The following is a 144,179-nucleotide window of genomic DNA, read 5'->3' as shown; positions in this document are numbered from 1 at the left end:
TTTCATTTACATATAAAGTTCTACATAAAATCAATTTCAATTATAATAACTAATGTTATATGGACTCTATTTGAAAAATATTTATTTTTCATATATACAATTATAATTTAATTATTTTGATATTTGAAAAAGCATTATCTTAATATACAAATTAACAAATAAGTCAGAATGTGTTTAATTATGTGTATCTCACGGATCAAATTAATTTTCTTTTATATTTTTTATTTTTTGTCTATCTTATTGATATCTTAATATTAATTTATATTTAATTTTTTTATTTAACATGAAATTATTTATTACAAAATATTTATATTTAATTTAAATTTTATATACTTATTATACAATATGTATGAATAATTCAAAAAAAATATTAAAGAAAAAATCAATTCTCTACATAATTAATTTATGTATTTTCTTCTTAATCCAATAACAACTTATTTATATTTAATCTTTTAAATAAATTTTACGTAGTTCTATTTCTATATATTTTTATTTTTATAAAATAAATATAAAAATAAAATTAACATTAAATAATTAGAATCACTTTTAGTTTTATATTACTAATTCTCTTTCTAATTTAACTATTATTTTTTATATCAAAACGAGTGTTTATTTTACTATCATATAATTTAATATGTATCACATGAAATCATCATATATATATATATATATATTATTAAAAGTAATTTTTTTTCTAATGCTTAGGTGGCACATTACAAGAGCCCACTTTTTCTAAGAAAGTCACGCATATAATTTTTTAATAAACAAACCTAAACTTAATTCTAATTATACTAATTTACCTATTTTATATAGACTCTATTTGATAAATATTCTTTTTCATATATTTTTCATAGTAAATGAGATAATTCACAACCTCAATACTAAGCATAATCAAATTGATTATTGAAATTAAAATTTGTTCTTTGTACTAGTATTCTTTGATTTGAATTTTTTCTCCACGCTCCGCATGGCGGGTCAAATTTGGTTACACATGTTTTTGATGGGTCGGGTGAGTAGATCCGGGCTGGACTTGGCTGGTTCAATTTTTACTGTACTTAGATCTTTAGCTTTTTGGGTAAATTATACTTCACTTTATTTATGTTTGGCTATTTTTTTAATTGTGGCCTTTAAAATATTTTTTCTCCCTTTTGACCCTTTATATTTTAAAATTTTCCAATTTACTCCAAAAACTTGTTTATGTCCAAAATTAAATAGAAAATGACACATTGATAGTCACGTGACATAAAAATATTTTAGAAAAAATTACAAAATATATATATATATAGAGAGAGAGAGCGAGAGAGAGAGAGAGAGTTTGAGCCCTATAATAAAATAAACCATGAGTTTTTTATTTATCAATTTAATTCTGATAATTTGATTTGTTTTCATTCTAAATTATTTACCTATTTTTGTTGAGTAAAATTGATGAAAAAAATATTTTAGTCATTAAACTCAATAAAAAATGATATTTTAAACATTTTTCGTTTGCTTACATTTACTATAATGACTAAAATATCATTTTCCTTTCAGTGGTTTATATTAAAAATAAATCAAATATTAGGGTTTAAATTGATCAAATTAAAAATTCAGCATTTATTTTGTTATAGAGCTCAAATCCTATGAGCTTTTTTTTATTATAATTTTTTTAATATTTTATTATACATAACTCACACTTCTGATATAAATCCAAGTCTCAATTTAATAATATATTTTTTATGTAATGTTACAAGTAACCTAACATTTTCTTCTATTTTTTAATAATTTAAAATTTATTTAAATAATTTTTAATTCATTTTCAATATCATTTTACTGTATTAATTCAATCAAGTGGACTAGCCATCAAATTTCACATTCAAATCCACTACTAGCAAGATGGTATTAATATTGAATGGCTATGTTTGTGTTACGAAAGATTGTATTTGAAATATAGTCAAAATATATGGTCATTGTAAAATCACTAGTCTTTGTATTTAGCTTATGACTATCTATGTCATTGGCTTTTAAATTTATAAAAATTACCAGTGGTAATTTTATAAACTTATTATAAATTCATGAAAAAAAATATTATTTTAATTATTAATATCTATAAATTTTATCACTTATTTATAATTAATTTTTAAAATCTTAACTGAACTGTAATTTTCTTTAAATTTATTTATAATATTTTATTTTATAATTCATACTTTACGTTTGTAATGCACGATAACAATTATTATCTAAGATTCAACCATTTTCAAAATTTGTTTGGATTAAAAAATATAATAAATTATAACTGTTATATTAAACCCAAAAAAAGAAAAACGAAAAGAGCCCGATCACAGGCTGAAACAAGAGTTGAGTAAGCGACTAAAATTAATTTTAGTCATCAACTTTGAAGGTTGAAGCAATAGTTAATCTTCAAACATGAGACTTTCAAATTACAGTAACAGTATTTCATTAAATTAATGTTTATCCTTGATTAAAAGTTTTTGTGGTTTCAGGTATATATACTATGTATGATCTTAGTTTAAAAGCCTTATAATGACGTTAACTAACATTGTTTCTCCACATTTAACGGCATTTTTTTAAGATCTTGATCGCACGAAGTATTAGAACAAATTTAAAGGTTTCTAATTCTAGAATTGTCTAAATATTCCGGCTCCTAGTTTCCATTAAGATCATGATCACCTATTTTTTGTCACAATTTTTTTTTTTTAAATTGCCCTTTTAATTGTCAAATTTAAACTCATTTAAGAATCTCGTAACTACTAATTTGTAATTACAAAATCATATAGATTTGCACACCTTCTTATATATATATACCCTAGTGGTTAAGCATACGCGATGTGTGTGTAATTAAGTAACTGAATCAATTTTGTGTGTGTTTGAACGTAGGGCCTTTTGTGAAGATAAAATTTATTGAAACCATTTAAATTGTAAAAAAAGAAAAAAACTTGTTATATGAAAAAGAAGATATCAGCATAAGCCTTTGCATTTTTGCCCCCAATCTAATAATTTTTGATCGAGGAACTAGTTACGGGTGTTGTATACTTGTACTAGGTCTATCTCAATGATATAAATCATTCATATTATTGTACCCATCAAATAAGTCATTCATACAAAATATAATATATTAATCGAATATCAATAGTCATATGTTTATACCACATTTGTCAAATAAAAAGTAAACGATAAAATATGATTTTGAAAACAAAACCATTCATTTTAAGAATTTAGGAAAAAATATTTTTATTTTTTTATTAAAAAAATATTTTCTCCCAAAATAAAGGCAAGATATATGGATCGACCAATACTCCATACTATGTGATTGGCTGGAATTGAATTGATCGCCTAATAGGTTCAATTGCTTTGGTGATTCAACACTGGACAACTTAATAAACAAATGAAAATTCTTTATTTTTTACTACTTTTATATAGCTTGCTTATTTGTAAATAAATTTGTATTTGTGGAATAGCAATCTGTAGGTCCGGATGTTATGATACGTTTTTTATTTTAATTTTTTATCAATCAATATAAGATAGTCTTTTAAATATTATAAAAACAACATCAAATTAAAAATATATCTACACCCCAACTTTTCTTGGAATATACCTTGGTCGGATTGCGGTGAGTTGTTAAATATTTTGAAGTTCAAGTACAGGCATTTGCCACCTAAACATAATTTCATATTGCAGGTGGTCGGGGTGGTCGTCGATCGGATGTGAGGCAAAATTCAAGGCTGGTCTATGCTAGAAAAGATTTAAAATAAAAAAAAAAAAAAATGAAATGAAATTACATGTTCCAGTTTTTTGTTAATATTTTATGTTAGTGTATATTAATGTATGCTTACTTTATGCTTACTTTAGTGCTAGTGCTGTTAGCCTTTCGGCTGTATGTAATAATAGTACTTCGGCCACTCTCAGTCCCTCTCCTATATAAGGAGTCCCTCACCATTTGTAACATATAATATTCAATACAACATATATAACATCAATAGATACATTATTCTCTCTGTATTTCTCTCTTTTTACATTGAATTTAACATGGTATCAGAGCAAAGTTAAGAACTTAGTATTTTTCGCTTCACCGGCGGGCAGCAACCTCGCCTTGGCCGCCCGCCGGACCTCAACCTAGTCCGCTAGAATTTTCTACACATACCTTTACTCTTCTTCACCACCTCGCCGAAGCAAACCCAAAATTCCTCTGGGACATTTCGTCGAACACCATGTCTGCAACAATGATGGGCATGACACACACACAGAGATGAGGCTGCTAACCCACAACATGCTATCATCCAACATCAAGGGGGTCACCAATGGCTTCCCTCTTCCGAATCGACGTCCAGAAAGTGATCGAAAAGCCTGTGGATTTCAACCCTGACTTTCTTCGACACATGTTCCTTCAACACTTTCTTCAATGAAACCGGCGCCGGAAAGCACGTCCCTCGTGCTGTGTTCGTAGATCTGGAACCCACTGTCATCGACGAGGTCAGAACCGGAACCTACCGCTAATTGTTCCACCTTGAGCAACTCATCAGCGGCAAGGAAGACGCCGCCAACAACTTTGCCAGAGGCCATTATACCATTGGGAAAGAGATTATGGATCTGGCCTTGGATCTCTGCTTCTTGAAAGGCTTTCTGTTGATTACGGAAAGAAATTGAAGCTTGGATTCACTGTTTACCCATCTCCCCAGATCTCCACCTCTGTTGTTGAACTGTACTCCTCGACCATGAGGCCATCTATGACATTTGCTGCAGATCTCTCGATATTGAGCGACCCACCTACACCACTCACCCATGTGACCCACTCTACAAAAATATATCTTTTGCAGGGGCATTACCCCCAACCTGCACTCTTTTTCCCTGAAATCCCATCATCATTTTATTTTATTTTATTTTCACTCCATCATCATATTTTATCATCATCATTATGTCTCCACTACCTGCATCAATTTCTATCCACCACCATTCTTTTCTTTATCACACCTATCTTTATATCTTTTATATGCAACTCTCACCAGCGCATATGCTTTCTACCTTAATATATTATTATTATTATTAAAAAAAAAAAAAAAAAAAAACTTTTCCACACACCATTGCTGTTTTTTCACAAATCCGTGTGATAAAGATTTACACACCAAACCTTACCTTATTTTATTCATCTCAGGGATCAACCCCGATCACAATTACACAAAAGAAAAAAAAAAAAAAAAAAAAACACAACCCACAGCCACCACAAAAAAACCGGCCTTACTTTTTCGCCTCTTCCGTTGTTCTCTTATTCTTACTTTTATCTTGGGTGTCCCGTGACCGCCCGGTCTCAGTACTTCCTAATCCACCGAGCACGTTCACTTCCCCCTGCTCCTCCACTGCAGCATATGGCGGACCTCCGAATCGGAATATAACGGTGGCCTTCCGCTTCAGTTCCTTGTTTTCCGCCTTTAGCACACATATCTCTGCTCGTGCATCCTTATACATGCGCTGGAGCAGAGCCAGTTGGGCGTTTAACTGCTGCACCTCATTTGTCCTACTCTGAAGCCGGTGCGACAAGTTTGTGACTGCCGTCATGGTCTCCACACATGACTTCAATGTATACTGATTGGCCTCAATATTTGATTGCGCTGCCATTATTTGCTCCACAGACCGCATAGAAAAGGTCAACGGAGCAAACCCAGGGGCGCTTGGTTGAGGTTCCGGGGCAACCGCACCAGTTATCTCTCTTGTGGACTCGTTGAGGTCTGGAAAGAGAGTGAGCAGACCACGGAAAGAAGAGGCCATGTTCTGGGTAGCTGAACGGGAAGAAGAGGCCATGTTATGGGTTGCTGAGTGTTTCAAATGTTACAGAGTGTTTCAGGGTTTGCAGCTCTTAGAGAAAAGCTCTCAGAGAACGAAGAGGTTTCAACTAGTTTGTTCTGCTTCCAAGCCTCAGACTTCGCTTTGGTTTATATAGACAATGCCGAAGAGGACGACACGATACTCTGTCGGTCACGTGCCTCGCCGCGTGTCCGGCTCCCCTTTTGATGGCTCGCCGCTCGACAATTTCTGTTGGGCACGCCTTTTGAGGGCACAACTTTTGAGGGCTCGATATATATATCTATATATATCTTTTGGGTAGCCTATATACACCATCATATAGTGTATTTTTTTTACATCGGTTCGACATGACCCCATAAACTGTCCCGACATTGATTCCGGTTAGCTTCTATATCGGTCCGACATGACCCCATAAACTGTCCCGACATTGATTCCAGTCAGCTTCTACAACGGTCCGGCATGACCCCATAAACTGTCCCGACATTGATTCCGGTTAGCTTCTACATCGGTCCGGCATGACCCCGTAAACTGTCCCGACATTGATTCCGGTTAGCCTCTACATCGGTCTGGCATGACCCCGTAAACTGTCCCGACCTTGATTTCGGTTAGCTTCTACATCGGTCCGGCATGATCTCGTAAACTGTCCAAACCTTATCTGCTACAACGGTCCGACACGACCATACAATGTCTTCTCCAACGGTGTGACACGACCATACCGTGTCTTCAACAACGATTTGACACAACCATACAGTGTCTCCTATCCTATTTTATTTTATTTATCCGTTTACTTTCCTGTTTTGTTACTCTCTCCAAACTCAAGTTGGTTAGTACCTATCCTCCTTAAGTTTGAGGGGGGCTGTTAATATTTTATGTTAGTGTATATTAATGTATGCTTACTTTATTCTTACTTTAGTGCTAGTGCTGTTAGCCTTTCGGCTGTATGTAATAATAGTGCTTCGGCCACTCTCAGTCCCTCTTCTATATAAGGAGTCCCTCACCATTTGTAACATACAATATTCAATACAACATATATAACATCAATAGATACATTATTCTCTCTGTATTTCTCTCTTTTTACATTGAATTTAACAAGCACCCAACATTAAGCTTAAAAATCTACTCCAATTCTAAACTAACTTCCATTCCAATTTCAAACATGCCCAATAAACTTATATTAAATAAAAATTAATCTTAAAAACTAAAAAATTAACAATGTTGTAATTATTGTCATAAGTTCAAAACTTAGTAAGTTTATTTTCAAATAGAATGTAACAATTTGTATATAAATTTATTATATATAATCAATAATAAGACTAGAACGGGCTCAATAATTATTCCAAAGCTCAACTTATTTAATCAACATATTTAAAAGGTCAATTTAGCTTGATTCTATGAATTTAGTTATCAATTCAAAGTCGTTAAAAATGAGAGCCAGACTCCTAAGCCTCCGTTTGAGAAGTGGGTTGGCTTTTTGGTTTTTTTGATTTTTTGGCTATTTGAGCCTGGGCTCAAAAGCTTGGTTTGGGAAGGCCTTTTTGGCTTTTTGACTTTTTTTGTGAGAGAAGAGTGTAATGATTATGAGTTAGATGTGATGTTTTGTCTGTTGTGGCTCAAATAGCCTATTCTGTCTTTTGTGGCTCAAAAAGCCCAAATGAGCTCTTCCCATCAAGCGAGTACCCACCCTAGGTTCGTCTTTCGATTATTAATCAATGTCTTCCTTCTACGTGTACAGAATTTGATTATAAAACTTAATACAATACATTTGGTAGGGTTCACCTCATGTAAAAGAATTATGTTCGATTCCATGATTGAATTTTGTGTACTTAAATTGTATTGTAATTGTGAATTTAGAAAAAGAAATAGATAAAGTAATGTGACTGAAATATGTGTTTGGTTTAGTTTTTGAAATGAGTTATGAGTTTTGAGTTTTGAATTGTATTTTGAAATATAAGTTCTTGAAAAGAGTTTTAAAAGTTAAAAATTTATTTAGTTTATGAGTTTTGAAAATAATTTTGAGATAATTTGTAATTTTTTAGATTTATTTTTAGTTGAATAGATGTGTGTAAGAGAAAATTTAATTGATTGATGTGTAAAATGTAAGAGAATCACCTGAGATACATGTCCCATTTGGATTCAAAAGCAGATCTAGCTGAGAGAAGAGAGAAAAAAAGTGATTGATTGATTTATTAATTAAAAAAAGAGAAAAGAGAGAGAAAATTGAGTTTTGAGTTGTATTTTGAAAATTTGTTAACTAAAATTGAGTTTTGAGTTATATTTTAATTTTTTTGATTCAAATCATGTTTTAAAAACTAAATCAAACGTTCACTTTTATTTTTCAAATTCATGATCATATACAATATTATAATTTTTTTAATCAATGGCATGATAAAAAGTCAATGGAATAAAATAAGTTCCTAAATCTTGATTTCAGTCATTCGGAAAGTTTGTTTGGTTGACAAGTGTGTTTGGTTTCAAATTTTTAAATTGAATTTTTTAAAAATTGAATTTTTTATTTTTATGTGTTTTTTATTTTTAGTGAATATTTTTTAAATTTTAAGTAATTTTTTTATTTTTTTAGTTACACTTTACTTAGATGTATCTAAATAGTAAAATATTTGTGAAAAAATATTTTAAAAAATTAATAAATACACAAAAATATGAAAATGTACTAAATATTCATATATTTTTTTTTTATTTTTTGGTATTTAGTGTATTTTTTAAGGATTTCTTTCATAAATATTATATTTTTTAAGTGTGTTTATGTTAAGTGTGTCTAAAATTTTTTAAAAAATGTTTAAAATATTAAAAAAATTCATTGAAAATATTAAAATACGAAAAATAAAAAAGTAGAATTTGTTGAAAACGGGAATCAAACAAACTAAATTTTAAAAATAGTCAAAATACTTGTAAACCTATCTGAATGTTATTATTTAAAAGAAATTATTATACAAGTTTAAAAATTAAACTCAATTTTCAAGTTTAAGATGTAGCAATTAATTAGGATATTTAAGGTAACACTCTCTCTCATATATTTTCAATCATCAATTAATCATATTATTTATACATTATTGAATTTAGGAAAATAAATTCAAAAAGTAAATTTATATATTATTTTTTAAAAAAATATTATATAAAAAGATTATATCAAATTTTCTAATGGAGCTCTGTCCCAAACAATATGATCCCAAACAATCCGCATAGTTAGCGTGTTGAGTTCGTGACGCCGACTCTAGACCACCGAAGAGAGGAGCAGAGCGGAGCGGGGTGGGGGTCGACTCCGAAATTAACGGTCCGAAATTGCGTGACATGCCCATGCAGTGGCCCGTATCTGATCTTATCTATCTAATCAATCCAGTTGGCATTTGTCACGGCCCCACGTAATTCTCAGGTGTCTCATTTCATAACTCAAGATTTATTTTTTTTAGAATTAAATTTTTTTATTTCTCATATTTTTTATTTTTAAGATAAACTGAAATTTGATTAAAATACAAATCGCTCTTTGTAGTTTTAGAAATTACATTATACATGTGAGGTTTCTAATTTCATAACAAATCGTTTATTTTATTAATAAATCATCAAATCAATTAACAGTTTTTAATGATGTTAGAAATATATTTCAATTAATAATTTATATAATTTTCTTATTGTAGAGGAGACCGATTATGAATTTCATTTTTTTAGTTAATTTTGTTAAATAAAAAATACTAACAATGGGGTATTTGTAATTTTTCAAACCACAGAGACAATCTGTACTTTAAGCAAATCTTAGGGGGTATATTTGTAATTTAATATTTTTTTAATTTTTAGATATACCTAAAATAAATACACTTAAAAAGTATAATATTTATGAAAATAATCTTTAAAAAATTCACTAAATACCAAAAATATAAAAACATACTTAAATTCAATACATTTTTTTGTATTCTTATGTATTTATTGATTTTTTAAAATATTTTTTTATAAATATTTTATTTTTTAGATACATCTAACCATGATACATCTAAAAAAAATAAAAATAAAAAATTGTTTAAACTTTTAAAAATATGCACTAAAAAAAATCCGAAAGACAAAAAATTAAATTTTAACAAACTTAAATTTAGAAAATTGAAACCAAACACAGTGAGTTTGATTATAAAAAAAAATTACTTTTTTTTTATAATTTTAATTATTAATATTTATTAGCACTGATTTGATTTTTTTTTTAGCACTTGTTATTTTTATATTATAAATAAAAAATACTTTCTGAATTTTTTAAATTTTTATATGAGCTTTGAATAGAATTTGGGATTATGTGTTTGGTTATGAGTTGTAAGTTTTTAAATCAAAAAACTTTTTTAATTTCAAAAACTCAAAACTTCCTTCAAAACTCAATTCAGAACTATTTTCAAAATTCATAGCCAAACAAAATTTTCACACTCAAATTATAATTCCAAAACTCATAAACTCAAAACACAATTCTATTATCAAATCATATTTAGAAAACTCTACCATACGCTACCTTAAAATATAAAGGGTCTAAGTGAGAAAATAAATAAATTTTAAGAGTCAAAGTAAGAAAATGACAAAACATAGAGGGAGCAAACTGTAATTTACCCAATAATACCAAAATATTTTACAAATAGATGAAACATTTTTGGGTAAATTAGAAATACACCCCCTGAGGTTCGTTTAAAGTGCAGATTGTCCTCTGTGATTTGAAAAATTACAAATATCCCATTGTCAGAATTTTTTATTTAACAGAATTAACTAAAAAAATGAAATTCATAATTATTCTCCTAAACAATAATAAACTTACCTAAATTATTAATTGAAACATATTTCTAACATAATTAAAAACTGTTAATTGATTTCAAAATTTATTAATAAAATTGGCGATTTGTTATGAAATTAGAAGCCTAGGGGGTAGAACGTAATTTTTAAAATCACAAGGAGTGATTTGTATTTTAATCAAACCTCAGGAGGTGTATTTGTAATTTACCCAATATTTTTAGATCTAAGGCCTCTTTTGAGAATATGTTATTTTAATAATTTTTTGACTTTTTATGAAAAAATGTGTAAAAAAATAAAAGAATAATATAACAACTTAAAATAATTTTTTGAGTCTCCAAACGAGACCTTGGAGTGTGTAGGGCACAACATATTCAAAGATTATTATGGGTTGTTATGGAAAGCAAGTTAAAAGTTGATTTTTAATTTTTTTTTAAACTTTTTTTTGAAAAAATATATAAAAAAAATAAAAAAATAATATATTCCAAAAGAGATTAAGGCTACGTTTGGTAGAGTTTTGTAAATATGATTTGAGAGTATGAGTTGTATTTTGAGTTTATGAGTTGTAGAATTATGATTTGAGTGTAGAAAATTTGTTTGGTTATGATTTTTGAATAGAGTGTTGAATTGAGTTTTGAATTGAGTGTGGAATTAAGTTTCAAAAGTTTGATTTGACATGTAAAGTAAGAAAATTTGCTTGGTTATGAGTTTTGGAAATAGTTTTCAAAACTTAATTCAAAATGTTATAACTCATAACAAAACACACTACTTTTACAATATTGAAAATTTTGATCAACACTCAGAACCAAACTTTTTTTAAAATTCAATTAAAAAAATTTATTATTAACAAAAAATAACATTAATCAATTTTTTAATTGAAAATACTACAAAGGAAATAATTTTTTTTCAAAATAAATATTCAAAAAATTTAAATCATAAATATTTAAATAATTTAAATAATCTAAAAAATGTAATAAGTAAAAAATTAAAATAAATATTCAAAAAATTTAAATCGTAAAAATTTAAATAATTGAAATATTCAAAAAATTTAAATAATCTAAAATGTTAATATTTTAAATTTAAAACAACTCTACACTCAAATTGTAACTAAACACATAAAACAAAACTCAATTAAAAAATTATTTTAAAACTCATAACCAAACACATAACTCGAAACTCCATACTACTTTCACAACTCTACACTCAAATCGTAACCAAATACATAACAAAAAAATTAAAATATTTAAAAATATTTTTATAAAATAGAGTTTGAATTTATTTTTATAAAATATTTTAAAATTTAAAAAATTAAAATCGTAATATTTTGAAATTAAAATATTTAAAAATATTCAAAAAATTAAAAAATTAAAAAAATCGTAACATGTTTAAATATTAAAATATTTAAAATCTTAACAAAATTAAAATATTTTTAAAATATTTAAATATTGATTTGAATTGAGTTTTGAAAAGAGTTTTGAATTATGTGTTTGGTTATGAGTTTTGAAAAACAATGATTATGTTTTGAATTGAGTTTTAAGAAATGGATGTAAAATTATAATTTGAAAGTTCAAAATAAATAAAATATTTAAATCAATAGGTAAAACTATAATTTGAGAGGTTTATCAAACGGAGGCTAAAAGTCAGAAAACAACATTTTGCCTATTTGTCAAAACATGTCTATATATAAAAACCTCTTGCTGATATGTACTGCCACTTTCTTTTGATAAGTTATCCTCCAATATGATGCATACAAATTATTGAATTATAAAATAAAAAATATTTATATATGTGACATTTATCATTCATTGAAGTGATCGTTTTTAAAGTTCTACTGTTGCATGTCATCCATAAGGAAGATAAATTTATAAAATTAATTAGTTTGTATGAAACAAGCCCAAACAACGGCACATTTTGTGGTTGAGAAAGTGATAAATAATAGGAAACATATGCTTAAAGGCATCTTTAATGGTGTATTAATTTTTTTATTAAATTTAAGTAAAAATTTGAGTAAAAATTCTTTTTGATATGAAGTATTCTAATGGAGGGTTTTGTGGCTTTGTCAAACCACCGGTCGACCGGGTAGACAACTAGGCAGATGTTTGGCTGGTCGATCGACTAGTGCAAATTTTTTTCAATTTTTCTTTTTGAGATGGTCATTTGGGGGGTCGACCGGCCAGTGTAATTATTTCACAAATTTTTGCCTTGAGGTGGTCATTCGAGACGATATCTGGTGGTGAAAATCCAACGGCAATGAATAATAATTTGATAAAAGGTATATTGGTCCTCAATTGGATGATAAAAATGTAAAATTCTCGATATGATACCAATTTAATAGAACCGTTAGAGCTGAAAAATGAATAATTTTTCATTAAATTCAAATTTAATGATAAATTTGATACATGCCTGGAGATAGTCTAAGTAAGAATAAAATAATCATATAATATCATTATATGCTATTGAATGAGAATAAAGATAGTAACATATTCAATTTTACATCCAAACACACGCATGTAGAGAGATTAACTGTATGGGTCTTATATACATGTATGTGGATTCACATACTCATCTTCTCTATAAATGTATTTGGATGTAGAAATAGATGGAATCATAGTGGTAAGGGTGACAAACGAGAAAAATAAGTCAAACAATTAAATATTCATATTTAGTTTGAAAACTTTATAACTAGTTTCAAAATTTAATCAAGTTCGATTAATTAAATTTTCAAACCGATCTCAAATAAGTTTTTGTCCAGTCAAGTTCAAGTAATTTGGTATTTTTATATAATTTTAGGCTTATCAAATCGAGCCAAACAAGTAATTAGCAATTCAAGTTTAAATAATGTTATAAGTATTTATTTTTATTATTTTATTTTATTATCTGATTTGACAATTTAATTGTCAATATTACATTGGAGATACACATTAATAGTATAACTCATTGATAACTAAAATGATAAATGATAATTGTGATATTATTACATTTAATATATACAATATATAGAACAATAATCATGTGTTCAAGGCCATTCCCATACAAAAAGGCTATGGAGAAGAAATTACCAAACATCAATAAGGAAGCTTGCAAGGATAGATACAACTTTAAATTTTTTTATTTTTTCATTTTTTACACAAGTTAAAAAAAAAATTATGGAGTTTAAGAACTAGAGTAATGATTATTCTTCAATTACCACAACGATTATGTCTGGATATATTTATTTTTTTGTTCCAATCTCTTTTTGCATCACATGATTAGAGTAGAGAAGTTAATTGTGTAATATAAAGATGTCTTGAAATAGAATAAATATTGAATAAAAGATCTTGCTTCTATTATAAACAAGGTTTATTTTTTATTTTTTATTTTTATTTTTTGGGTTATTAGGGATTTTTGTTTTTAAAAATAGCTAAACTCATATATTGTAAAAGTAGGATATATCCTTACAAATTAAATGATATTAAACTAAGAGAAATTATTAAGGATGGGGCATGCTAAGTTAAGGTTTATGTTGTATGGGTTAGAGGGGTGATTCTATTTACATTCAAATAGTAACTTAGTATGCCTAATTAAAATTTTAAAATTTTAGTTCTTATTATATTCTAATGTAAATTTACTAACAAGGACAATATACATTAAATCCTTTTTTTTCCCCCCTCATGTATACCCTAATCACTTATACATATTTTTCATGTTCAAATTTTTTCATCTTCTTCCCAAGTTTGAATCTTCTTTCATTTTGAGATGCATGAATGATCGCTTGTAGCAAAAGTTTCCTTTCCTTGATTTGTTTGTTTATATTGCTTGCTCGTTCAATAAAAGAACAAGGATGGATTAAATTGTGTATCTCCCTCTAATTGCGCAATAAAACATCTGGGTTTGTAGATTTTTTTTATTAAGTTCTTCCAAGCCAACCACATCAAAACTAGAGAACCTAATTGTTGCAGAGGAGAGAAAATCCTCTTCCATTATCAATCCAATCAAACATGAACCCTAGGCCGAGAAGCATGAACCCTAGGTTTCATTTGTTGCTTATAACTCAACTTCTTGAATCAGGATGCTAAGTCAGGTAAGTTGAACGAAAAGAAGAATATGAGGATGAACATGAAGAAAGATTTTATCTTGAAGGATAATTTGAGTTAATTTGTTTATTATTTGGGTGTATTACAAATTATGATTTTATTTTGAAGGATAATTTGTGAAAAAAACATGGAGTATATTAAGAGTAAATTATAATCTTAAATAATTTGATAGAGAGTACTGAAAAATTGGGTCTATTGAATAATTTTTTAAGTACAAATAGAATCACCCGAATTAGAGTTGGCAAAATGGCTCATGGCCTAGCCCATAAGTGTAGCTCAATTGGCCCCATTTGTTTTCAGAGGTAAAATGGAGGGGATTCATAGTGAGGGGATTAAGTAAAATTGTGTTTGTTTTGATAATAGTTGTTAGTGTAGGAATTGTTAAATTATTTTTATATAAAATAATAAAACAAATAAAAAAAATAAAAAATTAAACATTGATATTTTAAAAAAAAATCCCAATATATAAAAAATAAATAAATAAATAAATAAAATTTCTAATCCCCTTACTATTTTTCTAATACCATTTCCACCTCTTCCATCTCAATCCCCCTTCCAACCTCCATTTATATCACCTCCTTCATCTTAATCCTCTTCTCAACTCTGCAAACAAACATAACACTAAATAACCCTACCTCCATCCTAATCCCCTCCTATCTATTTAACCCCAAAACAAACGGGGCCAATGGGCTATCTAAAGCTTGGCTCATAAGCCAACCCCCAATGCCTATATTAGAAGAACTTTAAAGAAAAATTAGATAATTGTTACCAATCAAACAACTTGTTATTAGAGTAATCAGATTTGGAAAAGATTCAAACAACTCAATATTAAATAATCGAAATTGCTTTCTATTTAGTTTTTGCATAAGTGTGTATTTTTGGTAAGACAATTTTGAAACTAATAACTATATTTTTAATTGTTATGATACACTTTAAAATTTTATATTATGATTTCGTATTCTTTTCTAAATAAATTTTGAATTTAATAAAAATCAAAATAAAAGCCCAAAATTATAACCAAATTAAGTTCATATGGGCCAATTCTGGCTTGAAACCAGAAGTTCATATTTTTAAGTTTATAAACAGGACCTGGTTTTTAGAAATCTAAAATGGGCCACAGAAGATAGACCCATGGACCAATTGAAGCACATGGGCTTAAACCTTAAATTTTAGGGTTGGGCCCAACCAGTCTCTACAAACTACGAGCACAACCTTTGTTTCGGACCAATGTAAGCAAAATATATATATATATATATTATATCAATAAATATATCAACATATAATGTAAACTTCTAGTCATACATATTAAATAGGGGAATCATTATAAAAGAAAATGTTTCACTCAAATTACTCAATTTATATTTTATATAATTGATTATATAGTTGAATTTGTGTTCGTAAATTATTATTATTAGACACTTGTAGAGTATGTAATGTATATAATACTCTTGACGATTGGGAAATTTTAAAACACACACTAAGTGAGTCATCATTTGTATTTAAATTATTTTACAATGATGAGTTAACATGTTTCACTTGTAAAATATTGGGAAAACTACTTCCCAATGATTTTTTTAAAAAAAAATTAATTACTAATTAATGAAAAAATTTAATACTTCACACTTTAATAGTTGTAAAGTTTATCATTAATTTGTAAATATTTTTTTAAAATACACACTGACCTAGAATTTTTCTACGTGATTAATTTGGAATACCAACTAGCGAATTATGCACCCGTCTCATCTCCATGATATTTGGGTAGAAAAAGGAAATAACATGAGAAATAAAGATAATATTTAATTTATATTCTTTTTCAAACTTCTATTTAAATTTATAATCCAAACACAATTTAACTGAATGTAAAAACCTAATTGTGATCAATAACCTAGTTGCTCTTTGTAAGTATAAATCATGTCATATACATATATATATATATATATATATATATTATTAAAAGTAGTGTTCTCAAATTTTCCTTCTCATATGTGGCACATCTCTCCTTTTTTCTTTTTATATTAAAATGTCACATCAATATATCATTTTACGAAAATTCTTTCAAAAATTTAATATTTAAAAGACTTCTACTTAACCTAAATTAACCAAAAACAAAACCTAATAGAATTATACACACTAAAAGGACTTTACTAATTAATTTTATTATACTTTTTCACTTTTTTTAAAATAAAATATTAAAATTATTTCTTATTTTTATGCCTATCTTATTTATAATATTAATTATATTAAATTTCTTAAATAATTAGAATCACTTTTAATTTTATAACAATTATTTCTAATATCAAGTTATAATTTAATATCATATAAATTTATTATATATAATTATTTAAGTTACATTTTTGTCTCACGAAAGATTAAAATTATCAAATGAATGATTTTTTTTTTTGGTGTTATAATTTAAAATTATATATATTTATTTAATTTATATTTTTGTAATATGATAGAGCTAAAATTATTAAAATATATACAAATAATTTATTTAAAATTATTATAAGTGTTGATTTAAATAAGACTTTTATAAAACGATAGAATTAAGATTATCAAAATAAATAAATAAAATACTGTTTACCTTTAACCATTTTTCTTTCTCATATGTAACACATCTCTCTTTTTTCTTTTTCTTTTTCTTTTATTAAAATTCCAGATCAATACCCTTACCAAAATTCTTCTAGAATTTAACATTTCTACTTAATCTAATTACCAATAAACAAAACTTTTAATATAATTATGCATACTAAAAATATTTTACCAATCAATTTTATTCTACATTTTTCACTTTTTAAAAAAAAAAATAAATATAAAAAATATTTATTTTTATGTAAGTTATTATATATATATATATTTATGTAAGTTACATTTTTATAACATGATAGAGCTAAAATTATTAAAATACACATAAATAATTTATTTAAAATTAGTATATGTGTTGATTTAAGTAATGTTTTTTTAGAATGATACAACTAAAATAATTAAAATAAATAATTAGAATCATTATTATTTAAATTATTGCTTTTTTCTCCCCTCCAATTTAACAATTATATTAAATATTTTATATATTCAAAAATATAAATAATTTAACTAAATTTTATAAAAAAAATATTTTAAAACAAATATGTTTAGCATATGTATCGCATAGGTTAACTACTAGTATATATATATATATATATATAACAGTAGTGTTTTTTTCCTTTCTTAAGTAACACATTATAAGGCCTTACTTTAAAAAAAAAAAAAATCATATTAGCATGCATTTTTCATTTATATATAAAGTTCTACACACACTCAATTTAAATTATAATAACTAATTTTATATAGACTCTATTTGAAAAATATATATTTTTCATATACATAATTATAATTTAATTATTATGATATTTGAAAAAAAAATTATCTTAATATACAAATAAATAAATAAGGCAGAATGTGTTTAATTATGTATATCTTACGGATTAAATTAATTTTCTTTTATATTTTTTTACTTTTGTCTATCTTATTGATGTCTTAATATTAATTTATATTTAATTTTTTAATTAACATGAAATTATTTATTAAAAAATATTTATATTTAATTCAAACTTTATATACCTATTATACAATATGTATGAATAATTCAAAAAAAAAATCAATATTCTACATAATGAATTTATGTATTTTCTTCTTAATTCAATAATAACATATTTATATTTATATCTTTTAAAAAAAATTTATGTAGTTCTATTTCTATATATTTTTATTTTTCAAATAAATATAAAATTAAATAATTAGAATCACTTTTAGTTTTATATTACTAATTCTCTTTCTAATTAAACTATTATTTTTTATATCAAAATAAGTGTTTATTTTACTATCATATAATTTAATACATATCATATAAAATCATCATATATATATATTATTAAAAGTAGTTTTTTCTAATGCTTAGGTGACATATTATAAGAGCCTACTTTTTGCTAAGAGAGTTACGTCAGCATGTATTTTTTTAATTACATATAGAGTTTTACATAAACTTAAACTTAATTAAAATTATACTAACTTTACCTATTTTATATAAACTCTATTTGATAAATATTTATTTTTTTATATATTTTTCATAGTAAATGAGATAATCTACAAACTTAATACTACTAATTTTGCGTTTCACGTTTTTCTTCTTAATTCTTTCAAAGATATTAGAATTTCTTTTAATGCTAAATTGCCTTCTTTTTTCTTTTTTTCCCATGCATTATTCTATACCCAATATCTATTCTATATTATGGATTTGTCATTTAAATTTTATAGCGATTCTATATATGAAATTATATACTTCTTTTTTTACATTATTTTATATAATCACAGCTCACATGATGAAAAACATGTACAATAATGATATTCTCAAAGAAACTCTAAAATTTGAATTTATTGCTTGAGTTAATTTTTCAATTAATGAACAGTAAGTTCTTTTATACTTTGACACCATATATAGATGATTAATCACTTCATACACTGAGATGTATCTATCATTTGGATGTTTTCATTATTTTTTCCTTTTGAGTTTAGATGTTGTTATGTGATTATTTCTTGATTAGTCGTTATTGAATTTCTTTTATATAATTGATATTTTAATTTAATTAACAGTGTTTATTTTACAATCTTATATTATATATACTAGTGGTAACTCATGCAATGCATGGAAAATTAGACTATATATATTTTGTGTAATAAATATATCATCTTAATCTTAAATTATGTCTTAATAGCGATAAGCCATAATGTTAAGCCATCTGGGTAGATGTTAACAATAATTAACCCATAAATTTTCACAATAAAATTTGATATGCATAAAAAATTATTAATTATAAAAATTGTTGAGAATAATAGTATAACAATCACTTGATAACATAAATAATTTGTATCAAACTAAACAAAACGTTAAAAGAGAGAAATTCTATAAACTCAGAAAAGTTATCATAAATTTACTTGGACTTTTAAATCAGTGATGTATATTATTATTATGGGATCAAATTATGAATAAAATCAACTTTTAATTATAATTTATAAGTAGTTTTTAAAAAAATTTAATCTAAGTTTGTTGCCTTGCTCATAAAAAGAACTTCTCAAACAAATAATTAATTGATTATGTTAGCAACTCTCTATCTTTGATTTCCTCTATCAATGACACATGCATATCATATCAAAGTATAAATCATTCTCCATAGTTTGAATAATACTTGCATAGTTCCTACATTATTTTAAAAAAATTAATCAAGATAAGAATTTCGTAGGATTATAAAAATTATATAAGAAAATAGTTTTAATCCATTTTATTTATAAAAAAATGATAAAAATTATTTGATTTGTACTTGAAGAAATATAGAAAATGATAGCTTTAATCATTATATACCGAAAAAGGTTGAATACAAATAAAGTTATGGGCATCGAATTAAATCATATGGGTTCTAAATTAATAGTATAATCTAGCAAATCAACTAATAATAACATAGAAATATTGACAAATATGTAGTACTTCCTTATCATCTTTGTATTATATTCATTAATTTCATATATCATATGAAAGTTTTACTCGTCTCGATCCTTCAATAAAATAAGGACCAAGAAAACAAATTTAATAAGAAATTGATTCTAAACTTTATTATTGAAAAAACAAAAATTTCAAAGAGAGATGGGATTGAAGAAATACTTTAATGAATGACAGTCTTATAATTTTTTTTAAAAAAAAAATAAAATATAACAATGATCTAATGCAAACTATTTTTAATAACTAATAGAAAGAATATTAAATTATTACACTGGATAAATATAGTGAAGAAAATCAATTTTGTGAGATTTTTGTGCTGCCTTTTCCTATATAGCCTTCATTATTTCATTATTAATACTCTTCTCATTTAAAGCCAACCAATTTCATTATTAATACTCTTCTCATTTAGAGCTAATAATTCTTTTTTTTATTTTTATGTTTATCACTTGGTAGATAATAACGAATAATAAAAATTATCAAGAGAATGTTAAGAATTTAATAGGAGATAACAGATAAGGACATTTCATAAGATTAAAATTTAAAATAAAAAAAGGTAATATGTGATAGAAGGAGAAAAAAATATGAGTAAATCAAAATAAAGATTTAGATATATATGTTTTTGATAGATATATAGATTAACAAATCATATCTTTATCTAAATTTTATTAGTTTAATTTTTTGTAAATCAATTATTTAATTTTTATTTTTATCTATAGGCCACAAAATTAATCTTTATAAATTATTTATAAATTTTTATATGTTTATTTATCTATAAGTCATGAAATAATTTTTTTTTTAATTTTTATCTTTATTTATAGGTCATGAAATAATTTTCATAAATTATTTATGAATTTTTATATGCTTATCTATAATGAAATTAATTAAAGTACAAAATGGGGAGGGGGGGAGGGAAGGAGTAATTTCGTTTTTGTTTTAAAAATTAATTATTTAATTTTTATCTTTATTTGTAGGCCATGAAATTAATTTTTATAAGTTATTTATCAATTTTTATATCTTTATTTATGGGAAGAAATTTTAAATTATCTATAAGTTATGAAATTAATTGTTTAATTTTTATCTTTATCTATAGACTATAAAATTAATTTCCAGTTTTTATATGCTTATTTATATGGAGGAATTTTGAAATTCAAATCTTTATTCATAAGCAATGAAATTAATTTTAATTTTAATTAATCAAACAAATAGAAAATGAAGAAAAATAGAAAACATAAAATGCAATCAAAGAAGGTTGCCATGTAGGAAAGAGAGAATTTAAAATTAGGAGAATTTAAGAATAAATATTTGGAGTCTTTTACAAAACAACTACATTTGGTTATATATATATATATATATATATATCATATAAAATCTTTATATGATAATCTAACAACAATATATTTATATTTAATTTTTTAAATAAGTTTTTATATAATTTCTGTTTCTACATATTTTTATTTTTCAAATTAATATAAAAGAAAATTAAATAGTTAGAATTACTTCTACTTTTATGTTATTAATTCTTCTTCTAATTTAACTATTATTTTTAATATCAAAATGAGTATTTATTTTACTATTTTATAATTTAATATATATCATATAAAATTATTATATGATAATTATATTTTTATAACTAGCCGTTGACCGTGCGATGTACGGGCTAATATATATTTTTTAAAATAATATTTTATGTTATAATGTATATATTACAAAAGAATAAAATTAATTTTAATTTAAAATAAAATTGCGATTCTTATTTATCTTAATAATCTTAATTCTATCGTTCTATAAAAATTTTTATTTGAATACTTATATATAATAATTTTAATTAAATTATTGATGTATTTTCATAATTTTAGTCCTATCATGCTACAAAAGAGTAGTTATTATATAATAATTTTATATGATATATACTAAATTATAAGATAGTAAAACAAACACTCATTTTGATACTAAAGATAATAGATAAATTGGAAGGAGAATTAGTAATATAAAACTAAAAGTGATTACTTAATTTATTTAAAAAATTAAATATAAATATTTGTGGTTGGGTTAAGAAGAAAATAGATAGATTTGTAGAGTATTAATTTTTTTAATATATATATATATATATATATTTTAAAATTATTCATACGTATTGTATATAAGTATAAATATAAATATTTCGTAATAAAGAATTTCATTTTAAATAGGAAACTCAATATAAATTAATATTAAGATATTAATAATAAAGTAGACGGAAAAATATATATAAATTTAATATCGAATAGAAAAAAAAATTAAGCATAAAGTTGAAATCAATCAATTCATCTGGTTCCAAAAAAAAAAAAAATTATAAATAAATTCTTCAAAAATACATAATTACAAAAAAGAAAAAAGAAAAAGAACAGAGTAAAAAGGCAAAACCATCAAAAATATCAGTGGGTTTGATTTGAGTTTTTTGGATTAAGTTTTTTGAAAATTCAATTTTTTGGTTTTGGTATTTTTTTGTTTTTAGTAATATTTTTAAAATTTTAAACATTTTTTTTTACCTTTTTAAATGCACTTTACTTAGATGTATCTAAAAAGTAAAAATATTTTAAAATTTTAATAAATACATAAAAATACGAAAAAATGTATTGAATTCTCGTATTTTTTTTTATATTTTTGGTATTTAGTGAATTTTTAAAAGGTTTTTTTTTACAATTTTTTTACTTTTTATGTATATTTATGTTAGGTATGTCTAAAAAGTAAAAAAAAATTGCTTAAAATATTAAAAAAATTCAATAAAAACAAAAAAAACACGAAAAACAAAAAAGTAAAATTTTTTAAAAAATATTTTTAAAAAAACACAACCAAACAAGCTGAACAACTTACCATCGTCGACACTTGAACAACTTACCATCGTCGTGATTGCATAGAATAATATAAGGAAGATTTTGTACAATTAAAGTTTATTCTTTATAAGATTTATAGATTTGTAAATTTTTTTTAGAATTGAGGATTTGCAATTAGATTTCATGTAAAATTCAAACAGCAAATAGAATCTATATAAAATTGGTAAAGTTAACATAATTGAAATTGGATTGGTGGGTTTGTCCAAATGTTGACGTGGCTTTTTAAAAAAAAGTAAGACCTTAGAATGTGCTGTCTAAATAAGAAAAAAACACTACTTTTAATATATGACACAATAGAATTAAAATTATCAAAATAAAAAAATAATTTAACTAAAATTAATATATAAATAAGTATTCAACTAATAATTTTATAGAACGATAGCGTCAATATTATCAAAATAAATAATCAAAATCATACTTTAATTTTAATTTTAAATTAAGATTATTATTTTATAACACACATTGTACCATCAAATATTTTTTGAAAAAACAAATAACATGTGCATTGCCTGAGTCAATTTCTAGTCATATGATAATTCTACTTTTATAGCATAATAGAACTAAAATTAATAAAATTAACTAAATTTATTATATATAAATATTTAAATAACACTTTTATAGAACAATAAGATTAAGATTATTAAAATAATAATTAAAATTAAAATTATTATTTTGTAACACATATTATAACATAAATTATCATTACATTAATTAAAATTAACTCTATTGTGATTTTATGTCAGACATCCTATTTTTAGAAGTGATTTACATACACGTGTAGCGTCCAATTTGATATTGACTGATAAAAATAATGGAACTTAATACTTTTTTTCTTGAAGTTTTTAGAAGATAAATTGACAAATATCAAATGATAAATAGTGTGGAGTACTATTTTAAAAAATAATGATTCATCGAAAATGATTGTGTATATTTAAGACACCTATTGATGTTTCTTGATAATTTTTAAATAAAAATTTTGAATTTATATTACTGAAAATGCACTTTTATGAGCCCCTGCCAGAAAAGATATGCAAAAATAATTTGGCAGAAATAAAAAATTTATGTTTATTATGACGTGTCACATAATTAATCAGAATCCCTTTGAGAACTAAAATTATTAAGGTTATAGAGATTTTGTACTTGATTTCTTTTCCAGAAATTGTTTATGATTTGAATTTATAATTTTTTATGCATTAATGTAAATAATTCTTACGATCTTACTGATATAAGCATAAATCTTACGTTTGAGTCAACCCACCTTAAACACTTTTTTTAGTGTAATAAATACTTAAATTTTGTCATACAAAAGTATTATAATACATCATAATCAAACACTACTTGAATGATAATTAAATATCCGATGTACCACTTTAGACATAACCAAAGACATAAGAAATTAGCAATTTTTTTTTTTAATTAAAATATCATAATTTGTATATTATAGAACTTTCCGTTATTTTTTTTTCCTTTTTTTTTTTTTTTTTTTTTTTTTTTACAAGTGCAATTCATGGTTATTGGTAAATTTGATTAACACAAATGAGAATTTGATTTCAAGTTGAGTAATTATTTTTCTGAGGTTTTTTTATATAGGATTACACACACAAATGACAAATTTTTTTATCAGCCATTAACAAATCTATTTGTATTTGACTTTCAATTATTAAAATTTTCTACACAAAAAATATTAAGACTCAAAATCAATTTTTCATTTTAAAAATAAATTCTCGTGCATTTGACATGTCACCTACTAGTATGCTAGTAAGATTATATTTAAAATAAGATTTTGCTAACAAATGTCCTTAAAGTACAAATAAAAGATAAAATATTTATAAAATACAATACATTTTTCGCTAATACACTTTTGTTGAAATTAATAGACTTCCTAATACTTTTACATATTTTCAAAATAATTTTTACATGCTTCTCATCATAGTCTAACTGGTGACTTTTTTTGTTATGCTCGTATGTTCATATTTCACATTCTGTACGTTCTTAGAATAACACTGACGAATAAAATAAAATACAATATTAGTACACCCTCTTAGGGAGACAAAATCTATTACAATGTTCAGATTGCATTAACCAAGTTCAAAATTGTGCCTGCTCATCGTTTTCGGTTTAATCAATTCCAAACAACCTATAGAAAACTGAACACAGAACAATGCTTAGCTTTCAATTCTCAACCAATATAGAGGAGTGTTTTGGAAAAATAGTTAAAAGTTGACTTTTAACTTTTAATTAAGCTTTTTAGCCTTTTTAGAAAGTGATTTGAAAAATTAATAAAAAGTTACTTTTAATTTTTTAAATTAATATTTATTTATGATGTCACATCATAATAAAATGACCAAACTATTTCCTCCCAATTAGAAAATTTACATTTTCACACATGTATAACCGTAAACAACATAAATGATATAATTGCAATTTCACAGGTAACTTTTTGAAGACCTTCTCAAATGACTTTTGTGTTAAAAAGGCTAATCTAGCTTTTTTGGATAAGCTGTAAATGCAAATTTTAACCAAAGTTCTCAAATGAGCACATAATAGCAAGAAGTGGGGGTGCAGTTTGGGCGGGTTCAATTTGAGCAATTTGAACTTAGCCTGAATTTTTTTAGGACTTGGACAAGATATTTTCAAATTCGGTACGGACTTGGACAAAAATTCAGAAACCTAAATTAAATTTGGACGGACTTGGATAAAGACATCAAACAACCCGAGCAATTCGAAACCCGAATTATACATATATAGATATATAAAAATATTAAAAATATATATATATATATATATATGTAAATTATTAGCCATTACATGGTATTAAAGTAATTTAGATTATTAAATCATATTGAATATATATTATATATATAAATAACATAAAATCTTACCTTTTTTTTTTAATTTTCACTCATAAATTGTAAAGACTACTATAGCTGTATCTTTCTTACATTATATAAATTATTTATTTTGATGGTATTAATGATTTTCTATATATAAAAAAAATGTAAATAGAGTCAAATTTTAATAATTTAATAATGTAGCTGCAAAAAAAAAAAAAAAAAAAATACAATTCAGGCAATTCAAGCAACTCGGGCAATTCGAGTTTAACTTGGGTCGGGCTTGGGCAGGCAACCTCGGGTTACGATTCTGGCTTGGGCTGACCTGGGCAGATCTCAGCATAACTTGAGCTTGTTTGAACAACCTCTCAACCTGACCAAACTCGCCTGAATTACACTCCTAGCAAGAAGCTCAAAGCCCAAGTAGCATCTTAAAGAAATTTATATACTCAAAGTGAGGTTTTCAAATCCCACATTTGATTCATATGGTTTTACCAATACCCATATACATATAATAATACATATATGTGAAGATATGATAAGGTAATATGTGTACATGACAACAATACAAATTGAAATCATATAACAAAATATGAACATATACACAAAAATTCACACTACACTACAGTAACAAATAAGAGGCAACAAAGCAAAATCAAAGTGATTATTGAAATAAAAATTTGTTCTTTTTACTAGCATTCTTTGATTTGAATTTTTTCTCCACGCTCCGCATGGCGGGTCAAATTTGGCTACACAGATTTTGTGATGGGTCGGGTGAGTGGATCCGGGCTAGACTCAGCTTGTTCAATTTTTACTGTACTTGGATCTTTAGCTTTTTGGGTAAATTATACATCACTTTCTTTTATGTTTGGCTATTTTTTTAATTGTGGCCTTTAAAATATTTTTTCTCCCTTTAATCCTTCATGTTTTAAAATTTTCTAATTTACTCCAAAACTTTCTTATGTCCAAAATTAAATAGAAAATGACACATTGATAGTTACGTAACATAAAAATATTTTAGAAGAAATTACAATATATATATAGAGAGAGAGAAAGAGAGCCCTATAATAAAATAAACCATGAGTTTTTTATATTATCAATTTAAATTCTAATAATTTGATTTGTTTTCATTCTAAATTATTTACCTATTTTTGTTGAGTAAAATTGATAAATATATATATATATATATATTTTAGTCATTAAACTCAATAAAAAATGATATTTTAGACATTTTTCGTATACTTACATTTACTATAATGACTAAAATATCATTTTCCTTTAAGTGGTTTATATTAAAAATAAATGAAGTATTAGGGTTTAAATTGATCAAATTAAAAATTTAGAGTTTATTTTGTTACAAGGTTCAAATTCTAGAATTTTTTTTATATAATTTTTTTAATATTTCATTATACATAACTCACACATTTGATACAAATCTAAGTCTATAATAATATATATTTTTTTATATAATGTGACAGTTAACCTAACATTTTCTTCTAATTTTTTTTAATAATTTAAATTTTATTTAAATTATTTTTTTTCATCTTCAATATCATTTTACTTAATTAATTCAATCAAGTGGACTAGACCTCTCCACATTCAAATCCACTACTAACAAGATGGTATTAATATTGAATGGCTATGTTTGTGTTACGAAAAACAGTATTTGAAATATAGTCAAAGTATATGGTCATTGTAAAATCACTTGTCTTTATGTTTATCTTTTTGATCAATAAAAGAGTTTTACTTTATTAATGAACGAGGAGAGTATTACATCAATAAATAAAAGAAACGAGTGTAAAAATTATCATAACAAAATAAACTAATCTCAATTAGGTTGATACCGATAAGTCCGCCCAATTATATGCTAGCACACTATCAAGAGTTGGTGAGTAATTAACCACAAAACAAAGAAACCAACCAAAAATACAAAAGAAGAGCTGAACAAAAAACAAACAATAGAAACAGAAAATAAAAACCCAAAGCTCCTCTGCCCACAGAAAACAAACCGCCATCCTCAATGAAGCTCCTCTGCTCACAGCTCCACCTCAGATCATCACCTCAATTGTTAAAGAAAGGTAGCAAACAGCAAGTCTTTATATTTATCTTATGACTATCTCATTGGCTTTTAAATTTATAAAAATTGCCAGTGGTAATTTTATAAATTTATTACAAATTCATGAAAAAAATATTATTTTAATTATTAATATCTATAAATTTTATCACTTATTTATAATTATTTTTTAAAATCTTAACTGAACTATAATTTTTCTTTAAAGTTATATATAATATTTTATTTTATAATTAGTACTTTACGTTTGTAATGCACGATAACAATTATTATCTAAGATTCAACCATTTTCAAAATGTGTTTGGATTAAAAGATATAGGAAAATATAATACATTATAACTGTTATAATAACCCGAAAAAAGAAAAAGGAAAAGAGTCCGATCACAGGCTGAAACAAGAGTTGAGTAAGCGACTGAAATTAATTTAGTCATCAACTTTGAAGGTTGAAGCAATAGTTAATCTTCAAACATGAGACTTTCAAATTATAGTAACAGTGTTTCATTAAATTAATGTTTATCCTTGATTAAAAGTTTTTGTGGTTTCAGGTATATATAATCATAGTTTAAAAGTCTTATAATGACGTTAACTAACATTGTTTCTCCACATTTCACGGCCATTTTTTAAGATCTTGATCGCATGAAAGATTAGACCAAAATTGAAAGGTTTCTAATTCTAGAATTGTCTAAATATTCCAGCTCCTAGTTTCCATTAAGATCATGATCACCTATTTTTTGTCACATTTTTTTTTATTTAAATTACCCTTTTAATATTTAAACTCTTTTAAGAATTTCTAACTACTAATTTGTAATTACAAAATCATATAGATGTGCACATCTTCTTATATATATATATATCCTAGCATTTAAGTATATGCAATACTTGTGTAATTAAGTAACTGAATCAATTATGCGTGTATTTACATGTGGGGTCTTTTGTGAAGAAAAAAAACTTGGTATATGAAAAAGAAGATATCGGCATAAGCCTTTACTTTTTAGTCTCAAATCTAATAATTTTTGATGGAGTGGGTGTTTTATACTTATATTATATCTATTTCAATGATTTAAATTATTCATATTATTGTCCCTACTAAGTAGATTATTCATGTAAAATAACATATAATCAAATATCAATAATCATATATTTATGTCGCATTTGTCAAATAAAAAGTAAACGATAAATATGATTTTGAAAATAAACCATTCATTTTAAGAATTTATGAAAAAATATTTTCTCCCAAAATAAAGGCAAGATATATATGGACCGACCAATACTCCATACTATATGATTGGCTGGAATTGAATTGATCGCCTATTCAATTGCTTTGGTGATTCAACACTGGACAACTTAATAAACAATGAAAATTCTTTATCCTTTTAGGTCAAATTCCAAACACCCCATCGAGATTTGGTGAAAATACAGATTCCTCCATGAGATTTGAGAAATTACATCCCGCCCCCTAAGGTTTATATTTTCATAACAAATTGTCCCCTGAGTTTTTTATTTTCATACAGATTCCTCCCTAATTTCTCCTAATTTGTTATGAAAATTTGACCCTCAGGAGGCAATTTGTAATTTCTCAAACCTCAGGGGGGAATTTGTATTTTTATCAAATCTCGAGGGGGTGTTTGTAATTTGCCCTATCTTGTACTATTTTTATATAGCTTGCTTATTTGTATATAAATTTGTATTTGTGGAATAGCAATTTGTAGGTCTGGATGTTATGATATGTTTTTTATTTTAATTTTTTATCAATCAATATAAGATAGTCTTTTAAATATTATAAAAACAACATCAAATTAAAAATAGGGCATGGCTTTTGTCCAGTCCGTCCATGCTGTTGGGTCTGTGGGAGGCCATCACGGGTCCCATTTTAATAATCTGAACCGTCAATGTGTAGAACTCGTCGAGTACTATATGTTTATAAAAAATCACGTTAATCGGATATCGATAGCTATGTGATCAAATCAGTTTTGTATAAAAAAAAAAGGATGATGAATAAATTAACGGTTGACAAAAATCTGTTTTGATCACATAGCTATCGATATCCAATCAAAGTGATTTTTTACAAGCATATAGTACTCGACGAGTTCTACACATTGATCGGTTCAGATTATTAAGGACTGAACATAAGCCATTCCCTTAAAAATATATCTACTCCCCAACTTTTCTTGGAATATACCTTGGTCGGATTGCGGTGAGTTGTTAAATATTTTGAAGTTCAAGTACAGGCATTTGCCACCTAAACATAATTTCATATTGCAGGTGGTTGGGGTGGTCATCGATCGGGTGTGAGGCAAAATTCAAGGCTGGTGTAGGCTAGAAAAGATTTTTTTTAAAAAAAGAAAAAAGAAAAAATGAAATTACATGTTCAAGTTTAGCACCCGGCATTAAGCTTAAAAATCTACTCCAATTCTAAACTTTCATTCCAATTTCAAACATGCCCAATAAACTTATATTAAATAAAAATTAATAACGAAAAATAAAAAATTAATCTTAAAAACTAAAAAATTAACAATGTTGTAATCATTGCCATAAGTTTAAAACTTAGTAAAGTTTATTTCCACATCGAATGCAACAATTTGAATATAAATTTATTATATATAATTAATAATAAGACTGGAACAGGCTCAATAATTATTTCAAAGCTCAACTTATTTAATCAACAGATTTAAAAGGTCAATTTACCTTAATTCTATGAATTTAGTTATCAATTCAAAGTTGTTAAAAATGAGAGCCAGAGAGCCAGACTCCGAAGTGGGTCATCAAGTGAGTACCCACGCTTGGTTCTTCACTCCATTAGTAATCAATGTCTTCCTTCTACTTGTATGGAATTTTATTGTAAAACTTATCACAATACATTTGGTAGGGTGCATCTCATGTAAAAGAATCATATTCGATTCCATGATTGAATTTTGTGTATTTAGATTGTATTTTAATCATGAATTTAGAAAAAGAAATAAATAAAGTGAAGATAATGTGACCGAAATATAAGTTAATTTTTTTTTTTTTTTCTTTTTGACTTTGTTTGGTTTAGTTTTTGAAATGAGTTTTGAATCGTATTTTGAAATATAAGTTCTTGAAAAGAGTTTTGAAAGTTGAAAATTTGTTTGGTTATGAGTTTTGAAAATAATTTTGAGATAATTTGTAATTTTTTAGATTTATTTTTAGTTGAATAGATGTGTGTAAAAGAAAATTTAATTGATTGATGTGTAAAATGTAAAAGAATCACCTAAGATACATGTCCTATTTGGATTCAAAAGCAGAGCTAGCTGAGAGAGAGGAGAAAAAAAATAATTGATTGATTTATTAATAATAAAAAAAGAAAAAAGAGAGAGAAAATTAAGTTTTGAGCTGTATTTTAAAAATTTGTTAACCAAAATTGAGTTTTGAATTGTATTTTAATTTCTTTGATCCAAATAATGTTTTAAAATCTAAATCAAACATTCACTTTATTTTTTTAAATTCGTGATCCATATACAATATTATAATATTGTTAACCAATATTATAAAAAGTCAATGGAATAAAATAAGTTCCTAAATCTTGAATTCAGTCATTCCGAAAGTTTGCTTGGTTGCTAAAATTAGAATTTTAAAGGGCAAATTACATTAACAGTTCTTATAGTTTGGAATTCGTGTCACTTTGCTTCTTAACTTTTTAATTGTGACACATTTAATCATAAATTTTAAATCTTGTTCCAAATAAGCCTCCGTTTGGGAAGTAGGTTGGCTTTTTGGCTTTTTGACTTGTTTGGCTATTTTAGCCTGGGCTTAAAAACTTGGTTTGGGAATGGCTTTTTGGCTTTTTGGCTTTTTTGAGTTTTTTTGTGAGAGAAGAATGTAATGATTATGGGTTGGATGTGATGTTTTGTTTGTTATGACTAAAATAGCCTATTTTGTCTTTTGTGGCTAAAATAGTCAAAAAAGCCCAAGATCCAACTTGCCAAACAGAGGCTAAGAACAATTGAAGATACCATTGTTTAATTTCAAGGGATAAATCGTCAATTTAATAAAATATAAACTAATTTGACAAAAATAAATATCAACAAAATATTTTTAATTTTTTAAAAATTATTCTTATCCACCAATGATAAAATTATGAAAAATTGATAAAAATTAATAAAAATTACATGATTAATTTTTAAAAATTAATTTTACATGATTATCATCCAAATACATAGTAAAAATTAATTTGGTAAAAAAAAAAAAAAAATGTCTAAAAGATTTATCAATTTTACATAATGTTATTTTTAGTGGATAGAAATAATTTTTAAAAATTTAAAAATATTTGTTTGACATTTATTTTTATCAAATTAGTTTATATTTTATCAAATTGACGATTTTACTCTTGAAAAATCTAATAATGTATTCAATCGTCCTTATTTGGAACAAGATTCAAAATTCAGGGTCAAATGTGACACAATAAAAAAGTCAGGGATCAAAGTGACACAAGCCCAAACTATAAGGACTATTACTGTAATTCACCCAATTTTAAAAATAGTCGAAATACATGTAAGCCTATCTGAATATTATTATTTTAAAAAAATTATTATACAAGTTTAAAAATTAAACTCAATGTTCAAGTCTAAGATGTGATAATTAATTAGAATATTTAAGATGTGTGAGTGATTTTCCGATCACACTGCCCAACTCAGTATTCAGCTGGAGAACACTAGCAGAATAGATGACACCTGCCTAATCTGTAACAGAAAGAGAAGATTTCGGCAGTGGTTCGTCCACCCGGGAACACTCCGACGATCAAGTCAGTATATCTCTCAAAGATAATCAATAGTGCTAATCTCACTGTTCAGAATATAAATTGCGTACGTTAGACCAACAGGGATGCCCTCTTTTTTATAGCTAACTCAATCATTGTCCCAACATGAGTCTAGCTCTAATGGACTTAGGATTACCATCAATCTTGGACTCCTAGTAGGATTGGGATAAACTCCCTAAGAGTCTTATCCTTTCCAAACCGTAGTCTTTCCATTTTCTTGGACTCTTGTGCCTTATCCGCTTATCTCGGATTCCAATATCTTCGGAGGTAACCTCGGCCTCGCCGAGATAACCTCGGCGTCATGTCCAGAACACGTGGCACCTCGGCTGACACGTCGGTGTCACCTTAGCTACGTGTTGGTACTTAGAAAGTATATCCCCACAACTGCCCCCTAGGTTCTATTACCTCGGCATTCTGAGGTGATGGAACCTATATCAGTACTTCATGCTAGTACATCGGTTTAATCCGAGATCATCATCGTAGGCCGACATGTCTTCTTAAAGATCAAGAATTCCAATGAACTCCTTTATGCGTATGAGCTGTCAAACATCACTTTTCAACCGTTTCATTCACGCATTTTATCCTTATTGGATCGTGCTTGTGACGCGCCAGTAAACCGTCTTGTCTGCGTGCGTAGTCTGATGCATTCGCTGCTCTAGGTGCATTAATTTGATTTCGCCACCTTTTCAAGTTTTAACAAAAACTTTTCCCTCTTCTTTCATTCCTTCACTTTTGCATTCGATTCCTTTGTTTTTTCTCTCTCTAGCACTTGAATATGCCATTGTTCCAGACCTCAAGCTCTGCAACTGCCTTCATTCCTCCTTCTGGTGAAGCTTCCGCCGTTATGTTACTTCTGTAACCATTGTTTGACTTCGGCGATCCTTACACCGGCTTCTTTTCTTCGGTGAGTTTACTATTCCTTTCGTTTTCAATTCTTTGATGCTTTCTATTACTTGCTGCCATTACTGTATTCATTCAAACTTTTAACTTGTGAATCATACATCTGAATATGTTTTTTTCATGATTTTGTCCTTGCCCATATCTTGAACACGTGCACTGTTTCACCACTTCCCTGTACTTTTGCCACTGTTCTTGGTCTTATACTTCTTGTATTCTTTATGCTCTTGATAGACTATTTTTGTTCTTGATTCTGAAACTTGTTCTTGTTTATGTTTTTTGTGTCTTTTCCAGATTCATGCCTTTAATCTTCGTTTCCATAGACTTAGGTTTGGGATTTGTCTGTAGAACCCACAATTTAGGAAAAACTGAAACGAACTCCCTCTAGATCCATACAAACCCTTACCAAAGTGTACTTTTAGGTTTTTAGCCGAGGTCCTTCAAACCTTCCAAAAATACTTCTTCCTGAAACCTGATATCTCCATTTAAGCCGACATCATGGGTATGTGGAAACATAGGGTAAACACCCTATCCAAACTAGAATTCTTTAGACAAGTGTTTGAAATCCCAGCCGACGTCCATCTGAGGTTGGCTGGGGATGATGACTCCATCATGCCTACTGATGACTCCATGCCTTTCCCTGTGGTAGCCTTCATTGAGTGTGGACTTCGGCTCCCACTCAACATCCTTTTCCGTGAAATACTTCATTATTACAAGTTGAATCTGATGCAACTGTCCATCAATTCCTATCGAACCATCAATGGTATCATAGCCTTAGCCAAACAAGAAAATGCTAGGATCACATTAGCCGACATCTAGTATTGTTACACTATGTGTGGCCTTAAAAAAGACACTGGCTACGTTTACTACCTTAAGCCGAGGTCCACTGAATACAAAATCGTTGCCGACCTCCCTGACTCCAACAAGGGAGCTGGGGACGATTATTTCATTACTTCGGGGAACTGGGAGTTCGCCCCAGATGAAGACCTCCATCTCTTTCCTCTCCTTCGATCAGTCTTTGTAGAGGACAATGGTAAGAGCCCTGCATTCATACCTACTTGTTGTTTTTTTAAAGTTTTTCATACTTTATCTATTTCTTAATGTTTGTTTTTCTTGCAGCTGTTCCTAAGCCACCAAAAAACTTTCACCAATCCTTCATTCCCAACAAGGATTTAAAGAAACTCTTGGACTTGCCAGTCCATAAACGAACGGCGTCTTTGCTTCTCAATTTTATTCCAACATACAAGTCAGCTCTGCCTGACGTCCCTAGGAGGAAAAAGAAAAACCTTTCTCCACCATCTGCCACAATTCCACAAACCGCATCCACATCTCGGACAGACCAAGGGTCAACCTCTGATCCAGCTAAGCAACCATCAACCTCAGCTCCATACTTGATTCCAATATCCCAACGCCGCCGTTAACGCCGAACAATTTCTACTGCCGAGATGGGTCGCCCAAAACCAGTTGCAAAAGATCTCCTGGCTAACATTCCAATTGATGTTGACGCTCAGCCAACACAAACCCTGCCTCCTCCAAAGCCAAAACGAATAAAAAAGGCTCAGCCAAAGGCAAAGGTGCCTCAAATCGATTCTGAGGATACCTTGCCTATTTCAAAACCGACTCCGAGTGAGAAAACTGCCTTTGTCCCTGCGAAGAGGTCCATCGAAACGCTTCCATCCGAATCGACCAAATCCAAAAGGTCGAGGTCATTTTCTGTAATGACCTCGGGGTCTAAAAAGCCTGCTGCCCCCTGGGCCCTCGAAATTACCTTGGAAGATAAGCCAGTCATGGCCAATGATAGCGCCGAGGACATAAACGTCGGCGTAGCCCTCAGTACTGCTCTACTTCTTCCCGACGATCTCGACCGAAACGCCGAGTTGAGTGTGTACGAAAATTATGCTATGATGCTCCAGCGATCTATTCAGGTAAGTATCTTTACTTGGTAATTTTTCCTCTTCTGTACTTTAGAAGATTTTGCAATAACTTTTGTCTTGTGTTTTTTCAGGCCATCGAGCATGCCTATTCTTTCTCTGTTCAATCTTTTGAAAATCGAGAGAAGTTGACCGAGATGAAGAGGGAGTTCTTTTCTTTTCAAAAGGCCAACAAGAGTTTACAATCAAAGATGAAGAAATTAGAGGACCAAGCCGAGGCTGCAATCAAAGCCCAAACCGATGCTGAAGAAAAGACTGAGTCTACCGAGGCCATCAGGAAGGTTTCTAAGGCCCAAAAAAGAGAGGCCAAGGAAAAGATGGATCAGGCCCAAAAAGAGCTTCAAGAGGCCTTGGCCACGAAAGAAGCCGAAATCAAGGATGCCGATGAGAAGGCTTATGCCCAGGGTATGACCGATGTCACGGAGGCCTACGAAAAGCAAGTGAAGGAGGCATGCAACAAAGGTTTCACCCTTGGTTAGATGTCCCTTCTAAAAAAGCTTAATGTCTCTGAGGATTCGCTTTTGAGAAGCGCTGACGCCATTCCTCTTGCATTCCCTCCAACTCCAACTCTTGCACAATCTGATGATGAATATGATTCTGAGGATAAGGCCGAAGAGGAAGTTTTAGTGAGGAAGTCCGAAGATGCTGCTGGGGCCAAGTCTCCTCCTTAAAATGAGCAAGTCCTGGACTTGACTCAAGATGAGGAGGATGAGGAGGTTCGCAAAGAAGCTGCTCCTGAGAAAGCTCTATCCGATGTTCTTCTTGCCGATAAGGGCCTGGATGAAACTTTGCAAGAAATCGACACTGAACTTGCGACCGAGAAGGTTGCCGAGGTGTCTTCTCAGGAATCCTCAGAGGTCCAAAACCAGCCTGCTGAAGACTCTTAATTTTGATGTTATTTTCTTCTGTCTTTTGTACTTTTGCTTTTCTTTTGTGGGAACAATTGTAAGCTTTTGGCCGATGTACCTTTTCTGAATATTAATACAACTTTCCTTCTCTGAGTGCTTCTATCTTTGTCTTCTCTTTACTGCTCTTGCATGATTCTATACTTAGAAGTTTTTGGCATGTCTTCAATATACCTTCAATCCTTGTGCAACCTCCTCGGGGTGACACACCTCGGTTGTACAAACTGATGATTTATCTCGGCAAGTACTTAACTACCTTTCTCGGTGTAACCTCGGTTTTACCTTGTAAATATAAATTTCAACAAGTGTTTAACCTTAGTTTTCAATCTTCTAAATTGTCCACAAATTTCAGTAAGTGTTAGACAATGATCTCGATTTAACTTCAACTTGTAAATTGTCCACCAGTTTCAACAAGTGTTAAACAATGATTTCGGTTTAACTTCAACTTGTAAATTGTCCACAAATTTCAACAAGTGTTAAACAATGATCTCGGTTTAACTTTAACTTGCAAATTGTCCACAAATTTCAACAAGTGTTAAACAATGATTTCGGTTTAACTTCAACTTGTAAATTGTCCACAAATTTCAACAAGTGTTAAACAATGATTTCGGTTTAACTTCAACTTGTAAATTGTCCACAAATTTCAACACTTGTAAATTGCCCACAAATTTCAACAAGTGTTAAACAATGATTTCGGTTTAACTTCAACTTGTAAATTGTCCATAAATTTCAACAAGTGTTAAACAATGATTTCGGTTTAACTTTAACTTGTAAATTGTCCACAAATTTCAACAAGTGTTAAACATATTCTTCTTCTCTCTGCCCCCTAATGTAAACCTGAGTTCCATTTGGATTCTCATTATGCATGTATTCTAAAGATAATGTCAAGTATTTTGAAAAGAGAACCAACTGAATCTTTATTTATTTACTTCGGCAAATGGCAAAGGAACAAAGAAATTCTAATGATAGAAAAATTTCAAATTATAAGTGTTCCAAGGTCTTGACAACTTTTTGTCCTCATTATCTTCAAGCCGATATGCCCCATTGCCCAGCACCGAGATGATTCTGTAGGGTCCTTCCCAATTTAGGCCAAGCTTGCCCTCTCTGGGATCTTTCTTGTTGCCAATGACTTTTCTTAGGACGAGGTCACCAATCTGAAATTCCCTTGGGTTAACCTTCTTGTTATAAGCTCTGGCAAGCTGTTGCTGGTATGCTGCAAGCTGAATTACAGTTTTCTCCCTTTGTTCTTCTAGAAGATCCAAATGTCGGGCTAAGAGTACATCATTAGTTCCGTTCTTTACTCCTTGGGTTCTGATTCCTGGGATGCCGATCTCCAGCGAAATGACTGCTTCTGTGTCATAAGCCATGGCGAAGGGGGATTCTCCTGTTGATCTTCTCGGCATAGTTCGATATGCGCAGAGTACATTGGGCAATTTGTCTATCCACTTTCCTTTTGTTGCCTGCAGCCTCTTCTTTATTCCATCCAGAATTACTTTGTTGGATGCTTCTGCTTGTCCATTACTTTGTGGAAAGCTTGTGGTTGAAAAGTAGTTCTTGATCTTGAACTTTGCACAGAAGTTTTTGATTAGCTTACTGTCAAATTGAGTTCCATTGTCCGCAACAATTGCTCTTGGAATTCCAAACCTGGTGATAATGTTATTCCAAATGAAGTTCTTCACGTCCACATCTCGGATCTTGGCAAAAGGTTCAGCTTCTATCCATTTAGTGAAGTAATCTGTTACTACCAGCAAGTACTTCCTTTGTCCAGTTGCTTGGGGCAGTTGCCCGACGAGATCCACGCCCCATAGAGCAAATGGCCAAGGATTGGATATAGGGTTCAAGTCTGCTGTTGGCTGGTGTATCAGAGGTGCAAACCTTTGGCATTGTTCACACTTCTTTACATAAGCTTCTGCATCTTTTTGCATGTAAGGCCAGCAATACCCTTGGGTGATGGCCCTATGAGCGAGTGATCTGCCCCCAGCGTGGCTTCCACAGATTTCTTCATGTATTTCATATAAAAAATCTTCGACTTGTAAAGGATGTACGCACCTTAAAAGGGGTCCAGTGAAGGACCTTCTGTAGAGATGTCCTTCTGCTGTCAGACTGAATCTTGCCGACTTCAATCTGATCTTGTATGCCTCATTGCGGTCATCTGGCAGCTTTCCTTCTTTTAGGAATGCAATAATTGCATCCATCCAGCTTGGTCCCATGTCTACACACATCGCTTTGCGCTCTGTGGTCAGTGGTTTGATGCTCGGGCCCGACAAGTAATCGACCATTGTGGTCCTTGCTTTTCCAGGTTGTGCCGCACTAGCTAGGTTGGCCAACGCATCGGCGTGGCTGTTATCATCTCGGCTTACCTGAAGTAGTCGACAGTTCTGAAACAAGGCTGACAACCTGATGACCTCCTTCGCGTAGGCCGACATTCGTTCATCTCGGGCTGCAAACTCGCCCATTGTCTGGTTAACTATCAGTTACGAATCACAAAAAATTATTACCTCATCTGCTTGCACTGTTGCTACTAGCTTCAGTCCTGCAATGAGTGCTTCATACTCTGTTTCATTATTTGAGGCCTTGAACCCCAAACGAATTGATTGTTCTAGTACCTGCCCATCTGGGGATATCAATACCACTTCTGCCCCCGCTCCTAGTCTGTTTGAACTCCCATCAACAAACAGTCGAAAGGAGTCGCCGATGTAAATGCTGCAGGATCTGAGTTTTTCTTCTTTCTTTTGTTCTTTCGCCTTTGCTTGGGTTTCTCCTAGTTTGTCTGGACATCGTTCATCTTGGCTCAACGGAGCCCGATATACAATGGAATCTGGCGTGAACTCGGCCACGAAGTCGGCCAGAACTTGGCCTTTGATTGCTGTTCTGGGCCTGTACTCCAGATCATACTGGCCTAGAGCGACTGCCCATCTGGCTATTCTTCTTGTTAAGTCTCTCTGCTGTAATAGGGACTTCAATGGATGTTCTGTCAGTACCACAATTTTGTGGGCCTGGAAGTAATGGTTCAACTTCTTTGAAGCCATTACTAAAGCCAGTGCCAATTTCTCTAAGGGTAGATACCTCATTTCTGCGTCGGCTAGGGTTTTGCTTACATAGTAAACAGCCCTTTGCTCCTATTTTTCTTCTCAGATTAGTACTGCACTTATTCTGAAACTGCCAAGTAAAGGAACAGCTCCTTCCCAGGTTTTGGATTTGAAAGAAATGGAGCTGTGGTCAGGTACTTCTTTAGATCGGCTAATGCTTCTTCGCACTCCTCTGTCCAAAGAAAGTCCGTGGCTTTCTTCACTAAGTTGAAGAAAGGTTTGCACTTATCTGAGCTTCTGCTTATGAACCTGTTCAGGGCTGCGGCCCTTCCAGTTAGCATCTGCACCTATTTTGCCAACGTCAGGCTCTTCAACTCTAGGATGGCCTTGATCTGATCCGGGCTGGCCTCAATGCCCCTTCTGGTCACCAGGTATCCTAAAAACTTACCAGATCCAACTCCAAATGCACACTTCGATGCATTGAGTCGGAGCCGATATGTTTTAAGGATTTCAAAGACTGCTTTTAGATCGACGAGATGACCCTCAGGCTCCTTGGTCTTAACGACCATGTCGTCGATGTAGACTTCAACTGTTCGGCTAATCAGGTGTTTGAACATTTTGGTTACCAACCTTTGGTAAGTTGCTCTTACGTTTTTCAACCCGAAAGACATTACTCTGTAACAGTACAGGCTTTTTGGGGTGATGAACGCGGTCTTCTCTTCATCTGGGGGGTACATGACTATCCGGTGGTACCCCCTGTAGGCGTCTAGAAAGCTCATTCTTCCATGCCCTGAAGTGGCATCTACTAGCTGGTCAATCTTGGGTAGAGGAAAGCTGTCTTTGGGACAGGCTTTGTTGAGGCTAGTAAAGTCTACGCAGACCCTTCATTTACCGTTCTTCTTCTTTACCACTACTGTATTGGATAGCCATGTTTCGGGGTCAATGCCAGACATTTCGTAAGGTGTCCAAGCAAACACCTCAATATTTGCTCTCAGAAAAGCTTCCAACTCTTTTTCCTCTTCTTCGGCTAAGCCCGAGCCGAGAAGAAAGAAGCGTTCTTCATCCTCATCCTGGACGAGGATTTTCTTCAATGCCTCTTCGTTTTTTTCGGCTAGCTCCTTGCCGATGTCTTCTAGGACTTCTACGTCCTCATCTTCAATTTCTGCCTTTTCTGGCTCTCGTATGCTGCAGGTAGATTTCATTGCTGCCATGGAGCAATTCTTCGCCTGCAACTGATCACCTCTGACTTCTTCTATCCCATGCTCTGTTGGGAATCACAATAGTTGGTGCAATGTTGAGGGAACTGCCCCCATCGTATGCAGCTATGGCCTTCCCAAGATGATGTTGTAAAGGGAGGGTGTGTCGATGATGGTGAATTCTGTCTTGATCTTCCTGGTGCCAGTCTGCACCTCCAAGCTTACTGTTCCCAGTGGCCATGTCGGCATTCCGTTGAACCCAACCATTGGGCCATTGGATTGTTCCATATCATCTGGGTGAAGGCCAAGCTCCTTGTAACATCGGATGTACATGATGTCACAAGAGCTGCCTTGGTCAATCAGGATGCGTTTCACTTAGCACTCCCCAACCTGGAGGGATACTACCAAGGCATCATTATGCGGATGCTGGACCATCTCTAGGTCGGCTTTAGTAAAGGTTATCATTGGTCCCTAGCACTCTTCTGCCCGATGTCTTTTCTCTCCGACTTGGTAGACATGTTGTAGGTGTTTTACTTTCTAGGTCTCTTCTCGGATTTCGTTTTCATTGACCTTCAAGTGGATTACGTTTATTACCCGAGGTCCTCCTGCCTGCTGCTGCTGTGCTGGGGGAGGTGGGGTTGCTGGTGCTTGAGGCAACCTTGCCCGTTCTTCTTTTGTCCTGGTCTCATCGACAAGGTCTCTCCGATGTCCTTGTCTCACCAGGTCTTCCAAGTGTGTTTTCAGGGCTCTACAACCCTGAGTTGTGTGCCCATCTTCATTGTAGTAGGCACAATGCCTGCCAATGTTTCTTCCCATGAACTCTCCTGGAGTCCTCTCTGGCGTTCTGAAATAGGGCTGGTTCCGAATTTGATCCAGGACTTTGTGAATTGGGATTCAGAACACAGTTGTTACTGCCTATGTGGCCCTCAGTTTTGCCTCTTGTTTGCTCGATCCATTGTTACCTCGGCTTCGCTTCGGCGAGCCGTTTCCTTTCTCTTGTTTTATCTTCTTAGCCCCCGACGTGTCTTTTTCGGCTCTGGCATACTTCTCGATTCTCGCCATGGGCTCTTCCATACTGTTTGGCAATGTCTTTGCCAAAGACTTTCGTAGTGGACAGTTGTCTTTCAGGCCGTTCTTGAAAGATACGACCGCCACCTCATGATTACATTCGGGTATTCGGTTGAACACCTCACAATATCTTTTTGCATAGGCCCTAAGGCCTTCATCCTTGCTGATGTTCAGAGCCATCAATGTGTCCACCCTTAATGGCTGCAGCTTGTTTGTCACGAACCTGGCCACAAACATCTCGGCCAGGCCTTCCCAAGTCTTCACGCTTCCTTTCGGTAGTTTGTGGAACCAATCTGATGCAATCTCCTCGAAGGATGAGGGGAACACTTTGCAGAGCAACGGCTCGTTCCTACTATATAATGCCATTGAGTTCAAATATAGTCCAACGTGGAAGTTGGGGTCTGACTTACCATCGTATATTTAAAATCTCGGCACACTGAATCTCTTCGGTGCCTCAAACCTGTCTAATTCCACCGAGAATGGTGTCCTCGGCTTATCTAGGGAGGTTACCTCGGCGTCAGCATTCTGTTGCTTCCTTTTGAGGTAATCTCTTAATTCCTCCTTTGTCCGTCTAGGAGCTCGGCTATCTCTTGCTTTCAATCGTTTTGGTGCACTACTTTCAGCTTCGTGGTGAGTTCTTTTTAACCCTTCTCTATGAGTTGTGTCGAAGCACAGTGCCTGCTCCTGAACATGCCGATGTCCTTTGGGCTCTGCCTCCTTTGTGCGATGCATCCTCTGTGATTCTTCTCTTCTTGATTCTCTTCGTCCGACTTCCCTAGAAGGTCGGTGAGAATATCTTTCACTCCCGTTGTGCTGAGGGGCTACGGGGATTGTTTTCTGCCCTCCTTTCTGGGCATTGGCCGCTGGAATTGACGTGTCCTACAGCGGGAACGGTGGCTACATGACGTTGTTTTGCATAATGAAATTGACGACCCACTACAGGTCTGCCAATTTGTTTGCCATCTCTTTTACCTCTTCGTCCCTCCTTAGGCACCTATCCTTCCAAACCTGGAGGTCGTCCTCGTTGTAGTATCCACTTCGATCTGGTTTCTTTGGTACGTCGCCAGTCTGGCCGACGTCTTTCATTCTGTGATTCTGGTCACGAGTTTCTGCGTTGCATTCGTCTCCTTCGACATCAAGGTCAATAGGTCGTCCACTCTTAGCAGGAGTGTCGTTCTCAATCTTTTCCTTCTGTCCATTACTGGCCATCTATTCTACTTTCTTTCCCACAGACGGCGCCAAATTGTGTGAGTGATTTTCCGATCACACTGCCCAACTCAGTATTCAGCTGGAGAACATTGGCAGAATAGATGACACCTGGCTAACCTATAACAGAAAGAGAAGATTTCGGCGGTGGTTCGTCCACCCGGGAGCACTCCGACGATCAAGTCAGTATATCTCTCAAAGATAATCAATAGTGCTAATCTCACTGTTCAGAATATAAATTGCGTACCTTAGACCCACGGGGGTGCCTCTCTTTTATAGCTAACTCAATCCTTGTCCCACAGGAGCCTAGCTCTAATGGACTTAGGATTACCATCAATCTTGGACTCCTAGTAGGATTGGGATAAACTCCTTAAGAGTCTTATCCTTTCCCAACTATAGTCTTCCCATTTTCTTAGACTCTTGTGCCTTATCCGCTTATCTTGGATTCCGATATCTTCGGAGGAAACCTCGGCCTCGCCGAGATAACCTCGGCGTCATGTCTAGAACACGTGGCACATCAACTGACACGTCGGCGTCACTTTAGTCAGGTGTTGGTACTTAGAAAGTATATCCCCATATAAGATAACACACTTTTTCATATCTTTTCGATCATTAACTAATTATATTATTTATACATTATTGAATTTAAAAAATAAATTTAAAAAGTGAATTTATATATTATTTTTTTAAATAATATTATATAAAAAGATTATATCAAATTTTCTAATGGAACTCTGTCCCAAACAGTATGATCCCAAACAATTCGCATAGTTAGCGTGTTGAGTTTGTGGCGCCGACTCTAGACCACCGAAGAGAGGAGCGGAGCGGGGTGGGGGTCGACTCCGAAATTAACGGTCCGAAATTGCGTGACATGCCCATGCAGTGGCCCGTGTCTTATCTTATCTATCTAATCAATCCAGTTGGCATTTGTCACGGCGCCACATAACTCTCAAGTGTTTCATTTCATAACTCAAGATCTATTTTTTTTTTAAATTAAATTATTTATTTTTCATATTTTTTATTTTTAAGATAAATTATAAATACACTTTCTAAAATTTGATTAAAATACAAATCACTCTCTTTGGTTTTGGAAATTATATTCTACCTATGAGATTTTTAATTTCATAACAAATCGCCCATTTTATTAATAAATCATTAAGTCAATTAACAGTTTTTAATAATATTAGAAATATGTTTCAATTAATAATTCAAGTAATTTAAATTTCAATTTTTTAATTAATTCTGTTAAATAAAAAATACTAACAATGAGGCATTTGTAATTTTTTAAATCACAGAGGCAATCTGTACTTTAAGCAAACCTTAAGGGGTGTATTTGTAATTTAATATTTTAAGTATTTTTTTTTAATTTTTAGATACACTTAAAATAAATATGCTTAAAAAGTATAATATTTATGAAAATAATCTTTAAAAAATTCACTAAATAGCAAAAATATAAAAAATACTAAAATTCAATATATTTTTTGTATTCTTATATATTTATTGATTTTTTAAAATATTTTTTTTATAAATATTTTATTTTTTAGATACATTTAACTATGGTACATCTAAAAAAATAAAAAATAAAAATTATTTAAACTTTTAAAAATATTCACTAACAAAAAATACGAAAGACAAAAAATTCAATTTCAAGAAAATTAAATTCAGAAAATTGAAACCAAACACAGCGAATATGATTCTAAAAAAAATTACTTTTTTTTTATAATTTTAATTATTAATATTTATTAGCACTGATTTGTTTTTTTTCCCCTCTACATGGAATTGTAATTTTTTTCAAAAATGTAAGGGCCAATTAGGCAACAATGAATAACACTCGGTAAATTGGCCCTTCGTTGTTTCAAGTGTTTTGTTTTCACTCTACTTATAAAGTTAGCTACGGTTCAAAATTAGACAAAAAATATCATGTTAACTGTCATGTAATATAAAAATTATATTATTATATTAGGGTTTGAGTTTATGTTAGAGGCATAATTATACATAATAAAAAAAATTATGTCACGTGATTGTTAATGTATTGTTTTTCTATTTAATTTTAGAAATAAGTTAGCTTTTGAATTGTTGGGAAAATAAATAAATTTTAAGAGTCAAAGTAAGAAAATGACAAAACATAGAGGGAACAAAGCGTAATTTACCCAATAATACCAAAATATTTTACGAATAGATGAAATATTTTTGGATAAATTAGAAATACACCCCCTGAGGTTTGTTTAAAGTACAGATTGTCTTCTGTGATTTGAAAATTACAAATATCCCATTGCCAGAATTTATTATTTAACATAATTAACTAAAAAAATGAAATTCATAATTGTTCTCCTGTACAATAATAAAATTACCTAAATTATTAATTGAAACATATTTCTAACATAATTAAAAACTATTAATTGATTTCATAATTTATTGATAAAATGAGTAATTTGTTATAAAATTAGAAACCTCAAGGGGTAGAATGAAAATTTTAAAATCACAGGGAGTGATTTATATTTTAATCAAACCTCAAGGGGTGTATTTGTAATTTATCCAATATTTTTAGATGTAAGGGCTCGTTTGGAAATATGCTATTTTAATAATTTTTTGACTTTTTATGAAAAGATATGCCAAAAAAATAAAAAAGAGTGACGTGATAATTTATAATAATTTTTTAAGTCCTCAAACAAGACCTTGGATTGTGGAGGGTACAACACATTCAAAGATTATTATGGGTTATTATGGGAAATATGTTAAAAGTTGATTTTTAATTTTTTATAAAAAATATATATTAAAAAAAATAGAGAAATAATGTAGATGCTTGGTTTCACTTTTTAAAAAACACTTTTCAGAAAATTCTATTTTCTTATTTTTCGTATTTTTTTGTTTTTACTGATTTTTTTAATATTTTAAGTAATTTTTCTAATTTTTAGACATACCTAACTTAGATGTATCTAAAAAGTAAAAAATTTGTGAAGAAAAAATTTTAAAAATTCACTAAATACCCAAAATACAAAAAAAATACGAGAATTCAGTATATTTTTTGTATTTATTACTTTTTTAAAAATATTTTTTCACAATTTTTTTACTTTTTAGATACATCTAAGTAAAGTGTATCTAAAAATTAAAAAAAATGCTTAAAATTTTAAAAATATTCACTAAAAATAAAAAATACAAAAAATCAAAAAATTTAGTTTTCAAAAAACTTAATTCAAAAAACTCAAACCAAACATACTGAGCCTCCGTTTGGGAAGTGGGTTGGCTTTTTGGCTTTTTGACTTTTTTGGCTATTTTTGCCTGGGCTAAAAAGCTTGGTTTAGGAAGAGCTTTTTGGCTTTTTGGACTTTTTTGTGAGAGAAGAGTGTAATGATTATGAGTTGGATGTGATATTTTGTTTTTTGTGATTAAAATAACCTATTTTATTTTTTGTGACTAAAATAACCAAAAAAATCCAGAAAAGCCCTTTCCAAACGGACCCTGAATATATTCCAAAAGAGATTAAAAAGTCAGAAAATAAACATTTTGCCCATTTGTCAAAACAAGTCTATATATAAAAAAAGCTCTTATTGATATGTACCAGCACTTTCTTTTGAAAAGTTGTCCTCCAATAATAATAAAGAAAATAATGTATACAAAATATCGAATTATAAAATAAAAAATATTTATAAATGTGACATTTATCATTCATTGAAGTGACAGTTCTACTGTTGCATGTCATCAATAAGGAAGATAAATTTATAAAATTAATTAGTTTGTATGAAACAAGCCCAAATAACGGCACATTTTGTGGTTGAGAAAGTGATAAATAATAGGAAACATATACTTAAGGGCATTTTTAACGGTGTGTTAATTTTTTATTAAATCTAAATAAAAATTTGAGGAAAAACTCTTTTTGACATCAAGTACTTTAAGGGAGGGTTTTGCGGCTTTGTCAAACCATCGGTCGACCGGCGTAGACGACTAGACAGATGTTTGGCCGGTCGATTGACCAGTACAAATTTTTCACAATTTTTCTTCATGAGGTGGTCATTTGAGAGGGCCAATGTAATTTTTTTATAAATTTTTGCCTTGAGGTGATCATCCGGGAGGTTATCCAGGGGGCCATCTGGTGGTGAAAATCTAACAACAATGAACATTGATTTAATAAAAGGTATATTAATCCTCAGTTTGATGATGAAAAAGTAAAATTCTCGATTTGATAAAACCATTAGAGCTGAAAAATGAAATTTTTTTCATCAAACTCAAATTTGATAATAAATTTGATACACACCTGGAGATAGTCCAAGTAAGAATAAAATAATCATATAATATCATTATATGCTATTGAATGAGAATAAAGATACTAACATATTCAATTTTACATCCAAACACACACATGTAGAGAGATTAACTGTATGGGTCATACATACATGTGTGTGGATTCACCTACTCGTCTTCTCTGTAAATGTATTTGGATTTAGAAATAGATGAAATCATAGTGATAGGCGTGACAAATGAGCCAAATAAGTCGAACAATTAAATATTCATATTTAGTTTGAAAACTAGTTTCAAAATTTAATCAAGTTCGGTTCATTAAACTTTCAAACCGATCTCAAATAAGTTTTTGTCCAGTGAAGTTCCAATAATTTAGTATTTTTATATAATTTTAAGCTTATCAAATCGAGCCAAACAAATAATTAGCAATTCAAGTTTGATAACCTTAAGGGGTTGGCCTGATGGTAATAACTTGGGCTTGGGTTGTCATCCCTCCAAGATCTTAGGATTAAAATCTCTTAGGTACAAATAATTTCTTGGGATCAATCCATATTAGGTTTTTCCTTACCTTTAATTGAGAACTCTACAGGTGTATGGTAGGTTGGTTCCCCAAATTAGTCATTCCAATAGATTGGTTACCAAGTTGTAAGAATATATATATTCAAACTTAATATTTTAATGAGAATTGAAATGTGTTCACAATTAACTTATTTACTTAATGAATTGAGCTCAAAGTATTTGCTTCGTTCATCACCTTCACGTAATAGCATGGTTGATTGAAAGAAAATTCACAAGTCAAGTGTTTATAATTACGTGCACGTTTTGGGAGTAGCATTCAGTGACTTCTTTATTGGTGTGCTTCTGTGCTTTATGTAGCATGTGGGGGACTGGGAATGGGACGAATTAATGGTCCATCAACATGAAAGCTTGACTTCCCCAGTCCATCTTTGATTTACAACATGTAATCACCACCGTTCATCATCTTCCTCTGATTCTAATCATGGGTTTTGGGCCGTTTACTAATTTTCATCTATGTACTCCTGAGGAGTAGCTAAGTTCGTTGTTGTGGGAATGTGAAGTTTTGTGATAAGCAGTTGGGTCATACTAACCATAATCCATTAGACTATGGAAAATTATTTGGTCACGCCAATAATAAAATGTCATTCTCATTTACTTGTCATTCCTAACCGTTCAATATAAAATGATAAATTATGTGTGATAATGGAATTATTTGAAAGATGATGAATCCACCTTGAATATTACAATCTCATTTGGCATAAGTCGGATAGACACTCTGATATTTAAGTCATAATCAAACTTTATAAAGATAAAAGGTGTAAGTATAGAATTTGTATGTAAAAAATTGTGCCTCAAACTTTATAAAGATAAAAGGTGTAAGTATAGAATTTGTATGTAAAAAATTGTGCCTCATCCAATTGGAATGTAAGCTTTTTACAAAGCATGAATGTCTTCACTAGAATCACAAACTCAAGTTGTTACCCCATTTGTGGGATAGTGGCTCTTTATTTAAAGGTTTAGGCGTAAGTTGGAATGTCCCATAATACTCTTCACCAATAAAAAATTTAATTGAGTAACTATATTTTTTGTGTTATAATTTTATCTAAAAATTTTAATTTTGTCTTTATCTCTATTCCTCATATCATAATCCTAATCTTTCCCTCATCCTTAGCACATTACCAGCTTCGGTCATTACTGTCGCTCGCCGTTCTCCAACTTACCTTGCCAATTCAGACCTCTTTTCAGCTTATCTTTGCTACTCCCTTCCTTAACCCTAATCCTCTACTCTATTCTCTTTCTTCAATTACTCTCTCTCTCATTCATCTCTTTATCTCAGTATTGAAGGTTGTGGGGAAATGAATAGGGATTGATGGTGATAAAGAAGAGACTGCTGAAGGTGGGGTAGAAGAAAATGATTGGAGACTATTGAAGGTCAGCAGATGATATGAGAGGATAAAAAAGATAGGAAGAAGGCCATCAGGGATGAGAATTGGGATTGTAGGGTTGAGGTTCAAATTAGTGACTATGATGGGTGTAAAAAGAATAACTAAATAAATAGTAAAATAAAAGGGTCTAATTTAGGTAGGGTGGAAGTACAATGTAATAGGTGGGGGCTATGCATAATTGGGAATGATCGTTCATGTGATGGGGTAGGAGAAGTGGGACGCACACGTGAAAAGGAAACATTCAGAGCCCACAAAGCAAGAGAGATTCTCTTCAATTAGCCGTTTTCACACACACTTTGATGCCCAAGATTCGACTCTTAATCCATTTCACACCTAAAAAGTCTATTTCATTAAAATAATGTAAAAATTTTAAAAACTTCAATAAGAATATCATGATAGCTTTGAGATTATGATTGTTTTAGTCGGAAGGTAGTAAAATTGGATTAATAATTCAATTAATTTTACATATATCAGATTTGTTTTGGAATAACTAGGAATTTCTTCCAAAATGGTATTAGGGGTTGATTTAACAATTCAATCTCAAGAGATTAAAGATAAAAATGCTATTATATTATCACTTTATAAAAATGGCAAAGTTATTTTTTATATATTGAGAGTTTTTATGTAAATTTATAGATTTAATTATAACTAACTAATATCACTATACTACTATACGAACAAACACTATTTATCTTACATCTCAAAACCTTTTACATGAGGTGAGCTTCACTTTTTTTGTGGATCCACTCCCACTTGAGAGTGTTGTTTGGTGATTAGTTTATGTGCAAATAAAAGAATTAAAAATTTTAAAGGTCGATTTTTTTTTTAATTTTTTTTTTTTACTTTAATTGTTAGATAGTTAACGAAAAATGTTATGGATCCCAAATAATCTACTAAATTTTTTACCAAACCTATACATGCGAATTTGTGTAGGTCCCACACTCATGTAAGAGATTTAATAAAAAATTTAATAAATTATTTGGAACCCCTAACATAACTTTAGTTAAAAGACAATAAATAATCCATCTAACATATTTATAATTTCTTATTTATTAAAAATATTACTTCTTCCGTATCAAAATATTAGTCCCTTATTCCATTTTTTATTATCCCAAAATATTAGTCTCTCTTCAAAAATCAAGTATAAAATTAATATAAATTTTCTATTTTACCCTTATTTTAAATTAATAAACAATATAAAAAGTACAATTACGACATTGATATTTTCAAAAAAATGTACTATCAAAAGGGTAATTTTGGAAAATCAACTTTTTTAAAGTGTAATAATTGTATTATCAAAAAAAGTTAGATTCCTCAAAAGGAGGGAGTATATAAGATAATATCACATATTTACAGTTTCTTATTTAATAAAAATATTATATAAAATAATATCACATATTTACAATTTCTTATTTATCAAAAATATTATATAAAATAATATCACAAAATATTTTGAAGGGATAATTTTTCACCGTAAACAATAAAAACCAAAAGAAGTGGGGTAAGGTCAAACCCAATCACCCCCTGGTAGGGCATCCCAATCCCATAGTCCCTCGTGGCAATCCAGATTGGTTTTGACCCATTCCCTCCCACCGCCACCCTGCCCTCTCTCTCTCTCTCTCCCCCCTCTATATTTAACACAAACCTCAGCATCTCTCAAACCTTATTCTCTCCCACACCAAACATTAAAATCCACAACAGCAAAAAAGAAAAAACAGAGTAAGATGGGAAACTGTATTAAAAAAGAGTCGCCAACGCAATGGGGAGGCGAAGACTGGGGATCTCCGGTGTCGGAAAAATTAATTTCCGGCAACGACAAGGTGACGAAGATAGAAGAAGATCAGAAGAGGTCTTCTTCTTCGACCGAGGTGAAGATAAAGATTACAAAGAAGCAGTTGGAGGAGTTATTGGGTAGAATGGAGTTACATGGGATGTCTTCGGAAGATGTGCTTGGTCAGCTGATCAACGGCGGTGATCAGAAGTACCAGACTCGTCAGAGGTCTTGGAGGCCTTCCCTGCAAAGTATTCCAGAGGTCGATTCATGAGTTCGTCTGTGATCATGTGTAAATGAATAGGTTTTTTTTTTCAGAATCCATTCTTGCATATTTGTTTAGTTTAATTACACTAAGACCCCATTAGTGAATATCACGTTACTTTGTTTCTTTATGAATTTGTAATTATAGAAACTGTATACAAATGTTCCTCTTTAATTTAGAGTTGAACGAGATAAAATGAACAAATACATAAATATGATTTTTGAAGGGTCTTAGTTTAATTAATCTTCTTTGCTTTTGTATTATAGAAATTTCCTAGATTTTCTTCTTTTCATGTAAATTTCTGTTTTGTTGGGTTTTGATCTCATACAGAAAGTAAAATGGGTTCTTTCTCTACAGTTACTTCTAAATCCTCTGTGTATATATGTATATATATGTATGTGTGTGTGAATCTTGTGATAGTTTTTTTGTTGTACCTGTTTTGCTCTGGATGTTGGTTGCTTACCAATTTGGGGCTTGGAGTTAGTGCTAGCAGATAATTTTGTGTGCTTCTTGGTATCAACCTAGTTGAGATCTTGATGTACCACTGTGATACTTTTTGTACCCTCCTCTTTATTGATATATTTTTACATATTTCGTATGTTTTTCCATCAATAAAACTTCTTTTTGCTAATAAAAAAAAAAAAAAATTATGTCTCAAGATCTAGTATTTCAAAATTTTCATGAGTAAACGAGTGGTTGTTTTGAAATAAAGTGAGTATATATATATATAAAGGTGAATACGAACAAGGATTACTTGCATGATTTAAAGTATCAATGATTACTTGCATGATTTAAAGTATTTATGATTTTTGTTCCTGCTATTGAAATAGGATTCTCTTCAGTCATGAAGATTAACTGGACAATTTACTCCAGCATTTTGCCAATGTCATATTGTCAGTTTTGATTATTCGATCTGATTCAATAGAATAATCATACATATTTAATTATATTTATTTAAAAAAAATTAAATGACAAATCTGATTTTGAGAGTATACTATTTATTTCTCTTAAAAAAAATAATAAAATGATATAACAATAATTATTAAATTAATGATCTACACATATAAAATTAAAATATGATTGGATTGAATCATCAAAGCCAATAATATGGCATCGGCGTATCGCTGGATTGGTTTGTCCACTGCTTCTATCTTATTGGAGAGAAGTTGGTTCTTTTTTACTAATGTATCAATTTAAAATGAATATGAAGGTCAATAAATATGATCATGATAATAGTGATGAAATTCAATATATAATTAACACAAAGAAAGTCTTAAATTAAGAGATAAAAATTCCCAAACAACTACACAATACACAGGTGAAATGTTTTGCATTTCTAACATCCAACTAAAATTTAAAGATTCTGTCAATGGCCAAACCATAGTTGTTGAGTATTAATTTATGGGTTATGAATCTATATTTTTTTCCTTATATTTTTTACTCTCTAACTAGATGAGTGCACATTAATTATTATTATGATACAAAAATAAGGATATTTATATTCAATAAAAGGGAAGAATATTGGGTCAAACAAGGCACAGAATTTAAAAGAACTAGCCTTTTTTTTTTTTTTTCCAACTAGAATTTAAAAGAACTAGTCTAATATTTACTGAGATGGAGAATTTTATTTATTTGTTTTTGGTTGGTAAGAAAAAAAAATGTATATATGCGTAAGCTTTCTTAAAACTTTGATGTGATTTATAACTTTACACTTTGAAATTTTCTATTTTGCATAGATGAAAGGAGAACTACTCTTTCTCTGCTAGCTCATTTATGCACCGAATAGTCTAATATAAGTGGTTTCAATGAAACATCCATGGATGTTACTTTTTGTTTAGGGAAAAGTTTTTGTTTGTTTTTTTTCTTTCTAATCTTGTTATTTGTATTGTACCACAAAGATGTTGAAACTAACAACTTCTTTAGGTGAGGACAATGATGATCATAAATGCTTTGTAATTTTTAAAAGAATAATGTTATATATATATATATATATATTAATTGGTATATTAATTAGTATAACATCACCGTTTTTTAAATTATTATGTGAAAGAAAAAGTTTATGATTTCATAATTATGTTGGATTTTTTTAGCCTTGGTTGTAAGTCATAATTAGAGCGAAATAAAATATAAGCCATTGCTGACAAGATAATTACTTACATTATTATTAACAATTATATTACAAAAGCAAAAAAAAATCATAGATTTGGACATAAAACACAAATTAAGAACACATGATTTTTGTAAGCTTTTTAAAAATTTGTGGGTTCCTAAAAATTATGTTACTTTTTTTGGGTGTTCCTCATGCATTATTAGATAATAAATATCATATTATATCTAGATCATTAATGCGAATGTTGGAGTACATAATATATAATTTAGTGTATAGTGAATCACATTGAGAATTAGTACGATACAAACGTTTTTGATCAATTTTGGGGTCACTTTTTTTTTTTTTTTTTTTTTTTGGGTCCATTATCCATAGCATTATTGAAAAGAAAAAAAAAGAAAGTAGTTCAAAAAGTGCAAGAAAATAAAGTGTATTTGTATAAATACAAATTTATTGTGTTATAGGTTAATTTAGTTCACACACTTTTATTTTTTGAATCATTTTATGAATATATTTTTTGGTCAAATTGTACTAACCTCTCCTGAGATGTAAAAAAAATTACACTAAATCTCACAATTTTAATATAATTACACCGATTTTCTTTTTAATAAGATTGAATGGATCAAAATTAATACAAATAGTTTAAAGGTTCATAAGAAAAAATATACATTTTAGACCTCGTTTGGCAAGTAACTTTTTTAGCCAAAAAGTCAAAAAGTCATTAAAAAAACTAAAAAGCCAACAACCCATACCAAAAAGTCAAAGATTCTCTTTTCTCTCTACTTTTTACACATCTTTTCGTAAAAAGCTAAAAATTTATCCCAAACATACTAGTTTTTTTTAGCTTATATTTTAGCCACATAGCCAAAAAGTTACTAAATTAGCATGTTCCCAAACGAGGCCTAAGTGTAAAAAGGCACAGTGATAAATACAAAAAAACATATATATTTTAGTGTAAAAAAGATGACAATTATTTTTTTCATCCATATGACTTATTGATGAGCAGTAACGAAATATTATATGAATTAAAATCTTAAAAAAATTTAATATAATTTTATCAAAATAATAAAATTTATTATATTTTTGTAAACTTTAAGAGAAATGAGCGTAATTTATTTTTTATTTTTCAATTCAGTAACATTCTTGTAATGGATAAACGTTGTTGACGTAGCAACTCGATCTGCTTGCGTAGTTGAAAGTGATATTTCATACTGATACATTTGTCAAATGCTAATTTTTTTTTTTAAACTATTAATTAGATTGGGGCTTCCTTTGAAAATAGGTTATTTTAGTAATTTTTAAATTTTTTATAAAAAATTATACAAAAAAAATAAAAGATAATGTGATAATTTAGAGTAATTATTTAACTTTTTGACTAAAATATATAATTGATAAACGAGACTAAGAAAAAACAGCCCACCTTAAAAGATAAGGATATATTAATAATTTTCTATGGGCGAATTACACTAACAGTTCTTATAATTTGGAGTTCGTGTCACTTTGATTCCTGATTTTTTAATTGTGACACATTTGATTATAAATTTTGAATTTTGTTTCAAATAAGGATAATTGAAGATACCATTACTTAATTGCAAGGGTAAAATCATCAATTTGATAAAATATAAACTAATTTGATAAAAATAAAACTTTAAAAAATATTTTTTTATTTTTAAAAATTATTACTATCCACCAAAGATAAAATTATATAAAATTGATAAATCTTTTAAACATTTATTTATTTATTTATTTCACCAAATTAATTTTTATTATATATTTGGATGATGATCATGTAATGAGGGTAGTTGTTAAGTTTTTAATGTGTAATCGATATATTTAATATATGAAATATTTTTAGTTTTGGATTTTTGATTTAATGGATTTGTTTAATAATGATATCAAGGTTATGACCATATTTGACTTTTGGAAAAATATAAACTAATTTAATAAAAATAAAAATAACTACACATTACATGATTATCATTCAAAATAATAAAAATTAATTTGATAAATAAATAAATAAATAAATGTCTAAAAGATTATTAATTTTACATAATTTTATCTTTAGTAGGTAGAAATAGTTTTTAAAAATTCAAAAATATTTTTTTGACTTTTTTTTTGTCAAATTGGTTTATATTTTAATTTGGTAAAATAATATTTCAGCTTGTGTCTAGTCTGAGATCGGACTGGATAGTGCTATTGGGTCCGTGGGGCTCACCACAGGTCCCATTTTGATAATCCGAACCGTTGAATGTGTAGAACTTATAGAGTACTATATGCTTGTAAAAAATCACGTTGATCGGATATCGATAGCTATGTGATCAAATCAATTTTGTATATAAAAAAAAATAGACGGTGAACAAATTAACAATCGACCAAAAAAAAAAACTGTTTTGAAGTACTTTTAATTTTTAAATTATGTCTTGTTGGGGCAATCCCACATCGCCCGGGAGGGACACTTGCAACCAACTTATAAGCGTACTGGCCCCCTCTACCTTGTAAGAGGCCTTTTAAAGCCGTGAGGCCGACGGGCGTCATTTTGCCACCTCGCCGGAGCGGACAGTATCTTACCGGGGCGCGAGAAGCTAGTCACGTCAGTTTGGTGGCCTATGCAGGTCGTCCGGCAAACTCTCCCGTTGTTCACGGCCTAGTTCGCTGGGGGGTTATGTTGGGGCAATCTCATATCGCTTGGGAGTGACACTTGCAACCAACTTATAAGCGTACTGGCTCCCTTCACCTTGTAAGAGGCTTTTTAAACCCGTGAGGCCGACGGGCGTCATTTTGCCACCTCATTAGAGCGGACAGTATCTTATCGAGGCACGAGAAGCTAGTCACGTCATGTCTCAAGATCTTACTATTTCAAAATTTTCATGTGCAAAGGAGCGATTGTTTTGAAATAAAGAGCGTATGTATACACTTACACATATAAGGATGAATACGAGCAATGATTACTTGCATGATTTAAAGTATTTATGATTTTTGTTCTTGAAATAGGCTTCTCTCCGGTCATGAAGATTAACTGGACAATTTACTCCAGCATTTTGTCAATGTCATATTGCCAGTTTTGATGATTTGATCTGATTTAATAAAATAATCATACATATTATTTAAAAATTAAAAGATAAATCTGATTTTGAGAGTATACAAATTATCTCTCTTAAAAAAAATAATAAAATGATATAACAATAATTATTAAATTAATTTAATTAATGATCTACACATATAAAATTAAAATATGATTGGATTGAGTCATCAAAACCGATAATATGGGAATGGTTTGTCCACTGCTTCCATCTTATTGGAGAGAAGTTGGCTCTTTTTTACCAATGTATCAATTTAGAATGAAATTCAATAAATGATCATGATAAAAGTGATATATAATTAGGTTCCGGAATGTCTGGGGTCTAGATTTGGATAGGCCGGTCCAATTCGGCTTATTGGGTCCATTTTTAGGTATATTTTCGATAATCAGAACCGTTTATATTTTAAAATTTGTTGTGTATATTATTCTTGTAAAAAATCACTTCAATCGGATAACGGATACTTTATATTTGGATCACTTTTGTCTGGAAAAAAATAGACGGTCAAAAAATTAACTGTTCATAAAAAAATGATCCGAATACATAGTATTCATTATTTGATCGATGTGATTTTTTTACAGAAATAATAGACTCAACAAATGCTAAAATGTGAACGGTTCAGATTATCAAAAGGGAGCCCAAAAGAGGGCCCAATGGACCGGACTGGACCTTCCAATCTATATGGTGGACTGGAGGCAACTCCAGCCTATAATTAACACCAAGAAAGTCTTAAATTAAGAGATAAAAATTCCCAAACAAATACACAATACACAGGTGAAATGTTTTGCATTTCTAACATCCAACTAAAATTTAAAGATTCTGTCAATGGCCAAACCCTAGTTGTTGAGTATTAATTCATGGGTTATGAATCTATATTTTTTTTCCTTATATTTTTTACTCTCTAACTAGATGAGTGCACATTAATTATTATTATGATACAAAAATAAGGATATTTATATTCAATACAAGGGCAGAATATTAGGTCAAACAAGGCACAGAATTTAAAAGAACTAGTCTTTTTTTTTTCAACTAGAATTTAAAAGAACTAGTCTAATATTTACTGAGATGGAGAATATATTTTATTTATTTGTGTTTGGTTGGTAAGAAAAAAAAATGTAACTATGCGTAAGCTTTCTTAAAACTTTGATGTGAATTATAACTTTACACTTTGAAATTTTCTATCTTGCATGGATGAAAGGAGAACTACTCTTTCTCTGCTAGCTCATTTATGCACCAAATAGTCTAATATAAGTGGTTTCAATGAAACATCCATGGATGTTGCTTTTGTTTAGGGAAAAGTTTTTTGTTTTTTTGTTTTTTTTCTTTCTGATCTAGTTATTTGTATTGTACCACAAGGATGTTGAAACTAACAACTTTCTTTAGGTGAGGACAATGATGATCATAAATGCTTTGCAATTTTTGAAATAATATTGTTATATATATATATATACACCAATTGGTATACTAATTAGTGTAACATCACCGTTTTTTAAATTATTATGTGAAAGAAAAAGTTTATGATTTCATAATTATGGTGGATTTTTTTTAGCCTTGGTTGTAAGTCGTAATTAGAGCGAAATAAAATATGAGCCATTGCTAACAAGATAATTACTTACATTATTATTAACAATTATATTACGAAAACAAAAAACAATAATAGAGTTGGACATAAAATACAAATTAAGAACACATGATTTTTGTAAGTTTTCTAAAAATTTGTAAAAATTATGTTACTTTTTTTGGGTGTTCCTCATGCATTATTAGATAATGAATATCATATTATATCTAGATCATTAATCCGAATGTTGAGGACATAATATATAATTTAGTGTAGAGTGAATCACATTGAGAATCAGTACGATACAAACGTTTTTGATCAATTTTGGGGTCACTTTTTTTATTCTGGGTCCATAGCATTATTGAAAAGAAAAAAAATAAAGTTGTTCAAAAAGTGCAAGAAAATAAAGTGTATTGTATAAATACAAATTTATTGTGTTATAGGTTAATTTAGTTCACACACTTTATTTTTGAATCATTTTATGAATATATATTTTTTGGTCAAATAACTCTGCCGAAGTTGTTAACAACTCCACCAGTCCCATACTCGGGTTCAAGAAGAGAATTGTGTGTTAGGTAGCTGACAACCAACACATAAAAAAGCCGCTCGGATCATTTATAACAATGAATCCTACTTTGAATCGTTTAAATGTTAGGTCGTTCCCCTTAAGTGACGCGTTGCGCCTGCCTCCGAGTGTTTCGAAAGTGAGTAAAGGGCGCTGCATCGACGCCTAAGTGCATTAAAATATGGGCAAAGGTTCCAGCATTTTTCTGAACGAGCACGGGTAAAGATGCTAGTCCAAGACTGTAGGTTTAGGGTAGCCACTTGGAAAATAGGAACCTTAACTAGTAAGACGATGAAGTTGATAAATGTTATGATTAGGAGGAGAGTTAGTATAGCTTGCGTACAAGAAACTAAATGAACGGGTGAGAAAGGTAGGAAAATTGAGAATACCGATTTTAAACTATATTATAGTGGTAAGGATAGACGCAGGAATGGGGTAGGAATCTTAATTGTCAAGGGTCTTATGAAAAATGTAGTGGCAGTTATTAGGAAAGGGGATAGGATTATGTTACTTAAATTAGTTATGGGAGGGAATATAGTGAACGTTATTAGTGCATACGCCCCTCAAGTAAGATTAGATGATCAGACTAAGAGAGATTTTTGGAAGCAAATGGATGAGATCTTACAAGAGATACCCATAGGAGAGAACTTGGTTATAGGTGGAGATTTTAATGGTTATATAGGCATAGATAAACTAGGCTATGAAAGGGTGCATGGTGGATACAGTTTTGGTGACAAAAATGAGGCTGGAGAGAGTATCTTAGATTTTGCGTTGGCTTCTAACTTGGTGGTGGCCAATACTATGTATAAGAAAAGGAAGAAACATTTGATAACCTTTAAGAGTGATTCACTTAAGAGCCAAATAAATTACTTCTTAGTGAGAAAAGTGGACTGCCTAAAATGCAATGATTGTAAAGTCATTCCTGGAGAGAGCCTAACCTCTCAACATAGGATTTTGGTATTAGATTTATGTTTTAAAGGGCAATACCAAGCTAGGAAGGACAGTGGGCGTCGTAGGACGAGATAATGAGACCTAAAAAGGGATAAATTAGAAATATTTAAGAATAGAATAGATAAAGAAGGTACTTGGAACTTGAAAGATGATACTAACACTATGTGGAACTCGATGACCAATTGTATGAGGAGAATCTCAAGGGAAGTGCTTGAAGAGTTGAAAGGAACGAGACCCAGCTCTAGGAAAACTTGATGGTGAAGAGAAGAGATTCAAGCGGTAGTTAAGGCAAAAAAAAAGTGCTTTAAAAAGTGGCAAAAGAATAGAACTGAGGAAAATCTTAAAAGTTATAGATTGGCTAATAAGGAGGTCAAGAAAGTAGTGAGAGAAGTTAAATTGAAAGCTTATGATGACCTCTACACCAGACTAGGTAGTAAGGAGGAAGAAAAGAGGGTATACAAACTTGTTAAAATACGGGAGAGGAAAACAAAAGGTTTTAATCAAGTTAAGTGCATCAAGAGTGAAGATTCTAAGGTATTGGTGAGGAATAAAGAGATTAAGGAAAGATGGAAGAACTATTTTGAGAAACTATTAAATGAGAAATATGGTGGTACGGTAATAGGGGAAGAAATAGCTAGTAATACGATAAACCAAGACTATAGGTTCTATCTAGGAATGGCAACGGGGCGGGGCCGGGGACCACACTCCCCGTCCCCGATCCCCGATAGTGAGAAATTCCCCGTTCTTGGTCCCGATCCCCAATGGGGACCCTATTGCCCCCCCGCCGCCGATCGGGGATCGGGTTTCCCCCGACCCCAAAAATCCCCGACCTGTTCATTTTTTTTTTTAAACACAAAAACAACAACAAAAATTTCAATATGTTGTATTTAGTATATTTCATCATCATCATCGCCATCAATCATCATCAACAACTTAAAAAAACAAAAACAAAAAAAAAATCTGAACCTGTTCACATTACACACACACATATAATCTATCATCATCATCAACTTAAAAAAAAAAAAAAAAAAACTCAAATTCTTCATTACACACAGATATATATATATATATATATCATCATCATCATCAACAACTTAAAAAAATAAAAAAATCTTAACTTTGTTCATTACACATACGTTACACACACACACGCGCGCGCACACACACACACACACATATATATATATATATATATATATATGAATCTATCATCATCATCAACAACTTTAAAAAAAAAAAAAATCTTAAATTGTTCATTACACATATATATGTATCTATCATCATCAACTTAAAAAAATAAAAAAATCTAAACTTGTTCATTACACACACACGCAGATATATATATATATATATATCATCATCATCATCATTATCAACAACTTTAAAAAAAAAAACCACGAATCTGTTCGTGAAGCTGTGTTACGACGGAGCTGCAGCGGAGGCTGGACAGAGACGGTGTTGTGAAGAGGAAGCCATGGCGACGAAGGCCGTGGTGGTGGAGGATCGACGGATCTGTTCAGATCTATTTAGATCTGATCTAGATAATGATGACGGAGGCGGTGGTGGTGGAGGATTGACGGATCTGTTTAAATCTGTTCTAGATGATGATGATAAGAATCTGAGGTTGAGAAATTTGAGTGAGGGAAAGGGAGAGGGAGAGAGAGATGAGAGACGTGGTCTGAGGGAGTAGAGAGAACAGCTATGAGAGAGTGAGAGTGAGAGTGAGAGAGAGAGCAGCCTCATTGTTGTGTTTGTTTGTGTTAACAAACCCTAAACACACATATATATACACAGGGGTATACTCGTAATTTCATATCGGGGATAAACGGGGCGGGGACCGGCGGCGGGGCCGGGCCCGGTCCGGGGCTTAGAAATATATCACCGTCCCCGGCCCGAATATCATCGGGGATTAATTTTTGAATACCATCTCCGGCCCGCCGGGGATATTTTTTCGGGGAAACCCCGCTAAATTCGGGATCAGGGGGTCAGGTCCCCATCGGGTCGGTTTCAGATTGCCATCTCTAATTCTATCGCAGGATTAGGAACTTTGAATTGGAGATTGCAGTTAAGAAGATGAAATCAAATAAAGCTTTAGGATTAGATGATATCTCTATTGAAGCTTGGAAATGTTTGGGTAAAAAATGGTTGCTTGGTTGACTAGGTTGTTTAACAAAATTTTGTTAAATAGGAACATGCCAGATGAGTGGAAGAAGAGTATTTTAATATCAATCTAATAAATCAACAAAATTTACAAAAGAATTACGTTAGATTTAAAAAAAAAAAAGGTTTTGGAATCATGTCTGATTTGTTGTTTAGAAAAAAAAAATTTAGAATTAAAAAAAAAAAAAACTAATTTAATAAAAATAAATATGAAAAAATATATTTAATTTGTAATAATTATTTCTAACCACTCAAAAGATAAAATTATATAAAAGTAATATTTATTTTTTATTTCTTAACCAAATTAATTTTTAATTTTTTTAAAAAAATTTAAAAATAAATTTCTAAAAATCAAACCAAACATATTCTAAGAATTTTTTGACAAGCAATTTCTTGTGTTTTTAACTTATTTAATTATTTGTTAATTTTATGATATTTTCACCATCTGGCATTACAATATATAAGAGTTTTGGAGACCAATTTTTTTGATCTCTGAAAGTGAAAATTTTGTTATAAAAGACATTAAGAAACTAGTTTCTATCGTCGTGAGGATAATCACTAAAAGGTCGTTCTGAAAAGTAAAAATATGGCTTTTAGCGATACAATTTCGAAAATGTCAATAATAAACAAACTTTTATGGACAAAATAATTTGGTCTCAAAATGGTTTATTTTTTGAGACAAAAAATTTGATACCAAAAAGCTAATAATTAATTACTAATGTTTAATTTTCGTTGCTAAAAATATAATAACACTTTTCGCAACAAAAATATTTGGTCCCTCAAAAATAATTTTGTCTCTAAATTTTGGTCTCTAAAACCTTAATTTTTTGTAGTGTAATAAGTGTTTTTCCATTTTAATTTTGCATTTCATAACTTATTTTAAAATGATAATTTAGCTAAACCTCAAGGGAGAATATGTAATTTAGCTAAACCTCAAGAGGGTGTAAGTAATCTGCCCTTATTTGTCAAAAGGGCATTTTAGTCAATTTATGATATTCGTTAATGGCGTTAATTGCGATAGGGTGGGATGTAATTTTTGTAATTTGCCCTTTTTTTAATAAGATTGAATGGATCAAAATTAATACAAATAGTGTAAAGGTTCATAAGAAAAAAATATACATTTTACTATTAAAAAGGCACAATGATAAATACAAAAAACAAATACATTTTAGTGTAAAAAAGATGTCAATCATTTTTTTTCATCCATATGACTTATTGATGAACATGGGATGAAATATTATGTGAATTAAAATTTTAAAAGAATTTAATATAATTTTATCAAAATTATGAAATTTATTATATTTTTGTAAACTTTAAGAGAAATGAACATAATTTATTTTTTGGATAAATTACAAATACACCTCCTGAGATTTGCTTAAAATATGAATTACCTCCGGTAATTTGGAAAATTACAAACACTTCTTTGTCAAAATTTTTTATTTAACAAAATTAATTGAAAAAGTGAAATTTTTAACTGTTCACCTATACAATAATAAAATTATCTGAATTATTAATTAAAATAAAATTTAAAATTATTAAAAACTGTTAATTAACTTGATAATTTATTAATAAAATGATCTATTTGTTATGAAATTAGAAATCATGAGGGACATAATGTAATTTCTAAAATTATAGAGAGTAATTTATAATTTAAGTAAACTTCAGGAATGTTTTTGTAATTTACCCTTATTTTTGTAAGGGAAATGATTTGGAGCTCTAAAAACTTCCCTCCTAATCCCCCTAATTTCAAATTTTGGCAACCTTTTTCTTTTTTTTTTTTTTTTTTTTTTTTACTTGATATAGAAATTAGGGGGATTAGGGGGATGTTTTCAGGGGATGTAGCATGACCCTTTTTGTAATACAGTAACATTCTTGTAACGGATTAACATTGTTGACATAGCAACTCGATCTGATTGCGTTGTTGAAAGTGATCTGATTGCTTTGTCAAATGCTAATTTTTTTTTTTAACTATTAATTAGATTAAGGCCCCGTTTGACTATTTTAATAATTTTTTAATTTTTTTATAAAAAGTTAAAAAAAAGAATATAACAATTTATAATAATTTTTTAACTTTTTAATTAAAATGTATAATTGACAAACAAACCCTAAGAGCATCTCCAATGGTTGTTGCTATATTTGGGTTGCTATTGTTATAATTTGACAATGAATAGTGTTATTTTGTCAAATTATAGCAATGGTGCTCCAATGGTTGTTTGCTATTTTTGGCAAATCCCAACCAACTTTCCCTCCAACTTTGTAGGTGTTGTTTGGATATAGGTTTTTTGTGATTTTATTTTTGTTTATTTTTTTGTCTTTTGTGACATTTTTTTATCTGTTTGTTAAAAAAATTATATATTTATATTATTCCCAACTAGACAAATATAAAAAATTAAAAAAAATTAAAAATTGAAAAAAAAAAAATTTATTTGATTAATTCACCCCACCAAAAAAAATTTAACTACACATAAAAATTAATTTAAAAACCAATTACCCACCAACAACCAACCACCAACCAACCATCAATTATTAACCCAGCATTCATTCACTCACATCCACCCACTCAACAACCATTCATTATTCATTCACCCACCCAACAACCACCCATAATTCATCCACCCACCCAACAACCATCCATCATTCATCTACCCACCCAACAACCATTCATTATTCATTCACTCACCCAACAACCATCCATCATTCATCTATCCACCCAACAACCATCCATCATTCATCTACCCACTCAAGAACCACCCATTATTCATCCACTCACCCAACAACCATCCATTATTCATCCACCCACCCAACAACCATCCATCATTCACCCACCCACAATTTTCTCTATAAATATAACATAAGATTTTTTACAATTTTCATATTCACCTACCTATCATTTTCATATCTTCAAAACTCTTTGTATCCACCAAGAAAATTTTCTACAATTTTCATATTCACCTACTCACCCATCCATTTACAATGAACAATTTGAGTAAAGCCATATTAAATGGAGATTTTGATGAATCTTCATCATCTGATGATGATATCATCATGATGCAACTATTCACAGCGCAACAACAAAGATTACAGATGTTAAGCCTAAACCAACAAACCAGACGTGTTGGTTCCACAAGTGGTCATCGATACATTAATCGTGAGAGGGTCAAAGGCGACGAACAAATTTATAGAGATTATTTTGCAGATAATCCTGTCTATCCAGAAGAATACTTCCGAAGACGTTTTCGAATGAGGCGGTCATTGTTTGTTAGTATCTTATACAATATTCAACAAGTGAATGAGTACTTCATCCAAACCCGTGATGCCACTGGTGCTCCTGGATTATCCGGTATACAGAAGATGACTGCAGTACTTCGGATCCTCCAATACGGCGTGCCTGCTGATGCTGTAGACGAGTACATTAGAATCGGCGAAAGTACTGCAATTGCCGCCTTAAATTTTTTTACCAGATCAATTGTTGCTACCTATGAAGCTGTTTACTTAAGATCTCCAAATGAAGCAGATGTCGCCAGATTATTGCAAGAGGGAGAGCAACGCGGGTTTCCTGGAATGTTAGGGAGTTTGGATTGTATGCACTGGCGTTGGGATAAATGTCCAAGTGCCCAAGCCGGTGCTTACACTGGACACTATCACAAACCAACAGTTGTACTCGAGGCGGTTGCCTCCTATGACTTGTGGATTTGGCATGCTTTCTTTGGCATGCCTGGCTCTCTAAATGATATTACTGTTCTTGACAGGTCGCCTTTATTTGCTGAATTAACTAGAGGACGTGCCCCTGCTGCCAACTACACCATCAGTAATCACGCATACACCATGGGGTATTATCTTGCTGATGGTATCTATCCTCGTTGGGCAACGATTGTGAAAACAATATCTCAACCTCAAGGCGCAAAGAGACAACTATTTGCGAGGATGCAGGAGGCATGTCGGAAAGATGTCGAAAGGGCATTTGGAGTGCTCCAAGCACGATTTAATATTGTCAGCGTGCCGGCTAGAGGTTGGAGTGATGAGGATCTGTATTACATCATGAAGACGTGTATTATTTTGCACAACATGATCATTGAAGACGAGCGTGATTTTCCAGAAAATGAACGCAGTGCAGCACAACTTGAGACTGATACCAGTAATTTGGGCTGTCAAGTGTCACGCGATCCGAATGAGGAGTACGCTCAATTTATGTTGAATCGGCAAAGGATTAGATCTGTTGAAGCCCATAATGTAATTCGTAATGATCTAATTGAACACTTGTGGTCCCGAGCTGGAGAGTTAGATTAAGTTTGCATTTTATCTTTTTAATGACAGTTAATGTCATTTAATGTCAGTTAATGTCTTTTTATTCGAATAAAATGTTCTTCATTTAATGTCTTTTTATTTTACAATGTCTTTTAATGTCAGTTAATGTCTTTTCATAAAATGTCTTTTTTTACATTGTGAAGTACAAAATACTAAAAAATAAAATAAAAAAACAACAAGGAATTTCATTACAAAATAAAAATTACATTGCAAATAAAGACTGACAATTACATCAAAATATAAATGATATTGCAAATTTCAAAAATACATTATCCCGTAATTATTAATCAGGAGGTAGGGGGAAATAAAAATTTGGGCTGCTCACATTTGAGGACCACTTGGCGAAAATCTCATTTTTTCGCATTGTGTAATACGCTTTCATCTGAGGGTCCAAATGAGAAATGTCCGTAGTCATTATTTGGTGTTCTTCCTTTCTCATCTCATGTTCTTGTCTTCTGATCTCGAAGTCATGTTTTTTCATCTCAAGTTCTTTCATCTCCTGCAGTGCTTGAATCCTTTTTTCTTCTCTTTCATCTTTTTTCTTTTCCTTCTCAGCAAGGTATTGGTTAAATGTGTCCAGTTGTGTGCTCATTTTTTGAACTTCAGCTTGAGCGACTTGATTTTTCCGAAATAATTCTTTTGCAGATTTCCTACCCATCGGCCTTTTACCCCTTGCAGAGACACTGCCTTCACCGACAGTTGGATTGTTACCAACACTTGGACTGGTGTCATCTTCAAGAGAAATGCAGTTTTCCATAGGAGAATCAGGGGCTGAATTAGGGGTAAACACTGTATGCATCCTTGACTTTACCGTATTCGTGGGAGCTACATCTTGCCACCTGATATTGTCTTGCAATATTGGCCAACAATGTTCAAAAGCGAAATGTTTGTTTTCATCTTGATGGTATAACAGTTTTGCTTGAAGCATCTGTTTAAAAAAAATTGTAGATAAAAATTAAATGTAATTGAAAATCAAAACATTATTTAAATAAAATAAATAATAATTGAATAATAAATAATAAACATTATTTAATATTCCAAAAAATTAAATGTTTTCATATTGAAACATTATTTAATTACGTAATTTTTATACGATACCAGAATAAGAAACTAAACATAATAATTGAAAATAAAAACTTACTATATCAACTTGAGAAATCCCACTTGGGTGAAGATTTTCGACTTGTGTTAAACATCCCCGAAATTTGTTAGAACATTTCATGATTATACCCCATCGAGATTGAATAGACACTTGTGTTCTGGACTGATCATTCTGAAGCAGGCAAAAATTTTCGTAAATTCTTCCCCAAAAGTGAGCATACGATTGCGAATTGCCAACAATTGGGTCTTCCGAAATGTGACACCAAGATTTACAAATTGCCATATCTTCTTCAACGGTGAATGATTTTCCTCTCTTTGTTTTTGATGAACCTTCCATAGTGATTGGATGAAAAAACTAAAAAGAATATAATTTAAGAGGTTTGTTGTGAAATTAAATTCAAAGAAGAGAGGAGAGGAGAAAAGAAAAATAAAATGTAAATATTTGTGTGAAATAAAAGTGAAAGAAAGGTTTCAATTTATAGAAATCAAATTTATTACCGTTTGGCAAATAGCCGTTTAAAGAGCCGTTGTAAAAATTAATTTCAATTTTTTTTTTTTTTTTTTTTAGTTGAACAAACCAAACAGAGCCCAACGGCTCTGTTATTTACACTGACCCATCACTCTTTTGCATACATCTATCTCTGTCTCTTCTCACTCTCATCTCCCTCTCATCTCCTCTACAGCTCTTCATCTCCTTCTCACTCACTGTGTCTACTCCTCCATGGCCGAAATTAAACAGAGCACAAACCAAACAGAGCATTGGATCGGAACCCGATCTCCCCTTCTCCTCCAAGATCGAAACCCCCTCCTCCAAGATCGGAACCGCTTCTCCTCCATGATCGGAACCCGATCTCCCCCTTCTCATCCAAGATCGGAACCCCCTCTGGTACAATCTTCATATATATATATATATATATATATATGTTTTGATCTATCTGCATATATATATATATATATATTTTTTGATTTGTCTTGATCTTCATCAAAAAATTCTGTTTTTATGTGTTTTGGTCTCCATAAAAAATATCTGTCTTCATATATACATATTACATATATATATATATATACGGTTTGCTATGGGTTTGATCATATATATATATATATATGTTTTGGGGTTGATTTTGATCATATATATATATATATATACGGTCAGGGTATGTTTTGGGTTTGATTTTGGTCATATATATATATACGGTTTGCTATGGGTTTAATCATATATATATATATATGTTTTGGGGTTGATTTTGATCACATATATATATATATATATATACGGTCAGGGTATGTTTTGGGTTTGATTTTGGTCATATATATATATACGGTTTGCTATGGGTTTGATCATATATATATATATATATGTTTTGGGGTTGATTTTGATCACATATATATATATATATATACGGTCAGCAGAGGTTCATGAGTTTGATCATATATATATATTTTGGGTTTGATTTTGATCATATATATATATACAAGCTGTCTTCATCTCCAATGATCATATATATATAAATACACGATCTGTCTTCATGTGAAATTTGCTTGATTGTAAAAATTGGGTTTGATTTTGGAAAATAGCTTCCCTACTGGATTAATTCTGTTGTTTTCTCAACTGAATTTGGTGCCAATTTCTGTTGGATTTTGCTGATCTGGCAATGTTGGCATCTGCTATTTCACTTGCCATATTTGAGAACACATATGGCATCTGCCATCTTTGGCATATTTGAATGGTCTGCTATTTCCCTTGCCAAAGATGGCAGATGCCATATGTGTTCTCAAATATGGCAAGTGAAATAGCAGATGCCAACATTGCCAGATCAGCAAAATCCAACAGAAATTGGCACCAAATTCAGTTGAGAAAACAACAGAATTAATCCAGTAGGGAAGCTATTTTCCAAAATCAAACCCAATTTTTACAATCAAGCAAATTTCACATGAAGACAGATCGTGTATTTATATATATATGATCATTGGAGATGAAGACAGCTTGTATATATATATATGATCAAAATCAAACCCAAAATATATATATATGATCAAACTCATGAACCTCTGCTGACCGTATATATATATATATATATATGTGATCAAAATCAACCCCAAAACATATATATATATATATATGATCAAACCCATAGCAAACCGTATATATATATATGACCAAAATCAAACCCAAAACATACCCTGACCGTATATATATATATATATGTGATCAAAATCAACCCCAAAACATATATATATATATATGATTAAACCCATAGCAAACCGTATATATATATGACCAAAATCAAACCCAAAACATACCCTGACCGTATATATATATATATATATGATCAAAATCAACCCCAAAACATATATATATATATATATATATATGATCAAACCCATAGCAAACCGTATATATATATATATATGTAATATGTATATATGAAGACAGATATTTTTTATGGAGACCAAAACACATAAAAACAGAATTTTTTGATGGAGATCAAGACAAATCAATATATATATATATATATATATATGCAGATAGATCAAAACATATATATATATAGATGAAGATTGTACCAGAGGGGGTTCCGATCTTGGATGAGAAGGGGGAGATCGGGTTCCGATCATGGAGGAGAAGCGGTTCCGATCTTGGAGGAGGGGGTTTCGATCTTGGAGGAGAAGGGGAGATCGGGTTCCGATCCAATGCTCTGTTTGGTTTGTGCTCTGTTTAATTTCGGCCATGGAGGAGTAGACACAGTGAGTGAGAGGGAGATGAAGAGCTGTAGAGGAGATGAGAGGGAGATGAGAGTGAGAAGAGACAGAGATAGATGTATGCAAAAGAGTGATGGGTCAGTGTAAATAACAGAGCCGTTGGGCTCTGTTTGGTTTGTTCAACTAAAAAAAAAAAAAAAAAAAATTGAAATTAATTTTTACAACGGCTCTTTAAACGGCTATTTGCCAAACGGTAATAAATTTGATTTCTATAAATTGAAACCTTTCTTTCACTTTTATTTCACACAAATATTTACATTTTATTTTTCTTTTCTCCTCTCCTCTCTTCTTTGAATTTAATTTCACAACAAACCTCTTAAATTATATTCTTTTTAGTTTTTTCATCCAATCACTATGGAAGGTTCATCAAAAACAAAGAGAGGAAAATCATTCACCGTTGAAGAAGATATGGCAATTTGTAAATCTTGGTGTCACATTTCGGAAGACCCAATTGTTGGCAATTTGCAATCGTATGCTCACTTTTGGGGAAGAATTTACGAAAATTTTTGCCTGCTTCAGAATGATCAGTCCAGAACACAAGTGTCTATTCAATCTCGATGGGGTATAATCATGAAATGTTCTAACAAATTTCGGGGATGTTTAACACAAGTCGAAAATCTTCACCCAAGTGGGATTTCTCAAGTTGATATAGTAAGTTTTTATTTTCAATTATTATGTTTAGTTTCTTATTCTGGTATCTTATAAAAATTACGTAATTAAATAATGTTTCAATATGAAAACATTTAATTTTTTGGAATATTAAATAATGTTTATTATTTATTATTCAATTATTATTTATTTTATTTAAATAATGTTTTGATTTTCAATTACATTTAATTTTTATCTACAATTTTTTTTAAACAGATGCTTCAAGCAAACCTGTTATACCATCAAGATGAAAACAAACATTTCGCTTTTGAACATTGTTGGCCAATATTGCAAGACAATATCAGGTGGCAAGATGTAGCTCCCACGAATACGGTAAAGTCAAGGATGCATACAGTGTTTACCCCTAATTCAGCCCCTGATTCTCCTATGGAAAACTGCATTTCTCTTGAAGATGACACCAGTCCAAGTGTTGGTAACAATCCAACTGCCGGTGAAGGCAGTGTCTCTGCAAGGGGTAAAAGGCCGATGGGTAGGAAATCTGCAAAAGAATTATTTCGGAAAAATCAAGTCGCTCAAGCTGAAGTTCAAAAAATGAGCACACAACTGGACACATTTAACCAATACCTTGCTGAGAAGGAAAAGAAAAAAGATGAAAGAGAAGAAAAAAGGATTCAAGCACTGCAGGAGATGAAAGAACTTGAGATGAAAAAATATGAATTCGAGATCAGAAGACAAGAACATGAGATGAGAAAGGAAGAACACCAAATAATGACTACGGACATTTCTCATTTGGACCCTCAGATGAAAGCGTATTACACAATGCGAAAAAATGAGATTTTCGCCAAGTGGTCCTCAAATGTGAGCAGCCCAAATTTTTATTTCCCCCTACCTCCTGATTAATAATTACGGGATAATGTATTTTTGAAATTTGCAATATCATTTATATTTTGATGTAATTGTCAGTCTTTATTTGCAATGTAATTTTTATTTTGTAATGAAATTCCTTGTTGTTTTTTTATTTTATTTTTTAGTATTTTGTACTTCACAATGTAAAAAAAGACATTTTATGAAAAGACATTAACTGACATTAAAAGACATTGTAAAATAAAAAGACATTAAATGAAGAACATTTTATTCGAATAAAAAGACATTAACTGACATTAAATGACATTAACTGTCATTAAAAAGATAAAATGCAAACTTAATCTAACTCTCCAGCTCGGGACCACAAGTGTTCAATTAGATCATTACGAATTACATTATGGGCTTCAACAGATCTAATCCTTTGCCGATTCAACATAAATTGAGCGTACTCCTCATTCGGATCGCGTGACACTTGACAGCCCAAATTACTGGTATCAGTCTCAAGTTGTGCTGCACTGCGTTCATTTTCTGGAAAATCACGCTCGTCTTCAATGATCATGTTGTGCAAAATAATACACGTCTTCATGATGTAATACAGATCCTCATCACTCCAACCTCTAGCCGGCACGCTGACAATATTAAATCGTGCTTGGAGCACTCCAAATGCCCTTTCGACATCTTTCCGACATGCCTCCTGCATCCTCGCAAATAGTTGTCTCTTTGCGCCTTGAGGTTGAGATATTGTTTTCACAATCGTTGCCCAACGAGGATAGATACCATCAGCAAGATAATACCCCATGGTGTATGCGTGATTACTGATGGTGTAGTTGGCAGCAGGGGCACGTCCTCTAGTTAATTCAGCAAATAAAGGCGACCTGTCAAGAACAGTAATATCATTTAGAGAGCCAGGCATGCCAAAGAAAGCATGCCAAATCCACAAGTCATAGGAGGCAACCGCCTCGAGTACAACTGTTGGTTTGTGATAGTGTCCAGTGTAAGCACCGGCTTGGGCACTTGGACATTTATCCCAACGCCAGTGCATACAATCCAAACTCCCTAACATTCCAGGAAACCCGCGTTGCTCTCCCTCTTGCAATAATCTGGCGACATCTGCTTCATTTGGAGATCTTAAGTAAACAGCTTCATAGGTAGCAACAATTGATCTGGTAAAAAAATTTAAGGCGGCAATTGCAGTACTTTCGCCGATTCTAATGTACTCGTCTACAGCATCAGCAGGCACGCCGTATTGGAGGATCCGAAGTACTGCAGTCATCTTCTGTATACCGGATAATCCAGGAGCACCAGTGGCATCACGGGTTTGGATGAAGTACTCATTCACTTGTTGAATATTGTGTAAGATACTAACAAACAATGACCGCCTCATTCGAAAACGTCTTCGGAAGTATTCTTCTGGATAGACAGGATTATCTGCAAAATAATCTCTATAAATTTGTTCGTCGCCTTTGACCCTCTCACGATTAATGTATCGATGACCACTTGTGGAACCAACACGTCTGGTTTGTTGGTTTAGGCTTAACATCTGTAATCTTTGTTGTTGCGCTGTGAATAGTTGCATCATGATGATATCATCATCAGATGATGAAGATTCATCAAAATCTCCATTTAATATGGCTTTACTCAAATTGTTCATTGTAAATGGATGGGTGAGTAGGTGAATATGAAAATTGTAGAAAATTTTCTTGGTGGATACAAAGAGTTTTGAAGATATGAAAATGATAGGTAGGTGAATATGAAAATTGTAAAAAATCTTATGTTATATTTATAGAGAAAATTGTGGGTGGGTGAATGATGGATGGTTGTTGGGTGGGTGGATGAATAATGGATGGTTGTTGGGTGAGTGGATGAATAATGGGTGGTTCTTGAGTGGGTAGATGAATGATGGATGGTTGTTGGGTGGATAGATGAATGATGGATGGTTGTTGGGTGAGTGAATGAATAATGAATGGTTGTTGGGTGGGTAGATGAATGATGGATGGTTGTTGGGTGGGTGGATGAATTATGGGTGGTTGTTGGGTGGGTGAATGAATAATGAATGGTTGTTGAGTGGGTGGATGTGAGTGAATGAATGCTGGGTTAATAATTGATGGTTGGTTGGTGGTTGGTTGTTGGTGGGTAATTGGTTTTTAAATTAATTTTTATGTGTAGTTAAATTTTTTTTGGTGGGGTGAATTAATCAAATAAATTTTTTTTTTTTCAATTTTTAATTTTTTTTAATTTTTTATATTTGTCTAGTTGGGAATAATATAAATATATAATTTTTTTAACAAACAGATAAAAAAATGTCACAAAAGACAAAAAAATAAACAAAAATAAAATCACAAAAAACCTATATCCAAACAACACCTACAAAGTTGGAGGGAAAGTTGGTTGGGATTTGCCAAAAATAGCAAACAACCATTGGAGCACCATTGCTATAATTTGACAAAATAACACTATTCATTGTCAAATTATAGCAATAGCAACCCAAATATAGCAACAACCATTGGAGATGCTCTAAGAAAAGGCAAATTAGAAACAGCCCACCTTAGAAGATAATGATATATTAATCAGTGTGTTTAATTTCAATTTTTTGAATTCAGTTTTCTAAAAATTAAATTTTTTATTTTTCGAATCTTTTGTTTTAGTGAATATTTTTTTAAATTTTAAGCAATTTTTTTTTATCCTTTTAGATGCACCTTATTTAAATGTATCTAAATAGTAAAATGTTTGTGAAAAAATATTTTTTAAAATTAATAAATACACAAAAATATAAAAAATTTACAGAATTTTTGTATTTTTTTTTATATTTTTTGGTATTTAGTGCATTTTTTAAGGATTTTTTTTATAAATATTATACTTTTTAAGTGTATTTATATTGGATGTGTCTAAAAATTAAAAATAAAATAAAATATTAAAAAAATTCATTCAAAACATTGAAAAAAAATAAAATTTTTAAAAAATTGTTTTTTAATGACCAGAACTAAAAGAGTCGCGAACACAATGGGGCAGCGAAGACTGGGGATCCCTAGTGCCGGAAAAATTATTTTCCTGCGAAGACAAGGTGCGAAGATAGAAGGCGAAGATTAGGAGTCTTCTTCTTCTATTTCTTCGAAGGAGGTAAAGATAAAGATTACAAAGAAGCAGTTGGAGGAGTTGTTGGGTAGGATGGAGTAACATGGGATGTCTATGGAAGATGTGCTTGATCAGCTGATCAACGGTGGTGATCAGAAGTACGAGACTCATCAAAGGTCTTGGAGGCCTGCCCTGCAAAGTATTCCAGAGGTTGATTGAATAGATTGATTTTTTTTTTTCTCCTTCCATTATTTGATATTTGTTTGGGTTAATTATATTAAAACCTTTAATCTATTAGACTCCGTTTGTTTTCCTCTATCATGGTCCACTCTGGACTGTGAATGATGAACAGTGAAGATACCTTATGTTTATTTTGGTTTTGGAGCTCTAGATTCGTAATCCCCTTCGGACTACGATAGGCTTTGATGAGGGTATTGTTAGTTTAGACGAGGAGGTGATATTAGAAAATAATCCGTTCGACTTAGGGTGTTATTGGCCGTCTGCCTCGACTTCCGGCCGAACGTCTAGCAAGTCAACCGGTCAGTCAACTAGTCAATTGAATTTTAATTTTTTTTTTTTTACATGTTGGGCATTTTTTTTGAACATTAATGTTTAATGTTTTTATTTTTTTTGTTAAGTAAAAATCATAATTTAATTTGTTTTATTATTTTATATTTATTTAATTTAACAATTCCTACACTAACGACTATTATCGAAATACATATAATTTTACTAATCCCCTCACTATCAATTCTCTCTATTCTACTTCTGAAAACAAACGAACCCTTACTGTACTATTCATATATGAATTTTGTACATTTTGATCCACCGGTTGTAAAAACTGCACGAATGTCTATCTTTAAGTTAAAGTTGAGCGAGATAAAATATACAGGTGCATAAATAAGGAGGCAACGTGATATTTTGAAGGGTTTAGTATAATTAATCCTGTTTACTTTTGTATTATAAGGCTCTGTTTGGTTTAGTTTTGGAATTATGATTTGAGTGTGGAGTTGTGATTAGCCTCGTTTGCGAACAGACTATTTTAGGGCTATTTTGGAAAGTTGGCTTTTAGCCACTTTTTTTGGTTTGTAGCAAAAGTCAAAAGTTAGTTTTTTTGTTTTTTTTTTTCATTTGGGAAGTTGGTTTTTAGCCAACGGTGAAATTACAATTTTACCCTCATGGGTCAAAATGTGTTACATAGGTGAAGTTGTAAATATTTTAAATAAATGGGGGTAGTTTGGTTATTTTATTATGATTTGACATCATAAACAAACATTAATCAAAAAAGTCAAAAAGTCACTTTTTACCAACTTCCCAAATCATTTGTCTAAAAAAGCCAAAAGCTTGGTTAAAAGCCAAAAAGTCTTTTTTTACTATCTTCCCAAAATAAGCTATGAATTTTTTGACTTTTTGGTTAAAATATCAGGTGGAAAAAACTTATATATTTGGAATAATTTTTTAGTTTTTTTTTATGAAAAGATGTACAAAAAGTACAAAGAAAATAAAATTTTTGACTTTTTGGTATACGTTATACGTTTTTTGATTTTTTTTAGTAATTTTTTGACTTTTAGGCTAAAACTATTAGTTCCCAAACGAGGCCTTGTCAGTTGAGTTTTGAAAAAACAAAATTTATTTACTTATGAGTTTTGAAAAGAATTTTTGAATTTTGAATTTTAAAAAAAGTTTTAAGTTTTGAAAAAAATTTTGAGCTGTATTTTGAGTTTTAAATTTTTAATTTTGAGTTATATTTAAAAAAAATTGAATTTATTTTTTAAAAATATTAAAAAAATTTAAGAATATTTTTTTAAATATATAATTTGTATTTAATTTTTTTAAATTTTAATATTTTAAACTCAAAACATAACTCTACACTCAAATTAGAAGCAAACACATAATTTAAAACTGAATTCAAAAATTATTTTCATAAGGCATAACCAAACACATAACTCGTAACTCCACACTCAAATCATAATCAAACACATAACAAAAAAAATTAAAATATTTAAAAATATATTTATAAAATAAAATAAAATAAAAAATAAAATATTTAAATTTTTTAATATTTAAAATATTTTTAAAAAATACAATACACAAATTTATGAAATATAGTGCATATGAAAATAAATAAATAAATATTTAAAATATAAAATATTTACCTTAAAAAAATAAAATTACGAAAATATTTAAATATTTTAAAAAATAAATCCAAAAATTTCAAAATACAACTTAAAACTCTTTTCAAAACTCATAACCAAACAAATTTTCTCTTTTCAAAACTCATAACTTAAAATACGACTTTACAGTCAAATCATGATTCTAAAAGTAATTTTAAAAACAAAATAAAAAAATTTTGATTTTTTTTTAAAATAAAGTTTTGAGAAGAGTTTTGTTTTGAATTTTGAAAAAAGTTTTGAATTAAATTTTGAATTGTATATTTGATTATGAGTTTTGAAAATAATTTTTGAATTGAGTTTTGAATAGTATATTTAATTATAAATTTTGAAAGAATTTTAGAATTTTTTAATTGAAATCATAATTCCAAAAGGGAACTGACAGAAGGCTAAGATTCTTCTTTTGACGTAAAAAAAAAAAAAAAAAAAAATTGGTTGAGTTTTGATCTCATACAAGTAAAATGGGTTCTTTCTCCACAGTTACTTCTAAATCCCCTCTCACATTTAATAAATAATTGGGAAATGTAATTTGTAATTTTTCAGTTATTAAAATTTCACCTAAATAATGTCAATATTGAAATATTTAATATTTTTTGGCGGAAGATATACGACAGAAGCTCTCAATGAGCAAAATAAAGTCTATAATTTGTTTAAATTTTTTTAAAAAAAATGAAACGTTAAAGTTGTGTCTAGTTGAAAGATTTGATGAGAAAAATAAAAAAGAAAAAAAAAATAAAAGGAAAAAGTGAAAAAAATTGCTAAGATTCGAATTTTAAATTACGTTTGGTTAAATTAAAAAATGAAGAAAGCAAAGAGTCTAATTGAATCTAAAACACAAAACGCGAAGTTATATTTTCCTCTCACTTTCTTTATCTTTTTCTTTTGTATTTTCCATTATAATTAAACAAAAAGTGAAATTACATTTCTTTTTCCCTATTTGTTTATCTTATCAAATTCTCCAACTAAACTCAGTCCACAGACACACACAGCTAATATTTCATTTATTAATAACTTGAAAAATGAGGTACAAGTAGGGATTAGAGAATGACATAATAAAACCAAAACAGAGCGAATCAGTAGCCTCCAGGGCAATGGCAACACTAAAAATTCAGAAAACTTAAAATATATTTATATATATATATATATATATTATTATTATTATGTGTGGTTGAGATTCTCAACTAATTCAAATCTGATAGATCCCACCCGATACACTTGTAGTGGGATTGTGATCCTCCTTAGTATGTGATCGAATGGTGAGTTATTCAGTGTAGAGAGGAGTTGAATTCAAAGAAGCAAAAGCCAACAAATCAGGGTTAGTTTCGACTTTCGAACAAGGGTATGTCTTCTGGAGTCAAAGTGACCCAGGCTTCAACTCCTTGACCATCTTTGGTATCCAAAAATGTAGCAAGACCAAGTCGAATACCACTTCTCCCAGGCGACATCGGGGCAATACTCACCCATGTAGGCTTTCCCCACCCAAAATCCGATTCATAAAGTGGGAACCTACACCAACTGGTATGCCCATACATCTCAACCTCTTCACTAAATTGCAGTTCCATAATCTCTCTGACCTCTTTTAAATACGCCTCCCCGCGGTTCTCCCCCTGAAGTTCTTTCCCATAATTATCTTGGTTGAGATTCATTGTTTGTTGGGTTGTTCCATATGACCTATCCTTAGTACCACTGACATGTTTCCAAAAGAATGTTCAGGTAATGGTGGGTCGATCCTAGCACGAATGTTGATAGCCCAATTTAGTGCAAACGCTGATGCGGATGGAGGAGGGCTTGATTTTAAACAGGCGGTGGCCGTCATGCATTTCCAAATGAGGGCAGAGACGGCCTCGACACGAGTTGGGTTTGGAACACTAGCGCTGGCTGCTTTGGCCGTGAGGGATGAAATCTTGGAGGACACAAACACATACCTTCTTGGAATACCATCGAACTTCAGCTTGTTGAAGTTGATGGGCTTCATTGAGATTTCTTCCTCGGTGGTCGTGGGTGGAAAGTGAGAGCATACTGCCGTGAAATCAGGGACCAATACCGGGAATCCGAGGAGGGCGGTATCGGCCCTTGATGAATGAGCTGAATGTGGCAGCGTCAGTGATCTTGTGGGAGATGGATATCCCTAGTGCCATTCCACCACACTTGAGGAACGTGGCGTGGACAACTAAGAAAGGTGTACTATGAGTAGTAGATGATGAAAGCTGTGGGACAGCACAGAAATGGCTCAGCGTTTTGGGATCGGGTTGTTGAAGAAGGTCTGATAGGGTACAGTTGGCTCGAGCTTCTACGTATTCAGCACCCGCGTCGTTGCAGTCGACTGTTAAATGATCTTTGATTCTTCCGGCAAGTGGGTAGAATCGAGTTAGGACTATAGTGGCAAAGATTTTTTCAACCGTTGCGATCTTTCATCACCAGTACTATCGTATTCAGATTCTGATTCAGATTCAGACTTGTACTTCGATAAAGCAGGATCAACCTCGGCCTCAGCAGCATAAAAAAGTATGAATTTGTTAGGAAAATGAACAGCAACTTGATCCAACAAAGAGAGCTTAAAGCTTTGGAGGTGAGTGGGAGTTGGAGAAGATGGCTTTATGGTTTCTCTCGCAATTACCTCAACCTTCATTTCTGTTGTCATGGTGATGATGGTCGTGGTGGCCGCGACAGTCTCTATATCTGGAAAGTTAATAAATAATATAAATGAAATATAAAAAGACCAATTTCATTTTACGTCTCAAAGTCTGCCCTTTATGTATATCACTTTAGGCCTTATTTAAGGTTGTGTCATGGCCTGGGTTGCATTGGGGAGACTTGCTTCTCTTTTTTCGCCTTATTATAAATAACCGAGTAGTGATTCAAATTTAAAATTTAAATTTACCTTTCAATCAATCAACTAATTATTTTTATGTATTATTTCTCTTTCATATTTTCTTTTATTTATACATTATTAAATTTAAAAAGTGAATCTAAAAAGTAAAATTATATATTATTTTTCATATATAAATATTATTATATAAGGATTTGCCTCTGGTAAGGTTGAGTAAAGAATTCAAAAAATTCGTAAGTCGAATCAATCCAGTCCAATCAGATAAGTTTAGTTTGGTTTTTCTAATTCGTAGTTCGGTTCTAGTTTGAAAAATTAGAGAATCAGTCTCCATAGATCAGTTTAGAATTTAAGTCCACGGTGACCATATATAACTTAAGTCATATACCTACCATACATCCTAATGTATATAATCCTACCCTCTTATCTGTAAAACCAAACTGAAATTTATATTGTTTTACTTTTTTCTTCTATTTTCTATGCCTCTAGAATTGGTTTTTTTAATTATTTAGCATAATTTTAATTTTGTAATTCTTGTTGCCATGACAATGTTTATTTGATTAGAGTTTTGTGCTTGTTTATATGTTGAAAAATATGTTTATTAAAAAATGTTTGAGACACTACAAAATTATCCACAATTATGTGGCAGAATATATGTCAACTTTTGATTTGTTACGCACTTAATGATCGTAAGTCCAATTCTTATGTCACATCATTATGGGTAAATTTCTGAGTATAAATGTGTGGGTCTCTAACATTATTCATGTTTATTTATTAGATATTATATTTGTTTAAATTAATAATAAAATAATATATTTATATTTCAAAAAATCATGAATAAATTAATATTGAACAATGTTGTTTAATATTAGTTTGTTTGGTGAATTATATATAATTTTTTTTGAAATTGTGATTTTAAACTAAATCAAACTATATTTAAATGGTTTAATTCAATTTAGATTGATTCTATAATTTAAATGAATTAATTTAATTTTAATTTTTATAGAATCGCAAACAATAAATTGATTTTAATTTTATTCCAAATTAAACCAATCCCGCGGTAAAAATAAACAAAGAGATACAACCGAGTTGGCAAGAGGAATGTGGGCAGCGTGGTACACGTGGTCGGCGTGATCAGACAATTAATATTTTAAATAATTTTTTTATTTTCTAGATCTACTATTTAAGGATAAATTACATTGACACCTCTAAAGTTTATATTTATTACAGTTTTTTCTCTTATTTTTGAAAATTACATTCTTTTCTTGAGGTTTAAAGTTTCATTACAGATTGTTCCTTTTAGCAATTTAATTTTTTTAAATATTAATTTTGCCCTCACTGGATAAATTACATTGACACCCTCACATTTTAAAAATTACAATTCCCTCCCCAATATTTAAAGTGGCATTATCAATTGCCCCATCAGTTAGTATAAGTTGGAAAAAAAATTCATTAAAAAAAATTGTTAGTCACATTTTTAAATTTCTGTTTAAAAACCAACGTAAAATAAAAATTACGCTGACATCCATTGAGGTTTATGTTTATTACACTTGAAAAATAAAAATTATATAAAAATGATAATTATTTTTATTTTTATTTCTTAACCAAATTAATTTTTAATTTTTAAAAAAAAATTTAAAAATCAAACCATACATAACTTAAGAATTTTTTGATAAGTCATTTCTTATGTTGGTAACTTATTTAATTATTTGTTAATTTTACAAAATTTTAACATCTGAGGCTTGTTTGGTAACCATTTCGTTTTTAGTTTTCAATTTATATTTACAAAAATTTAAAAAATTGTCATAAAAATTTGTTTGATGGTTTTTTTGGTTCATAAATGGTTGTCTCAGTTTGTAAATTTGAGGAAAAAACATAAATTCAAAAAATGAGTTTATGTTGGTTTTTAAATAGACATTAAAAAATTTGACTAGCAGAATTTTTTTTCAATTAATTTTTTTTTTCAAATATTTTTTTTCAAATATTTTTTTTCAATGAATTTTTTTTTCAACAAATACTAACTGATGAGGCAATTGGTACTGCTACTTTAAATCTTGGGGAGGGAATTGTAATTTCTAAAATGTGTGGGGTGTCAATGTAATTTACCTAGTGAGGGAAAAATTGGTATTTAAAAAAATTAAATTACTGGAGGGAGCAATCTATAATGAAACTTTAAATCTCAGGGAGGGGGATTTAATTTCCAAAAGGTGAGAAGGGAACTGTAATAAATATAAATCTCAAGGGGTGTCAATGTAATTTACCCTACTATTTAATATAGGGCTAATTAGTAATAAGTTTAGGGTGAAATACCAATAAATCTTAAAATGTGATTTCATGAACTGTTTGGTCCTTCCTTTTTTTTTTAATAATGTAAAGGTCCCATTAAAGTAGAAATTACACAAAAGGGTAATCACATACTCGTTTTGGTTTAATTTTTTAGGGATAAAAATTGGTTTATCTAAATGTGAAATTATACATTTGGACAATCCGTACTATAGAGGTTTTGGATCTTCCCTTCTTCTTAAACAAATCCCACATTACGAGTAAGAATGTAACACTCTAATGTAACACACCAAAAAACTCCTTAGTGTTTATTTTCCAAATATAACAACGTAACACTTCAAAAAAAACTTCTCAGTGTCTTTTTTTTCAAACATAACATACGAAAAAATTCCTTAATATACTTTTTTTAAACGTAACACTCTAATCAATGTAATCCCAAACGTGACACTCCAATGTAACACACTCTAATGTAACATACAAAAAAACACTAGAAAACTACTATCTAGTATATTTTTCCAAACGTAACAATCACAGTTTGAAATTATACACTTGCCCAAAGCTTACTAAGGCATTTTTGTATTCCTCTTTGAATAGTTTGTAAAATCTCACATCTTTTTGGAATAGTTTTAAAAATCTCATATCTTTTTTTTGGAGTGTTACATTAGAGTGTTATATTTGAGAAAAGTGTACTAAGGAGTTTTTTTGTGTGTTGCGTTGAAGTGTTACACTAAATAATTTTTTTGGAATGTTATATTGGAGTGTTATGTTTGGGAAAAGTATACTAAGTAGTTTTTTTTGGAGTGTTACACTAATGAATTTTTTTGGAATGTTATATTGAAATGTTACATGGGAAAAGTACACTAAAAGTTTTTTTGTATATTTCATTGGAGTGTTACGCTAAAAAGTTTTTTTGGAATGTTATATTGAAATATTACATTTAGGAGAAGTGCACTAATTAGTTTTTCTGGAGTGTTACAACGAGCTTTTTTGAAGTGAAATATTAGAGTGTTACATTTGCAAAAAGTACACTTGAGAGTTTTTTTGGAGTGTTAAAGTGTTACAATTTGAAATTATACATTTGCCCAAATCTTACTAAGGAGTTTTTTTTACTCCTTTTGAAATGTCTAAAGAATTCCATATCCTTTTCAAATGTTTGAAGAATCCCATATCCTTTTGAAATGTTTGAAGAATTTTATATTTCAAGTCATTTTTGTACTCCTTTTAAAATATATGAAGAATCTCACATTTTAAGTCATTCCAAATATAAAATATTCCTATATAAAAATTCATCCAAAATTTAATTCCCATAGGTCATGTATCTTACCTTTCTAGCACAACAGAGAAAAAAGAATGAAGAAGGAAACGTAATAGAAATAAGGGTATAACTGTAAATTTAATTTTTAAATAATATATTAAATCTACTTTTCCAAAATCAATAGGACTAATTTGTTTATAAGAAAATCTTTGGGACTCAATGGATTACCATTCATCAAGATGGGATTTATAGATAAATTTTTCATAAATCGAATACAAAAAGGATATAAGACATTAGATTTAAGGAATGTTTTCCAGTGATGAGAGGTTCAAGTTTTGTAAAATAATTTGGTGAGAAATCCTAGAGAACATTTTGTTTTTAATTTTACCCCTTGAATTTTTTTTATTAATTTGACTTTTTGTTGACTATTTGTTGAAATTATTTTCATTTATTGAAATTTTTTATCCGTTAATTTTTTTATCTATTTAAAATTTGGGTTAATTACGAAAAAGAAAAAAAACTCAGAGTTTCGCGTGTTTCTCAATTTAAACCCTGGAATTTTAATTTTGATAAATTAAACCCTAGAGTTTCATCTGTATTTCAATATGGCCCTTCCATGCATCTCCATCATATTAAACTAACGGAAATCTGGATAGAATTTCAGATTCAAACTAACATGTTCAAACATTTGTATCTCCCTCGTTGTAACTCTGTTGCGTCATTAGATTAACCTTATGGCCTAGTTTTCATTTCACTCTTCATATGCCTTGTTTCACATCTTTTTGCTTGCCGTCAGAGCTCTGAAAGTTGGCCAAAAATAAGATTTCTCTTTCTTTAGGTAAAATTTTCAGATTCAAACCCACATGTTCAAACACTTATATCTCTTTCGTCGTAACTTCGTTTCGCCTCATTTTTGTATTGTTGGATTCACCTCGTAGCCTAATTTTCATTCCACCCCTCATATGTCTTGTTCCACCTCTTTTTGCATATTGTCGGGTTTCCGAAGTTGGCCAAAAATAAGTTTTCTCTCTTTCTCTCTCTCTCTCCTTCCTCCTCGTCCGCGACTCCTCCTGGCTTGTTGCTATTGTTGCTACTGCTTCATCATCATCATTATCTGCAAGATGAGGTGGTGGTGGTAATGGTGACAGTGTCGTTGAGTAGTGATAGGTATACAACTACACATAAAAATCAAAAATCTTTTCAAAACTCAAAACTCTTTTAAAAATTATTTTCAAAATTCATAACCAAACACAAACTTAAAACTCAATTCAAAACTATAACCAAACTTTTTCAAAAACTCTATTTTAAAAGAAAAAAAATTCAAAAAAAAATTATTTTATTTTTTAAAATTATTTTTAGAATCATGATTTGAGGGTAGAGTCATATTTTGAGTTATGAGTTTTGAAAAAGAAAAAAATTGTTTCGTTATAAATTTTGAAATTTTTTGAATTTATTTTTTTAGGGTAAAGATTTTATATTTTAAATATTTAATTATTTATTTTAATGTGCATTATATTTCATACATCTGTATTGTATTTTTTTAATATTTTAAATATATATTTTAAATATTAAAAAAATTTGTTTTTTATTTTAAATGTATAGTTTTTATTTTAGATATTTTATTTTATTTTATAAATATCTTAATTTTTTTTGTTATGCATTTGATTACGATTTGAATGTCAAGTTATGTGTTTGGTTATGAGGTTTGAAAATAATTTTTGAATTGAATTTTGAGTTATGTGTTTGGTTACAATTTGAGTGTGAAGTTGTGTTTTGAGTTTAAAATATTAAAATTAAAATATTTACAAAATAAAATAAAATATTTAAATAAAAATTATATATTTAAAAGAAAAAAATAAATTTTTTTAAAACATTTTTTAATATTTTAAAAAAATAAATCCAAAAATACTGTTCCAAATACTATTTGTTTCTTCCAAACCTGTTCTCCAATCCAAAAATAGTTTTTAATATTTTAAAAGGAAGGGCAATAAGGTAATTACCATAGAAAAAGTAACACCGTTTGAAACAATTTGACAGAAGGGGAGAATCTTGACATTGTTAGGCAAGGTAGGTGTAATAACCCTCACCACTGCTTACCGATAAACACTGATTACCGTTAAACTGAACTGATCACGACTGATAACTGAACTGATTAAAGTACTGAATTGAACTGGCTGACTGAAAACTAGAATTGAATTGACTGAGTGTGTGTGTTAATTTGTATTCTATCTGTTTGATTGATTATTTGATCTGTTCACGTTTTATGTTTAAACTGCTAATTGAAGGCCTTATCGGCGGCCGAACCGGAAATTGATTGGTGTTCTATGATCCTTAGAATTAATGTGATTTTATAGTGTATTTATCTGAAAACTGATTAGGTATGACTAAATTAGATTAAATATTGATCAATTGCTTAAGTTGGCCTTATTTACCAAACTAGCCTTAGTGGCCACTACTTGATTCATTGTGAGCTTCATTACACTTGATCACATAACACTTTTGCTCAGCTCACTTTGAGCATACCACCGACTTGAGAGAGGGAGTGAGAGTGTCTTCATCTCTTTTGCTTGATCTTGCTTGGATTGAGAGGATTGAAGTATAGATTACATATTTGAGCTCCTAGTCTTCTAATTCCAAGACTTAGGTAAGGATTTCATCTTCTCATTCTTGTGTTTGAGCTAATTCTTGCATGGTCCATGTTAAATTGTAGAGCTAAGTCATGTTTTAGTTCATACATGTTGATATAGAGCATAATCCATGCATGCATGTTTGAATTGTTGAGTTGTGAGTTGAGTTCATGACAAATTGTTACATGCATGTCCATGATTTTGTGATGGTCCATGTTTTCATCTTGTTTTTGGATCAATTGGCTCCTTAGAGCATCAAATTGAGCTTTGAGTTGTTTAAAATTCATGCATGTTTGCATGTTCATCCTGTTCTTGAAAATGGTTTGAAATTGAGTTTGAATTAAACACCCTTGGGCTTTGATTTCTCAAATTGAGCTTTGAACCATGTTATTCTATGTGTTTATAAAGGTTTTCCAGAAAAATGGGCCCAAGAGGATTGGTTTTGATACATTTGAACCTGGTTTTGGCTTGGAGGTGCAATCTGGAATTCCCAAATTTTGCACTTCCGCTCGAGCGGGGAATTGGCGCTCGAGCGTGGAATCCGAGCATCCAGTATTTCTCTGCACTGTTTTACAGTCCGCTCGAGCGGAGGATTGGGAGCTCGAGCGGAGGCATGTGTCTCACGATCGAGCGGGCGTCGAGCGCCCGTCGAGCGGAGAATTCACCCATCCAATACTTTTACAGTACGCTCGAGCGGGGGAGTTGACGCTCGAGCGTATACCTTTGTTGCATGTCCGCTCGAGCGGGTAAACTTGCGCTCGAGCGGGACTCTGTTTTTCTGAAAATTCTGAAACTGTTTTCTGGTCACATCTTTGCATCCTCATCCCATTCTAGGCATTCTTAGACCTAGTTTAAGACATCTTGTTGAGGATATAGATGTAGAACACACCGAGGCAAATTAGGGGTTAAGTTATTATCTTTCCCCAACTGTGTAGCTTAGTGTGTTCAATCTGTTAATTGTGTAGGGCTGGCGACTGGGGAGACACGCTCTAGCATACTGTAGCCCAGAACTCTGTGAGTAACGATTGTGTAAAGATATGTTCACAAATGATTGTTTTCTGAACAACTGAACTGTACTGCTTTCTGAACTGACTACTGTTAATTGAATGAATGTATGTCCTATGTTCTGAACTGTATTGTGGCATCCTTAGCACCTACTGTTTACTGTTACTGTTACGGAGATTTCTGTCGGTTCCCTTGTTGGAACCACTACTGTTTACTGACTGATGGTCATCATTACTGTTCGGTCTTTTAAGACCTACTGTTTACTGTACTGTTATGCTAATGGATGTACCACATATGACTGTACTGACTGAACGACTGAAATACTGATTTAATGAACTGTTTTCATTACTGTAAGGACATTCATTCTTAACCTCTTTACGCATTATGTTATTCACTGGGCTTTAGCTCACTGCTCTTATATATATGTAGGTGTTCAGGCACCAGACCGCGGCTAGGAGCGTCAGGGTTACTCCAGTTTTGTCAAGCCAGCCTATGTGCCTCACTGCGAGGTTCCGAGCCTATCCTGCTAAGGCTTAGGGGTGTTTTAGGACTCCCTCTTCTGTACTGTCTTACTGTTCGGTATAAACTGAATGTTTACTGCACTGTTATGTAAAGGGTTGAGTCCCTAGTCTGAATGATTGTACATTTTGTGCATACTGTTCTGTACTGATTATGTATATATGTATGAAAGTCTTTTTGCATACAGACTGTCACAGCTCATTGGACACTGTTTATTTACTGTTTTGGCTTCCGCCAGGCCCTGTACTCTGTTTTACTGTACTACTGTTCTGCAGGCCTTCGGTAATCTCGGATTACTGGCCGGTTACGGTGCTAAGCCCATAGGGCCGGGTTTGGGTCGTGACAGAGTGGTATCAGAGCGATACTTACCACGAGTTATACCGCACACACGTATCCAAATGAGCTATAGGGTGTCCTAGAAAAGTGATTAGGGCATCTCATGAGCGTGATAAGTGTGTGGTTATGTTATGACTGAATATATGCTAACGTGTTAAACTGTTAAACAAATGACTGCTTATGTTTAAAACTGTTATAACTGCTTATAGTGAAATGGATAATGCAAATACTGCAAATGAAACGGAATCCTCATCCTTTGAGGCCAGAATGGCCAGACTGGAACAAATGATGGAACTGATAACTGCAAGACTGGACCAACAACTGAACCAACAGCCCCTATCTCCTCCTCCTCCGGTTGTACTGGAACAAAATGTGAATGTGAATGCTAATGATGGGGATATAATTGCTCTGACCCAGAAGTTCAGCAAAATGAAACCACCATCCTTTCAGGGAGGCCTTGAACCGTTAAAAGCTGAAGCTTGGGTTCTGGAAACCGAAAAATTATTTGAGGTTTTTTCGTGCTCTGAAGAACATAAAGTACTGTTAGCCACCTTTACATTGCAAGAAGAAGCTAGAAGGTGGTGGATGCTCATCCGTGATGAAAATACCGTTCTGACTTGGGCTCAATTCAAGGGAGCCTTCTTTGAAAAGTACTTCCCTCAGGGTGTTAGGGACAGGAAGGTGACTGAATTTGAACAGCTGAGACAGGGCACAATGTCCGTTGCTGAATATGAAACGAAGTTCACCGAGCTTGCTAGATATGCACCGCATATGGTGGATACTGATTATAAGAAGGCCATAAAATTTGAAGGCGGCCTTAATGTTGCAATTCTTGACCGAATAAATGTTCTGAAACTACCGAACTATGTGAATGTCCTTGACAGAGCCTTGATGGCTGAATCAAACATTGAAGCATTGAAAACTGAAACACCATTGTCTGAATGGCGGGGTAAAAGGCAGAGTTTTAAGTTTAAGAAAGGCAAGCATAGTCCATTGAACAAGAAACAGAACACAGGGTCAACGACTACGTCTAGTCAAGGAAACCGTACAATACCGCCCTGTTCTGAATGTGGTAAAAATCACAAGGGAGTTTGTTACAAATTATCAGGAGCCTGTTACAAGTGTGGCAAGGTGGGCCACATGGTTAAAGACTGTCCCTCTGCTCCACAAGCTAGTAGTAAAGCTACACCAAGCGTAACGGCATCAACTGTTACACCAAAACCGAATCCCAAAGCTACCGGGAAAGAGCCTATGAGGCAGGGCCGAGTGTTCGCCCTAGTACCGGGAGACGTCCAGAATACCGAGACCGTTGTGTCAGGTATTCTCTCTATTTGTACCTAGAATGCTTATGTACTGATTGATTCGGGGTCTACGCATTCTTATGTGTCGCATGCTTTTTCGCGTAAATTGAATAGACCCTTAGAACCCATGAACTATCTGTTAGCTGTATCATCACCCGTTGGGGGATCTATGACCTGTGCATACATGTACCCTGCTTGTGAAATCATTGTTGGAGATGCACATCTGTTTATTGATTTACTGCCATTGAACATTGATCATTTTGATGTAATATTGGGGATGGACTGGTTAACGAAATATCATGCCACCATAGACTGTGTAACGAAACAAGTAGTTTTCTGTCCACCTGGTCTACCTGAATTTGTGTTTAATGGGGTTGGAGTAGTACCTCCCCCGTATCTGATTTCATCTGTGAAAGCTGTAAAATTGATTAGGAAGGGATGTAAAGGGTATCTGTGTTCTGTACTGACTGTATCTACTGATGATAATGCTAATGTGAACTGTATTCCTATAGTCAGAGAATTCCCAGACGTTTTTCCAGATAATCTTCCAGGAGATTTGATTGACAGGGAGATTGAGTTTGCTGTTGATGTGGTTCCCGGAACACAGCCAGTTTCTAAAGCTCCGTACCGAATGGCTCCAACTGAACTGAAAGAACTGAAAGTGCAACTGCAAGAACTGTTAGACAAAAAGTTCATTAGACCCAGTACCTCACCATGGGGTGCGCCTGTTTTGTTTGTAAAGAAGAAAGACGGCTCACTGAGACTGTGCATTGACTACCGTGAACTGAATAAGGTAACTGTAAAGAATAAATACCCGTTACCGTGTATTGATGACCTGTTTGATCAGTTACAGGGTGCTAAAGTATTTTTGAAGATTGATCTCAAATCCGGATACCATCAGTTGAAAGTTAAATCAGATGACATTGATAAAACTGCTTTTAGAACGAGGTATGGACATTACAAATTTTTAGTTATGCCTTTCGGAGTTACGAACGCACTAGCTGCATTTATGGACTTAATGAACAGAATCTTTAAACCGTACCTTGATGACTTTATTGTTGTATTTATTGATGATATACTGATTTACTCCAAAAGTATAGAAGAACATGAACATCATCTGAGACTTGCCTTACAAACCTTAAGAGAACAAAAACTGTATGCTAAACTGTCTAAATGTGAATTCTGGCTTGACCATGTTATGTTCTTGGGGCATGTTGTTAGCAAAGATGGAATTTCTGTTGATCCGCAGAGAATCAAAGCTGTAGTGAACTGGCCTAGACCAACCAACGTGACTGAAGTCCGAAACTTTTTGGGTTTGGCTGGATATTACAGAAGATTTGTCAGAGATTTCTCCAAAATTGCTTTACCATTGACTCAACTGACTCAGAAGGGGATATCATTTGACTGGATTGACCAAAGAGAATCTGTTTTCCAGGAGTTGAAAACTCGACTAGTGACTGCACCTGTTCTGACCTTTCCTTCAGGTACGGATGGTTATACTGTGTTTAGTGATGCTTCTCATAAGGGTTTGGGATGTGTTTTAATGCAGAATGGGAGAGTAATTGCCTATGCTTCCCGACAACTGAGACCGCATGAAAAAAACTACCCGACCCATGATCTGGAACTTGCTGCAGTAGTATTTGCACTGAAAATCTGGCGTCACTATCTGTACGGGGTGACATGTGAAGTATATACCGACCACAAGAGCTTGAAATATTTCTTCACACAGAAAGAACTGAACATGAGACAGCGGAGATGGCTAGAACTGATTAAAGATTATAACCTACAGATTTTGTACCACCCGGGAAAAGCCAATACCGTTGCCGATGCATTGAGTCGGAAATCAATTGGAAACTTAACCTGTTTACTCACTGGACAGAAAGAGCTGCTTTGTGACCTTGAAAAATCTGAAATTGAAATTGTTTTGCGAGAATAAGGTGGAACCTTAGCTGCTATTTCTGCTCAACCGGCACTGATTGAAGAAATTAAAGAGAAACAGCAACTGGATGACTTCTTGAAGAAGATCATCGAAGAAAGAGAATCTAAACCGAGATCGGGATTCAAATTTGAGAATAATGTACTGAAATTTCAAGAAAGACTGTGTGTACCGAACTATACTGAACTGAAAAGAAGAGTTCTGCAAGAGGGCCACAACTCAAAATTTTCTATCCATCCAGGGAATACGAAAATGTACCAAGACCTGAAATTGAATTTCTGGTGGCCGGGAATGAGGAAAGAAATCGCTGAATTTGTATCGAAATGTCTTCATTGCCAACAAGTTAAAGCCGAACATCAACGACCCGCAGGCTTATTGCAGCCCTTACCGATACCGGAGTGGAAATGGGAACATATTACTATGGATTTTATCATTGGGTTGCCTCGCTCCAGTAAAGGTATGGACTCGATTTGGGTTATTGTTGATAGACTGACTAAATCTGCTCACTTCTTACCTGTTAAGACAATTTATAATGAGGACAAATTGGCTATACTCTATATTGACGAAATTGTTAGACTGCATGGAGTGCCTGTGTCCATTGTTTCTGACAGGGATTCGAAGTTTACATCGAGATTTTGGCAAAGCCTACAGACTGCACTGGGTACTGAACTGAGACTGAGTAGTGCCTATCATCCTCAGACAGATGGCCAGTCAGAAAGGACCATCCAGACTCTAGAGGATTTACTGAGAATGTGTGTCCTTGATTTTCAGGGAAACTGGGAAAGCCATTTGCCATTGGCTGAATTTGCTTACAACAATAGCTATCACTCGAGTATTGGCATGGCGTCTTTCGAGGCATTGTATGGCAGAAAATGTAGATCTCCGATTTGCTGGGCAGAAGTTGGAGACGGGCCTTTGCTTGGGCCCGAGATTGTATATGAAACAACTGAGAAAGTGAAACTGATACAACAGAGATTGAAAACTGCACAGAGCAGACAGAAGAGTTATGCTGATGTTAGAAGACGAGACAGAGAGTATGAAGTGGGTGATCACGTATTTGTGAAAGTGACACCGATGAAAGGCCAGACTCACTTTGGAGTCAAAGGCAAGTTAGCACCGAGATACGTCGGACCATACGAGATTATTGAGAAAATCAATCCGGTGGCGTATCAAGTTGCGCTTCCTCCTGAAATGGAACATATGCATAATGTCTTCCACATTTCCATGTTGAGAGATTACCTCCGGGATCCTTTTCATGTGATAGAGCCTACTCGTGTAGTGTTGAGTGATGACTACACTTATGAGGAACAGCCTATACAGATTGTAAACAGACGGATCAAGAAACTGAGAAACAAAGAAATCCCGCTGGTAAAAGTTGACTGGCAGAACCACGGTGGCGTGTATGCCACTTGGGAAAGGGAAGAGGACATGGCTAAAAGATATCCTGAACTGTTTCCATTGCATCCTGTTTTCTTCCAGAATGAAGGTAACTCGAGTTTAGAGGACTAAACTCTTTATAAGGAGGGGAGACTGTAATAACCCTCACCACTGCTTACTGATAAACACTGATTACCGTTAAACTGAACTGATCACGACTGATAAATGAGCTGATTAAAGTACTGAATTGAACTGACTGACTGAAAACTAGAATTGAATTGACTGAGTGTGTGTGTTAATTTGTATTCTATCTGTTTGATTGATTATTTGATTTGTTCACGTTTTATGTTTAAACTGCTAATTGAAGGCCTTATCGGCGGCCGAACCGGAAATTGATTGGTGTTCTATGATCCTTAGAATTAATGTGATTTTATAGTGTATTTATCTGAAAACTGATTAGGTATGACTAAATTAGATTAAATATTGATCAATTGCTTAAGTTGGCCTTATTTACCAAACTAGCCTTAGTGGCCACTACTTGATTCATTGTGAGCTTCATTACACTTGATCACATAACATTTTTGTTCAGCTCACTTTGAGCATACCACCGACTTGAGAGAGGGAGTGAGAGTGTCTTCATCTTTTTTGCTTGATCTTGCTTGGATTGAGAGGATTGAAGTATAGATTACATATTTGAGCTCCTAGTCTTCTAATTCCAAGACTTAGGTAAGGATTTCATCTTCTCATTCTTGTGTTTGAGCTAATTCTTGCATGGTCCATGTTAAATTGTAGAGCTAAGTCATGTTTTAGTTCATACATGTTAATATAGAGCATAATCCATGCATGGATGTTTGAATTGTTGAGTTGTGAGTTGAGTTCATGGCAAATTGTTACATGCATGTCCATGATTTTGTGATGGTCCATGTTTTCATCTTGTTTTTGGATCAATTGGCTCCTTAGAGCATCAAATTGAGCTTTGAGTTGTTTAAAATTCATGCATGTTTGCATGTTCATCCTGTTCTTGAAAATGGTTTGAAATTGGGTTTGAATTAAACACCCTTGGGCTTTGATTTCACAAATTGAGCTTTGAACCATGTTATTCTATGTGTTTATAAAGGTTTTCCAGAAAAATGGGCCCAAGAGGATTGGTTTTGATGCATTTGAACCTGGTTTTGGCTTGGAGGTGCAATCTGGAATTCCCAGATTTTGCACTTCCGCTCGAGCGGGGAATTGGCGCTCGAGCGTGGAATCCGAGCATCCAGTATTTCTCTGCACTGTTTTACAGTCCGCTCGAGCGGAGGATTGGGAGCTCGAGCGGAGGCATGTGTCTCACGATCGAGCGGGCGTCGAGCGCCCGTACGCTCGAGCGGGAGAGTTGACGCTCGAGCGTGTACCTTTGTTGCATATCCACTCGAGCGGGTAAACTTGCGCTCGAGCGGGACTCTGTTTTTCTGAAAATTCTGAAACTGTTTTCTGGTCACATCTTTGCATCCTCATCCCATTCTAGGCATTCTTAGACCTAGTTTAAGACATCTTGTTGAGGATATAGATGTAGAACACACCGAGGCAAACTAGGGGTTAAGTTATTATCTTTCCCCAACTGTGTAGCTTAGTGTGTTCAATCTGTTAATTGTGTAGGGCTGGTGACTGGGGAGACACGCTCTAGCATACTGTAGCCCAGAACTCTGTGAGTAACGATTGTGTAAAGATATGTTCACAAATGATTGTTTTCTGAACAACTGAACTGTACTGCTTTCTGAACTGACTACTGTTAATTGAATGAATGTATGTCCTATGTTCTGAACTGTATTGTGGCATCCTTAGCACCTACTGTTTACTGTTACTGTTACGGAGATCTCTGTCGGTTCCCTTGTTGGAACCACTACTGTTTACTGACTGATGGCCATCATTACTGTTCGGTCTTTTAAGACCTACTGTTTACTGTACTGTTATGCTAATGGATGTACCACATATGACTGTACTGACTGAACGACTGAAATACTGATTTAATGAACTGTTTTCATTACTGTAAGGACATTCATTCTTAACCTCTTTACGCATTATGTTATTCACTGGGCTTTAGCTCACTGCTCTTATATATATGTAGGTGTTCAGGCACCAGACCGCGGCTAGGAGCGTCAAGGTTACTCCAGTTTTGTCAAGCCAGCCTATGTGCCTCACTGCGAGGTTCCGAGCCTATCCTGCTAAGGCTTAGGGGTGTTTTAGGACTCCCCCTTCTGTACTGTCTTACTGTTCTGTATAGACTGAATGTTTACTGCACTGTTATGTAAAGGGTTGAGTCCCTAGTCTGAATGATTGTACATTTTGTGCATACTGTTCTGTACTGATTATGTATATATGTATGAAAGTCTTTTTGCATACAGACTGTCACAGCTCATTGGGCATTGTTTATTTACTGTTTTGGCTTCCGCCAGGCCCTATACTCTGTTTTACTGTACTACTGTTCTGCAGGCCTTCGGTAATCTCGGATTACTAGCCGGTTACGGTGCTAAACCCATAGGGCCGGGTTTGGGTCGTGACAGTAGGGGAGATTACTGTAATTATTCAAACCATAGAGAAGGTCCTTGTATTTGTTAGAAATCTCAGGAGAGGTAAATGTAATTTACTCTTTTAAATAATGTTTTTGTTTTTAGATATACTATTTAATATAAGTTTAATTGGTGATAAATCTAATATAAAAAGGATATAAGACATTAGATTTAAGAAATATTTTCTATTGATGAGAAGTTTATGTTTTGTAAAATCATTTGGTGAGATATTCTGGAGAACATTTTGTTTTCGATTTTATCCCTTGCCTTTTTTTTATTTGTTTGACTCTTTGTTGACTCTTTGTTGAAATTATTTTTTATCTGTTGAAATTTTTTATCTATTAATTTTTTTTATAAAATTTTTATTTGTTAAAATTTTTAGTTGTTCAAATTTTTTATCTGTTGAAATTTTCTATCTATTCATTTTTTATCTGTTCAAACAAATCTATCCTATTATCTATTCAATTTGCAATCTATTTCTTCTTCAATAAATAAAAGATTTTTTTTTTTTAAAAAAAAGAAAAGAAGATCTATTTCAAAAAAAAGAGAGAAATCTAAACAACAAGAAGGTGACTATAGATCATCAAATCAATACAAAAGAAACCATCAAGAACTCGGAAGATTCGAATAATTATAAGGAATAAAGAAAAAGGAAGGAAATGGTGATGATGTTAATGAGAAGTGCCCTTTACACATGGATGAATTACACTAACAGTCCCTATAGTTGGGGACTCGTGTTACTTTGGTTTTTAACTTTTTAATTGGGACACATTTGATCTTAAATTTTGAATCTTGTTCCAAATAACGACAATTGAAGATAATATTACTTAATTTCAAGGACAAAATCGTTAATTTGATAAAATATAAACTAATTTGACAAAATAAATGTCAAAAAAATATTTTAAAATTTTTAAAAATTATTTCTACACACTAAAGATAAAATTATGTAAAATTGATAAATTTTTTAGATTTTTTAAAATTTTTTTACCAAATTAATTTTATTACGTATGTAATGGGTGATTGTTATGATTTTAATATGTAATCGATATATTTAATATATAAAATAGGGGGATTTGGTGATAGCCCCCTCACTATCTAATTTGTCTTTCAAAAGGACAAGAATTATATAAGTGCTTTCAAAACCCCCTAATATTTTAAAACTTATTTCTTTTACTATATTACCCTCATATCTATCAGCTCTCCTATTAAGCCATCTTCACTGTGCATTTCAGAGTAAAATTTTACTCTGTATAAAAGTAAAATTTTACTCTGAATAAGAGTAAAATGTTACACTCTGAAACTAAAGTAAAATTTTACTCTGTATAAAAGTAAAATTTTACTCTGAAAAACAAGTAAACTGTGAGACTCTGAAACTAAAAGTAAAATTTTACTCTGGTTCTGTCAAATGAAAAAAACAGAGCAATAGAACCAGAGTAAAATTTTACTCTGATTTTATCAAATGAAATTAGATCATTCATAACCACTGTTCTTCTGTTTCTTCACAGTTACTTGCCTCTTTTGTATCACCTCTTTGGCTTCTCTGTTATCTATTACATATACACAATCCATATTGCTCACTCACGACACAAAAATTTATCAAAATTAAAAACAATTTTACAACAAAAAGTTGAGAGAATATAGTAACAACTCATCAATAGATCAATTTAAGAACTTAACAACACTATCCAAATGAAAAATCTCTTTCTCTCTCTCTCTCTCTCACACACACACAAACACACACATATATATATATGAAAAATCTGAAGAACTGTGTTCAAATATGAAAATTTTGAACAGTCGCGCGATTCCTCTCTGTACTCTTTCACAATTCGAATTCTTTGTCGAAAACTTGATCTAACAGGTCTCTCTTCTACTAAAAAATCATTCAAATCTCCGATCTTAAAGACTCAAAACACACACACACACACACACACACACACACACATATATATATATATATATGTATCAGTGCGATTTGCAGGAACTGTGTTTGATCAACGGTTGCTGATGAGGGATTCGCCGATTCTACAACAGTTCACGTAGGTCGATCTCGGGAGATTAGAGATCAGAATCGTTCATGGTGCACAGATTTGAGTTGAAACCCAATGTCGAAAGAGGGAAGAGAAGCTTGCGGAGGCTCTGGAGGATGATGAAGTCATGGAGAGGTAACGGTCGAGGACGGAGTCGACGGAGGGGTTGCCCAAGGCGAAGGTGTTGCCGGCGTTGGAGAAGGTGATGATGGCGGCTTCGATGCCGCACAAGTTGCAGAGCTCGCCGGTCTTCTTGAAGAGGCCATCTATGGAAAGGAAGAGAGTGGGAAAGAGAGTGGGTATAATAGTCATATAAAATATTAAAATAATAAATTTGTCCTTTATGCAAGACTTTATAATTATGAGGGGGTTTAGAAAGTATAATTTTTTTCTTAGTTCTTTTAACAATGAAAGGAAGGTAAAGGGGGTTTATAGCCAAATTTCCCTATAAAATATTTTTAGTTTTAGATTTTTTGATTTAATGAATTGGTTTAATAATGATATCAAAGTTGTTGCCACATTTGACTTTTGAAAAAATAGAAACTAATTTAATGAAAATAAAAACAACTACCCACTATATAATCATCATCCAAACACATAATAAAAATTAATTTGGTAAAATAAATAAATAAATAAATGTGTAAAATTTAGTGGGTAGAAATAATTTTTAAAAATTTAAAAATATTTTTTTGACATTTATTTTTATCAAATTAGTTTATATTTGATCAAATTGACGATTTTGCCTTTGAAATTAAGCAATGGTATCTTCAATTGTCTTTATTTGAAACAAGATTCAAAATTTAAAATTAAATGTGTCGCAATTGAAAAATTATGGAATAAAGTGACACAGGTCCCAAACTATAAAAACCATTAGTGTAACTCACCTTTTAAACGTTGATGACCACAAAGATGAACCTCCTCTACGCCTGAATCAATTCATTCCAATGTAGTATTGTTGCCACCATATACACACTTTCAAGGAAAATTTGATAGAAACCTTTCTGAGTTTGTATATTTTTGTATAAAATTTTCATGTATGTACAAATTTTGCAAGAAATCAAACCAGACTACTCTCTTTGATGGTTGTGTTTGCTCTAGTCTTCGGATTTCTTTGCCAAAACAAGAACTATGATGAACACATTACAAAGGGAGAAATAGGACCAAAGCAGACAAACTTTAAAAAAAAATTTGATCAATACTTCACTGCAAATCAAGAGGCAACCATAGAACACACATTATACATATATATACATATAAGACACAAATTTGTACATATATATAAATATAAAATCAAGACTTCACTGCAAATATCACTACTAGAAAATTGACTTTTTGCGTCTATTTTTTTGCGACCATCTATTTAACCATAGCAAAAAATATGATAACATTTTTCAAGGTTTTTATTTTCCCTATTTTCTTTTATGGGAAATTTGGCTATAAACCCCATTTACCTTCCTTTCATTGTTAAAAGGACTAAGAAAAAAATTATACTTTCTAAACCCCCTCATAATTATAAAGTCTTGCATAAAGGACAAATTTATTATTTTAATATTTTATATGACTATTATACCCACTCTCTTCCTTTCCACAGATGGCCTCTTCAAGAAGACCGGCGAGCTCTGCAACTTGTGCGGCATCGAAGTCGCCGTCATCACCTTCTCTAACGCTGGCAACACCTTCGCCTTGGGCAACCCCTCCGTCGACTCCGTCCTTGACCGTTACCTCTCCATGACTTCATCATCCTCCAAAGCCTCCGCAAGCTTCTCTTCCCTCTTTCGACATTGGGTTTCAACTCAAATCTGTGCACCATGAACGAGTCTGATCTCTAATCTCCCGAGATCGACCTACGTGAACCGTTGTAGAATCGGCGAATCCCTCATCAGCAACCGTTGATCAAACACATTTCCTGCAAATCGCACTGATACATATATATATATATATATATGTGTTTTGAGTCTTTAAGATCGGAGATTTAAATGATTTTTTAGTAGAAGAGAGACCTGTTAGATCAAGTTTTCGACAAAGAATTCGAATTGTGAAAGAGTACAGAGACGAATCGCGCGACTGTTCAAAATTTTCATATTTGAACACAGTTCTTCAGATTTTTCATATATATATATATATGTGTGTGTTTGTGTGTGTGTGTGTGAGAGAGAGAGAGAAAGAGATTTTTCATTTGGATAGTATTGTTAAGTTCTTAAATTGATCTATTGATGAGTTGTTACTATGTTCTCTCAACTTTTTGTTGTAAAATTGTTTTTAATTTTGATAAATTTTTGTGTCGTGAGTGAGCAATATGGATTGTGTATATGTAATAGATAACAGAGAAGCCAAAGAGGTGATACGAAAGTGGCAAGTAACTGTGAAGAAACAGAAGAACAGTGGTTATGAATGATCTAATTTCATTTGATAAAACCAGAGTAAAATTTTACTCTGGTTCTATTGCTCTGTTTTTTTCATTTGACATAATCAGAGTAAAATTTTACTTTTATACAGAGTAAAATTTTACTTTTAATTTCAGAGTCTCACAGTTTACTTGTTTTTCAGAGTAAAATTTTACTTTTATATAGAGTAAAATTTTACTTTAGTTTCAGAGTGTAACATTTTACTCTTATTCAGAGTAAAATTTTACTTTTATACAGAGTAAAATTTTACTTTTAGTTTCAGAGTGTAAAATTTTACTCTTATTCAGAGTAAAATTTTACTTTTATACAGAGTAAAATTTTACTTTAGTTTCAGAGTGTAACATTTTACTCTGAAATACATAGTGAAGATGGCTTAATATGAGAGGTGATAGATATGAGGGTAATATAGTAAAAGAAATAAGTTTTAAAATATTAAGGGATTTTGAAAGTACTTATATAATTCTTGTCATTTTGAAAGACAAATTAGATAGTGAGGGGTTATCACCAAATCCCCCTTCTTTTATTTATATTTGCCCTAGTCTGGCACTGGCTTGCTCAAACTCTTGACATCGTTCTCTTTCTCTCGCTCGCCCATTGTCGTCTGAAGAACAACGGTATGAATCTCTCTCTCTCTCTCTCTCTCTCTCTCTCTCTCTCTCGATCTGTCAATATCTCTTGATCTCTCTCGCATACTTTCTGTATATACATTTGCTAGGGTTTGGATCGATGCATTCATCTGCCCTTCGCGATTTCTGTTCTTCAATTTATGTTCTTTGCGATTTCTTCTTATGATCGACGCCTTCAATATTATTTGGAATTCTGTTCTTTGCAATTTCTGTTTTTCACGATTTCATGTCATTTAGTTTCAATTTCTAGCATAGAATCGCTCTGTTCGCACTCTCTTCTTCTCTTCGATCATTGTGTTTACTCTTTTTATCTACTTCTTATATTTCAATTGTTGTTCATTGAGGCCATATTTATATTTCAATTCTTGATAATTTTTATTGTGATTTATGAGCATCAATACCTTTTTCAACATATACAAAAATTGCTAAGTTTTGAATTTTCTTAGGTATTCTTCATAGTTTTGATGTTATATCACCTTGTAATATGCTTATCTAAACATTTGTGCTACAATTAAATTTCTTTGTCCTATTGTTGAACTGATGTAACCTGATTGACATTGCAAGGTGCTGACATGAGCTTACAAGAATTTATTTCATTTCAACTATAGGAAATGCTCTAGAGTTAGGAAATGGACCCTTGGTTTATCAGGTGGTAAAGATCAAATTGTCATAATCAGAGCCTCCGGAAGCATTAGTAGGGTACGGGGTCCATTCAGTGTATCTGGTTCGGGTATTACTAGTGAGCAATTTATTGAGAAGATCCGTAGTGTAAGAGGTTGCTTTTATCTGCTACTATGATCTTGAATTTGGCATGTTCACATCTTTGAAAATAAAAATTCCTTAAAATAGGCATGCAGAAATGCTATTAGACCTGATTCCAGTAATCGATGGCATATAAGTTGTAGATAAATTACACTTCCTCACCTGAGGTTTTGGAATAAGATGCTTGGAACCCCCTTTTTTGGAATTGTTTGGAAAGTAGGTAGGGACCTCCCTTGCCGTTAGTATCCATTAAAAATATGTTGTTATCACTAATTTGACTCAACATATGTAACTAATTTGATGCATCTTTAATGGTTTTTCTGCATAGATTGACTTAATATCTCAAGAGCAACACTCAAATTTGATGTCTGTAAGAGATCAACTTGCGAGTGAGCTTGCATTATGGAACCATTTTATGCACATGATTTCTGGACTACAAGCACATCAGTTTCAATGATTTGGCTATGTGCAAGAAACCAGAAAATTAAAATACTATAGTTAATTATTATTGGTAATGAGGAAGTACACAAAGAAAGGTGTGAGAAAATATAGTGACAAGAATCTATTGGTGACTGCAGTGTTTGTGTGATGCAACAAAGTGATTTTCAAATAATTCATTAAAAGAAAGGATCACCATCTTGTAAGTGACGTATCAATTGCATGAAAATGTTTGAGTACCTGGAGACCTATTGAATGGAAACGGTCAGATGTTTTAATCTGATGAATAAAGAGAAAGAAATACTCAATCTTGAGTTCCAAGTTAAATTGCAAATCCTAATTATGAAGATGGAATTGAAAAATAAACATAGTTGCTAGATTGCAACACTGATGCTGGATTCAAGATGCATGAGACCTTAAAAATAAATAAATAATACTAATAACAAAATAGATTTGTGGTGGTAGTAATTTATTACTGTGGTTCAATCTCTGATTTATTGCAAGGTGACTTTAGTACGGTGGTTGATATGTATGGGTTCTTTGTATAGTTTACACCTACCAATGGCTCTGTTTTTCTAATAAAACAACTATAATTAGTTGGGGTGACTTAATTTTACTTACTGATGTGGATTTGCAACATCATAATTCATAAAATGATTCAGTTTTTGAGTTGAGAGATGCATGTAGGCAGTAGCCCTTTAGATACTCTAATTCCCTCAGTTACATGAGAAAGATATGGATCTAATAATTACTGGTTTCACTGCAAAATTGTGATAATTGAAGGCAAAACTTTTGGAGTCCTCCTTTTCTGCAAGGAAGACAGGAACATATGTACGTTGTTGTAAAAATTTCCCTAATGGTACAACACATGTCAAACATATTATTTGATAATCACAACCCTTCTTTGTGTTCTTTTTCATTCTACTAAATTTCTTTTCTTTTCTATTTTGAAAATAAAATTTCTTCCCTTACCATTTCTCACAAAATATTATTTTAAACAGGTTGCACCTCTGGAGATCCATGAAGAAAGCCTAATTGACGTTGAAAAGCAACTTCAGTTTCTTATTCATGCCGTACAAGCAGCAAAGATTAGTTACTTGCTTCCTCTTTTAAAGGGCTCATTTTCTTCTTGGATATGGAACAGTTTAGGAATCTTGGTATGTCTATGCACCTTCATTCTACAAATGCAATATTAATATTTCTAGGTAGTATAATAACCAACGAAAGACATTGGGTAAAGAATTTCGCTACTTGTCTTCTCAACTTTGTATGGATAAAAGTTTAAGCTCTTTCCTTGTTATATAGCCAGGCTCAATCTTTCCAAGTGTCAAATGTGGTTTGGAAATGGCAATCCTTAATGCTATAGCAGCAAGTGAAGGTTCCAGTTTATTGAATGTACTCCATCGTGAGACAGCTACACAAGAAGAGTTATCTGAAAGGTCATCTATTGTTTAGATTTGTGCTCTTATTGACTCCAATGGGACTCCTAAGGATGTTGTTGATATTGCTGCTGTACTTGTTGGAGAAGGTTTCACTGCAATGAAGCTAAAAGCTAGAAATCTTTCCCAAATTATATTGTTTCTAGATTACTTTGTTCTAGATGAAATTTCCTAAAGCAACTTGGTAATTTGGGCTCTTATTTCTGGAAAACTATTAGTTCACTGAAGGTTTTTAAATTACAAATTATCTCAAATACTAGTTGGCTTAGTAATGGTTCTTCCAATAACAGGTAGCACGTCGGCCAGATCCCGTTGAAGATGCCATGGTTATACAAGAAGTTAGAAAGAAGGTTGGCCACCAGATTAACCTCCGTGCTGATGCAAATCGGAAAAGGACCTATGAAGAAACAGTTCTATTTGGTTCTTCTTCTGTGATGAATTGTGGCCTACAGTATATTGAGGTATACTTAAAGTACAATTGGCTATTAATCCTTGTTGGTCAACAGAATGGATTGTGTTAGGTTTATTTGCTAGTAAGCAGATTTTCTTTTGATAGGAATTGCATAGAGATTTTTGGTACTTCACAATACTAAATTGTGGTAATCACATATTACTAGATTGACTATTTATTCTCATGGTTCATTTTCATTTGAGTGTTTATTTAACTGCTTTTAGTGCATTGATCCCTATTAGTAGTTCATTGACATAGTTCTGAATAACTTGTTGGAGGTTTCTAGTTATTTAGCTGTCTTTGTACAACTCTGTTTCAGGAACCTGTTCAGGATGAAGAAGATATAATTAAATTCTATGAAGAAACTGGGTTACCTGTAACACTAGATGAAACCATTGAAAATATCCAAGAAAATTCTCTAGAAATGCTGGCAACGTTTACTCACTCAGGAGTAGTTGCTGTTGTAAGTGGTAGTTTATTTTCTTATGTTAGTTATTGGGATGAGCAGTATGTAATACGTATCATCGTGCATGCCTCATCAGAGAGTACACTACTGTCAATCCAAAGAGTTCACTTTCTACACCTCATGAAAAAATCCAACCATATGTTTTAAACCACATATAATTGAATGAAAATTTTGTTTTGGGGGTTTTCTTGCATACCTCAATCAGGACAAGATGCATAAAAACACTTCAGTAATTAAACTCATCTCAACTCATGTTATGCTTACGATAGTGTGCCTTTCATTTCTTTTCTATCTGTGAAACATGAAAATCATGACCACGATCAGAACTTACAAACTGCAGCATCTGTTAAAATTCTTCAGTCACAATTTCCCCCTCATTATTTATTCATGATTTGATATGAATTATATTCATTGGGGAAAAAGTCAAGAAACATGAACCTAATTTGGTTTAGGGTTTAGGGAGGTTGGAACTTCTTGGTGGTGGTTTGGAATCCCTTGATTCTTTTATGGATGTTTGAGATTGAGAGTTAGAGTTGGCATATGTATTCATTGATTTGTCAAATAGCATTGCTTTTTTTATTTATATTTTTTATTATCGTTGGTAGGGTAGAGAGGAGTTATGTAATGAGAAATGTACCAATTATTTATACCCATCCATGTACATACTTACGTGTGTTGACTATTTTCTGTGTCTTTGCCCGGTTACGAGTCTCTATCTTTTACATGATCCCACACTTTGGATTTCTCGCTAGATCAAACAGTTGCTGAGGGACATGACATGATGATGGGGTTCAGTCCACTGCTTCCGACATAATCTGAAGGTCTAATGGAGAGAGTTCAACAAAAACTCAAGATTGAGCTCAAGCATGCCCAACTGTGAGTAACTAGCAGTTACCAATTTTTTAAGTTTTATCAGTTTCTCTTTGTATTTGCTACAATTTCTCTATTCAATTGAGAAAACTCACTTGTAATCAAAAGAATATTAGGAATTCTTCAGTAAACAAAAGAATATTCAATTTCTCTACCTAGTGGATAGCCATTCTGAATTTTCAAGTATTGTCCATGTGCTGGCTTGCGTGGTTAGCAATTTGAATTTTTTGGCATATTTCTTGTGCAGCTATTGAATGTTTATGCACCCAAGTTTGAGATTGGTGGAACATTTTGGCCAGTAGTACATAGTCCAGCTTTTGTGTTTCTCTACCAGTTCTCACTCTTATATTCAATGACTATTGCCGGAAATGTTTTCTACCCATATTCCAAACTTGTTCTGCTGAGGTACGTTTACAAAGAACACCAATTGTCTTTTCATCCTTTTGATTTTTATTGTTCAATTGATGTCTAACTGATATTAAAGACATTTTGTATATATTACTTACATCTAAGAACAATGAATGAATTCGTTAATTGATATACATAACTCTGCAGAATCTACTCTGATACAGAGGTCAAAACAATTAGTACAAAATATGCATTGAAAATGGTAACTATTCCTGATTTAAATATGGACTGTGAAGCCATCATGGACAAGTAAGAAAAAACTGATAACCTAGAAAAGGATAGTAAAATTGATCCATGTAATAAATTTCTAACAATAAGGCCATCTACTCCGGTGAGTTTTGGGAGCCTGAAATTTGGTCCGTTAGGTAACATTTATACAATTCACGACTTTGACCTTTTTTCTTCTTCTTCTTCTTAATCTTATTTTATTCTTTCTTTCTTTCTTTCTTTCAGTTTGAATAGTTTTGAATTTGGTTGATCATATCTTTCCACAAGGTTACCTTATACTATTTATATTATGACCAATCATTTTTCAAAATCTAATACTAATATATTGACATGGTTTTTGAGCTATGTGTTTCACTTTTAGTAGATTCTCATGTACCTGTTTTGAGTCATATTAGTGATTCTGTAAGCATCACCAACTAGTGAAGCCTTTTGCAGGAGCTGTCTACAGAACTTTTTCAAATTTGCAGGGCAAAGTGATTTTCAAATAATTCATTTAAAATCTGAGTCTCTCTTTATTGGAACTCCCATGATCTCAAAGGTGCACTCTTTTCTCTTCTTTCTTCACTTCTCTTTAATGGGTATTTGATAGTTTTTGTGCTGTTGTTTTGGATACTGTGAGTTTCTGTGTTGTTGTTGTATAAAAAAATCCTAGATGTCCAATTGGAACTGAGATTGAAGAATCTATTGTAATTTATAGGTTTTTGATGATGGGTTGTGGAAATTTTGAATTTTTGATTTGGGTATCATATTGTCTCTGTTCTGGTTTTCTACTAGATTTACTCCTGCAGACTAGCATCTTATAGATTGTGGATCACCCTTTATTTTATTTTCAAAATTTCAATAGTTGGGATTTCACACTTTGAAGAACGACTCTGTCTCTCTGAATTTATATTGTGTTTAACTACATAGCATTTTATAGTATGAAGGCACCTGGTTGAATTTGATATATGTTTTTGCAGATTTTGTTGAGGGAATAGTTGATATGATCGAGCGGGTGATGTTGGGAGCCAAAGATTAAGCTGCTCTTTTTTTTTTTTTTTTTGAAGACTTGAATTTTTTAGTACAGTGTATTTAAGGATGGTTAATAGATAATGTCTATTATAAATTTAATTAATTTGTTAATTTTGTTATTTTTCATTAACAAAAAATTGTTTGGTGCTTGTAATTGATTTTTTTGTTGTAGCGAATCCATATATGATTTTTTTAAGAAGTAATTATTTGTGACAGTAAAACAATGGTCGCTAAAAGTGTTTTTTATTTTTTAATTTTTTTTTTGCGACGGAAAAATAGCTGTCGCAAAAAGTAGTTTAGGTGGTCGCAAATAATTTGCGACCGTTGCTTTGCCGTCGCAAAAAGTATTTGCCACCCCCACATTTGTGTCCCCCATTTGCGGTCGCATAGGCCGTCGCAAAAAGTCTTTTGCGACTGTATTTTTATTATTTGCGACGACTTGTGGCTGTCGCAAAAAGTATTTTTTTTAGTAGTGTATAGAGGCAACCATAGAACATAGATTTATATATATATATATATATAAACATGTTCGAGGCAGATCTGAGATCTTGGATACATAATTGCGGCTTTGGATCGGGCTTCACTGGAACAGCGACACCAACACGGTGTTGAACTCTGTCTGTCGCCAAACTATGGCGGTGATCTTAAATCTACGACTGGAGAGAAGATTGGTGAAGATCAGAGGTGATGGGGGGTAAGGAGAAAAGAGAGAGAGGGCAGCGACGGAGGTGGTCGCGACGATTGTGGTGGTCGCAGAAGTCAAGGTGGCGGCGGTGGTGGTAGAGAAAGAGGAGGCGTGGGATGGAGGGGAGAGAGGCAAACAGCGGCGAGGCGAGTGACAAATTCAGCAGCAGTGCTACAATAGTGAGAAGGGGAGAAAAGAGAGAGAGAGAGAGAGAGTAGAGAGAGAGGGGGGTTGAAAAATGGCATTTGGTAATGACAATATAACTTATATTTATGCATGGGGAGTTTGGTCTTTTTACACTAATATGCCCATATGAATAAAGTATTTTAGCACGTGGACATATTGACAAAGAAAATTCAAATTTGGATTTTTGGTTTGAGCACCATTTAATATAAATATAATTTAAAACTATAATATTTGTGATTTTTTTATAAAGCAATTCATTAAATATCAAAAATATCAAAAATGCAAAAATTCTGTATATTTTCATATCCTTGTATGTTTATTAATTATTTAAATATTTTTTTACAAATATTTTATTTTTTAGGTACATTTACATTAGGTTCATGTAAAAAGCAATAAAAAAAATGCTTAAAATATTTTTTTAAAAATGGGCAAATTATTGAAACTCCCATTTCGGAGAATTGTAGTCTAGTAAGTCTTTTTTTAAAATTAATACACGTCCCAGTCCTGTTTTTTTGGTAAGTTGATCCGAAGGATCCCATTATATAATTATAGAATGGTTTTTGTGACTAATGTACCCTTTTTTTATGTGGTTGGAAACGGTTTTTGGAAGGATGTTTTAATTATATTGATTATGTTGATTTCGGGGCGCAATATATGGGAATATCAAATGTGGCTAGATTTTTAGGGATGACGAGGGTCATGAGTATTTGAATGTTGTGTGGGGAGGAGGGGAGGGGTTAAGGTGTGCGAGTTGTGTAGTGGTGTACTTAGTCGTCTGCTTCAACGTTGTAGGGCGTGGTGTTGGGTTCTTTATTTGCGGCGGCAGTAATGTTGTTGGGGTATTTGTTCGTTATGTTAATGGTTTTAATTTGGGGGTGTAAACGTTGACACATTGTTCGCAATGTTGCATGTATCATTTTGCGATGCTTACACCCCACAAATAATCGATGTGTTCGATACGTGTTTTGCGGAAAGCATAATGGTTGTATTTTTTTTGTATAGATTTTCAGTGTGACGTATGTAGTGTACTTATATAGCGGAAGCGACGGACGTGATTTTCATATTTAATCTTCATTTTTCGTTCTGTCTCGATGCAGGAATAGCGGACAACATCATGTTGTTGTGTTCATACGGGATTGAAAACGTTGCCATTGTGGTTCGTACTGATTACATGTTTAGTATGTTGGTTGATCATATTTGCAGACGTTTTGGTGGCCTCCATACTGATTCGGCGTCGATGTCATTCAAGATTCTTGGGTACAATAATTTCAAGATGGAGAACGATTCCGATTTTGAGAACATGGTATGCCTCACTAGGTCATTTCGATTGGATCATATCGACTTCTATGTGGAACAGCGTGGTGAGTCGCAGGGGATCAAATGTCACAAGGGTGTGAACGACGTACTCGACGACATAGTTAGTGATGGGAGGGAAATGACAGCATATATTGATGAGGAGGTTGATTTGTTTCCAATTTTTTACCAACACACTGGCAAAGTGTTATTATCTATGGATTGGATATATGACATAACTAATATCGGACAATGTTTTGAGGGTGGGGCGGGGGAATTTCGTAAGGTACCCAGCAAGTACGCCACCGAATGTGGGTTTCAATTTAAGTTCACAAAGAACGACTTAGTTCGAATTATGGTGGAATACATATTTAAGGAGTCAAGGGGATGTCCATGGTCCATCCATGCGAGGGTGTTGAATGCGAATGGATATTTTTACCTCAAAAAATGGCACCGTGAGCACACTTGTAGGTTCGTTGTGCATACTAACTGAAACCCAAGGATGGGGTTTGAACTAGTTACTGACATTATTGCAAAACTTCTACACGACAAACCATTGACTCACCCAACCGATGTTAAATATGATTTCAAAAAAGAATACGGTTTGCAAATTAGTTACCGTGTAGCTTGGTTAGGGGTCGAAAAGGCAAGAAGAGGACTTTACGGTGATCATTCGATATCGTTCGATCAACTGCGTTGGTATAGCAATGTCGTTATGGAATATAATCTGGGGAGTTATATTAATCTTGATTTTGATGAACACAACACCCGTTGTTTTAATAGGCTTTTCATATCATTCAAAGCATGCATTGATGGGTTTAACTACTGTCGGCCGTTATTGTTTTTGGATGGTACCTTTAAAGGAAAATTCAAGGGAAATCTACTTGCAGCGACCGCAAAAAATAGAAACCAAGGTAATATACTCATTGTGCATGTTATGTGTTTCTTGGTTCATAGATTTTGTCATTTTTGTTCCCAGCCGATTGGGATTACATATCAGACGTGGGTAATTTATTTTTATGTTACGTACTCAGGTTTGTTCTCAGTTTCTTTTGCAATTGTGGATTCGAAAAAGGCGGCGAATTGGGCTTAGTTCTTACAGAACCGAGCTAGCGTTATTGATGGGAATCGGGTTTTGGCATTTGTTTCGGACCGTTACGTCAGCATTACGGAATCCATGCCTATTGTCTTTCTAACGGCCTACCACGCTTTTTGCATGCAACATTTACAAAGGAATTTGAAAGACAAGATGAAATATGTCAACAAATTATACCTCGTTGGAATGGTAAGTAAGTTGCGTGCATATATATATGCATCGACCGCTACTGCTTTTAACGAAAAAATAGATGCCTTCATACAGTCCGGTCGGCACATCGCTATAAATTTTTAAAAGATTTAGAGCCGCACCGATGGGCCAACGCATATTTCAAGTGAGGGACACCAAACAATTCTAAGTTCATTCTTTTACACAACCTTACACCGTCTATGTTTTGTGCTTTTACTGGTATGTCACACACCCATTTTGCCACCCACATTTTGCAGGGGCAAACGTTATGGCAAGATATGTTCAAATACTGTTGAATCATTTAACAATCGGATAAAAATAGCACGCAATTTGCCAATCACTTGATTGGTTGATACAATCAGGACCCATATAATGAATCAGATGTTTGAACGTAGAGGAGTGTCAAGTACGTATGTTTGCGCCATATGTCCGACGATGGAGTCCAAACTGGACAAGACGTACAAGGAGGGAAGGTCGTGGATAGTCAATCAATCGAATAATAACGTGTACAAGGTCCACTCACACCCATCAGTGTTGGTAGACATTGGCAGGCGTACACGCTCATGCTTCCAATGGCAAATCAATAGGTTTCCTTGTGAACATGCAATGGTTGCCATCCACAACAGTGGCAGTGACTTGAATGCATTGGTTGAACCTTATTTTCACGTGTCAACCTATCAATTATCATACTCCCACACCATATATCCAATCCCAATAGTTAAGAAACCACATGCTAATCTGGAAAATTATGTTATTCTTCCTCTGGTAGTGCGATGACCACCTGGAAGACCAAAGAAGAAACGGATACCATCTAAATGTGAAGAAGTACAACAGATTCGATGTGGCTGTTGCAGCCGTCTAGGGAACCATAACAGGAAGATATGCAACGAACCAATATAGTCCCAACCATTGTGCGTTGCCATGTTTAATTTCAAACTATTTCTACAAGGTCTAATGTTTTATGTTAGTTTAGTCATATGCAATAAGATATTTCAATTTGAATTTCAAACTACAATAAAGTTGGTTAGTTCGTTTAACATTCGGTGTTCCCTTTCAAGATTCATATCATGCTCTTTGTGTTTTGTTTTAAAATTTTTGACATTTTACATTTGGTGTTATGTTTAAATTTCAGACCATGCTGTTTGTGTTATGTTTAAGAGTTTTTAACATGTTTTAAACGAACAAACAATGTGTCGTCAATTGGGTGTGACATTCAAATTTCTTCACATGACTTCAACGGCAAATTCATTGAACTTATTTAACGTACAACTCATCGACTCGACCACATGACCATCCAATGCCACCGTTCCCCCTCCATAATGTAACAACCCCAAATTACGTAATCAGACCCCACAACCATTATCCCACAACTTCTAATCAACTTTTACACCACAAACAACACAACTAGTCCATCATATTTCCACCAAAACAACACAAACTAAGGACATTGTACTATTGAAAAATCCATCCTACAATTATAATGCAGACTTTCCAGCAAATCAGCCCACCTAAAACAGTTTTCCTTTTTCGAATTGTCACACATAATTCCCAGACGCATTGCGACCGGATGTAAAAAAATATCCTCACGACATTACGAGGACATCACAGTATATCTTCCAAGTCACTTCAAATTACATAATCAACAAACCCTACCAACATCTAAACAAACCATACTGTATAATTAAACAAAATGAACGGGAGCATTAATGTTCCAATGTCAGCCACCTTGAATATATGTCTCACATGTCAAACACAACACCACATCAATATGATTCCATTATGCAAAAACTTGCACCCTAATTATAATGCAATATTTGTAATTCATTAGCCCTCAAAAAATATAATTCAAGTTTGGATTATTCAAACATAAATGCTGGATGCAATATGTCGGGCTCCAAAAAAAGGACTTGCACAACAATACCATGCCACACAAATCATACCATCAAAGTCACTATCAATGACATTCCAAACAATTCCAAGCAAAAGCGAAGTTACCCAACAGGGGAAAAAAAAAAAAAAACAAAACAAAAACAAACAAACAAGAACAAAAACAAAAACAAAAACCAAACACTACGAGCCATATTCAGCCACATTCTTCATTTGTTATGTTTTTCAGTCCTCTGGTGGGGTCATTTAAAAACGTTTCCACCATCGTCGCCCGCGCTTTCATGCAGTTCGTACTTTCCATTGTTTTTTTGATCTTGGTATGGTGGGCATATTGTCGTATCACGTAACAGACGATGATAGCGCAATCAGGCCTATTGTGGACAACCACACCATGTACAGCAACAAACATTTCAGACTTAACAAATGGTAATCACAACAAATGCGTAATAAATTAAATTTACAAAGGAAACGTATAAATCCGGTCACTGTGTAGGGAGTCAGTTACTACTTCTAACACAGAATCACGATCCTGTGTAAACACCATGTCACCGCCATTGCTTGACAGTTGCTTCTCTCTGACAAAGTTAACCACATTTTCTTTCTGCCACATTGAAAAACAAACAATCGTCACGTAACATCACACACGCTTACCAAAACACACACAACAAACCTTTTGACAAACACAAGCCACCCATAAACTTACAACCTCACATCTTCCAACACAACTTACCAGCACCAACGCCTCGTTGTAGTGTGTGTCTTCTGACCCGGGTCGCGGCCTAATTGAATTGTAATGCTTCAAACTACCAACTTATGTGTCATAAACAATTAAGGTCCAGTGTGATATATGGCATATAAGGAAATGCAAGAACCTGCAACCAACTGATGTTGCCCTCGAGATACCAATCCCTTGTTGTTTTGCTTACGTTATTCACCATACCCTGTCATTTAGATCGTTTACACTTATATCAACCAACAACACTTAACTCTCCAATACCAACAATTCCAAACATGTTCTTTCCAAATACTTACCAAACAGATGCTACTGAAGAAGTATGACTTTTCTGGGAAAACCACTCCGCCAGACAACACATTCTACTTACTCACTAGAAGCTCAGCACATGCGTTTATAACTTACCATCAACCAATTTAACACATCAGTAAAACGCAATACGAACATATAGTTAACAAAAAACAACCTGGAAACACAAATGTATACATTGAGTGGGGGGAGTTTTTGGGGAAGGAGAAAATGAAACATGCATTTTAATCATATCATATTGGTTGCCACGTATATTTCCCCTTATTACAGACTGACATACTAAATTTTTGATGTCTGAGAAGTAAACAAATACATCCCCATTGCTTCCAGTCCACACAACGGCCCTGCACAAGTACCACCCATTAGTTAATGTTGGATAAAACACAACGCATACTCTGTAAATATGACACGCGTCTTACTCGTCTCCGTCTCAGTCGTATGTATTGCTAGGTTTATGTTTCACTTTTTCATTCACTAATTTCCACACAACGAGACAATTATTCAACCCAAACCCCGGTATTTTCTTCTCATGCTCGCCAATCCCATCAATATCGATCATCTCATCATACAACATAATCTCACAATTGCCCCTACCATCGCATGCAACATGCTACCGATCATTGGAATCCACTTCACGAAGCTGCCCACGCAACATAGGGCACTCATATTCTGGTCACTTGCTTTCTCGTCTCATTTTTCCTTTTATGTTTCGGACAAATGAATTCTACAACAAAGTGCCAATCCGCACCTCATCTCGCTGTCCCCTAACAAGTTGTACTTCTGGTACGTCTACCTTGTCAGTTGCGCACTTTTCAACAAAGACATGTCCGACCCCAACCACGTCTACAACCCTAGTGGCTTCACTCCCAACGCTGAATTGTCCCACCACATTCTATGTCACATCGTGTATCACTTCCTTTGCATTTTTTTCATCAATAAATGCAAATGAATTTGAATCGTTCTCTCCAACATTCTCATCCGGACTTTCTACAACGGTACAACCAACGTTTGCTCCAATTTGCACCTCAAGTCCAGTTATGGTTTTCCTCAAATCGCTGATAACATTTGCCAGCCGTGCTATTTCATCTTCTTTCACCTTTAGGCAATCATTGAACCCAACAAACAAGTTGGACGCTTGCTACTCAAGCGCTTTCGTTAGTTTTACAACTTGGTCCTCTAATCTGGCGATCACAAAATCTTTCGCTTTCAGCTCAAACTCCAGAATAATAATTCTTCTCTGTACATGATCAGTGGTGGAAGTAACGGGTGCACCATCACCACTTGGGCAACACCGTACATTGCATTTAGCCATTTTATCCACTCCAACTGATTTACCACTTCGCTTTTCGTATACAAATTGTTCGTCCACATCAACACCATCGCCAACTCCATCACCAAACACACCACATTCACCATTCGTATCATTTATAGTTCCACCAGGTGCCTCACATTCCCCATTACCTACTGTATGCACATCATTCACATCAACAAAGTCGTCGTCAACCAAGCCCATCGCGCTACATCCCCCCGTCAATTATGCCCTCTCATACAGCGCCACTTGTAATCTGCCCGGGTTGACCAGTTTAACCATGCCATAAACACTCAATTAAACACATATGCATTCATCAACATTTGCATTCATTTACAGTTCACACAGCAAAATATTAAGACTTAAATGGAAAAGGGTTACCTCAAATACATCACAATTCGACAACGTCACAGTACGCATCTTCGTCAACAAAGAACTAACATTCCATTTCAAGAATCTAGGGAACACGTCGAGGTTAGCATCATCCACTAACGTCATGTGTTCACACAGGAATGCAAATGTATAACACTACCACCAAACACAAATCAAACATAACAAGTTCAACAAACACGTTATACCACTACCACCAAACACAAACTCGAGAAACAACAACATAAATCTCAACATCACACATACTAGCAGTACAACGACGCATCCAGTTACTTTTTCAGGTGTACAATAAAACTCCCATAATTGTGCTCCGTATTGCAGCGGTCCAATTGTACAATTTCATATAACTCGATTTGTTTATCAGGCGAATAAACGTTCAGCTTACAGATTCGCCCGACGTAGAAAAGAAAAGTTTCACACATACATACAACGTTAATAGCTTCACGGCATCTTCAACATCCTGGGGGGAAATGCCATGAACTGCGTCAAGGAACAGTGTTTTCACGAGCTTCGAACTAATGCGACTAGACCCAAGTCCGAAGGTGGCTGGGGCCCAGAGGCCATCACCAATGGCTGATTAGCACATTGTAGCCCAAATATCAACCTGACATCGCTGTCCCTCAATGTCACCATCCCATTTCCAATTCGAAACGACCCACTGCTCAGCACGTACGTTTCAATCAGCTTGAATACTAACTCATCACATTTTCTAAATCTTGTTGCTTTAGATCATGTTTCAAAATGGCTTAAAACAATAGCCAGAATGGTGTCTTCTTCATATGGATACAGTGGGCCTCTATCAAACCTGATGTAGACACAATCTTCACAATTCCTGCAATGTTTGACCGATAATTTAAGCGTATTTTCCAACCTTTTGGACTCCGCGGCACATTTCTAAGGGGTTTTACCGGTTTGAACAATATTTGTCCTTGGATTCTTGGCCCCATTTTCTTCAATGGTGAACCAGCAACAACACACAGACGAGACATCTCTCTTGATCTTGTCTATTGGCTCGACGTCCTCACACCTTTTGCAGTACAAAAAATAGGCAACCATCATATTCCAACCCAAAACTGCGTTAAAACAACAATCTCAAACAATCATCAAAATAACGTACATACAAAACCACACCCTGCGAACGTCATAAATCCAACTACTTGCAAAATATTATTTATATGTCACCTAATGAATATTATGCATATAACACACTCATGAACCACACAAACATTACAACTACAAAAGCCACTCAACCACAACACATTCACTTCACACCCTCACCATGTCCAACAGTCACAGAGCTCGTTAGGATAATACTAACAAACACACCACGGCAATCACTATTATTCCCCTACACCGCTAACCAAGTCACAATACAAGAGATACGTTACACCTAACATATAACCACCACACCAAGCCCACAGCCTACCAAGCATAAAATAAATAAATAAATAAATAAATAAAATGAAAAACCCACAACCCCAAAACCCCCGTCAAACATAACAGTCCAACGTACACAATCATAACTCCACAGACACACTGCATAACCAACCAAACCAACAAAACAATCACCCTAAACAAACCGTCAAAGCTTTCTCCTACCGTAATGTTGCCAAGACCACCAATCACCCGCATCCCCCACTTAGCGGAATGTTGGGCAATCCCGCACAACGGTCACCCATTGTGAAACCACATTAGCACATTGCCCCAACAGTATCCCAAAAATAGACTCAAACATAAACATAACATCCCAACTATGGTTTTACACACTGATTTCACAAAACTGATTTCAGAACAGTGATTTCACAAAACACATTTTCAAATCGCATGCCAACATCGCACCAATAGTACACCCAAAACAAAAACAAACAAGATATGACATCACAACACACACTAACACAATATGATTTCACAAAACTCTTTTTAGATATGAGAAAACTTACTGTTTCGCTGAGTAGTCATCAGTTGCGGGATCCTTACAAGCATAATGCAGTGTATCACAGTTGTTGTAACCATGGCGGTCACACTTAAATACTAGTAAATATCTAAACTTATAAACCTAACCAAAGAAAACAAATCTACCCACACCAATTTGAGGGTGTTTGGTTTGCGTTTCGGATTTAGTGGGATTTGGGGTATTTACTGACGTAAATCACTCAATCGCAAACGGTTAAACACAATATTTCCACAGTCAAATAGGGGATCTGATTACGCCAAATACGCGACCCACACCAATTAAGATTTAAACCTCCGATTTTGGAAAAAATAATCTTACATATCTACGACCAAACAAACATCGTCACAGTGGCGACACAAATCCGTTGTCAAACCCTACATTACTCTCACCACACCATGGTTGCCGCTGGAATCCTTAGTCGCAATGGGTCACACTTCAGAATCGAAACGTCAAACGTCAAACACTATTCAAAATGTGGAGCTTCACAGGATGGCCTTACAGTACGATGTGGGCCATCATAATGTGGTTCAGCAAATTGATGTGGGCCATCAAATAGTGATTCAGCAAATTGATGTGGCCCATCAATTTGTGGTTATGCAAAATGATGTGTGGTCTCCAAATGTGGGCTTCCAAAATGGTTTGGGCTACCCAACGTGTGGGTCATAAAAATTTAGACCTCCAAAGTACACTACTAAACCCATAAAGCTCTATAGTAATCTTTTCCCAAACGTTGCATACACCCACATCATTACAACATAATATCACAAACAAAAAACAGTACATACATGGGCAAAACAATCCACCCCCAATTAATGGGACCTTTGGGTGTAAAAAATTAAATATTGGACTGATTAGATTACAATTTCACCTTTTAGGATTTATGGGTCAATTCCCCTTAAAAAAGACACTAAAAATCAAAAATTACGAAAAATAAAAAATTTAATTTTCAAAAAATTAAATTTATAAAATTGAAACCAAACAAGGAGACTATGCTCAAAATTTTCCTAATACGCTGTGTTGTTTGCTTGAAATTGTTAAATAGATTTTCCTTTTACGACTTGGTATTTAGCTCATTGGATTGACTAATAGAGGTAAATATGGTCCAGTTTGGATTTATTTCTTATAAAATCAGGACCAATTCATTTTTTATGGTTTAATAAAAATTAGAATTAAACCACACTATTAAAATCATGGAACCAATTCAAACCAAACCATTTAAACACGATTCAGTTCGATTTGAAATTACGATTTCACATAATTTGTTCACAAAAAAAACATATAACATTTTCAAAAAAATTCAACCTACCATAAATTTTTAAAATAATAATAATATGTCCATCAAAGAAACTACTCATAATAATTTTTAGTTAAGCAAAAACATAACATTAAGCACATATTTTTTTCTAGTAAGTAAAGCAAACATTGTTCAATATTAATCTACGATGATTTTTTGAAACATAAATTTCCAAAATGTAAACATATACATCACTCTACTATTAATTTAAACAAACATAATGGCTTCGTTTGAAAAGTTGACTATTTTAGTAGACTAAAATATTTGTGATTGGGAATATGACTAAATTTTTTTTGTAGTTAAATGTGATATTTGTGAGAAAAAAAGTGAAATGATTATGGGTTTGAAGTGACATTTTGTTTTATTGGCTATTTTAACATATTTTGTCTTTTTGTAAATTTTAGTTCAAAAAAGAAAAAAAAAGCTTTTGCCAAACAAGGCCAATATCTACCAAATAAACATATATGGTTTAAGTTAGGATAAGCTTCTCTTTAGTCCAAAATCGGATTGGAGAGTGTTGCGCCCGTTGGGCCCACCATAGGTCCAATTTCAATAATCCGAACCGTTCAAAATCTAAGACTCGTCGAATATTTTATTCTTGTAAAAAGTCACATTGATTGGATATTAATAGCTACTTGATCAAATTATATTTTGTCAATGCTAAATATGATTTTAAAAATAAATTATTGACAAAAACATATTTTGATCAAGTGACTATCGATATTCGATCAACATGATTTTTTGCAGGAATGAAGTACTCAACGAGTCCTATACATTGAATGGTTCAGATAATTGAAATAGTATTCGTGATGGGCTCCCAAACAATGTCGTGGAGAGAATCTAGACCCTTTAAGTTATATAGTCTGGTTCAGTTTCTCAATTTTTCAAATTAGAACCAAACCACAAATTAAAAAAACCAAACCAAACCTACCAAATTGGTCTGGATCTGTTCGATTTGCAAAATTTTTGATTTCCTTCGTCAACCTTATTGACTAATTCAAGGATCAATCATACTATGTTCCCAAAAATTATTTTCACTTATGAGATTTTGAACCTGAAATCTTAGAAGGAGCGCGCCATAAGCCCCAAATCTTGGCCACCAGGCCAATCCTTTGAGATTAAATTTGTGAAATAGATGATCCAGAATAATCTTCTTTGTTTAATTTAAAATAATTATAAATTTATATTTCTATGTCATAATCATTCGATATATAATGGAAAATTTTCATTACAAACATGTGATTGAAAGAATCAAAGTCTTTCGAAATTTATGCCGAGGTGGTTTGCTTTTATTTATTTATTTATTTGGATAAATTATAATTATTGACCCTAAAGTTTAACATCTTTTTTGGTTAAATCTCTAAAATTTTGATTTTATCAATTAAGTCCCTAAAGTATTAAATTTGAATCAATTTAGTCATGAAAACAATATAAAAACAGAACATCAACGTAAAGGTTATATACAAATTGTTATCCGGCCCATATTTTCATTTATTGTTAATTTAATTATCCTTTGCATGTGTGTTTAGTATATTTCTCTCAGACTAATTAATTCTAAGGCTGAGTCCAGTCCACCATCTGGACTGGAGGATCCAGTTCGGCCCATTGGGTCTCTTTTCGATAATCCGAACCGTTTACATGTTAGGGTTTATTGAGTACATTACTCTTGTCAAAAATCACGTCGATCAGATAACAGATACTATATATTCGGATCACTTTTTTATGAACCATTAATTTTTTGATCGTTCATTTTTTTCAGGCAAAAGTGATCCAATTACATAGTATCCATTATTCGATCGACGTGATTTTTTATAGGAATAATGTACTCAACAAATCCTAAAATGTAAATGGTTTTGATTATTGAAAAAGAGTCCAAAAGTGGGCCTAATTGGCCGAACTGGACCGAACTATCCCAAATCTAGATTGGAGACCGTCTGGACCCTAATTCTAATTGCTTATATAGGTTTTTATTTATTTCTATTCTACTGTTATTTATTTATTCTAATACGCAATTATCCATATATAAAATTAAAATATGATTAGATTGAATCATCAAAACCATCGTCAAATTGCCAGATTGGTTTGTCTAGTGTTTCTATCTTATCAAAGAGAAGTTGGTTCTTTTTAACTAATGTATCAAATTAGAACGAAGCTCAATAAATGATCATGATAATAGTGATGAAATACAATAAATAATTAACATGAAGAAAGTCATAAATTAAGAGATAAAAATTCCCAAACAAATACACAAAACACAGGTGAAATGTTTTACATTTCTAACCTCCAACTAAAATTTAAAGATTCTGTCAATGGCCAAACCCTAGTTGTTGAGTATTAATTAATTTATGGGTCATGAATCTTTTTTTTTTTTCCTTATATTTTTTAGGGTCCAGGCTGTCTCCAATCTAGATCTGAGACAATCCGGTCTAGTTCGGCTTATTGGGCCCACTATTGGACTCATTTTCGATAATCAGAACTGTTCACATTTTAGAATTTGTGGAATGCATTATTCTTGTAAAAAATCACGTTGATCGGATAACGGATATTATGTATTCGGATCACTTTTGTTTGAAAAAAAAATGGACGGTCATAAAATTAATGGTTTATAAAAAAGTGATCCGAATACATAGTATCCGTTATCCGATCGACGTAATCTTTTACAAGGATAATGTACTCAACAAATCCTAAAATGTGAACTGGTCGAATTATGACAAAGGGACCCAAAAGTGAGCCCAATAAGCCGGACTAAACTCTCTAGTCCAGATGGTGTACTGGAGGCAAGCCCCAGCCTATATTTTACTCACTAACTAGATGAGTGCACATTAATTATTATTATGATACAAAAATAAGGAAATTTATATTCAATACAAGGGCAGAATATTAGGTCAAACAAGGCACAAAATTTAAAAGAACTAGTCTACTATTAAATGAGATGGAGAATTTTATTTATTTGTGTTTGATTGGTAAGGAAAAAAAATGTAAATATGTTTAATCTTTCTTAAAAATTTGATGTGATTTATAACTACTTTGAAATTTTCTATCTTGCATAGATGAAGGAGAAAGGAGAACCGGATATTGAAACTAACAACTTTGTTTAGGGATTAATGGAGCACTAAAAAGAGAGCATTAGGGGAGTACTAATGAGGTGGCTTCCCCCTTGATATGATGGTTGTCTCTATTGTTTTTTATTTATTTATTTACATTTTCCAGCTTATTAGTGTTTCTAGTGATGTGTTTTTTAATGGTCTTAATCACTTATGTTGCTTAGGTGCAGACAATGATGATCATAAATGTTTTGCAATTTTTGAAATTATTATGTGAAATAAAAAGTCTATGATTTCATAATTATGTTGGATTTTTTTAGCCTTGGTTGTAAGTTGTACTTAGAGCAAAATAAAATATGAACCATAATTGCTTACATTATTATTAACAATTATGTTACAAAAACAAAAAAACAGTCATAGATTCGGGCATAAAATACAAATTAAGACCACATGCCTTTTGTAAGTTTTTTTAAAAAAAATTGTGGATTCCTAAAAATTATGTTACTTTTGTTGGGCGTTGCTCATGCATTATTAGATAATGAATATCATATTGTATTGTACGAGCACGAAATAATTCTTCTCATATAATCCTGTTGATAAAGTGTGTGCTCCTCCAAACGTCGTGGCTTTACTTTCTAAAAACATAAACGTGAGCTAGCCGGCGGGTGTGTGCCGGAAACCCCTCTGATGCCTAAGTCAGCAAATAGACAATAAACAAAAGTTTTGTGTATTTAGGAGTCAAAATTGTGATACTTGTACATAGGTCCTGCTATGAGTTTTTATAGACTCTGCCTGGCACAATCCTAGTAGGATTATAACTCTCATTATAAGAGTCTTCCTAGGAATCCCACACCCTACTCACTACCAACCAAGTGAGATGGTTTGCACAATCCTAGTAGGACTCTACTTTCCTTAACAGAGTTCTCCTAGGAGTCTCGTCACCGCAAACCAAGTGAGATGACTACCACGGTTGAATAACAGTATGACCGAGTTAACACTAGCCCTTTGACATACTCAATCCGGTGCTTTCATATGCAACGCCTAGCTCGGTCCTCGTCCACTTAAATCTCAGTTTTGGCTGTTTAGACCAAGCTTAACTGCAGCAGTCTCTGACCGAGCTAAAAGGGTGAGGTCCAAGTTGTGAAGCCCAAAACACCTCGGCCCATAGCTCGGCCCATACTTCACCTGGTCCTAGCTTGTTAGTTTTAAGACCGGGCTACACCAGCTCTTACCCCAGCCCAATATGCAGCCCAACTTCCAAAGAAGACTCTTCCTTAGCTCGGTTCAATTTATTTATAAATTACCCTCTCAATTGCCCCTTAATCCCATATGCATCACATGATTTGGGATTATTCTTCTCCAGCCGAGCTAGAAACATTCAAGCCAATCGAGCTCATTCTCCACCGAGCTACCAATGAGGCCGGTCATAAACGTCTTTTCAAGTGCTCTGCACGCCTGAATCGTTTTCTATTCTTTTGGACACGTGGCAGTGTTCTATTGGCCAAGTATAGCTGTCACAGCCGTCTTCGAACCTTGCGAATTTTGAACAGTCCCCCCCATTTTGTGTGTTTTATACAAAAGAACCCTTATTTTGAAAAGACACTCCCACCGCTCACCTTCTTTCCTTTGTCGTCTGAGAACTTGTGCATTCGAAGCACCATACTCACGCCTTCATCTTCGTTGGCTACCATTTCTTCATGACTTCACACTCGTAAGTTTACTAATACCTCTTTATGCTATTCTTTTTTAACTATTTCTTCATTTTTGATATTCAATCCCCACATACATGTGTTTATATACACTAGATATCCACCAGAGTAGTGAGCAAATACTATAAACCCCAAACCTTAGGCTTGAGCTCAAGAACACACCGTCTGGATTCAGGAAACATGAAGTTGAATCTAGAATCGTGCTGTAACGGAGCTAGATACCTGTTTAGGCAACTTTAGGCTTAAACACAACCGAACTGAAAGCTCAGTCATAAAGATGTGTACCCATCGTCAACCGGGCTAGGGGCCTTAGACTGGCCCTTAGTTACGACCAAACTGAGAAAGTGGACATAACCCTGTATACTAACCTCTAAACGAGCTAGAGGCCTTGTTGGCCCTTCTGTACTACCGAACCGAGAACTCCCTGTCATTCAGACGAACCGAGCTAAGCCTCCACAATTCTTCTGTAAATTGACTGTTTACTTAGTCCGATCCAGTTGTCTAGGCATAACACTTCTTATTTCCACTTTGCAGACTTGACTAGGTTGGCCAGGCACGCCTTTGCACCCTGCCCCTAGGCAGCTTTACTTAACTGAGCTAACAAAAGCCTCAGATGCGCAGAGCTAGGCTTATTTTATTCACAACCTTAAGTTAATCATGGGTAAATACCGGTTTTTAGTAGACTCTCCTGGTGCAATAGCCGAGTTTCAAAAGGACTATCAAATTCTGAACGACGTTCATCTATCCCTAGCCGAACTAGATACCACACCTTGGGGGAAGCCGAGCTTTGTACCATTTACTGTAATATCCATTGTAGAAGCCGGTCTTCGATTTCCCGTTTAGCCACTCCTTTGTGAATTCCTCAGGCAAATAAGGCTCTGCCCCACTCAACTCTCACCAAACTCGTATAGAATAATAAATGGCATCGCTGAGCTAAACCGCCAGCTTGGTCTCAACCTCGGTTTAGCCGAGCTATTTCATCAACATTCACTTGGCCAAGATAAAGACGGCTGGGAGTATTATTTAAGAATAAGAAGACGCCAAAAGAAAATAATAAAAAATACCCCGGACAAAGACGTGAGTGACGATGACTTTTTTTGGGTTTCTGGCAATTTTGAAGATCAGAAAGACCAGATACCAGGATACGGTATTAACTGGAATAAAGGAATAGCTGGTATGAATACCTCAGCTTAGTTTGTCTGTTTTTTGCCTTTGTTGTTTATGACTTTTACACCGTGTTAACCGTTGTCCTCCTTATGCAGACTTGAACCAGCTAAAGTCACAATACCAATACCCCAACCTAGACGCTCTCCACGCCGCGCTTCGATACCGCCATCGAGGTTGGGCTGAGCTACTCAACTTCAAACCAACCTACCAATATAGTAGAAGGAGAAAGGTCAGAGTAATTGACTTGCTTCTAGAACCATCTCCAGAGCCGGACCCAAACTTGTCACAAATCAATCTCATTCCCCTAACTGAAGAGCAAGAAATGGCCAGGCACCGAGCTGTTCGTACCTTGATAACCGAAACAACAGCTCCAGCCAGCGGGGTTCAAACCGCAATATCTCAAGCTGGCCAAACACAAAAGGCCGTGGTAGCTCTTCCAACAGCCTGGGCTTCGTTATCTCGGCCGAATAAGCGTGCCCGTACCTCCTCGACCGAGCAGCAGCAGTTGATCGATGAAGAGGACCGCGTGCTTCCTGAAATAACACCACCGAGCCCTAAGCCTGTCCATTCTGACTGAGCTAGCCCTTCAGAATGGGCACCAAACCTAACATATAAGAACCGGACTATTTCAAACACTGACGCGGTGGTTTCAGACAAAGACCATACGTTTACGCTTGCCTTCAACCTTGCAAAAGGCGTGTGTCTACCAGCCGACATGGAGCATCATGATCACCTAACCGAGCTAAAGGCTATACGCTCGGCAACTAAGTTGATGGTGCTGGTAAGTGCCCCCTTTGTTTGTTCTCGTTTTCACACGTCTGTTTGCTCGGTTTTTAATCATAATTGCTATCTTTCCTTTTGCAGGCCATGCAGAAGAACTACGTCGCTCACAAACGCGTGCTAGAGTTGCATAAGATAGTGCGGTTGGCTGTTGCTGATGCCAATGCCAAAACGGCTGAGCTGAACGAGGCTAAGCAAAAAACAACCGAGCTTGAATCTGACATTGCCCCTCTTATTGCGCTAGTCAACACAGCAGAGGCGGACAAACAGAAAGCTCTGGCCGCGCTAAAAGACCGCTATTTGCGTGAACTAGCCAAGCTGGAAAAGAAAAAAGGTGTCGAGATTGCCAGGCTGAAAAAGAGCACGGACGATGCTGAGGACCGCGACTACAAGGAAGGAGAGGCCACCTACATCTTGTAATGTGAAACTACAAAGGATATATTTTTCAAATGCGGATGGAAGATAGCTCTGTTAAAGCTCGGTTATGGCCAAGAAACCGAGGTCTTCCAGAATCCTCCTCCCCACTTCATTCTGAGTTACATGGCGGACTACGCCAATGCCATTCAACAAAAATTTCTCCAAGTAGGGGAGGAAGAGGAGGCATCCCTAGAGCCCAGCAACGCCCCAGCTGCTACCAATGATCACGGTCTCCAAATTGCCCAGTCAACTCGGGTGGAGCCACCAGCGCCCAGTACGGTTGGCGATGTGACCGACCTACTTGCTGGAATTGAGTTACCGGTTGGTGAAGCTCGAGTTGACCTGGATGTAGATCTGGAGGATCTCTTTGCCTGATCTTGTGTTTTTTTTTTTTGATACCATTTTCTGAAAGCATTTGTAACCGGGCTGAAGCCCCACCTCTTCTAATGTAGTTTTTAACCTTGAATGGAATCCAGTATTTTGCCTGTCTTTTTGTTCAGTTTACTCCATACTTGCATTTATTTTTCAACTTTTAATTGTATGAGCGCTCAACTCTTTGCTTGGTTTCTGTGTTTTAACTTTTTTAGACTACAGTATCCATCTCGGTTCAATGAACCTAGTAATTTCTTACTTCTTCAGCCCAGATCCTTATTTCAGTTGAAGAGAGCTAAGTGTTGGTAATTCTTGTCAACCTTCTTCAGCCTAGATCTTGATCTTGGCTGAAGAGAGCTAAATGTTGGTTATTCCAGCCAACCTTTCTTCAGTCCAGATCCTTACCTCGGCTGAAGAGAGCTAAGTGTTGGTTATTCCTGCCAACCTTTCTTCAGCCCAGATCCTTATCTCAGCTGACGAGAGCTAAGCGTTGGTAATTCCTGCCAACCTTCTTCAGCCTAGATCCTGATCTGGGTTGAAGAGAGCTTAATATTGGTTATTCCTGCCAACCTCTTCAGCCTAGATCTTGATCTCGGCTGAAAAGACCTAAATGTTGGTTATTCCAGCCAACCTCTTTAGCCTAGATCCTGATCTTGGCTGAAGAGAGCTAAATGTTGGTTATTTCAGCCAACCTCTTCAGCCTAGATCTTGATCTTGGCTGAAGAGAGCTAAATGATGGTTATTTCGGCCAACCTTCTTCAGCCTAGATCTTGATCTTGGCTGAAAAGAACTACATGTTTGGTTATTCTTGCCAAACTTCCTGATTGCCCCTTGCTAGTAATGACTGAGAACAATTTTTATAGTAGAAAGAATTGTGCTAAAAACTCCTTCTTTTATTTGAAAGAGGGAAGATTACAAGTATTCTAAAAAAAAAAGGATAAAAATAAAATAACTTGAGATTAGTGGTATTCCTTGGCCGGGGAATAGCCTTGTTGTCTCCATCTTCCAAGTGATATGTCCATTTTCCTGTTAAACAGATCACTCTGTAAGGTCCTTCCTAGTTAGGCCCTAGCTTGCTGTCTCCTGGTACCAAAGTGTTGCCCATTACTTTGCGTAATACCCAATCCCCAATTTTAAATTGCCTGGGATACACTGTTTTGTTATATTTTCTGGATAACTCCTGCTGGTATGAGGCAATGTGAACTAGAGCTCTTTTCCTTCTCACTTCTGCAAGGTCGAGTTCTAAGGCTATGTCCTCTTTATTCAAGTCTGGGTCAAAATTTTCACTTCTAATAGTGGAGAGGCCTACTTCCAGTGGGATTACAGCCTCCATGCCATAGGCCAAAGAAAATGGTGTTTCTCCAGTTGACCACTGAGGTGTGGTGCGGTAAGCCCATAAAACATGAAGAAGTTCTTCAGCCCACTTTCCCTTTGCTTTCTCCAATCTTTTCTTCAAACCATCTAAGACAATTTTGTTTGATGCTTCCGCCTGGCCATTTGCTGAGGGTATGCTGGTGTGGAGTTGTAGAATTCTATCTTGTATTCCTCGCAAAAGTCCTTGAAGATTTTGCCGTCGAACTGAGTACCATTGTCAGATATTATGGCTTTGGGTATGCCAAATCGAGTAATGATATTCTGCCAGACGAATTTCTTAACATCCTTCTCCTTTATTGATGCCAGTGCTTCGACCTCTACCCACTTTGTGAAGTAGTCTGTTGTTGTGAGAAAGAATTTTCTATTGCCTGGTGCTGTTGGAAGTGGTCCCACTATGTCCAGGCCCCACATTGCGAAGGGCCATGGGCTAGTTAATAGTAGAAGCTCTCTGGCTGGTTAGTGTATCTAGTGTGCGAACTTCTAACATTTCTCGGATCTCTTGACATACTTCTCAGAATCTGCTTGCATGTATGGCCACCAATATCCTTGTGAGATTGCTCTGTAAGCTAATGATCTTCCCCCCTGGTGGCTTCTACATGCACCTTCGTGTTTCTCGAACAAAAGGCCTCGACCTTGCTGGGATGGACACATTTTAAGTAAGGTCCCGTGAAGGATTTCTTGTATAACGCCAATGATGGAGAGAGCCAAAATCGTTGTGATTTTGCTCTAATTTTGTTGGCCTCTTTCTTTTCTTCAAGCAGGATGCCATCTTTTAAGAACGGTATGATGGGGTCCATCCATGAAGGGACTAGTTCAGCACAACATGTCTCAGCTACTTCGGGTTCTTCAATGCTTGGTTTGGGTAAGAAGTCGATTAGTAATGGATGTGGGATAGATGTATCCGCCATTGAAGCAAAACCTGCCAGCTCGTCTGCTCTATTGTTTTCTTCTTGGCCGATTTGTTTTATTCGAACTACTTCAAACTTCATGATCTCTTTTCTGACCAACTCTTGGTACTTAGCCATCCTCTCATCTTTTGCCTCGTAGTCACCTGAAATTTGGTTTACTACCAGCTGGGAGTCACTGTAAACCATTAGCAATGTGGCCTTCATGAAAAGTGATAATTTTAGGCCTACTAACAGTGCTTCATACTCCACCTCATTGTTTGATGCTGGGAAGTCAAGGTTGACTGCTTGTTTCACTATTAGGCCATCTGGTGAGATGAGAACTATGCAAAGTCTTGCACTGTGCCTATTGGATGCTCCATCCACGAAGAGCTTCCACATCTCTCCGATGAATAGTTTCTAGCAAGTAGAGGGGTTAGATGATGTCTTGGGGTCGTGTGTGTTGCTGATGTTTTCTTCCAAGTCCATGCCTGCTGTTGGCGTTTGCTTTTCATTATCTGACTGTCCCAAGTTTTTATTTGTTGATGAGTCATCGCTAGGAATGGCATGGTTTACCCCTTCCTTCCTATCTTTAATCCTGTATGGCTTGGAATGTAGCTGGGCATCTTGTTTTGGGGGCTGCGTAGTTCCTGCGGCACTTTTCATCCCCATTTTTGATGTATCGGTTAAATCAACTCGGTAGACGTGACGACTTCCTGTTGTGAACTCAGCCACAAAGTTTGCTAAAGCTTGGGCTTTTATTGCGATTCTGGGTTGAAACTTGATATCGATCTGTCCCAACTCTACTACCCATTTCAAGATTCGTCCAGAAAATTCCACCCTCTCAAACAAGGCCTTTAATAGGAAAGCTGTTATGACGAGTATGGTATGGGCATGAAAACAATACGACAACTTCCTTGAGGCCATCATCAAAGCGAAGGCCAACTTCTCCAATGGTAGGTACCTTGTTTTAGCATCCAGCAAGGTTTTGCTAACATAAAAGATAGGCAAGTGTTGGATTCCTTCCGCTCTGACCAACACTGCGCTGACTGCATGCTGTGAAACCGCCAAGTACAATAAGAGCTCTTCTCCTGATACTGGGGTTACTAATAATGGAGGAGAGGTCATATACTCCTTCAGGCTCTCTAAGGCACGGTCGCATTCTTCATCCAACTCAAATTTGGCTTTCAAGGCTTGGAAGAATGGTTGACATCTATTTGATGATCGACTTATGAACTGGATGAGTGCGGCTGCTAGGCCAGTGAGATGCTGTACCTCTTTGACTGTGTTAGGCCTCTCAAGTTCCTGGATTGATTTGATCTAAGAAGGATCAGCTTCTATACCTCGGTTGGTTACCAGGAAGCCTAGGAATTTGCCTAATCCTACACTGAATGCACACTTGGATGCGTTTATGCGTAACTTATTCTTCTTCAGAATTTGGAACATTTCATCTAGGTCCCTGAGATGGTCCTTCTCATCTTTGCTTTTGACCACCATGTCATCTATGTAAGCCTCCATTGTTCTGCCTAATAATGGTTCGAACATTTTGGTGATCATCCGTTGAAATGTTGCCCTTGCGTTCTTTAGGCCAAAGGGCATGACCTTGTAACAGTACAATCCCCTGGGTGTTGTAAATGACGTGACCTCCTGGTCTGGTTTATACATAGCGATCTGATGGTAACCTCTATACGCATCAAGGAAGCTAAGTCGATTATGCCCCACCGTTAGACCCACCAGTTGGTCTATCCGTGACAGGGGGAAGCTGTCCTTTGGGCATGCCTTGTTAACTGTTTTGTAGTCCACGCAAACACGCCACTTTCCATTCTTCTTTGGCACTACTACAGTATTGGATATCTACATGGGATAGTGCACTTCTTTGATGGCTCCTGTTTCCAATAAGTTTTCCACTTCCTCCGCCACTATCTCCACGTGGTGGAGTGCCGATCTACTAGAGCGCTGTATAACTAGTCTGACATTTGGGTGGACATTAAGTTGGTGGCAGATGAACTTTGGGTCAATGCCAAGCATGTCATATGGTGTCCAGGCGAAAACTTCGATGTTTGAGATTAAGAATTCTATAATCTTTGTTCTCTCAGTATTGGATAAAGACGAGCCGAGCAAAAAGAACCTTTCTGGGTCTTTTTCATCTATTCTTACCTCAACCAAGTCCTCCACTGCCTTCTACTCTGCTGCTTTGCCAACATCTGCAAATAGTTCGTCGCTTTCAGGTTCTTCCACCATTTGAACGATCCCTTTTGCGGCACGGTTGCCGTTTATTGTGACAAAACACTGCTTTGACATGATTTGGTCTCCTAAAACTTCTTCAATCATGCCGGTTTCGTTAGGGAATAGCAATACCTGATGGTAGGTTGACGCCACTGAGCGCATAGCGTGTAGCCATGCCCTTCCTAAGATTATGTTGTAGGTGGAAGGGACCTTCAATACCCAGAATTCTACATGTTTTGTCACGGTTCCTGCTTTGACTGGGAGGATTATCTTGCCCACTAGCCACTCTGGCATTGAGTTGAAACCGACGAGTGGAGAAGTTGCAGGTGCCAAGTCTTTGTCCTCAAATTTCAGCTGTTTGAAGGTCTCATAGTACATTATTTTGCATGAACTTCCTTGGTCAATCAGAATCCGTTTGATGTCAAAATTCTTGACGCACAAAGTCACCACCAGTGCGTCATTGTGAGGGCAATGTAGCCTTGCTAGATCCTTGTCTGAGAAGGATATGACATTCGTGGCTTCTGTTCTGCCCTTTTTGATGGTAGGCTGTGCACTTAATATCTCTCTCAAGTGCTCAGCCTTTTTTATCATCCCCCTAAGTTCACATACTTGCTCAGGTTCGACGATCCTATATATCACGTTGATTACGCCTTGAGGTGGACCATTGACCGGCATCCCGTTTGGTTTGTTGGGGTCCTGTGGGGCTAGCTGTGTCCCCCCTTCTATATACTAGTCTAGGTGTCCAGCAACTGCTAACTCTTCTCGATGTTGCCTCAGGGGTGTGCAGTTTTCAGTTCGGTGGCCCTTCTCATCATAAAAGGTGCAACGGGACCTCTTATCGTAGCCCCTTTGTGCTTCTCCCAACTTGGCTGGTCGCCGAACGTAGGGTTCATTACGTATCTCGCTGAGAATCTGGTAGATTGGTTTATTAAACACGGTGGTGATGGCAGTGCGTACCCTTAACTTCTTCTTTTTTCGGGTCCTCTTTGTTAGCTCGCCTGCCTCGCCCATTCCTGCTTGGTTGTTCTACCGTATTAACTTTTGCGATAGCCTTTTTATCTGGTACTGCTGTTGTGCTAGATTTTGCTTTAGCACGGGCGCTATCTTCCTCTACTCGGATATGTTAATGCACCCTCTCCATTAGGGCCTCCATCGTAAGGGATGGCATCATGGTAATTGAGTCCCTCAATTTATTTTCGACTGGTAGACCCCTCTTGTATTGTGCGATGGTGAGATTTGTAGGGCAATCCCCAATCTGGTTGAAAGTCTCCCAATATCGACTGTTGTAAGACCCCAACGTCTCCCTTTCGCCCATGTCAATGGAGAGTAGCTGATCAATCTCCACTAGTGTCTTGGTGTTTATCCTGAATTTGGTCACGAACGCTTCTGCCAGTTGTGCCCATGAGGGCGATGTTGCCTTCGAACAGCCTTTTGAACCAAGTTAGACCTAGGTCGCCAAGGCTGGATGGATATAGCATACACATTAGAGCCTCGTTCCGCCAGTACACTGCCATAACCTGACGATAGTGACTTAAGTGCATGTAGGGGTCTGACTTCCCTTCATAAATAGTGAATTTGGGTTGATGGAAGCCTAAAGGTAGTGGTGCGTTCTCTATTGCCGGCACGAACGGCGAGCTCTGTAGCCTTGCTAATACTTTATCTGCTGGTTCGTAAGCAAGACGCGGCATTGGCATCTTTATCTCGACACTCTCATGTGTCCTGGAGGCCAATCGCCGCAGGGTTAAAACTCTGTAAGGGTCGCGAGCCTTGGTGTTCTTCTTCCGTCAGGCCCTCTCCTCAAGCACTGTCCGTAAGTTCGCTGACCTAGGCAACTCCGTGTGCCTAGATGTCGTTTGGTGCGTATGCAAGGGGTAATAACTGCTTCCTTTTGTATATGAGCTTTCAGTCCTCGTTCTTTCATACCTGGAGTGACAAGTCTTGGAAGTCCTTGATTGAGTGTCGCCCATTCTAAGGCTCCTACTTTTGTCTTGCGGTGGTGTGGTATGTCTGTCACGACCTTCCGAGTGGCGAGGGGGCGTGTTGCCTTTGCGGCCCTCTCCTATCGCCACGTCTTATCCCTTTATCTGGCTCTTTATTGTCTCCATGTCCGCCGCTATCCTCCTTATTAACTCGTCTTGCTCCCTCACGCGATTCTCCAGAACTTGAGGATCTAGCCTTCGCCTTTGTCTCTCAAGACTTTGAGAGCGACGGGGGCTAGTGCCCCGTGTCTCCCTCGTGTCCCTCCGGGAGTTTCGTCGCTGGGGTTCTAAATTTGCCATGGGAGGGATAGAAGGTAAACCTTCGCGCCTCTCACCCCCTTCGGGGTTTGCCATCAATAGCAGATTGTAGCAAGTCTTCATTGTGCGCCATTGCTCTCAATTAGAGAGAAAAACTTGATCAAGAGGTTTTGTTCGTTGTGAAGTTCCCACAGACGACACTAATTGTACGAGCATGAATTAATTCTTCTTGCATAATCCTGTTGATCAAGTGTGCGCTCCTCAACGTCGTCGCTTTACTTCCTAAAAACACAAACTTGAGCTAGCCGGTGGGTGCGTGCCAAAAACCCCTCCGATGCTTAAGCCAGCAAATAGACAATAGACAAAAGTCTTGTGTATTTAGGAGTCAAAATTGTGATACCTGTACATAGGTCCTGCTATGAGCTTTTATAGATTCTGCCTGGCACAATCCTAGTAGGATTTCAACTCTCCTTATAAGAGTCCTCCTAGGAATCCCACACCCTACTCACTACCAACCAAGTGAGATAGTTTGCACAATCCTAGTTGGACTCTACTTTCCTTAACAGAGTCCTCCTAGGAGTCTCATCACCGCAAGCCAAGTGAGATGACTACCACGGTTGAATAACAGTATGACCAAGCTAACACTAGCCCGTTGACATACTCAATCTGGTGCTTTCGTATGCAACGCCTAGCTCGGTCCTCGTCCACTTAAATCTCAGTTTTGGCTGTTTAGACCGAGCTTAACTGCAGCAGTCTCTGATCGAGCTAAAAGGGTGAGGTCCAAGTTGTGAAGCCCAAAACACCTCGGTCCATAGCTCAGTCCATACTTCACCTGGTCCTAGCTCGTTAGTTTTAAGACTGGGCTACACCAGCTCTTACCCCGGCCCAATGTACGGCCCAACTTCCAAAAAAGACTCTTCCTTAGCTTGGTTCAATTTATTTATAAATTACCCTCTCATGTATCTTGATCATTAATCCGAATTTTGAGTACATAATATATAATTTAGTGTATAGTGGTGAATCACATTGAGAATTAGTACGACACAAACATTTTTTAATCCATTTTTGGGCCTTTTATTTTTTATTATTTCGGCTTCATAGCATTATTGAAAAGAAAAAAAGACAGTTGTTCAAAAAATGTAAGAAAATAAAGTGTATTGTACAAATACAAATTTATTGTGTTATATGTTAATTTAGTTCACATACTGTGAATCATTTTACGACTATATATTTTTTGAATAAATTGTGCTAATCTCCCTTGAGATTTGAAAAAATTACACTACATCTCATAATTTTGACATAATTATACCGATTTTCTTTTTAATAATGATGAATGGATCAAAATTAATACAAACAGTGTATAGGCCCATAAGAAAAAAATATACATTTTAGTCTAAAAAGGCACAATGATAAATACTAAAAACATATATATATTTTAGTGTAAAAAAAATATTAATAATTTTTTTCATCCATATGCCTTATTGATGAACAAGGGACGAAATATTATGTGAATTAAAATTTAAAAGAATGTAATTATGTTAAAAATTATAAAATTTGCTGCATTTTTGTAAACTTTAAGAGAAATTAACGTAATTTATTTTTTATTTTTTTAATTCAGTAACATTCTTGTAACGGATTAACATTGTAGACGTAGCAAGTCGATCTGATTGCAATTTTTTTTGTGAAAACCTCTCATTCTCTCTCTAAAATTTCTATTTCTAAAACCTCCATCTCAAGGCCTCACCGCTGGCCAGCCGGCCGCCATCTTTGGCCATGGCGGTTGGCTGGCTTATCTTTTCTTCTTGTGTTCTTGGGTTTTCTCCTAATAATCTTGAGCCCTATTAGTTTTCCGCTTTCTCCTTTTCAGATCTAATCTCTAGATTTGCTTAGATTGTTGTTTTGGTTCTTTTGTTTTAGTGTAGCCTCCTTCTTTGATGCCCTTGTTAGCTTTGATGGGTGGTTTTGGTGGGTTTTTCTGTCTCGGTCAGTAAGGTTCGGTGGAAGTGGTGCTCCAGCCATGGTGTTCAGCTCCAGCAGTGGGTCTTGGTTTAGGTTGGGTGCGTCGAAAATGGGTGGGTTGGTTCAGGAACTTCATTCGGGCACTTCATTCGAGCGGGAGTTTGAGGGGTAGAGGATTCAGAGTTATTTTGGATCTCCATTCGGGCGCTCTTGTGCGAGTGGGAGTTTGAGGGGTGTTTTCCGTTCATTTCGTTGGTGGTTGGTGTTTGTGTTCGGCTATGAGGAGATTGGCACCGGATGAACAAAGAGGGGACTGCTCAGATGTAGCAGAGGAGAGTGTAGCAGATGTAGATCCAGAGGGAGTTGTTTGAGTCTTGGTGAAGAACCAAAGGAGAAGACTGCAACAGATGTAGAAGAGGAGAGTGAAGCAAGTAGAGGCTGTCGATGTTCAGGGGTGAAGCTAGTAGTTTCGGGCAAGGGTGGTTCTCGATGGTGTAGCAAGAAGTGGCTGTCGATGGTGCTCGACGGCAATGGAGCCTGAGGGTTTGGCAATTTGGAGGTTGAGTGTCCGGCAATGATGTAGGGTTTCGGGTCAGGCGTGGGGCTCTAGAGTGTGTAGCTGTTGCAGTGTGTAGCTGTTGCAGTCAGATGGTTGGGGTGTGTAGCTGTGTTTTAGGTTGGGGCTCAAGAGTGAGGGTTACTTTATTTTAGTTTTCTATTGTTGTTTTTTAAATTTTAAAATCGTGAGGCTAAGGGGTTGGTTATAAAAACGCGAGTAGCAGTAGTAGGAGAGTAAATTTTTACTCTTCGAATCTCTCTCATTGTGTTTTTCTTTCCTTGTACCTGTAAATTTTATGTTTTTAATGGAATTTTTCTTTGCCGATCAAAAAAAAAAAAAAAAAAAAAAGTTGATCTGATTGCGTAGTTGAAAGTGATATTTCATACTCATCCAACATTTGTCAAATGCTAATTATTTATTTTTATTTTTTAAACTATTAGTTAGACTAAGAAAAGGCAAATTAGAAACAGTCCACCTCAAAAAATAATGATATATTAATAATTTTCTATGAATTTTTTATTTATCTATTCTTACTCAAATTGCACACAAAAAGTGATACATAATAATGTGGCAGGAATGTAAATCTATCATTTTAAAATAGAACCTATATTAAAATATTTCTTCTTCATATCAGTTGTCATCGATACATTATTCTAATAAATGACCGTTAATAAAAATGTTAGAAGAATAAGAATATCCCATAACTGAGGTGATTCTATCTAGGCATGAGTATGAAGATGTCCTTTTAGAAACTAACTCATATATATATATATATATATATATTTGGTCAGTAAAAGTCAATTGTTGTGCATCTCCAATACATGAGGCAAATGGAGAGAATTAGGCATTTTATCTATTGGAATTGCATTTCTAGGGTTTCAACGTATGAAAATGTCCTTTTAGAAACTAACTCATATATATATATATATATATTTAGTCACTAAAAGTCAATTGTTGTGCATCTCCCATACATGAGGCAAATGGAAAGAATTAGGCATTTTACCTATTGAAATTGCATTTCTAGAGGTCCAATGCATGAGCTAAATGGTGAGACATTTTGTCCATTCTCGTTTTGACCATCCACATGTAGCCAGCATTCATTGCTAGACAAAGTGTGTCCGGCCAACTCAGGTGACTCTCTTTCTCTCTCTCTCTCTTTCTCCCTTTCCCGTTCTCCATCAACGATCTCCCTTTCCCGTTAGCTCCTAAATTTTTTCACAGATGGTTCAAGTAGAAGCCATTGCTGCTTCTCACAAGCAGCTTCTACAAAAGCCAACTTGCACTTGGATCAGATGGGTACGAAACCATCTTCTTCTTCTACTAGTTCTCTCGGCACAAGCAGTCCTTGGTGGCCAGATTGTCAAGTATTTACCTGGTTTTGATGGTGAACTTCCCTTCAAACTTGAAACAGGGCAAGTCTTTTTTTTTTTTGGGTTTTTCCCCCAATTTTTTTCAGTGATTTGTGGGTACAAATTGGTATTTTGTTTTGAGTTGAAATCTGATGATGGGTTTGTTGTTGATTTTGACAGATATATCAGTGTTGATGATTCGGAGTTGTTCTATTATTTCATTGAATCAGAAGGGAACCCTCAAGATGACCCACTTTTTCTTTGGCTCACTGGTGGACCTGGCTGCACTTCTTTCAGTGGACTCCTTTATGAAGTTGGTATGTATCTATATCTATAGATATAGCCATATATTTCTCTTCTATATTCTTCTTTATTTTTCAGTATCAGAATGAAAAAATTGCTGCCTTGTTTGATCTTTAATATTGGGTTGAGTTCACTCTCTTATCTTAGCTGAGATGGTCAGAGACCAAATTATATTTTTTTGGGGGGAAAATAATAATAATAACAATAATAATAATAATAATAATAATAATAATTAACTAGAGTTTTACATAAATTTCAAATTAAAACTTGGGTATTGAATTTTGCGAATTAAAGCCCAGTACTTTTTAAATTACTTTTCAAAAGATTATTTTTTTATTTATTAATGTTTATAATAGTTTTCTTTTAAAAATTAGTTAAGTTAGTTTGATTGGTCAGTTAAAATAAAGACTATGGTTGAAATGTACACTAGTTAAACTAGTTAGGCAAAATAAAAAAAAGGTAATTTTTTGTATATTTTGAGAAGACATTTTAGATTAGCACATATGAAAGTTAGTCTTTCTACCTTTACGAAGCATTAAGTACTTGCCTCCTATTCGACTCCCCCTTTGATAGAGTTGAACCCATAACCTCTTAAGATTATCATGGTGATCAATTAAGTTTAGGTCTAATTGGTTAACTCATTTATATATGATAGAATCAGATTTGTTTTGGAATAACTAGGAATTTCTTCCAAAACGGTATTAGGGGTTGATTTAACAATTCAATCTGAAGAGATTAAAGATAAAATACTATTATATTATCACTTTATAAATATAACAAAGTTATTTTTTATATATTGAGAGTTTTTATCTAAATTTATAAATTTAATTCTAACTAACTAATATCACTATACTACTATACGAACAATCACTTGGTGGGGTTTCATGTAAATTTTTTTTTTTTTTTTTTTTTTTTTTTTTTTTTTAAGCTCTTCTTAACTTTTTTATTTAAAAAAAAATTGTGAGGCCAAGGGGTTGGTTGTATGGATGCGAGTAGTAGTAGTAGGGGTATCTTGTACTTTCTGGATCTCTCTCGATACATGTCATCTTTCTATACCTTTAATTTCATGCTGTTAATGAAATTTTTCTTTGCTGATAAAAAAATACGAACAATCACTATTTATCTTATATGCCAAAACCTTTCACATGAGGTGAGCTTCACTTTTTTCGCTCCCAATTGAGAGGGTTGTTTCATGATTAGTTTCTATGCAAAAATTTTAAAGGTAGACTTTTTTAAAAATTTTTTTTTTTTACTTTAATTGTCATATAGTAAAAGAAAAATGTTATGGATTCTAAATAATTTATTAAATTTTATATCAAATCTCTCACATGTGTGGATCTTACATCCATGTGAATTTGTGTGAGTCTCACACCCATATAAGAAATTTGGTAAGAAACTTGATAAATTATTTGAGATTCCTAACATAACTTTAGTTAAAAGACAATAAATAATCCGTCTAACATATTTATAATTTTTTATTTATTAACTATATTATATAAAATAATATCACATATTTACAATTTTTTATTTATCAAAAATGGTATATAAAATAAGAGCAATGCTACGTATCATGAAAAAACTTTCATGAAAATGATCATGAAAAATTTATGACCATTGGATTACACTTAAACTAAAACATCACACACTAATCAAGGTAATTCAAGGGTCATAAATTTTTCATGATCAGTTTCATGAAAATTTTTTTATGATCCCTATCTTTTCTCATAAAATAATATGACATAATATTTTGAAGGGACAATTTTTCACAGTAAACAATAAAAACAAAAAGAAGTGAGGTACGGTCAAACCCAATCACTCCCAGGTAGGACATCCCAATCCCCAAATCCCACTTGGCAATCCTGATTGGTCTTGACCCATTCCCTCCCACCGCCACCCTGCCCTCTCTCTCTCTCTCTCTCTCTCTCTCTCCCCCCTCTATATTTAACACAAACCTCAGCATCTCTCAAACCTTATTCTCTCCCACACCAAACATTAAAATCCACAACAACAAAAAAGAAAAAACAAAGTAAGATGGGAAACTGTATTAAAAAAGAGTCGCCAACGCAATGGGGTGGCGAAGACTGGGGATCTCCGGTGTCGGAAAAATTAATTTCCGGCAACGACAAGGTGACGAAGATAGAAGAAGATCAGAAGAGGTCTTCTTCTTCGACCCAGGTGAAGATAAAGATTACAAAGAAGCAGTTGGAGGAGTTACTGGGTAGAATGGAGTTACATGGGATGCCTTCGGAAGATGTGCTTGATCAGCTGATCAACGGCGGTGATCAGAAGTACCAGACTCATCAGAGGTCTTGGAGGCCTTCCCTGCAAAGTATTCCAGAGGTCGATTCATGAGTTCGTCTGTGATCATGTGTAAATGAATAGGTTTTTTTTTTTTTTTTTTTTTCTTTTTTCGAATCCATTCTCCGATATTTGTTTGGTTTAATTACACTAAGGCCCTTAAATATTAGTGAATATCACGTTACGTGATATCTTTATGAATTTGTAATTACAGAAACTGTATACAAATGTTCCTCTTCAATTTAGAGTTGAACGAGATAAAATGTACAAATACATAAATGAGGTGATAATATGATTTTTGAAGGGTCTTAGTGTAATTAATCTTCTTTGCTTTTGTATTATAGAAATTTCCTAGATTTTCTTCTTTTCATGTAAATTTCTGTTTTGTTGGGTTTTGATCTCATACAGAAAGTAAAATGGGTTCTTTCTCTACGGTTACTTCTAAATCCTCTGTATATATATATATATATATATATGTGTGAGTGTGAATCTTGTGATAGTTTTTTGTTGTACTTGTTTTGCTCTGTATATATATATATATATGTGTGTGTGTGTGAATCTTGTGATAGTTTTTTGTTGTACTTGTTTTGCTCTGTATGTTGGTTACTCGCCAACTTAGAGCTTAGAGTTAGTGCTAGTAGATGATTTAGTGTGTTTCTGGGTGTCAATTTTATTAGAATCTTGATATACTACTGTAATGCTTTTTACACCCTTCTCTTTTTTGATTTACTTTTACATATTTGGTATGTTTTTCCAACAATAAAACTTCTTTTTGTTGGTTAAAAAAAATATATATATATATATATGTCTCAAGATTAGTATTTCAAAATTTTCATGAGTAAACAAGTGATAGTTTTGAAATAAAGAGAGTATATATATATAAAGATGAATACGAACAATGATTACTTGCATGATTTAAACTATTTATGATTGTTGTTCCTGCTATTGAAGTAGGATTCTCTCCAGTCATGAAGATTAACTGGACAATTTACTCCAGCAGTTTGCCAATGTCATATTGTCAGTTTTGATTATTTGATCTGATTCAATAGAATAATCATACATATTTAATTATATTTATTTTAAAAAAATTAAAAGACCAATCTGATTTTGAGAGTGTACTATTTATTTCTCTTAAAATAATAAAATGATATAACAATAATTATTAAATTAATTTAATTAATGATCTACATATATAAAATTAAAATATGATTGGATTGAATTATCAAAACCAATAATATGGCATCGGCGTACCACCGCTTGATTGGTTTGTCCAGTGCTTCTATCTTATTGGAGAGAAGTTGGTTCTTTTTTACTAATATATCAATTTAGAATGAATATGAAGGTCAATAAATGATCATGATAATAGTGATGAAATACAATATATAATTAACACGAAGAAAGTCTTAAATTAAGAGATAAAAGTTCCCAAACAAATACACAATACACAGGAAATGGAGAATCTTATATTTAATGAGATGGAGAATCTTATTGATTTGTGTTTGGTTGATAAGAAAAAAAAATGTAAATATGCGTAAGCTTTCTTAAAACTTTGATGTGATTTATAACTTTACACTTTGAAATTTCCTATCCTGCATAGATGAGGGAGAAAGGAGAACTACTCTTTCTCTGCTATCTCATTTATGCACCAAGTAGTCTAATATAAGTGGTTTCAATGAAACAATCGATGGATGCTACTTTCGTTTAGGGAAAAGTGCTTTTTTTTTTTTTTTTTAATCTACTTATTTGTACTTGTATCACAATGATGTTGAAACTAACGACTTTCTTTGGGTGAGGACAATGATGATCATAAATGTTAGCAATTTTTGAAAAAATAATACTATATGCATCAATTGATATATTAATTAGTGTACTAACAGATGATATAATATTATTTTAGAAATTTTAAATATTTGTAATTTATATAATGGGTGAGTTCATAATTTTGAAGTAATAATGTTATAACATATATTAATATATTAATTGACATACCAATTAATACGTGTAATATAACCGTTTTTTTAAATTATTATGTGAAAGAAAAAGTCTATGATTTCCTGATTATGTTGGATATTTTTAGCCTTGGTTGTAAGTTGTAATTAGAGCGAAATAAAATATGAGCCATCTGACAAGATAATTACTTACATTATTTTCAACAATTATATTACGAAAACAAAAAAACAATCATAGATTTGGACATAAAATGCAAGTTAAGAACACATGACTTTTGTAAGTTTTTTTTTTTAAAAAATTGAGGGTTCCTAAAAATTATGTTACTTTTTTTTGGGTGTTCCTCATGCATTATTAATGAACATCATACTATATCTAGATCAATAATCCGAATGTTGAGTACGTAATATATAATTTAGTGTATAGTGAATCACATTGAGAATTACGATACAAACGTTTTTTTTTAATTTTATTATATCAATTTTGGGGTCATTTTTTTATTTTGGCTCCATAGCATTGCTGAAAAGAAAAAAAGAAAGCTGTTCAAACAGTGCAAGGAAATAAAATGTATCGTATAAATACAAATTTATTGTGTTATGGGTTAATTTAGTGCACACACTTTATTTTTAAATCATTTTATGAATATATATTTTTTGGACAAATTGTTCTAACCTCTCCTGAGATTTGAAAAAATTGCACTAAATCTCACAATTTTAATATAATTACACTATTTTTTTGGGGGATCACCTTCACCTCTCTTGAGGTTTAGTTAAATTAAAGATTCCCCCTGAGATTTCAGAAATTACATCCCGCCCCTCAATGTTTATATTCGCATAACAATTTAATCCCTACCGTTAACTAAACATTAAGAAATGGTTAGCTGACATCGCCAAATTATAAATTGATGGACGATATTGCCCCTGCTGAAATTCCTTTGATAAATCAACAAAATTTACAAAAGAATTATGTTTGATGGAGGAAAAAAATTAAGTTTTTCAAACCATGTTTGATTAGTTGTTTAAAAAAAATTCAGAATTTAAAAAAAAAAACTAATTTAATAAAATAAATATGAAAAATATATATTTAATTTGTAATAATTATTTCTAACCACTCAAAAGATAAAATTATATAAAAATTATATTTATTTTTTATTTTTTGTTTCTTAACCAAATTAATTTTTAATTTTTTTATAAAAAAATAAAAAAAAATTCTAAAAATCAAACCAAACATATTCTAAGAATTTTTTGATAAGTTAGTTCTTGTGTTTTTAACTTATTTAATTATTTATTAATTTTATAATATTTTCACCATATGACACTATAACATATAAGAGTTTTAGAGATCAATTTTTTTGATCTCTAAAAGTAAAAATTTTGTTACAAAAGATATTAAGGAACTAATTTCTATCGTTGTAAGGAAAGTCGCTAAAAGGTCGTCTTGAAAAGTAAAAATAAGACTTTTAGCGATAAAATTTTGAAAATGTCAATAATAAATAGACTTTCACGAACAAAATAATTTGGTCTCAAAATGGTTTATTTTTTGAGACAAAAAATTTGATACCAAAAAGATAATAATTAATCACTAATATTTAATTTTCGTTGCTAAAAATATAATGACGACACTTTTTGTAACAAAAATATTTGATCCCCTAAAAATAATTTTGTCCCTAAATTTTGGTTTCTAAAACCTTAATTTTTTGTAGTGTGATAAGTGTTTTTCCATTTTAATTTTGCATTTCATAACTTATTTAAAAATGATAATTTAGCTAAACCTCAGGGGGGAATCTGTAATTTAACTAAATCTCAAGGGGGTGTAGGTAATTTGCCCTTATTTGTCAAAAGAACATTTTAATCAATTTATGATATCTGTTAACGACGTTAATTGCGATGGGTAGGATGTAATTTTTTAAATCTCAAAGGAAAATCTGAAATTTCATCAAACCTCAAGGGAGGCGTAGGTAATTTGCCCTTTTTTTAAATAAGATTGAATTGATCAAAATTAATACAAATCCTGCAAAGGTTCATAAGAAAAAATATACATTTTAGTATTAAAAAGGCACAATGATAAATACAAAAAGCACATACATTTTAGTGTAAAAAAGATGACAATCATTTTTTTTCATCCATATGACTTATTGATGAACAGGGGATGAAATATTATGTAAATTTAAATTTTAAAAGAATTTAATATAATTATATCAAAATTATAAAATTTATTATATTTTTGTAAACTTTAAGAGAAATAAACGTAATTTATTTTTTATTTTTTATTTTTTTGGATAAATTTCAAATATATCATCTGAGATTTGTTTAAAATACGAATTATCCTCGGTGGTTTGGAAAATTACAAATACCTCCCTGTTAGAATTTTTTATTTAACAGAATTAATTGAAAAAAAAAATTTCTAACTGTTCACCTATACAATAATAAAATTATCTAAATTATTAATTGAAATAAAATTTAAAATCATTAAAAATTGTTAATTAACTTGATGATTTATTAATAAAATGACCCATTTGTTATGAAATTAGAAACCTTAAGGGGCATAATGTAATTTCTAGAATCACATGAGATAATTTAAAATTTAAATAAATTTCAATGGGTATATTTGTAATTTATTCTTATTTTTTTAATACAGTAACATTCTTGTAATGGATTAACATTGTTGACATAGCAACTCGATCTGATTGCGTAGTTGAAAGTGATATTTCATACTGATACCTTTGTCAAATGCTAATTTTTTTTAAAACTATTAATTAGACTAAGGTATCGTTTGCTCTTTTAGTAATTTTTGAATTTTTTATAAAAAATGCATAAAAAAATAAGAAGAATAATGTAAAAATTTATTGTAATTTTTAAATTTTTTTTGACTAAAATGTATAATTGACAAACAAACCCTAAGAAAAGGCAAATTAGAAACAGCCCACCTTAAAAGATAATGATATATTAATCAGTGTGTTCGGTTTTAATTTTCTGAATTCAGTTTTTTGAAAATTGAATTTTTTGTTTTTAGTAAATACTTTAAAAATTTTAAGAAATTTTTTTACTTTTTTAGATGCGTCTTACTTAAATGTATCTAAATAGTAAACTATTTGTAAAAAAATATTTTTAAAAATTAATAAATACACAAAAATATAAAAAATGTATTGAATTTTTATATTTTTTTTTGTATTTTTTGATATTTAGTGCATTTTTTAAAGATTTTTTTACAAATATTATACTTTTCAAGTGTATTTATATTAGATGTGTCAAAAAATTTAAAAAAAATTACTTAAAATATTTTAAAAAATTCATTGAAAACATTAAAAAATGAAAAATAAAAAAGTAAAATTTTCTGAAAACTATTTTCTAAGAGTATCTCCAATGGTGTACCATTGGAGTTGCTATTGCTAAATTTTGGTAGCAGTTGATAGAAAGGCACCTCCAATGGCAAGTTTTAGTAGCTACTATTTTTGGCAAATGCCAAAACTTGTGTCAAATATGGCACAAGCTTTGGCAGGTGCTAAAGCTGCCAAGTCAGCTTCAACCAACTGTTTCCTCCCTTCCGTCTTCCTTTTTTCATCATCCTTTCCAAACACAGTTTCAATATTCACTCAAAAATACACAAATTTCAACATATCAAATTGAGTAGCATAGAATCAATTTCCAAACACAGAAACAAGCTAGAAAATCAACAATTTAAAATTTTAAAGCACAGAATCATCAAGTCCCAAATTTCCAAACACATAATCAGCAATTTCCAAACACAGAATCACAAAATTTCCAAAATTTTGAATTTCAATTTCACCTTTGAAACAAACAAAATTTAAAAAAAAAAGAAAAAGAAAATCAACACAGTGAAGTAAAAAAGAATACCTGACAGTGAGAGGGAGGAGAGACAGATGATCTTCTTTGTGTTCTTTGATTCAGATAATTCTACAAATGATACAAATACTAGATCTTCTTTGTGTTCTTTGATACAGATGACACAGTGAGAGAAACAGAGGGGTGGGAGTAGATGGTAGTGAAAGGGAGAGGGAGAGGGAGAGGGATAGATTTGGAGGTGGGTTTATGAGATTTGGAGACATGGATGATCGATTCAGAGGGTAAGTTGGCGTTTCGAGACAGATCTGGCAGACGACAGTGAGAGGGAGAGGGAGATGGATAGATTTGGATGTGGGTTTGTAAGATTTGGAGACATAGATGATCTATACAGAGGGTAAGTTGGCGTTTGGAGGCAGATCGAGCAGACGGCAATGAGAGTAAGAAGGAGAGGGAGAGAGAGAGAGAGAGAGAGAGAGAGAGAGAGAGAGAGAGGATAGATTTGGAGGTAGACGGCAGTGAGAGAGAGAGAGAGAGAGAGAGGATAGATTTGGAGGTAGACGGCAGTGAGAGAGAGAGAGAGGAAGAGGTATAGATTTGGAGGTGGGTTTATGAGATTTAAAAACATGGATGATCGAGATATTATAAAGAATATAGATATAGAGAGAGAAGAGAGACAGAGAGTATGTAGAGAATAGAGAGATAGAGAGTTAAAGATGATTCTAGACAATAAAGATCTCACCATTGGAAATGAGAGATAGTGTATTGGAATGTGTAATATGAGCCTAACGGCTCTATTT

General features: G+C 32.9%; 3 protein-coding genes and 1 long non-coding RNA gene across 4 annotated transcripts; 3 read left to right on the top strand and 1 right to left on the bottom strand.

Annotated features, from left to right (window-relative positions):
* The first annotated feature begins 64,571 nt into the window (after positions 1–64,571).
* LOC145796392 (uncharacterized) lies at positions 64,572–65,281 on the top strand. The gene is made up of 2 exons (XM_082881486.1): positions 64,572–65,161; positions 65,254–65,281. The coding sequence occupies exons 1-2, from the start codon at positions 64,572–64,574 to the stop codon at positions 65,279–65,281; spliced, it is 618 nt and encodes a 205-aa protein (XP_082737612.1).
* Positions 65,282–65,309: 28 nt separating this feature from the next.
* LOC145796391 (uncharacterized) lies at positions 65,310–65,885 on the top strand. Its single transcript, XM_082881485.1, has one exon. It carries the CDS (start codon positions 65,310–65,312, stop codon positions 65,883–65,885), a length of 576 nt encoding a protein of 191 aa, XP_082737611.1.
* Positions 65,886–66,171: 286 nt separating this feature from the next.
* On the bottom strand, positions 66,172–67,457 carry LOC145795521 (uncharacterized). Its single transcript, XM_082880160.1, has 2 exons — positions 67,045–67,457; positions 66,172–66,831 (listed from the first exon to the last, which is right to left on the bottom strand). Exons 1-2 carry the CDS (start codon positions 67,339–67,341, stop codon positions 66,187–66,189), a joined length of 942 nt encoding a protein of 313 aa, XP_082736286.1. The 5' UTR covers positions 67,342–67,457; the 3' UTR covers positions 66,172–66,186.
* A 32,541-nt stretch (positions 67,458–99,998) lies between these two features.
* Positions 99,999–102,624, top strand: LOC145794873 (uncharacterized). Its single transcript, XR_014334833.1, has 3 exons — positions 99,999–100,331; positions 101,758–101,913; positions 102,486–102,624. It is a non-coding gene; the product is annotated as an uncharacterized LOC145794873 (long non-coding RNA).
* The last annotated feature ends 41,555 nt before the right edge of the window (positions 102,625–144,179 follow it).

Source organism: Camellia sinensis, chromosome 7 (genome assembly GCF_055761805.1).
Source record: "Camellia sinensis isolate YWXY chromosome 7, ASM5576180v1, whole genome shotgun sequence".
In the NCBI taxonomy this organism is placed as follows: Eukaryota; Viridiplantae; Streptophyta; class Magnoliopsida; order Ericales; family Theaceae; genus Camellia; species Camellia sinensis.
The sequence above is the reverse complement of the archived record's forward strand: the minus strand, read 5'-3'. Positions and strand labels throughout refer to the sequence as shown.

Coding starts and splice junctions, on each gene's coding strand:
- LOC145796392 (XM_082881486.1), top strand. CDS start 64,572: ATGAACAATTTGAGTAAAGCCATATTAAATGGAGATTTTGATGAATCT. Junction 65,162..65,253: donor CAACGCGGGTTTCCTGGAAT/GTTAGGGAGTTT, acceptor ACAAACCAACAG/TTGTACTCGAGGCGGTTGCC.
- LOC145796391 (XM_082881485.1), top strand. CDS start 65,310: ATGCCTGGCTCTCTAAATGATATTACTGTTCTTGACAGGTCGCCTTTA.
- LOC145795521 (XM_082880160.1), bottom strand. CDS start 67,341: ATGGAAGGTTCATCAAAAACAAAGAGAGGAAAATCATTCACCGTTGAA. Junction 66,832..67,044: donor GGATTTCTCAAGTTGATATA/GTAAGTTTTTAT, acceptor TTTTTTAAACAG/ATGCTTCAAGCAAAACTGTT.